Below are 144,179 nucleotides of genomic sequence, written 5' to 3' on the forward strand. Positions count from 1 at the left end.
TAATAACAATAACTATTGAATTAAGTAGTAATGAAGTTAGGATCTCATGTGTGTTTAATATTGTTAATTCAAGTGTTTAATTCTCGTAGTTAATATTAGTTAACCAATCTTGATTGTTATTGTCTTGACATTGAAGAATAATCATACATTGGTGAGTAGGTATTAATTAAATATAATTAATCAGAGTCTCTGTGGGAACGAACTAGAAATCTTTCTATATTACTTGCGAACGCGTATACTTGTATGAATTATTTAGCGCATGCTTTGTGCCTAACAAGTTTTTGGTGCCGCTGCTGGGCACTCGGTGTTAATTTGTTTAGTTTATATACTTGCCATCAGTGGTCATGAGGATTCATTGATTAAGACTTGTTACTTACTGCTTCCGGTTGTGTTTCAGGTACTCTAGCGAGTGTTTATGCAAATACATTCTCGCACTTACAAGAGAAATCTGGATAAAGCTGAGGAAACAGATAAGGCTCTTGACTTCCCGGAGAAGATAGCTTTTGAAGATTCGGATAAAGAGAGTGAAAAGAAAGAACCTGAAACAATGAGTGATCATCTAGCTCAAGCTAATCAAGCTCTTATGGACTTTTCTCGGCCTAAAATGGATGACATTCAGTCAAGCATCATTCATCCGGCTATTGAGGCCAATACTTTTGAAATCAAGCCTTGCACTATTCAGATGGTGCAGAATTCTGTTTCTTTCAGAGGGGCTGCGACTGAAGATCCCAACATGCATATCAGGAATTTTGTCGAGATCTGTAGTACTTTCAAATATAATGGTGTCACTGATGAGACTATCAAGCTGAGGCTTTTCCCATTCTCTCTGAGGGACAAAGCTAAGGACTGGTTACATTCTTTACCAGCTGGTTCCATCACTACTTGGGAAGATCTTGCGCAAAAGTTTCTGGTGAAGTTATATCCAATGGCCAAAACTGCAGCTATGAGGAGTGCTCTTACTCAGTTTGCGCAGTAACAAGGAGAATCTATGTGTGAAACTTAGGAGCGCTACAAGGAGATGTTGAGAAAGTGTCCACATCATGGTATGCCTGATTGGATGGTGATCACTAGTTTTTATAATGGTTTGGGGGTCCAATCTCGACCCATGCTCGATGCAGCTTCTGGAGGTGCCTTGTGGGCCAAAAGCTATACTGAGGCCTATAATCTCATTGAAATTATGGCTGCAAACGAGTATCAAAACCCAATTCAAAGGATGATACCTGGGAAAGTAGCAGGTATTCTGGAAGTCGATGCAGCTACAACTATTGCAGCGCAACTCAAGGCGCTGTCTATGAAGGTCGATTCTTTAACCAACTATGACGTAAATCAAATAGCTAGTGTCTATGAGATTTATGCAGGCTCTCATGCTACGGATCAGTGTTCTCTTGTTAATGAATCTGTTCAGTATGTTAACAATTTTCAGAGACCGCAGCAGCCTGTGCCCGCTACTTATCATCCTAATAACAGAAATCATCCCAATTTCAGCTAGAGCAATAATCAGAATGCTGTTCAGCAACCATATCAGCAAGCTGCAAATAAACAGTTTAATCCACCTGGATTCCAACAACCTCGGCAATTTGCTCAAAGGCAACCATATCCTCAACAAGGAGGTGCTGCTCCACCTTCTATTGCTGATTTCGAGGAGTTAAAGCTGTTGTGCAAAAGTCAGGTTATTTCTATCAAGACTTTGGAAAATCAAATTGGACAAATAGCCAATGCCTTGCTCAATCGTCAACCTGGCACACTTCTCAGGGATACTGAAGTACCAGGCAGGAAGGAAGCTAAAGAGCAAGTCAAAGTTGTCACCTTAAGGTCTGGAAAAGTTGTTGATGCTAAAAAAGCAAAAGATGTAGAAGTTGAAGTTGTAGATGAAGAAGGAATACAGAAGGAGAAAGAGGCGGAACCAAGGAAGACTACTGTTGAACACACTCTGCCTGAGGGTAATACAGGGGAGAAACAGTTCTATCCTCCAGGTAGCTTCACCATTCCTTGCACCATTGGCAAGTTGTCATTTGACAAGTGCCTTTGCGATTTGGGAGCAAGCATCAATCTGATGCCATTGTCTATCTTCAAAAAGCTGAATTTTCCTGATCCTAAGCCCACCTACATGTCTCTACAATTGGTTGATCGTTCGATTACATACCCACGAGGTATTGTGGATGATGTGCTAGTAAAGGTGGACAAGCTCATCTTTTCTACAGATTTTGTCATTCTGGATTTCGAGGAAGATAAGAAGATTCCCATTATCTTGGGAAGACCTTTCTTGGCTACAGGCCGTACCTTGATAGATGTGGAAAAAGGTGAACTCACTATGAGGGTGCAAGATCAAGATGTGACATTCAATGTGTTCAATGCGATGAAATTCCCTACGGAAGATGAGGAGTGCTTAAAGGTGGATTGGTCAATTTTGCAGTTACTTCAGGACTTGATCATGTGCTAAGGTCTGATGCCTTAGAAAAAGCCTTATTGGGGGGATTTTGACAATGAAGATGATGAAGGCAATGAGCAGTTACAATATCTAAATGCTTCTCCTTGGAAATGAAAGCTAGACATGCCATTTGAATCTCTTGGAAATACTGATCTCAGGAATGCTGAGGGAAAGCTCAAACCATCTATTGAGAAAGCACCTACTTTGGAGCTTAAACCATTGCCTGAACACTTGAGGTATGCTTTTTTAGGTGATTGTTAGGTCCCAATGTGTTTGTAGAAGGGGGGTTGAATACAAACTATACCGTTTAAACAAATTTAGTGCGGAATAAAAATTGAAACAAAATTCAAGTTAAATAAATATATTATTAAACTTGAAAGGTGTTACAACAACGGTATCGATTACAAGGGATTAATCTCAAATTAATTATCACAAATCTAGAATAAATTCAACATGAACTTTTTCTATTTTTGAAATAAAAAGAATCAAATGCTAGAAGCAATTTTAGATTAAGTTCTAGTATTTGGATCCGCTAGACAGTTACACAAGAACAAGAGAATGATTTCTAGTGGTTTGGATTTAACTTTAATTACTAGAAATTGTTGATCTTGAATTTGCAACAGTGAGAGATGAAATGTTTAGTCGGCTGATATTGTTTTGTTCTTGAGTTGTTGACTTGTAATATATGTTTTTTGCTTCTTCTGTCTTTTAAATAAATCAATCAAAAGAATCCACTTGAACTAGCAAGACAATCGGTGAGACAATCTGTTGAACTAGCAAGACAATCGGTATGACAATCTGTTGTACTAGCATGACAATCGGTATGACTATCTGTTGAACTAGCAAGACTATCAAACTAAACTGGCAAGACTATCTCCTCCCTGCTAGAATTTTCGGTGAGACAATTGAAAAAGGCCTGCCATGATAATCGGATGACAATCCAGATTGTCATGCCAGTTCAATCTTAGTTGTCTTATTGAATTAAAACTGATTTTAATTCAATTATAATTCAAAAAATTCTTAATATTAATTCAGAATTAATTAATCAATTAATTCAATTAATCAATAAATTAATCTTTGCAGATATAATATATTTTCTTAATTAAACTATATGACTTAATTAATTAATACAAAATTAATACTACTCTTCAACAACAACCATTCTTCTGAAAATCTTCTGAAAATCACTGTCAATTATGAATCAATTCCACCACTTCAATGCTGACACTCGATGTACTGTCTGGTTCATGAGTGACTAACTTTCGTGACGTTTCTTCATGTCTTGACTTTGATAACTTGATTTTATTCAGATTAAATCCCTGTAATTATCCGATACCCTGACAAGATCTCTGTCACTTGATTAAATCCACAATCTTGATTTATATCACTGAGGCTTGATCAATTTCTTGAACTTCTTCCAGTGATGTTACTTTGAGAGATCTCTTTGACGGTAGATCCACTATTTACTTGTTACATTCTTATTTGAGTTGATTTAAATCCTCGAATAAACAAATAAGCTTGGTTGAGTCCGGCATACTTGTAGAATTGACCTTTGTCAGGAAAAACAATATTCTTAACTTTAATGTTCTCAACTTTCTCAATGACTGGACATTTGACCTTGTAAACAGCCTTAACAAACTTCTGTTTAGGCTTAGGAACAAATGTCTCCTTTCTAGCCTTAGAAGGACTAGCAGTCCTAGACCTATCATGCTTCCTATTATTCACATGTTGACGAGGAGTAGTCTTATCACTAGAAACATGCTTACCATTAAAATAAGCATACATCAAATTAAAATCATAAGACATACAATTAAGAACACCACATACTTTATGAAAGGGAATAACAACAGGCAAATTATGCATGGTAGACATGGCATTTTTGTTATCCAACTCATGTGTGTCTGAGTTAGTCTCAGTTGCTTTCACAACTTTGACTGGAACTTTCAATACACTTGACTTGGAAATAACCTTCTCATTAGCAAGATCTTCAGCACGTATTTCTTCTTGAATAATAAAGGAGGTCTCATCAAATGGTTCAACAATTGATCCTTTATAGAGGGGTTTATCAACACCCTTAAGCACATGTGGTATTTTCCTACCTTTAGCACAGACATGAGAAAGGGAGTTTATGCCTAATTCTCCAATAGCAGCATTGTAATCAAAACCTATTCCAGATGTTTGATTAACATATTGCTTACTGTAGAACTCTTTAGCCTTCGAACAAGAATTAAAGTAAGCTTTAACCTTAGTCTGAAGACTAGTGATCTTGTCTTTGAGAATAGTTTCGAGTTGTCTATAACAATTAACTCTATTCTCTAGAAAAGATAATTGTTCTTTTAATTTTTCTTGATTAATGTGCACAAGTCTTAATTCATTGACCTCTTTCTCAAGATCTTTGATCTGCTGACTTAACAGTTCATTATCACGACGAGCACAATCTAAGGAACCTCCTAGATGATAAACTAATTTAGCATCAGTAAATTTTACCTCTTTTCTCGATGATGAAGTATTTCCATCAATAGCCATAAGAGCAAGATTCCCTTCTTCTTCATCTTCACTATCAGTATCATCCCAGCTTATTCCCTTTGCCAGATAAGCCCTTTCAGAGTTACTCTTCTGATTTGAATTATAAGAGTTCTTCCTTACTTGCTTTGGATTCCTCCATTCTGTGGCAAAGTGTCCCAACTCATTGCAGTTATAGCATCTAATGATGCTCCGATAAACCATCCCTATTTTGTATCCACCACTACTGGTGTTAGAGGATGAAGATCTACCTTTCTGGAATTTGTTAGTTGGACTTGTACTTGAACTTGGGATTTATCTTGAATCTGACATTGGAGAATCTATTGACAATCTGGGCCATTGACTCATCTTCCAATTGCTCCAGCTCTTCCAAGGAGTAAAAATCATTACTGGATTGATTTGTAGTAGGAGGATCATATTCTACTACTAATACATTTTCCTCAGCCTTAGAATATTGTACCATTCTCTCTGACTGTTGAGATTGTTGTTGTTGACCTTCAGCTACTAGAGTAGTAGATGTGTTGATCACTCTATCTTTTCCGTAGACTTCTTTCTGTTAAATCTGCTCCTACTCATAGGTTTTTAACACACCATAGAGTTTATCCAAAGAAATCTCACTCAGATCTCTAGCTTCTCTTATGGCAGTGATTCCATGTTCAAGATGAGTTGGCAGTGTTAAAAGGAACTTTTTGTTAACCTCCCTGATTGAATAATATTTTCCATTTATGTTCAGGTTGTTGATCAATGCATTGTACCTCTCGAACACTTCAGTAATTCCTTCTCCTGGCAGAGGTAGGATCTCTAACTTGTTCTCCCTAACTTCCTCTGTATCTTTATTAATCACCTCAATAGTTTCCCAGATGTGTTTGGAATTTTTACAGTTCATCACATGTCTGTTCATCAAGGAATCAAGGGAATCAACTAAAATTAATTGAAGGATGGCATCCAAGGAGGCTTCTTCCTTTTCAGCAAGAGTAAAATCCTCAGGCTCTTTTGCATAGGTTCTAGCCTTGGTAATTACAACATCATCTTCTATCACCTCTGGTTCAATAACCATCGGAATTTTTGGACCCTTATTTAACAAGTTCAGATATTTGGGATTTGCAACTTGTAAAAACAAGAGCATCTTCTTCTTCCACATAATATAATTTTCTTTATCAAATAGTGGAATTTTAACGGTTCCAACTTTTTGTGAAGTCATTATGAATTTTTGAATAAATAAAAATTCAAGGAGTGGAAGAATCACAAAAGTCTAGGATCTTGATTGGTTCGTTAATCAGAAGACTCTGATACCAATTGTTAGATCCCAATGTGTTTGTAGAATGGGGGGTTGAATACAAACTATACCGTTTAATCGAATTTAGTGCGGAATAAAAATTGAAACAAAATTTAAGTTAAATAAAAATATTATTAAACTTGAAAGGTGTTACAACAACGGTATCGATTACAAGGGATTAATCTCAAATTAATTATCACAAATATAGAATAAATTTGACATGAACTTTTTCTATTTTTGCAATAAAAAGAATCAAATGCTAGAAGTAATTTGAGATTAAGTTCTAGGGATTTTGATCCGCTAGATAGTTACACAAGAACAAGAGAATGATTTCTAGTGGTTTGAATTTAACTTTAATTACTAGAAATTGTTGATCTTGAAGTTGCAGCAGTGAGAGATGAAATGTTTAGTCGGCTGCTGTTGTTTTGTTCTTGAGTTGTTGACTTGTAATATATGTTTTTTGTTGCTTCCGTCTTTTAAATAAATCAATCAACAGAATCCACTTGGACTAGCAAGACAATCGGTGAGACAATCTGTTGAACTAGCAAGACAATCGGTAAGACAATCTGTTGTACTAGCAGGACAATCGGTATGACTATCTGTTGAACTAGCAAGACTATCAAACTAAACTGGCAAGACTATCTCCTCCCTGCTAGAACTTTCGGTGAGATAATTGAAAAAGGCCCGGCATGACAATCGGTATGACAATCCAGATTGTCAAGCCAGTTCAATCTTAATTGTCTTATTAAATTAAAACTGATTTTAATTCAATTATAATTCAGAAAATTCTTAATATTAATTCAGAATTAATTAATCAATTAATTCAATTAATCAATAAATTAATCTTTACAGATATAATTTATTTTCTTAATTAAACTATATGACTTAATTAATTAATAGAGAATTATTACTACTCTTCAACAACAACCATTCTTGTGAAAATCTTCTGAAAATCACTATCAATTATGAATCAATTCCACCACTTCAATGTTGACACTCGATGTACTGTCTGGTTCATGAGTGACTAACTTTCGTGACGTTTCTTCATGTCTTGACTTTGATAACTTGATTTTCTCAAGATTAAATCCCTGTAATTATCTAATACCCTGACAAGATCTATGTCACTTGATTAAATCCACAATCTTGATTTATATTACTGAGGCTTAATCAATTTCTTGAACTTCTTCCACTGAAGTAATTCCTCAAGTCTGTAGATGAACCTTGTTTCTGAATCCTTTGACAGATGTTACTTTGAGAGATCTCTTTGACGGTAGATCTACTATGTACTTGTTACATTCTTATTTGAGTTGAGTTAAATCCTCGAATAAACAAATAGGATATGACATATGCCTTTTAGTGATGCATCTACCTTGCTTGTTATTATTACATCCAACCTTTCAGGTAGTGAAGAGGACAAGCTCTTGAGGATTGTGAGAGAATTCAAATCAGCTATCGGATGGACTATAACAGATATAAAAGGGATCAGCCCTTCGTACTGCATGCATAAAATTCTGCTAGAGGAAGGTAGCAAGGAGACTGTTGAGCAACAATGAAGGCTTAATCCTATCATGAAAGAAGTGGTGAAGAAAGAAATTCTAAAATGGCTGGATGTAGGGATCATATATCATATTTCTGACAGTTCTTGGGTGAGCCCCGTGCAATGTGTACCTAAGAAAGGAGGTATTACTGTGGTCGAAAATGAGAAGAATGAGCGCATCCCTACTCGAACAGTCACAGGTTAGAGGGTGTGCATGGACTAAAGGATGTTGAATAAAGTCACGAGGAAGGATCACTTCCCTCTTCCATTCATTGATCAGATGCTTGACAGGTTGGCTGGTCATGAGTATTATTGTCTTCTGGATGGCTATTCGGGCTATAATCATATTTGCATTGCACCAGAAGATCAAGAGAAGACTACTTTCACTTGTCCATTTGGCACTTTGCTTTTTGCAGAGTTTCTTTTGGCTTATGTGGTGCACCTGCCATTTTTCAGAGATGCATGATGGCTATATTCTCTGATATGATTGGAAATGATATCGAAGTGTTCATGGACGACTTCTCCGTCTTTGGAATTTTGTATGATGAATGCCTGAATAATCTCTGTTTGGTGCTCAAAATATGTGTTGAGACCAATCTGGTGCTCAATTGGGAAAAATGTCACTTCATGGTGCAACAAGGCATCATTCTTGGGCATAAGGTCTCTAGTAAAGGTCTTGAGGTAGATAAAGCCAAGGTGGGCATCATCGAAAATCTCCCGCCACCTATTTTTGTGAAAGGAATTCGTAGTTTTCTTGGTCATGCGGGTTTTTATCAGCGTTTCATCAAGGACTTCTCTAAGATATCTAAGCCATTGTGCAATTTGCTTGAGAAAGATGTGCCTTTCAAATTTGATGATGAATGTTTGGCAGCATTCGAGACTCTCAAGTTTTTGGTTTCAAAAATTTTTGATCTTATCTACTTGGGAGCTCTTGGCTATAGTTTTTGGTTTCAGAAAATTTCGATCTTATCTACTTGGGATAAAGGTGACAGTGTTCACTGATCACGCTGCCATCCGCTATCTGGTCTCAAAGAAGGATTCAAAGCCTAGACTTATTCGTTGGGTTCTCTTACTACAGGAATTTGAGTTAGAAATCAAGGATCAAAAAGGTACTGAAAATCAAGTAGCTGACCATCTCTCTAGATTGGAGAATCCCGTTTCTACTTCACATGATAAGACATTAAACAACGAAGCTTTTCCGGATGAGCAGTTGTTCGCAATTCAAGAGAAAGAGCCATGGTTTGCAGACATTGTGAACTATCTTGTTAGCAATATAATGCCTCTTAATATGAATGCGGCTCAAAAGAAGAAGTTTCTGCATGAGGTGATGTGGTGCATGTGGGATGAACCATATTTGTTTAGACAGGGAGCTAACCAGATCATCAGGAGATATATCCCATTCTATGAGACGGAGGGGATATTACGAGACTTTCATTCCACAGCTTATGGTGGACATTGTGGTGGTGAAAAGACAGCAGCTCGTATTCTTCAAGCAGGTTTTTTCTGGCCGACGTTATTTAAGGATGCACATCAGTTCGTTTTAAGGTGTGATCGCTGCCAAAGAGTTGGGAATCTTTCCAGAAAGGATGAGATGCCTTTAAATGTGCTACTTGAAGTTGACGTCTTCGATGTTTGGGAATCAATTTCATGGGACCATTTATCTCGTCCTGCAATAATTAGTACATCTTGATGGCAGTCGATTATGTCTCGAAATGGGTAGAAGTCAAAGTTCTACCGACTAATGATGCAAAGGTAGTGTTGAGTTTTCTTCATAAGCAGATATTCACAAGGTTTGGAACGCCACGAGTTATTATAAGTGGCGAAAGGTCGCATTTCTGCAATCGTAAGTTCACTTCTATGATGCAACGCTACAATGTGAATCATCGCATTGCTACTGCCTATCATCCGCAAACTAATGGTCAAGCTGAAGTGTCTAATAGAGAGATCAAGCGCATTCTAGAGAAATTCGTTTGTCCGTCAAGGAAAGATTGGTCTTTGAAGCTCGATGAAGTTGTTTGGGCTTATAGAACAGCATACAAGACTCCACTTGGGATGTCCCCATTTCAACTTGTCTATGGTAAGGGATGTCATTTACCTGCGGAGCTTGAGCATAAGGCTTATTGAGCATTGAAGAAATTAAACCTTGATCTAGATGCAGCTGGGAAGAAGTGAATGCTTCAGTTAAATGAACTTGATGAATTTCGTCTTCAAGCGTATGAAAATAACAAAATGTACAAGAAAAAGGTAAAAAGGTGGCATGACAGGAAGCTATCACCTAAGTCATTCGTGTTGGGGTAACAAGATTTGTGTTGGGGAAACAAGTTCTTCTATTCAACTCTCGTCTCCGACTTTTTCCTGGAAAGTTGAAATTAAGGTGGTATGGACCATTTATCGTCAAAACTGTGTTTCCACATGGAGCGGTAGAGATTTTTGAGAATGATCCGGGCCAAGCATTCAAAGTAAATGGTCAGAGGTTGAAGCACTATAATGGGGATACGGTAAACCGTGAAGTATTTAGTGTCGATTTATTGTCAACTTGATCGCATAACTCCCATCAAGCTAATGACGTAAAAGAAGCGCTTCTTGGGAGGCAACCCAAGATATGAGACCATAGGATACCTTAGAATATAGTACTTAATCCAAAAACCCAAAAAAAAATCAGAAAAAAAGTTGCAGAATTTTTTTTTTCTGCAACCCTAACAAGTATCGCTCCAAAAAGTTGCAATTTTTTTTCTGTTTGTTCTATAAGCCCAAATAGCTTCATCCAGATTCAAAGACCAATCTTTTTTCGATGCCGGGGATTTTTTTTCACACATATAATTTTTTTCAATTTCTGAGCAAGTACGTTTCGCTCCATCTTGCTCAACCCTAGACTACTCGTATACAATACGAGCTGGCTACTAGCCAATTGACGCCTAGCCATAACTAGCAATGAATTCCAATTTTTATCTTTTCATGTCTTTTATCATTAAGAGCCTAGCATGCATTCAAAGTATAAGCAATAGATTAACCTTAAAAACCATCAATCCATGACAACGATCTAGTCTTTAAGCATACTCTAAGACTTAGTGAAATTACAAGTGCTTCTAGCATGCATATCAACCTAACAAGATTCAACATCACTCTGACGCTATCACTACACCCACATCAATATCACATATTAATCGGTAAAGCAACACAAAGGGATCATGGTATATGCATGAGCTATATGATATTATAAATAAAGCTATAAATCAAAAAAAAACTATATGGAAAAAATATGTAACTATATAAACTAAACTATCATGAATATGCAACTACATGACACACACACAAATACGTCCCTTAACTACCACCCCTAAACTTAAAATCTTCACTGTCCCCATTGAAGGTAATAGAAAGGAACCCAGGGTACACCTATTCAGACGAATCATCATCATCACCCTCAGAGGGTGGAGTGTTAGGAGGTGGATAAGAAGAATCCTCACCAAAAACGGGCCACTGAATGTTAGCTCCAAGGCCTCTAAATGCAGTCCCAAGTGCCTGGGTGAGCTCCTCCGCAAACTGACTCTGCGACACATACATCGCATCCATCCTCCTCGAAATCCTCCTGTACTGGACATCAGCCAATCCCGAACCATCTCCTCCCTAGGCTCTCGAAGAGCCTGCCTCTCTCTGAACCTGACTGGGCCTAGCCATGGTAGCACCAGCTGCTGGAACTCCACCTGGAAGGTGATACCCCAGACCATATGATTCGGGCTCTCCACCCGTCCACTCCTGCATCGTATTCAAAGTCGATGAATCAATGGGAGCGGCCGGCATCTGCAGCTGCTCATAAGAAGGCCACTGGACTCCAACTGCCTTGCAAAGCTTCGTGACAATAGAGCCATACGAGATAGAGTATTACGATTTCCCACTCAAAAACTTCAAAATCCCTTGGTATATGTACTCACCAAGGTCCACATATTCATCATTTAGAATCCCCCATAACAACCTCCATCTCTCCACTGTAACCTCATGTGCATGCAAAGAAGGAAGAATATTAGCACATATAAACGCATTCCAAGCACGAGTATACATGTTCATTGCAACAGCAGGAAAAGTATGATAATCGTTGGATCCCCTTTTGAACTTTCACACTGTGCCCGGCAGACAGAGAGTAGCAATAATCAAGTCCAAATCAAAGTCCTCAGGGGCCTTTGAATTCCAGTTCTCCTTATATGGTTCCCTTTGTCGCTGTCCAATCACACGGCGAATCGCCTCGGGCTGATAATCAACAGTAAACCCACGAATAACAGAAAATCCATTCTTGTCGGCATTGGCGTTCACATAGAACTCGCGAATAATACTCATAGGAACCGCCTCAGGTGACTCGTAGAATGTAATTCATCTCTTCCCAGCAATCATCGGTAGCAACTCACCATCCCTCCCTGATGGCAAGAATCCCCTCTCCCTCATAATAGGCTTAATCAGAAGCTTGGCGTACTCTTCTTCAGCAGCCCTATCAAACAATCGAGGCCTCGCAGCAGTATTTCTCGAAGAATCAGTAGTAGTCAGATTGGTGCTGCTGCTACCCACAGTTCGTGATCTCTTTGGGGCCATGAGAACTGAGAATAAGAGTTGGAGAGTTTGTGCTTGGTGTGTAGGAGAGATTTTGTAGATTTGAAAGTGTGTGGGATGTATATGGAGATGTTGTATGTATTTATAGGGCAAGATTAGGGTTTGAATTTGATTAGGAGTGGGGATTGTGGCTAAGTAGGGGAAGAAATCGTGGGTTAATGGGTTATATTTTTTTTGAATTTTTTTGTTTTGTTTTCTTTTTAGGCTGAAAAATGATTTTTCAATAGTCAGGGTCGCACGCGGTCGCGTGGCACCAGCACGCAGTCGCGCACTCCTAGCACGCGGGCGCAACGGCTATAAAAAAGAACAGGAAAATAATACTTACACAAGAGTATGAGCACTTTAACTCAAAAGCTGATGAGTCACTGACTGAGATCTATGACAGGTTTCAGAAACTGCTAAATGATTTATCACTTGTTGACAAAGAATATGATCTAAAAGATTCAAACCTGAAATTTCTTCTTGAACTTCCTGAAAAGTGGGATTTGAAGGCACATCCATAAGAGATAATTATGACCTTGATGATACATCTTTGGATGAGATCTATGGAATGCTTAAAACTCATGAACTAAAGATGGAGTAAAAGAGCAAGAGGAAAGGGATAAGGACTAGACGGGTTGCACTCAGGGTTGAAGAGAACCCAAGAGAAAGAGCTGTAAGAAAGGGTCATTCAAAAGAATAGGCCATGATTGTAAAGTCTTGTACTGAGTCATCAAATACTAATGATGACTCAAACTCTGATATCTCTACAGACTCTAAAAGTGATCATGGTGATGATGAGAATATCTTGCAGATGGCTACCTTGATAGTGAAAAGCTTCAAGAAGATGGCCTACAAGGACTTCAAGAAAGGAAAGAAGAACTGGGATGATACATCAGAATCTAATGAGGATGTCAACTATGCTTTCATGGAAAATGTTGATAGTCAATCTGAGGCTCCTGAGTCTAAGGTACCTCAAATAAATCTAGCTTTTGATACAGATGATATCTGTGAGTTAATGTTATTTCTTAAGACATTGCATGTTAGCTATATGAATCAAACTTTTGAAAATGATAGGATCAGAATTGAAAATTCTAACTTAAAGAAAAAAAATGATCACCAAGAAGCTGAGTTAATTTTTATGCAAAAAATTCAAAAATATGGAGATGATGTTGTGTATGTTAAAGATAAATTGTTAGAAAAGAATGCTAATCTTGAAAAGGAATTATCTAAAGAAAGAGAGATAATCAAACTTTGGACTAGCTCAGGAAAATTAACTCAGGAAATAATTAAAAGTGGTTGTTGGTGATTGTTAGGAATATGTTGCAGGCTTGATAATAACTTATCAAAACACTCTAAGTAGATAAGTTAAATGAGTTTGTAACTATCAACGGATAACCATAGTTATCTATCTGTTGATGGAGTAGTTTATACTCAAATAAGTTTGTAGTACATTTCTGTATACCATAAACAACTTAGGGGTTTGGAAGTTGTAGTGAATTATAAATCATGTTGACTACTAGCAAGATATACAAAATAGGTTGGCCAATTGTAAATAGAAGATGCTTGTAGTTTTGTATAAGTGAAAGAGTATCAACTGCTAAGAAATTCATCATCAACGGATAAACTTAACGGTTCAACAAATGACTCAAAACAGCTTCAATGGATAAATAATTCAAATAGCAGTTACCAGTGACTTGACAGTCATATGGGTTGATTGTATGCAAAAGGAATGTGACAGCCTGGATTCAGGTTTTAGAAGAAAATGAAGTATTTCCATTTCTATGCAAAACAAGGACGTTCAAAGATGCAGTATCTAACTGGATTGCATTAGATAGAGAAATGAAGAAATATGTGATTGGACCTAGCTGTTAGGTTTTATGTTGTCTTATTTCACATCTAACCTGTTAATATATATAAACCAAGTGTAGCAAGTAGTTCAATAATCGAATCAATTCAACAAGCAAGAATAAGAGAGTATAGCAAGTTGTATCCTCTGTAGAATACTCTCAAGTTCAAGTTTTTAAACATCTTGTAAGCAGTTGTGTGCTATTAGCATCACAGAGTTATTGTCTCTCTATATATATATCTCTGGTGGAAATATCAATCCACCGGAAAGTTTTTAAATACAAGTTTATTTACTTTGTGTTCTTAAATAATATTATTGTTTATCTGCACTCAAGCATATTCAAACACAATTATATATTTTTATAAGAAGTTTTCAAAGTTTCAAAAAAGAACCAGAATTCCATTCAACCCCCCTTCTGTAATTCTGTTATTATATTGTTAGGGAATAACATGGATTATGACTAGGTTATGCAGATAAATCTAGAACTAAAAAGTTTATGGAAAATGATTGAGCATAGCAAACCAGTAAATACTGATAAAATAGCTAAAAAGAATAAGTCTAAGTTAATACCTGTTAAGCTTAACTTAAATACTGATGAATCCAAATCAATAGATAAGAAAGGTTTTACATCAACATCTAAGTCAAACTTAAACACTGATATTTGTGAACAGATTAAGTCGAAGTCAGTAAACATTAGTTTAATGACTCAGAAGCAGCTTAAGTACAAGCTGAAAGAGATTAAAATGAAATACAAGAAAAAATAGCCTAAAAAAAATAGAAATGGTAAAATAGGTGTTAATAAGGAGAGCAAGTATAAACTTATTCCTGATGCACCTAAAAAGGCTTGTTTAAACTGTGGTAGTACTAATCATCTTAATGTTGCTTGCAGGAAAAATAAAGGAATATATATTATTCCTCCTAAATCACAGTTTATGAATGAAACAATTAGATATAGACCACAACATTCTTTTTTTTATTGTAGCAGTACCTGGCATTCTATTTACACATGTAAAGAATACCACAGTTTGTATTATGATTATTATGAACTGAAACCCTCTTTGAATAAAACTAGAATTATTTTTGTATGTGTATCTTCTGATATTAAGAATATTAACATAACTCCGATATGAAGACTTCTACCACAAATATAAATAAACTTAATGAGGCCAAGAGATCCAAGCAAGTTTACGTCCTTAAAAGTTCTAAGTAATGGCTTATCTGATTGCAGGTTAACAGGAAAAATACTCTAGTCTTGGACAATGGATGCTCAGAATATATAACCAGAAATAAAACCATGCTATCAGATTTAAGGAGAAGACTGGACCAAGTGTTTCTTATAGAAATAGAAATTTAGCAAAAACTTTGAGATATGGCTATCAAACTTGGGAATGTCATCATTGAAAATATAGCTCTAGTTGCAAGACTCAAACATAATCTAATGAGTGTGAGTCAAATCTGTGACAGAGGTTATCATGTGGACTTTTATGATGAGCATTGTGAAATTGTCAGTAATTCAAGTGGAAAGGTTGCAAATGAATGGTTACAAACATGGTTATTTATATGAATTCATGGTTTCCATGAACATTGATGGCTCTGCAGTCTGTCTGCTAAGTAGAGCAACTGTGGAAGATGGAACTGGCATAAAAGGCTTTCTCACTTAAACTTCAACAACATTAATGAACTTTAAAAAAGATTTTGTAAGAGGATGGCTCAATGCAGTTTTTACTCCTGATGGTCTTTGTGATTCATGCCAAAAGGCCAAGCTAAGGAAATCATCTTTCAAGAGTAAGACTGAATTCTCAATTCTTGAACCATTTCACATATTACAAATTGATCTTTTTGGTCCATTAAATGTAATGTCAATAGCCAAGAAGAGATATGCACTTGTCATTGTTGATGAGTACACCAGATACACTTGGGTATACTTTCTGCATACAAAGGACGAGACACCATCCATTCTTCTTGATCATGTGAGGCAACTGGAAAAAAGGATCAACATACAAAGTAAAGATAATCAGAAGTGATAATGAAACTGAATTCAAGAACAACACTATGGAAGAATTCTGCAAACTCAAAGGAATAAAAAAGGAGTTTTGAGCTCCTTGAACTCCATAGCAAAATGGAGTTGTTAAAAGAAAGAAAGAACATAACTCTTATAGAAGCTGCAAGGACCACACTTGAAGAATCAAAATTTCCAACCTATTTCTGGGCAGAGGCTGTGCAAACTGCATGCTTCACGCAAAATGCAACTCTGATAAACAAGCATGGAAAGACACCATTTGAGATGGTAAAAAGAAAGAAATCAAATTTGAAATACTTTCACATTTTTTGCTGCAAATGTTTTGTTCTAAAAACTCATCCTAAATAGCTTATAAAGTTTGACTTAAAATATGATGAAGGCATTTTTGTTGGATATAAACTGTCAACAAAAGCCTTCAGAGTTTATAATCGGAGAAGAATAGTGATCATGGAATATATTCATGTATCTTTTGATGACAAAAAGATTACAGGTTTAGAAGATGTAGATGATCATAAACAACTGAGATTTGAAAATGAAGTACCATATACTGAACATTTAAATCCTGATATAGTCTCAAATACTGATACTGCAAATCCTGATTGTATGTAAATATTTGATTGTAAATTATTAAAGACTTGCATGAATATGTGTGAATTAAATGTTTATGTGACTACTATAGCAGAATATTATGAAACGATAAGCAAGGTGCTCTATTTGAATTTCTGTGTGTGATTTTAAAGATACTAGTTAATGATGAGAATTACGTTTCAAAAATATATTTCTTTTAAAAATTATAAAAGTGATCACATAAAATTTCTAAAATCCTAAACTATTTTATGGTATAATTTTTTTGCTTTATGAAATCATACTTTAATTTATAAAAATCATTCTTTTAAATGATATTTGATAATGTGAATAATAATTAGTGGATTACTAATATGTCCTTGCATGCATTTGATCATCCAAAATGAGAGAGGGACACAATGGTCAATTCCAACCCCACTAACACATATCCAACTAGACAAATTCCTAGAATACCCTTACATGCAAACCTTAGTAGTGTTACTACAAGGACAAGCTAGTAAATTCTCAATTCCACTACAAAAAAAACTATAAAACTCAAAAAGTTGGAAAAGAAGTAATCATTCTCTCATTTCACTGCCTCCACTCTCTTCTCTCTCCCTCTCTTTTCTTCTCTCTCGTCCAAACCACACACAAACATACTCCCTCAAATTTTATTCAATTTATCAAGATCTTAGTGCCTCCAACCCTTGTTCAATTCATCCTTATATGTTTTATGTTGAAACTTAAGTGATTAGGTGTTGCATGTTTAAGAATTCTCAAAGCTCAAGTAAAAGACTTTGATTCTTATGAACTTAAGGTTCAAACCATGAGTTACATCATTTTTGGAGATGGTTATGGTCGGTGAAGTGTTATAGTCCCTCTATTTCCCCTCCCCACCATTCGGTAATGGCTTTTTAGGAGCCGAATGAGACAAAATTCTTGGTTGTTTTGTTGCATTCAAGTTTAATCACAAAATCTTGTTTTCTTAATTAAAATTTTTTGCATGTCATTGATTTCTATGGTCCTCGTCATATCAAGTCATGCATGCTAGTATAGACTCTTGCATGTTGATCAAAACCATGTTTTCTTAGTTAAAAACCTTTGCATGTCATTGATTGCTATAGTCCTTGTCATATTAAATCATGCATGTTGGTTTAAACTTTTGCATTGTAATAACCCCAATTTTCGGAAATGTTTGAAACCCTGATGAATAGTAACTTTTGATGATTTTGCTAATTCAGTAAAATTATCATACCACACTATATAGAAGTACTTTTATGGAAATTTTGACATCGTATTAGTATTTCATAGAGTAAATGAGTGTATGTAAAGGTCGTCAGAATTCAAATTTGAACACTTTGAGTTTTCCTAAAAATCCACCCGATACCGAAACAATTAAGTATACGGTAACATGATCAATAGGAATTCGATCCAAGGATTATAACATAGGATCATTAAAGGAATATAAGATAATAAGAAGGGCTTGGGGAACCCTAATGATAAGATCCCGGATATGATCCCTCAAACGATCAATGAGAACGAGAGTTTAAGCGAACCATAAAATAAATAAGCGACCAAGGATCAAGCTTGTACAAGAAGTAAGAGAGATTAAGCAGGTAGATTAGAATCAAGGTGACATCATCAATCCATAGGAATTGGAAAAGTGGCTAGATGGTGAGGTAAGCTAGATGATGCAAGCAATGACCCAAACATTTTATTAAAGCAAATCTATATATTTAGCTAAGGGTGAATATTAACCAAGTAAATCACTTGGTCAATAATCCACCAACCAACCAAGCAAAGAAGCAACCAAAAGCTCATTCTTCATTTTTTTAAGAAAAACCCGAGAGGAAAAGTAGATAAAAATGGTGGAGAAAAAATGCTTGTATCTTGAGTTTTCTTTGGCTGAATCGCGCGTTCTACCAGTAAAATCGAAGCCCTCGAGAAGCTCTACGTATATAGGGTAACCACTCTCCTCACCTCCTTGATTACCATACTATCACAGAGAGGCTTGGTGAATATATCTACTAATTGCTGATTTGTTGAAACAAAGACCAATTCCACTGTACCTGCTTTCACATGTTCCATTATAAAATGGTACCTTATGCTGATGTGTTTAGTCATCGAATGTTGTACTTTATTTCCAATCATTGCAATAGCACTTTGATTATCACAATATATAGGAATAACATAATTTTCTAACCCATAATCCAGTAACTGATTCTTCATCCATAGAATTTGAGCACAACAGCTTCCTGCAGTAATATACTCAGCTTCTACAGTCGATGTGGAAATGGATTCTTGTTTCTTGCTAAACCAAGAAACCAATCTGCCCCCAAAAAATTGGCAGCTTTCAGAAGTGCTTTTCCTATCTATTTTGGATCCTGCAAAATCATCATCTGAGTATCCAATTAGCTTAAAATCTGAATCTCTTGGATACCATAATCCAAGATTCATGGTGCCTTTGAGATATTTAAAAATTCTTTTCACATCTAATAGATGAGGTTCCCTTGGATAGCTTGGAACCTTGCACAAAGCACGTAGCATACATGATATCAGGTCTACTAGTAGTCAAATATAAGAGTGAGCCAATCATACCTCTGTAGTTAGTTATATCTACTGATGAACCAGTATTTAAATCTAACTTGGTTGCTATGGCTATGGGAGTCGTTGCAGTTGAACTATCTTGCATTCCAAATCTTTAGAGCAAATTCCCGGTATATTTGGATTGGCTTATGACGATTCCTTCTTCAGTCTGTTTTACTTATAAACTGTTAGGTCCTAATGTGTTTGTAGAAGGGGGGGTTGAATACAAACTATACCGTTTAATCGAATTTAGTGCGGAATAAAAATTGAAATAAAATTCAAGTTAAATAAAAATATTATTAAACTTGAAAGGTGTTACAATAACGGTATCGATTACAAGGGATTAATCTCAAATTAATTATCACAAATCTAGAATAAATTCGACATGAACTTTTTCTATTTTTGTAATAAAAGAATCAAATGCTAAACGCAATTTGAGATTAAGTTCTAGGGATTTTGATCCGCTAGATAGTTACACAAGAACAAGAGAATGATTTCTAGTATTTTGGATTTAACTTAAATAACTAGAAATTGATGGTCTTGAAATTTGCAGTTGAAGGATGAAATATTTTTCTGCTCTGCTTTTCTTTTGTTCTTGAGTTGTTGACTTGAATGTGTGAGTCTGTTGAAATGTCTGCTGCTTCGATTCTTTTATATTTCAATCAACAGAATCCACTTGAACTGGCAAGACAATCGGCAAGACAATTGAATGAACTGGCAAGACTATCGGCCAGACAATTGATTGAACTAGCATGACAATCTAGTGAACTAGTAGAACTTTCGGTATGACAATCTATTTGAGCTGGTATGACTTTCGGTATGACAATCTGATTGTCATACCAGTTCAATTGATTGTCATGTTGAATTAATATTGAATATAAATTCAAAATCAATTCTGAAAATTCCTAATATTAATTCATAATTAAATAATCAATTAATTAAATTAATTAATAAATTAATCTTTGCAAATATAATTTATTTTCTTAATTAAACTATATGACTTAATTAATTAATAGAGAATTAATACTACTCTTCAACAACAACCATTCTTCTGAAAATCTTCTGAAAATCACTGTCAATTATGAATCAATTCCACCACTTCAATGTTGACACTCGATGTACTGTCTGGTTCATGAGTGACTAACTTTCGTGACGTTTCTTCATGTCTTGACTTTGATAACTTGATTTTCTTCAGATTAAATCCCTGTAATTATCTGATACCCTGACAAGATCTCTGTCACTTGATTAAATCCACAATCTTGATTTATATCACAGAGGCCTGATCAATTTCTTGAACTTCTTCCAGTGAATTAATTCCTCAAGTCTGTAGATGAACATTGTTTCTGAATCCTTTGACAGATGTTACTTTGAGAGATCTTTTTGACGGTAGATCCACTATTTACTTGTTACATTTTTATTTGAGTTGAGTTAAATCCTCGAATAAACAAATAGGCTATGACATATGCCTTTCAATCTCCCCCTATTTGTTTGTTAGACTATAACAACAAATACCTAGAGGATAACTCAACTAACAAATAAGAAAAAGATATAAACAGAAATATAAAGTAAATAGCAGAAAAGTTATGGATTATATTTAACATTTTCCGGATTCCAAATAGATGTTCCTCTAGACTGAACATATCTTCTAGTAGTTTCATCTTCATTTGTACAACCACATTTCCTGTTGAGAAGCGCATATCTCTCTTGCTTCTCCCTCTATAAGAATCAACTGCTTAAAGAAGATCACCTTCGGTTACCACATCTCCCGTACAATAGGATCCGCAGATAAAAACCAATGGTACTCCCCTTTTGGAAAACAACTTCTCCCCTTACTAGAAAATCACCTTGTGTTTACCACATCTCCCGTACAATAGGATCCGTAGTTACAAACAACAATGGTATGGTGTAGTATACATATGTAGGATCTTTTTCTTCCTCCCTGCTATTTCTCCCCCTTAGTTGAGGAATCCTCCAAACTATTACTTAAGCTTTTATCTCCCCCTTAGAGAAGGAATGTATGTCGTTGTCTGAAGGAGTTCTCATATTTCCCTTGGATGGAAAAGAAATAACAAGTAGTTTTTCTTTCTTCCTCACTGTGAGTGTGTGATCCTGTTTTAGTGTACCTCACATGTGTTTCACTCTTCTCTCCACTCATGTTTACACTCATTCTCACAAGTGTATCACTCCTCTCATAGCTCCAAACTTCAGCTGTACCTGCAAGGAAAATCACCTTAGCCATCCTTAAGGAGGTCTCAGGTGGTGCAATGGGAGTTCGCAAATCCCCGTCCTTGTTAAACTCGTCAGATGAATCTGAGTCATAATCTACAAGTTGCTACTTTCCCTTTTAGGGTTCCAGATTTGAACTCTGGGAAGGTAAACAATGATCCAAAGAATTTAGCACAAAGATCAAAGTTCCCTTCTAATGTCTGTGAAGACATTTCCTTGTGACTCATCAGGTAATATCTGAATCATTGTCAATAAGTTGCCGATCTGCACCTATGTCAGATCCACTATCCGCAGATGCAACCAGAGGATTTAAGCCTGGGGAGGTAGACACTGACCACTGACATATGGCTTTTGGATCAGTATCCTCTCCTAACACCTGTAAAGGCAATTGGTCCATTAAAGAACCTTGAACAATCGAATCTGACCTTAAAATGGTCGAAACTCTTATTTCCGTCAACTCATCCTTTGTGTGTGTAACCTTTCCTTGTGAATCAAGAATTGTTTATGTTTGAGGTGGTGACACTACAACGGATACCCTGGCCGACAGGCAAATTTCAATAGACGCACCCTGTTGAGAGAATGAATCTAGTAACTATTTTTGTGCCTTTTCAGCCATTACATCTTTTTGAGAAGATGTATGGGAGCTAGCAGTTGTCTCGGTTTAAATTCTACTCATCTTTCTAGGAGATAGAGCTACTAGGTTGATTATAGAACCTTCCTTATGTGGTGCCCTAAGGCACTATCTCCCTCACGCTCACTCATACTTCATTTTAGTGGTAAGAGAGTGTTAGTTGGTTCTATTTCTGTGTTTGTCTTTACAATCTGGGATAGAAGTTGTGGGTTTTCAACCTCATGACTGTCAATGAAAGAAAGCCATTGGAGACTGAACATGTATCACAGAATATATGGCACTATAGAGATAAAATGTACTTAAAATCTATAATGAATGAAAATTATACATTTAATCTTTTGAGAGAGATGATGTACAATAGTGACTTCAAAAGATTTTAAATGAAATAAGAAATCACTAATGTTGAAAGAAGTTTGAGTTCAATGATAACATTACGAGCTTGCAAACAGCCATATCCCTCAGTTAAACCTTTGATGTTATCTCCAAAGGTAACCACTGGGCCAGCTTTCTCAACATATTTGATAGCAGGGCTCTATCTCCAGTCATATGTCTTGACCATCCACTGTCAAGAATCTACACTGCTGGTTCCACCTGTTTACTGCTCTGCACTACAAATGGATTAGACCTTCTTCGGAACCCAAACTTGGTTGGGCCCGACATACTTGTAGAATTGACCTTTGTCAGGCAAAACAACATTCTTAATTTTAATGTTCTCAACTTTCTCAATGACTGGACAGTTGACCTTGTAAACAGCCTTAACAAATTTCTGTTTAGGCTTAGGCACAAATGTCTCCTTTCTAGCATTAGGAGGACTAGCAGTCTTAGACCTATCATGTTTCCTATTATTCACATGCTCACGAGGAGTAGTCTTATCACTAGAAACATGCTTACCATTAAAATAAGCATACATCAAATAAGCCTTTTCTATCTCTTTTAGCCAAGCTCTCGCCTTTGTAGGATCTGTGGAACCCGTAAATTCCGGAGGCTTTACCGACTGAAATTGCTTGAAAGTAACCGTAGGTGCTGCTGGTGGTACTTGATGTCCTGGATGAGCTGCTTGTTGTAACATCTGTTGTTGGAACTGCTGTTGTTGCTGCTACATTTGTTGTTTCATCATCAACATCTGCTGTTGCATGAGATTAAACATCTGATCCATCTGGTTATTATTATTTTGGCCCTCGGTATTTCCATTTGATGAGTCGGGTCGTGCTTTTCTTTTAGGTGTCATCTTTCTGGTAATAAAATAATGGGTTCTCTTAATAACAATATATTAAACAGGTGTTATGGAATGGAAATAGTCTTTATAATATTAAAACAATGTTAAAACAGTTGATATGGGGAAAGAAAACAATTTAGTAAATATTCAAATAAATAAAACAGTATGATGTGTAAATAAATCCCTTTTTTTTAAATTCTTTAAAATCTTTTTGAAAACATAAAGGGTACAACATGATCGTAAATAAAATAACATTTGTAAATATGCAACGGTAAAATAATGAAAATAAATGTAAATGCTTAAATGACTGGAAATAAAATAAAGAAAACGTGCAAAAGGCCATCTCATATATATATATAGGTAGGACACCAGCTGCAGATGTCAGTGCTTGATACAAAAGCCTATGATATATCAGTCGTACTGCTACTACAATCAGTCAAAGTTAGTAGCTACACTCATACAAACTAGTCATACAATACTATGCTGCCTCTATCTATAAAAATATACATGATACAACACTCCTCTATCTGCTAGTCTCAGAATCCTGGTGGCACGTGACTCAACTCCTCCTGCAATGCCTCTAGTACTGCCTCGGTAAGTCCCAACGCTCTACGATATGCAGTCTCTGCACTAATATCCTGTTGTCTCAGATCTGTAAGCTACTGAGAACTAACTCGGTGAATCTAACGTAACCTGTCCCTCAATATGTAATCTGATCGTAATGCTCGGACGGAACCATCCGCCTGCGTCTCAAACAATCCAAGGATCTCTCTGCACTGGTTCTACCATCGAATCCTCTCCTCTCTCTCTGCCTGAAAACGTTGATAAGTCACTGTATCATGCTCACGAACACAATTGAGGGAGAACCAGTGCGTCAGATATTGTTGTTCGAACACAATTTCTGCTGGTTCAAGATCGTGCGTCGGATATTTTTGTTCATGCGGCTTTAGCTGTCTGGAAGCATATGCGATCACATTTCCATGTTGCATCAAAACGCATCCAAGTCCTCGATACGAAGCATCATTGTATATGACAAAGTCTCCTTGATCATCAGGTAACATAAGCATAGGTGCAGTTACGAGTCAATTCTTCAATTCTTGGAAACTTGCTTCACATTTCTCGTTCCATTCGAAATTTTCATTCTTTCGCGTCAACTTCGTCAATGGTGTGGCTATCTTTGCAAAATCTTTAACGAATCTTCTGTAATAACCGGCTAATCCCAAGAAACTTCTGACTTCAGTTGGCGTCTTTGGTATTTCCCAATTTAAAATAGCTTCAATCTTCGCTGGGTCCACTTGAATTCCTTCAATACTGATGATGTGTCCTAGAAACTGCACTTTCTTCAACCAAAATTCACATTTTGAAAATTTCACATAAAGTTGCTCATTTCGTAATATCTCCAGTGTCGTTCTTAAGTGCGCTGCATGTTCTTCTTCCGTCTTTGAATAAATCAAGATGTCATCAATAAATACAATGATAAACTTATCCAGATACTTCTTGAATACTCGATTCATCAAGTCCATAAACGCTGCAGGTGCATTCGTCAATCCAAAAGCCATCACAAGAAATTCATAGTGTCCGTATCTCGTTCTGAACGCCGTCTTTGGAATATCTTCTGCCTTGATGTTTAACTGATGATAGCCTGATCGTAAGTCGATTTTCGAAAACCATGCTGCTCCTTTTAGTTGATCAAGTAAATCATCGATGCGAGGTAAAGGATATTTATTCTTGATAGTTTACTTGTTCAGCTCACGGTAATCAATACACAGTCGCATACTACCGTCCTTCTTTTTCACGAACAATACTGGTGTGCCCCATGGGGATACACTTGGCCTTATGATTCCTTTGTCGAGAAGTTCTTGCAACTGCTTTGCTAATTCCTTCATTTCAACAGGTGCCATTCGATATGGAGCTTTTGAAATTGGTTTAGTCCCTGGCGTCAAATCAATAGTGAACTCGATTTCTCGATCCGGTGGAAGTCCTGAAAGTTCATCCGGAAAAACATCAAGAAACTCACAAACTACAGGAATATCTTCAATCTTCGGATTACCCTTATCGGTATCCAATATATAGGCTAAGTAATCTTGACATCCTTGGCGTAGCAATCTTCTCGTCTGCATCATTGTTAGGAATTTCTGCTTTTGCTTCTCACCTTTAAATGTTACCGTTTTATTTTCTTCAGGTTGCAATTTCACTTTTTATTTACACAATCGATCTAAGCATTATTACTAGCTAGCCAATGCATTCCTAAAATAACATCAAACTCTCCTAGCCTGAAAGGTATCAAATCAACTGAGAAATGACATCTCCCTATCTCAATATCACAACTTGGGCATACTCGATCTACCGTAACCTGATCATTATTTGCTAATTTTATGACTAACACTTCATCTAACCACTGAGTCTCACAATCTATCTTAGAGATAAAATCTTCAGAATTAAAAGATCTAGTAGCTCCTAAATCAATCAATACTAGAGCATTTACGGAATTTATAGGAAGTGTACCTGCAACCACATTCGGACTCTGTACTGCTTCCTTCATTGACATGTTGAAAGTCCTTGCCCTGGGCTGATTTTGTGGTGGTAATGGAGGTGGAGGTAATGCTAAAACTCTTGGAATACTAGCGGCCATTGCAACTCCTCTGCAGTCTTTGGCAATATATCCTTTTCTTCCACACTGGAAATAAGTGACTTCTGCTCTTCCCATCGGACATTCTCCAGATTAATGTCCCCTTTGCTTGCACTTAAAACACGTGACATTTGGCTTGTTGCAAATTCCCGTATGCTTTTTACCACACGTTCTGCAATCAGCTATAGGCGCTCGAATAAGTCTTTACTGAGTTGGGGCAGGAAGTCGATTACCCATCCTCTGGTTATTTTGTTCTGGTCTCCTGAAGTTTGCTTTTCCCCGGGCTTGAAATCCCGGCCTTTTGTTGAAACGGTTATGGAAATTTCCTGGTCCTTCTCTTTCTGAGCTGCTTCACTTTCACCTTCAATAATCATGGCCTTCTGAACAACAGCCGTATAAGTCGTCAGTTTAAACACAGCTACTCTGCTCCGAATCCATGGTTTCAGTCCCTGCTGGAATCTCTTGGCCCGCTTCTCATCCGTATCCACTTGCTCAGGAACAAATCTGGCCAATTCAGTGAACTTGGTCTCGTAATCCGCAAGTGATAAGTTATCTTGCTTCAGCTCCAGGAACTTGATCTCCCTCTGGTTCTTCATAAAGCGAGGAAAATATTTCTCCAAGAAAAGATCAGTGAATCTATCCCAGGTCACCACCCTTCTTCTTCCAAAGCTTTCTTCGATTCCCACCAGTAGTTAGCTTCGCCTTTTAGAAAGTAGCTTGCAAAATCCGTCTTCTGTTCTTCCTCAACTTTCACCAACGAAAAAGCCTTTTCTATCTCTTTTAGCCAAGCTCTCACCTTTGTAGGATCTGTGGAACCCGTAAATTCCAGAGGCTTTACCGACTGAAATTGCTTGAAAGTAACCGTAGGTGCTGCTGGTGGTACTTGATGTCCAGAATGAGCGGCTTGCTGTAACATCTGTTGTTGGAACTGCTGTTGTTGCTGCTGTATTTGTTGTTTCATCATCAACATCTGCCGTTGCATGAGATTAAACATCTGATCCATCTGGTTATTATTATTTTGGCCCTCGGTATTTCCATTTGATGAGTCGGGTCGTGCTTTTCTTTTAGGTGCCATCTTTCTGGTAATAAAATAATGGGTTCTCTTAATAATAATATATTAAACAGGTGTTATGGAATGGAAATAGTCTTTATAATATTAAAACAGTGTTAAAACAGTTGATATGGGGAAAACAATTTAGTAAATATTTAAATAAATAAAACAGTATAATGTGTAAATAAATCCCTTTTTTTTAAATACTTTAAAATCTTTTTGAAAACATAAAGGGTACAACATGATCGTAAATAAAAAATCAGAAAATCATACAAGGCTAAATAATTGATGAAATATTGATTTCTAAATTTTATAAAATCCCAAAAATAATTATTGTAATTATAAAGTCATAAAAATAATTTTAAAGATAATTTAAATATTTATGAAATTAAATTTTCAATAAAATCACTTTTAAAGACAAAAACAAAACGATACGACTCAGTAATTAATAATACAAATAATCCTCAATTACAATTGAGTCCCACACAATTAATATTACATACAACACATAGCAGACAGAATATCCATCCAATCCCTAATATTACTAAATGAACTCAATTTACCGATATCAATAAAATGATCGGTTTTCAAATAAACTTTTGAAAATATTACATTTAAGTAAATATTTTTAGAAATTAACAAGGATCGATATAACACTTAACAATTAGCAAATTACCATTTAATAACACAAACTCGTCAAACAAGAATAAAATATCCACCATTTTATTCCCTCCTAATCAGAAAACCACCTAAACATATTCAAATAATAATAATAATAATAATAATAATAATAATTCTGAAAAAATATGGAATATCACATGTTGTCTTTTCTTGATCCTCCGGAGCAATGAGAATCTGAAAATATCCCTAGAATCCATCTAGAAAATTATAATATTCACTACCCGCAAGTCTTTCAAGCATTTGATCCAAAAATGGTAGAGGAAAGTGATTTTTGCGAGTAGCGTTATTTAACTTCCTATAATCAATACAAAATCTCCAACCTATTACTGCCTTTGTGGGGATTAATTCATTTTTTCATTATGCACGACAGTTATCCCACCCTTCTTAGGTACAACATGTATTAGATTAATCCATTTACTATGAGGAACAAAATATATAATGCCAACATTTAATAACTCATTTCTCTTTTTCTTAACCGCATCTTGCAAATTAGGATTAACCTTCTTTGTCCCTCAATCACAGGTTTATGATTATGTTTTAATGAAATCATATGCATGCAAATAGAAGGGCTAATTTCCTTAAGATATTTAATTTTCCAACCAATTGATGATTTAAATGTTTGAAGCACATGTAACAATTTTTCAAGTTCATCATCATTGAACAAGGAAGGCACTACCACAAGTATGTATCATTATCACCAAGAAAAATATACATTAGATTAGAAGGGAGAGGCCGCCTATGCAGTGCAAGCCCTCAGAACTGTGATTCATTATCTCCTAATATTGCAAGTTATGTTGACAGGCATGCATCGAAAGAGTGTTCATCATCAGGGGTTGAGGTTCAAAGAATGGAAGAAATGGCTGAAGTAAATGGAACTCAACATGCCCAAAAGATTGGTTGTGATCGAGACAGAAGAAATGTACAAAACTCGCAAACAAAAGATTGCTGACCATCAGGCTATACGACCACTACTGGTTGTAATCCATTTCCCTACCCCTGTAAGTGGTTCTTCCCAGTAATCCATGTAGCCTTATAAAGTAAGCACCATGCTGCCTGATTATTAAGGCTTTTCTCAATCAAATTAGCAAAAAAAGTTCTTGTATTGCTTGGATACTGTCTTTTATGCCAAAAACTTTTTCATCACTTCTTGTTTGATACACATTGTTGTAGTGATTTTGAAATCCCCGCCTTTTATCCCATTTTTGCATTTTCTTAGACAAGTGGGTGTAATTGTTGGAATAGTTAATAAATTTAATATCTTTAATGCTGACTTCTTTGTTTATAATTTTAGGTTGGGCGGATGGAGGAAAAAGTAGCATATATGTTAATATTTTATCATTTCATTCACTAGAAAATGTGACAAATATTCAGACTTATATGGTTTTGTTCCTAACAAACTGAATACGTGATGCAACAAACAAGTATATTCATCATTAGACCTCCCTTCTAATTGTCTTTAAAGACAGTTTCCTTGCATGGCATGGACTCCCTATCAACTAGGTAAGTTTGACCACTAAACCTCCTATAATTGTTCAGAGTACCATGAAAATTTGTTGAATTATGCTCATTTAATTAATGCCCTAAGAGGGGAGAGGAAAATTCATGTTATTCCAAGCCAATAACACTACACTTATAATTATAATTAAAGGTGTTAAGTAACAAACTCCCAAAAACTTATGATAATAGTATAGGGGCTTGATTGATTTTTATATTGTTAATACTTAATGCTTCCCCTCCGTTCCCACATTTCAAAGCCCAATTTACTGATATTAAGGAGTGTTCACTACTAGTTTAACTTTTGGAAGTAATATAAACATTAGTTTTAGAGTTTAAAATTAAGCATATTGGGGTAGAAGGATTTAAACTTAAGATATCATTTAAACTTATTTATGATACAATCTTAATTTACAGGCTCTTCCAAAATTTTAAGGTTTTATAACAAAGGATTTTATATCAAAGTATCTTCGGAAGAGCTGATGGATGTTTTTCAAATTCTAGTGTTTTCACCAGCCTTACAAGAGGAGTAGGCTCTGTATTAGACAGAGGACCTGCATTAGGAACTGGAAGCAGTGAAGGCAATTCCAAGTGGGTGGTTTGTAGCAGCAGTCAGGTATATTCGCATGGTGATCGATGTGAGTCAAATTTTGGCTTTCTTGTGAATGATATCACATTTCATAATAAAGACTTGAAAGGTTTATAGTTTAATCAAGAGATATCGTTATCCGTATGCTTGATTCTGCTGTCTTCTTTTATATTGCATAGAGAATCATTGAAAGATATTGAATTTATATGGAATTTTTTTTGTCCCTAATGATGAGGTCCACTTTTTTGACATTAATACAACTGAGATTTTGACATAAATATTTCCATTTTTTCTCTTCCAGTTGTAGCTTCTTACTCTCGTCGCCTGACTTTCGTCTTCATGCATGTGATTTTTTCAAGCTTGTCTCCTAAGGTACACCGTACACTATAACTATATAAGTTATTAGAATGATCAAACATTTGTATGTAAAATATATACATGTAAAGAAAATTTATGTTATATGAAACTTTTTCCAGAAGGTAACTTATTCTTTTAAGTGCATTTTTGATATCATATGCTAAAACTATAATTCATTGTCGGTTAGAGACAGATTCTAATACAACTTGATATTAATTACAAAGTGTAGGCATTACAGACTAGGGTGTAAACATGTAATTTATTTTGTATGACTTTCATATTACTAATCATGTTCTTTTTTAAAAGTCCCTATCAGGTCATTACCTTTGTTGTATTATGTTAATATATTTTTTTAGAATATGAAGACATGTTGATGGTCCGAGCATTATGAGGTATATAGAGATCGCATTAATGTTGCGAGATAAATCTGTATGTGATGTTGCTTTGAGGTGTAGGTGGATGACGGTGAACTCTTTACTGGATTACTGAGCATTTGGTCCCATATTATGTTTGGCTTCCAGTACTGATTGCTTTACTAGGACAAGTGAAGGGTATATATCTCATTGTCAAACCCCCAGTTGTTATAGTATTAATGTTGTATTTAAAATACAGTAATAAATATAATCATGTGATTTTGTCAAAGCAACCAAGAACATTCATGTTTCTATTATCATTAAAATTTAATCAATTTTTTTTGTCAGCATATATAAGTAATTAATTTGTGTAGTTTTTTAGTGTGCTTTTACGGCATTTTGATCTATGGTAATATTTATTATCACAGGCTCAGGCTAATGGAACATGCAATAGATTGATTAGTAAATTTCAATACATGCTCGATATCCTAGCTTGGATAGGAAATAGCAGAGGAGGAGAGATCAGATCCGCACGGTAACTTTACATAATGATTTATTGGATCACTGTTAAATTTTATATGAATTTATTACTAAATATATTCATATTAACTTTATAAAATTTGATCTAATATTTTTTTACAGGCCAAGGTAGGAATCAGATGCAGCACTTTCGTTAAGATTCTTACGCAAAAAAATAGCAGATTGCAAGTACAAGATTGATGCATCACTTCGTAGTCAGATATTTATGATTTTTAAATGTAGTAGTTCTCACATTTGTACTAGTAATAAGGTGTTTAACGAGCATTTTAGCTTATATGAATGTTTGTTCTATGTCTTATTGATGTAGTGGTTATTTGATATTGTTGAAGTTGAAAAAATATGTTTGTTATTTTTGGGAAATATGGAAATAAATCAAATAGGTTCCTATCAATTTTTCATATAAAAGTTATACCGGTGGGACCCACCAGTGGGTCGCTGCCAGTGAGACTCCCTAGTGGGGCGCATAATATTCTATTAATTATCATACACCTATTGCAACACTGGTCTAACACCTATTGTAACCCCGATGACGTTACAGTAGCATGTTTCTATAACAGGTAATCAGGCATTACAATAAGATGTGCCACAGTTGTAATAAAGTGCTTTCCCAACTACTAAAATTGCAACCCCTAAAAGCATTGCAATAGCTTTTTTGGTACCTATGGCAACAGTTTTTTGGCCTTTAGCAACGTTTATTGGAAGTTGCAGTATGCAATCTATGGCGTAGTGAGGTTTAAGTTCTATCTGAGCGGCCTCTAAAACTGAAAGTGCCATCTCAATTTTTGGCGTACCTGTATCTTGCACATAAGTTGCAAGCGAGTCTTCATCTTCTTTGTCATCTAAGGCTTGTTCTTCTTCCAACAAGTCTGCGTCTTTATGCTTTAAGATCTCATCCACTATGTCGATGGTGAAACATTTAACATTGAATGAAGGCATCTTCAAAGCTTTATTGAGATCAAACTTAACCTTTTCATCACTAACATTCAAGGTCAATTTCCCAGCCTTGACATCAATTATGGTTCCCGTAGTAGCCAAGAACAGCCTTTCCAAGATAATCGGCATTTCAACATCTTCATCCATCTCCAATACCGCAAAATCACAAGGGATAAAAATTTATCCACTTTAACAAGGACATCCTCAATGACTCCCATAAGATACTTGATAGTATGATCGGCCAGCTGATATGAGATTCTTGTCTTCGTGAGCTCTCCAAGACCAAGTCTTCTGTAAATGGAGTGAGGCATCAAACTCACACTAGCCCCTAAATCACACAAGGCTTTAATGTTCTCCATTTTTCCAATAGTGCACGACAAAGAGAAACTTCCAAGATCCTATAACTTTCACGGAATTGATTTTTATATGATCACACTACACTCTGCATTTAGAGTAATAGTTTCCATGTCCACAAGTTTTTGCTTTCCTAGACAACATCTCCTTCAGAAATTTGACATAGAGTGGCATTTGGGCCAAAGCATCAGCAAAAGGTATTCTTTATATGCAACTGTTGAAAGATTTGCAAGTATTTCTCATATGGTTTCTCCAACTTCCAGTTATACAATCTTTATGAAAAAGGAATCAGAGGCACATATGGTTTGACTGGTGCTTTTCGTGCAACTTCTTCTTCTTTTTGTTCATCATCTACCTTTTCATAAATTTCTACTTCAGCCTCAACAATTTCATCTTCTTTTGAAATGCTTTCTCTTTAGGCTTGATATCTTCAATTTCTGGCAATTTCCTTCCATTCCTCATAGTGATAGCCTTGAAGTGCTCCTTATCATTTGGATTTGGTTGAGAATGGAGTGATCCTTGCTCACGAACACCAAGCTTATTAGCAATTTGGCCCATTTAAGTTTTCAACATCTTTTGAGACGATGCCACCTGATCAAGCCTTGACTCAACCTTTTCAAATTTGGTCTATATATTGTCAAAGGCTCCAGTAGTTCCTTGTATCATTTTATACAGTACAATTTTCTTTGATGGAGGTTGATATTGTTGTTATCCCTGATACTGCTAACATGGTTGAAAAGCAGGAGGTTGATTTTGCCTAGGAACTGCATATGACGGATTAATAGCATATTAGTATTATAAGAAAGATTGTTGTTGGGCTTCTTATTTGGATTAAAGTCTGAATTATTCAGAAAAGGCCAAGATTGTCTTCCTTGAATGAAAGCATCTTCTTCTGGAAACTGTGGCGTATAGGAATTCTCATCAGCACTATAATCAGTGCATCATTCCATTGGAGAAGAGATGGCATTAACATTTGCCCTTTGTCCATGTACCTCTTGAGTCAGAGCATATAATTTAAGAGTCAACAAGTTCAACATCTCAGTGTCTTGTGCCGATTTTACAGAGTTTGCACCACTAGGTTCCCATTCATAGTTATTTGATGCCAATGGCTCGAGAAGTGCTTTTTCCTTGATTACTAGTAATTTCCTAAAGTCGTCTCCAGCTGCCACATCCAAACTCAAACGAACTTTTGTATTCAAGAACACATAAAAAGTACTCAAAATCATCTATTATGAATATCCATCATATAGACATTTTCTTAACAAATACTTGTATATCTCTCATACCTGATATAAGCCTTTACCCTGGTTTCATCTTGAAACTTATGATGATTGCCCTCATTTGTTGAGTTTTGTCCGAAGGATAGTATTTTGACAAAAACTCAGTCGACAAACTTTCCCCAGTAGCAACTATAGTATCTGGAAGTTGTTGAAATCATTCCAAAACTCTTCCCTTTATAGACTAAGGGAACATGTGAAGACGAATTTGATTTACAGTCACTCCTGTGATTTTGAATGAACCATACATTTGCACAAAGCGCTCTAGATGACGTTGGGCATCCTCTCGCTCAATATCTCCTTCAAAAGCAGAGTTGCTAACCATTTTTATTAAGCTTGGATTAATAGAAAACTGATTTGCATTAATCGTTGGAGTCTTGTAAATGCGGTTTATAAAATTGGGAATCTCATAATTCCTAATAATAGTTTCATCAGGATTGACATTAGTATTAGCAACTTGAAAGTCACCCATCTTGTCTCTTTCTTTTCTTTGTTTAGCCTCTTGTCTTAAAGCTCGAAAAGTGCGTTCGATTTTTAGGTCAAACTCCAAATTTCCCACACTAGTGGAAAGTTACATACATGAGTTATAGCACTTGAAAGAAAATACAATAAGATGGATCTTGGAAACAAATTTAATAAAATCTAAATGAAAAGGAATAATTAACCTTAACTTAATATTGCTACCTTCCCCGGCAGCGGCGCCAATTTGTTGAAGTATTTTTTTGTATAGTTCGTTCACATGGAAGGACTGAAATTAATATTAGTTCAAGTTGTAATTATTTTACCGTCTAGAGGTGAGAAGAATAATTTGGATTTATGTTTATTAAATAACTTGAATTAACGAGTAAATAAAATTAATGATTTAATGATGATAGAAAGCAATCCAGAAATCAGGGTTCTTCATTGGTATTAACGAATGTGGATCAACTGTGATATTCAAGTCTCATGCTTTTGCTAAAAACATTCCTCCAATGATTATATTGTTCTCTCACAAGATAAAATTTAATGCCTATAACTATATATAGAAGTCATTCCCATGATTAATCAACATATACTTATAAACTGTTTAAGCCCAAGGAATTTCTGTTTCATAACTCCATATAATTACAAACTATTTAAGCCCAAGAAAATTTCTGTTTCATAACTCGCATATTAATCTCTCAATTAAATAATAGAATTACGTGTGCCATACCATAAACTAAAATTGTAATTCATCTCCTGATTCATTACAATTCCTAAAGTTACAAATAAGGGTTCGCGACTTTCTCAATTGTGTTAAGAACTCGACAACATATTAGCAAGGCAGAGAAATCGCAGTATAATCACACAATCATATTTAACCGATGAATACTACTTAATTCCTAAATATGGAATTAGTTACTCATAATATATGATAAAAAAAACATATATTGATAAATGAAACCATGACTACAACAGTATAAAGTTAAGTAGATACAACTTGCTGAAATCTCTCAAACTTGAATCGAATCCCTTCAATCCTTGCTCGAGTTCTCCAGGCTTCTCTCCCGCTCTCTCTCAATAATACAATCTCTCTAATAATAATGAATAATAATATAAACCTAATATATATGTGTTTTAATTATCCCGTAGGAAAATTACAATCTGCCTCCTAGAACAAGTTGGATTTTGGTTGTAAAATTTGTAGCCCACCTTCCAGGCCTGTTTCTGAGCTGATCCAGTCTAAAATAGAATATGAGAACACCTCCAAATTGAAGATAATTCATTTAGTTACGCATGGAGTATTTACTCGCCCAAATCTGATGTCTAGAACTCGTGTTAGCCCAAATATGCCAAATTCCTTCCAACTTTGAGAATAATTATTCCTGCCATTAAACACTAAAATAATATTAATAAATACCCAACTAATTACAAAATCATATGAATATGCGGATAAAATCCCGTAGAATATATATAAATATATTATGTCACAGTAAATTCGTCAAAATTTAATTTATAGAATTAAAGATAGCGTCGAAATAAAATCAAATCAAACTTGGTAATTTTTTATCTATTTGAACTTTAATTTGATTCTTTTCTAACTATTTCAAATTAATAAATATTTTTAAAATAAAAAATAAAACATTCATGCATTGCACGCTAAAATATTCAAAATTTGGTAGTTCGTCAGTCAGTACATAATACACGAGATTTTTTTTATATCTATGTTATTCATGAAAATTTTATAGAGATATATAATTTATTGGTCGGTGTAATGGCCTTTAAATAAGATAAAATAATATACACCATTCATCCTTGCTAAAATATAATTATACTATAGGTCGAGGTTAAAATATTTTTAAAATAAAACTAAATATAATTAGTTGACTTTGGTCGGTATAATGGATTTCAGGTTAATGTAAACTAATAAATACAATTGATTCGGGGGAAAAGATTATATTATTGAACTGGTAGTTCATCGGTCGACATAATATATAGCGCCGGGCTAAAACAAAATAATATATAATATTCATCCATGCTAAAAAATTTGGTCAGATTAAAATTAAAATAAAATTTGGCCAGATTAAACAAAATAATATATATTATTCATCTAAGTTAAAAAGAAAGTATACTATTGATTTGACTTCGAACAAAACTATAATTAAACGAATATAATTAGTTAGATTTGGTCGGTATAATGGGTCTCAGTATAAAATAAAATTAAAATCAAAGTAAATGTGATTCGTATACTATTAACACAGGCTAAAACTTATCGTTTAAATCAAGAAATAATTATATTTAGTAAACATGCATAAAAATAATAATAATACTATATATTTCAATTAGTAATATTTTTTTCAAATACAAATACTTCTAAATAAAAATATCAAATATAGATGTGTATATATATAATTATTATCAGATCATATCATAACAAAGTCTTAAATAAACAAATTTCGTATTTTAAAAATTATAATTCAATTTTTATTTAAAAATTATTTAATACTCCCGCCATCCCTTTTTAGGTGTCACATTTGACTTGTGTGCAGTCAAATTTACCAAAATTTGACTGAAATTTATTAAAAAATATATTTATTAAAAAGTATATTTAATTTACTTTAAAATATGATTTTTAGTTTTTTATATAATAGAAGAGTAATGTTTAATCTTTGGTCAAAAAATTGGTCAATTAGACCAATATAAAAGAAAATGTGCCAACAAAAAAGGGACGGAGAAAGTATTAGAAAAAAAAATATGTGTATCGCACGGGTTCTAAACTAATACTTTTAATAGTTAATTGTTGGTATGTGAATACATTAATTTTCAAATTTGTAATTGTTGGATATATTTGAGATGTCATGTCTAATATGTTTCATATCTAGTTTTCAGATGTTAACTAACAGGAAATATCAGTTCTTACTGGAATCAGGACTTACTGGAAGTCAGGACTTAAGGATATCAGGACTTAGATTATCAAAAGATAATATCAGAAGATGGATATCAGAACTTAAGTACTGGAGGACTAACAGTTAAGAAAAGGAAGCTGATTTACATGAAAGAAAATCGAGACTAATACAAGAAGAAGATATGCATGGAAAGAGTTAGAGGACTAGAAGAATTATATAAGATATCCGGTTGATATATTTTAGGAGACAGAATTATATTCCATATCAACTAGAAGTTATCTTTTAACTGTGTGTCTATATAAACACAGACATAGGTTTACTCTATATAAATTACGATCATCGAGAAGATCATATAATTGTAACCTAACAGCTCTCGTGATATTTGTTCATCACTGAGAGAGAATAGTTCCATTGTAACAGAGTTTATTATATCGAATACATCTGTTTTCTGTTACTGGTGTTTTAAATCGATTTGATTGTATTCTACACTATATTCAACCCCCTTCTACAATGTTGTGTGACCTAACAAGTGGTATCAGAGCCTCTCTATTAACACACATACAATAAAGATCCAAAACAATCATGTCTGAAGAAGCAGAAAATCCAACCAAGCCCGCTAAAACTGAAGAAACTCCAAAGACTCAAACCCATAGTCGATATGAGACTTTCAGGGTTCCCATGTTGAGACCTTCTGAGTATCCTGTTATTCCCAGTGAACTAACAATGAGATTTATAGAAGGGGGGTTGAATGTAAATCTCAAAACTTTTTCAAGTTTTGAGCAGTTTCTAGGCTATGTGTTTTGATGAACAAGTGTGTGTGAATTGCTTAGAGCTAATGCAGACAGATATATATTCAAACACAAATGTAAAGAACACAACAGACTTAAAAACTTTTCTGGTGGATTTGTTGTTCCACCAGAGATGTGTTATTTCAGAAAATCTGTGATTTTAAAGAATTAAATAACAGCTGCGTCCTAGTACAAACTAGATGATTTTCTCTCTGGATTTTTCTAAACAGCTCTGGAAAATTCACCATCTAATTACTAGCTGCTACTTGGTTTATATATCACCAAGTTTACAAGTGAAGACAAAACTGTATAATACAATTAAAAGGTTCTTCATATGTTTCTTCTTCATTTCTCTATCCAATGCAATTTAGGTTTAGCTGTGAATCTTTGAATACTTCCTTGTTTGCACCAGAATGGAAATGCTATATTTTCTTGATTCCTCCTAGAGGCTGCCACATTCCAGTTTGTCTCTGTCAACCCATGTGCATCTGTCAGCTTATGAATTGTCACTATCAACTGCTATTGAGCTAAGCATCCGTTGAAGCTTTCATCCGTTGATGACTTTATCTGTTGAAGCTTTATCCGTTGATGCATTAGCAGTTGAAGCTTTATCCGTTGAAGCACTCATCCGTTAATGGATGTTATCCGTTGAAGCTTTAGAGACATCCGTTGAAGCTTTGTTTCTCATCCGTTGAAGGCCTTTAATATCAGTTGATACTACTTCACTTATACAAAATTACAAGGCATGAAATATTTACAATTAGCCCTCCTATTTGCATATCCACTAGTAGTCAGCATGACTGATAATTTCCCACAACATCTAAGAATTACAACTTAAATACAGAGAATGAAATGTGCTACAATACTAAACTTATTTCTAAGTAAAGCTACTCCTTCAACGGATAGCCAAAATGGTCTTATCCGTTCAGGCTACAAATACTAGTTTTCTACTTAAGTGTTTTGTTTAACTTATCATCAAACTAATACACATATTCCTAATAATCTCCCCCTATTTATGTTTACTAGAACTGTAGGCATAAATTTGGGTTTAACTTGATGATAACAAAACACTTAACAATCATATGAACTGAAATAAAGTAGAAATTCAAAAGTGTTGCAAAAGTGTGTATACTGAGATAGAATTAAAGAATTACTTTGTTTCCAAGGGTGCTCCTTTAGCCTGAGTAGAATAATTTATTTTCCTTTTATCCCTTGTTTTCTTCCCTAGCCTCCTGTCATTCTCCTCTATTTGGAGTTGGAGTTGTCTGTCGAATTCAGCTTCATCTTCTTCATTGATGTCCAACTTAGATTGCATATATTTGAGAGTTTCATTACTGGTAATCTTGAGCTGATCTTCAAGTCTTAAAAATCTTCTGACTCCTTTATTGTCTCTGAACTCCATCAACCAATGAGGTGATTTATGAACTGTAATTCATCTCTCTTGGATGAGTAATGTTCTAGGCAAGGTATTGGGCTCCCACCAAGTTTTCCTTATGCTGGCAATCTTATTGAGAGTCTCACTTTTGCCAGTCCTGGTAAAGCCAGAATCCCTTTTTATGGCTGAGTAGACTCTAACCAAGGTAGAATAGCCTTCATTTAGAATTCTGTAAAGAGGCCAAGTCCTTTCCCCACTTCCTTTATATTTGAACACTAGTCTTTCTGGAAGCTGTCTATAGGCATCTATTCCCCTTACTTCCTCCAGCTCATCCATATAGAGTTCAATGTCTGAAAATTCCTTTATGTCACAAATGTGAACATAATCATCCTTTGAGGCTTGTGGTTTAGGCTTAGGCTTATGAGTGAATTTGATTGAGGTTAGAGGAGGTGTTGATTTGATTTTTCTTTTCTGTTTCTTTGATGGTGGAGAAGTGGTTAAGAAGGTGGGCAATTTGATGGTCTCCTAATCAATTGGTTCTCCCTTAGGAGTGATTGTTTCACCATGGATGTTTATGAAGGGGTCAGGCACAATGGGTTCAGGAATAGAAGGTAGTGGTTTGGATTTTGATTGGGTTTCTTCAGTTTCATCTACCATCTTCCTTTTTGCATTGGCCTTCTTTCTGTTCCCTTTCTGCCATTCCTTTCTTTCCTTACTTCTTTCTTCCACATCATCACTAAGCATGTCCCCCATACCTACATCTTCACCCTTATCTTCAATTTCTTTCTTTTCTTCAGCTTGACTTGACTTTAGCTATTTTTCAAGCTTTCCTTGTGCTCTTTTGTCAGCCTTTAGCTTTTTAGCTTCTTCCTTCAACCTTCTGGCTTCTTCTTTCTTGGCTATTGAGAATTTGGGATGTCCTTGTATCACACAGATACTCTTTCCCTCTCTAAAGATAATAGCCATGTTCATCCTTTCAACCACATCCTTGGTCTCCTTGTGCTTCATGATATTACCACCCAAAACCTTGTCTTCATCAGGCTTTGGAAGAGGAAAATCCACTTCTTTCAACTGAGCAAGGCTTAGAGGGTTCTTTGTAGAGTCCTTATTGGATCTGTTGTTGGGCTTGAGAACCATAGGTTTCAGATTTTTCGAAGAAGTCTCTCCAACCTTGTTCCTCCTTACTGGCTTGAGCTACATAATGATTGGCTCCACCTTTGTGCTATGCTTTATAGATTGTGATTTTGAAGTTGTAGAACCAAAATTTGTTGCATCCTTTCATCAATTTTCCTCCTTTGCTCTTTGACTTTCATCTCAGCTGCTGCTATCTGGATTAGATCAATTCCATCAAGCTTTCCTTTGATTTGAAGTGTTGGAGAAGTGGTGATGGTAGGAACTAGTACTTTAGATATTTGAACTTTTGTTGATGGCTCTCCTTCCCCTTCCCTTTTATTCTCCCCTTTTTGTTATCATCAAGGATAGGGGTCAAGCCTTGTGCTTTTGCCAGCTGCAATAGTAGATTTGTCTGAGATTGTTGATTTTGAAGAATGGTGACCACAGAGTCTTCAATGATTTGAACTCTGTTTTCCATCTTGGCCAGCCTCTTGTCAGCATCAGATTATCTCTTCAATCTCAGCAACAAATCTTGCATTGTACCATAAGGTATAACTGAATCCAACTTCTCAGAATTGTAGGATTTCAGATCAGCAATATCCTTTTTGAGTTCATATCCACACTCAAATTCTGTCTGATGTGCTGCAACTACAAGAAATGCAGAGAGTCTAGATGAGCTTGAAGAATAGCCTTGGTTCCAGCATATGTAGTCTCCTGAAGGGTTTTTTGATTAGCCATAACTTGCTTGACCAAAGCTACACCAAACTGTCCTGGTGTAGATTTCTTTGTCCATGCCCATTCAGGTAGATTTGGAACAGAACTTGGGCCTGCATATCCCCCTAAGTTCATGCTCCCATCCAAAGAATTAGATTCATCATCATTAGAATTTACTTCAAATTCTTCAGATGGCTCACCAGCTTGAGAAGGCATCCTACTAACAGCAGCTTTATCTCTTTGAAGGGATCCTAAAGTGTGCACTATGTTCAAAGTCTGCTCTGCCTCCACATTGCCCTGAGCAACCAACAGTTGATAGGCTGAAACAGGATGAGTAAAAGTGTCAGCATCCAAGGAAATGTTATCAATTTCAGCTTTGTAATGTTGCTGAAATTGTCTTCCCTTTTCAGCATCATCCACAATCATTGACTCACTAGCAATGGCTGGATCCATCCTTATAGCTTCTGTACCTGCTTTTTTCTCATTTTCTCTATATTCTTGCATCAGGGGCTCCCCCTGGCTCACACACACCCTCACCCTCACCTACTAAGGTGGCACTCCCCTCACTCACTTTTGCCATGCTGGAAGAAATAGCATGCAAATTTTGACTCTCAACCTCTCCTTTTGCCTGGGAGCAACCCAGCCTCTCACTCAAATTATCACTCCCTTCCCTCAATCCTAGAAGTGATTGTACAGTAACCATGTCTTCTACACTTGGAATTGATTCAGTTATATGTGTAGAGACCATCAACGGATAGGGAGTATCCACTGAAGTGGAAACTGATGATATCAACGGATAACTGATGTTAAGCTTATCCGTCGAAGAACAACCACTTGTCAATGGATGAGAGATATCCGTTGAAGAAGGAAAAGATGTAGATATTGAAAGTGACATAATTATTGAATCTGTGTGAATTGATTTTAAGTGGGGTGACACAGATTCTTCAACTAAGTCTGAAAGAATTTGCTGATGATCCAACAAATCATGTAAAAGATGATGATCACCAGGATTTGAGTGGGGCTCCTCCCTGAGTTTTAAAGAGGGAGAATCAGGTGTTGATGTGAATATCATATCCACATCCAGAGATGGTGATGGAAAATTTGGTGATTGATGTGTGTCTATTATGAGAGAATGGGACTGTGACTCCACATTTGCTGGAGCCACATCAAGCTGAATTTGAGAAGGCAAAGATACAGGTGGATGTATCTGTGCAGTGTGTGCCCCCTGTGTGGAAACTAGGGTTTTAGCCTTTTTTCTTCTTGAAAAGGCTTTGATAGGTGAATGTGTGGCTTCAGTTTCCCTCCCTCTTTTGTTCTGTGTCCCTGGTTGGGGACTATTTTCAATAGTTGCATCCTTTTGGGAGGATGCAACTAAGGATGTGTTTGACTCCTTTTGAACCACCACAGTCTTTTGAGAAACTGTGGCTTGGATGGCTAGGGTACCACTCACCTCTCCCACCTTATCCTTGGGGGTTTCTTGATGTTCACCCCTCCCCTCATCACTCACACCCTGTTCACTCCCTTCAGGGTTTATGGTAGTTGTTACAACTGTTGTCTTTTGAGAAACAACAGAGGTGGTTTTCTTTGACTTGTGTTTTGGAATTTTAGCTTTGGTGGCTTTGGTAGGAATCTGTTGGGACAAAGACACAGATTCCATTGCCACACTAGAAGGCAAAGAAACAATGGGGTTGGAAGAAGTATGAGTTGCAGAAGTATTTACCTCACTTACCTGAGGTGCATTCATTATTGGCAAATATACCAATGGCACCTGGCTGTTGAGGTTAATTCTCACAAGGTCTGCAAGGACCCTTTTCTCTTGTGCCCAGCATTTTAGTTTATTACTCTCATTAGTTATGACCAAACCTTCAGCAACATGGTTAGCCAATAACATAAAGAATCTAGCATAGTAGATGTTATGAGATCTATTAGCTTTGTTACCTAACCCGGAACCTAATTCTAGCATGATATAGTTGCTAAAATTAAAGTACCTATCAGAAACTAGCATATAGAGCATATTAACAAGAGATGAAGTTATGGCATCAAAATTGCTAATCTTCCCAGAGAAAACCTTGATAAATGCATCTCCAAGAAAACTCCATTCTTTCCTAAGGCCCTTTCTTCTAATGCTCCCTAAACTAGCAGAATCAAAAGAATAGCCTATGGAATCTAACATAGCAGATACATCATTATCAGTGTGTGGTGTCATGGCATTATTCTCAGGTAGCTTAAAGCAAGACTGTATATCATCACAGTTAATACAGTTAACCTTACCTTTGAGAGAGAAAGCAATGGTCATATCTGTGGAGTTGAACTCTGCAGTTGTCCAAATCTCCTCAATTACCTCACAATAAATGGTTGGGGCTTCCAACATTGCATAGCTTAGTTTGCAGTTCTTGATGAAGTCCATCATCTTGTGATAATCTGAGTGGGCTTCATTCTTTTCCACCAAGGCTACGAAATTGTTCTTTTCATAAACAAAGCAAGATTGAGACATAATCTTGACTACTGGTGCCATTGTCGTGAGTAGGGGTTGTAGAGAAAAGATTGAGAGTTTTGGGAGAGAAGGAGAGTAAAAATTGCAAGAAAGCGTAAAGTGAAAATAAGAATTCAATGGGCTTTTATACTTTCTCGAATTAAAACGTAAATAAAATGATTAAATAAAACTTTTAAGTAAATTACAGCCGTTTGAGAATAAAGAAAACTGTAGAAATTCTGAAAACTGCCTTTAATACAAATACATACGACTGTATATATATGTATCAACAGTTAAGTAAACAAATCAACGGCTGTGACTCACTTAAAGTAACTGATGTGACACTTCAACGGATGAGGTAAATAGTTATCTGTTGAAAATTAACACTGTTTTTATCCGTTGAAGGATAAAATTACCAGAAATGTATTTGTCTTTCAACGGATAATGAACATCCATTGATAGAACAATTTTGGCTTTCAACGGATAAGGAATATCCATTGATAGAATAAACTTTACTTAAATCCAACTTTGTTCTTGCCAATAATTCATTTCAGGCTTCAAAGCAGATTATAATGAGGATATGAATTTATGAATAATTAAGCATACATAGCTCACTTACTAATCTTGTGAATGTTGATTCATCAAGTGGCTTGGTAAATATGTCTGCAATCTGCTTTTCACTTGGAACAAAATGAAGTTCCACTGTACCTTTCATCACATGTTCCCTTATAAAGTGGTATTTGATGTCAATGTGCTTTGTAATAACCCCAATTTTTGGAAATTTTTGAAACCCTTATGAATAGTGTTTTTGCTGAATGAGAAAACTTTTCATGCCCCACTATGTAGGGATTCTGTTATGGATATTCTGAGATTTTATTAGTATTCTATATGACATATAAGTGTGTGTAAAGATCGTCAGAATCCAATTCCGAACACTTTGATTTTTCCCGGAAATCCACTAGATACGGAAAGAATTGAGTATAACGTAACAGGATAAAAAGGATTTAAATTAAAGGATTATAAGAGAGGATCATAAAAGGAATATAATGTATTGAGAAAGGTTAAGGAAACCCAAGTAATAAGATCCCGGGTATGATCCCTCAAACGATAAACGAAAACGAAAGTTAAGCGAACCGTATAACAGATCAGCGGTCATTAGGCAAACAATTAGAAAGTTAATCAAAGGGATTAGAGAGGATGATGTCACCCAACCAATGAGAAGAGGACAAGGAGGGGAAGATGACATCATAGCATGACATAAGCATGACATGGGAAGGAAGGAGATGTGGTTGAAGTAGAACCACACAAAGTTAAGGCTAAAAAGGTAATTAACCAAAACAAAAACAAAATTTCATCCACCAATCCAATCATTTCATTTTCATCAAACAAAACACAAAATATTTCTCTTCACCAAGGTTGCTCTCGGCTTTTTTTCAATTTCAAAGGGAGAATTTTCAAAATCCAAGATCCAAGCCTCCTAAATTGGTAAGATAATTCCCTAGTGTTCCTGATGCATATATATGGCTATATTATGAGTTTAAGCCTTCAATTCTTTCTCAATCTTCTTCAAGAAATCAATGAAGAATACAATGAATAGTGATTTCAAAGTTTTTAACTTGTTTTTTTCTTGTTTTCCTTTAAGATCCAAGCATCCCTAAGACTTCTCAAGGCTTCTTAGGGCTTCCTAGCTACTCCCACCACTTCAAGGAAGGTATATCATCTCCAAACCCTAGATTCCTTTGTATAATAATATGATTTTGATTGTTATGGTGATATAGTAGCTTAATGCTTGTGGTTTAGAGTTTGGGTTGGAGTGGTAGTGAAATGGAATGGTGAATCTTGTTGTTTCGGTTAAAAGAACTTAAGTATAGTAAAATTCAAGCTTAAGCATAAGTATAAATGTTAATATTGGATTTATTGGGGATGTTATGATGTGATAAGGATGGACTTTGATTGTATGAATGGATTGGGGTTGAATTGTGATGGTTTTGGAATGGTTTAAATTTGGGAAATCGCGTAAACATAGCCGTCGTAATGTCCGATTTACTTTAGACTGTTTTTGTTCATAACATTACGACCCGAGAACCCCCTGCTAGATGTTTACCATTGCTATTTTTAGATAGCTCATGTTACGAGCTTCGTTTTGATATGTAGTTCGTTTGATTCCGATGCACGGTTTAGGAGAAACGACCGTTTCAAGTAACGGCGTTTCGCGAATGAAACTTTTCCCCTCGCCTTACTTTGAAACATAGGTTAAAGACCAAAAAGGGTTAATTAATGTATGAAACAATTATGGTAAGTGTGTTAGGCAGTTGGTAAGACACTCGCGAAAGAATCGCCTTAAAACTCGTAATGGTTAATTTATTAAAAATGGTGGAGCCGAGGGTACTCGAGTGACTTAAGAGAATCAGTGAGCGCAAAATGAGCGTTAGAGTCTAAGTTGATTAAAGTATAGATTTACAAGTGACTTTGGTTTAATTCCAACTCACATGTTGTTTATAGGTTACCAGACTCGTCCCAAGCCATTAATCACCCCCAGTTGCTCAGGCAAGTTTTCTACCCGTTATACTGTTGTTGTGATGTATATGTGTATATGCATGATCTTGCGATAAATGCATATTTGTTATTAGCAAATTCTTGCGATATATTGTAGCATGTGATATGGTATATATGCATGCATGTTTCATATTCTTGGATTATATATCTGTTGGTTAAAATGCTTACAGTTGCATAATACATATGCTAGAAATAAGCGGTATTGAGTTTACCCTTAGTATAGGGGATCAAAAGGTGAACATATTTCTAAACCGGGAGTCGATGTTCCCGAGTATAATATATATATTTTTATATATATGTGGTTATAGTTTTCAAAACTATTAATCGAATAAGGTTTATTCGATAACTTTAACTTTATTTTATTATTGAATATTATTTCGAATATTCATCCGATGACTTATGACTCCTTTATTTTATTATTGAATATTATTTCGAATATTCATTCGAGGGATTATGACTCAGTTATATTATTAATGATTATTAATTGAATATTCATTTGAGGATGTATGACTCCGTTATTTTATTTATTGAATATTATTTATAATATTCATTCGAAGTATTATGACTCCGCTTATTATTTAATAATATTCTTTATTTTATTAAAGAATAATGTTTCGATAATCAAACTTATTTTCGATTATTCAAATAAAGATAGTACTTTCGTATAAGTATATCTTTGGTTATTTAATACTCATTCAAGTATAAGTTTTACAACTTCTACCTCAATTATTTGTATAAAGATTATTCTTTATGGGAATATTATTTAAATAATAATATTCAGATATTTTCTAATATATTGGGACTGATTTACTTCATTAAATCAGCATTACTCCAAACACTCTTTAAAGTGTTTTCGAGTCTTCAAAATGATTTTTAAAAGTTAGAGTGGATCCCAAAACTCATTTTTATATTTAAGATCTTCCTTTTAAAGGGGATTTAAATACTCGCTCAAAATCTGAGGGATCCGGCTCTGTGGTGTATTCGCAACGAGGTTGCTGTTTTGGTAAATGAATTGATTACTTACCCAACGTTCGGGAAGTAAGTCCATCTATCGAGTCGGCATAAGCAACATGGGCTCAGTGGGCGTCCATGATAGTGTAAGTGGCTCAGTGGGAGTCCATCAAATGCATAAGTGGCTGAGTGGCAGTCCAGCATAAGGTCCTATTGCGACCAGGGTGATGACCAGTGGGGAATTCGTCCATCTACTAGTAGAAAAGGTTACTTATTGGTATCTTTGCCTGATCAGCAAGATATCAGGTTTATACCAAAATTCTTTTCTTTCCAAATTTATTGGATATTGCAATTCTGTTCATACTTTACATGATAGAGGTTTTCAGGAAACGTATGTATATATATAGGTGTATATATATATCGGGACTTAATGAAGTATCTCGTAACTTCATTATTTATAATGATATTCAAAGGTTGAATCTATTCAAATCTTGTCTTGTAGTCTCATCTATGTGATGAACTGTTGAAAGCTCGTTATACTTTGAACAGTGGTAGTTCAAGTAACTTTATAATTGATATAAGTATATTGGAGTATCTTGTAACTTCATCTTTTAAACTTATATCTAGTTAATGGTTGTCTTATGAATGACAAAGACTTTCAGAAAACGTTGAGACAAGGTTAGATATATGAGATCACCTTGCAATGATATTTTTATACAATTATAAACTGGAACTTTGTGTATATTATGCATGGAAGAGGACTTCCCATATTTTGAAAAGTATATATGTATATATATATACTGAATATTTTGCGACTTCATCACATTAAGATATCAACTTGGTTCATTTCTTTTGACCAAGACTTTCATGAGTACTATGAGAAGGCTCATATATTGTTAATCTTATTATATATTATTTTGGTGGGCTTGTTGCTCACCCTTGCCTTCTTCTTTCATCACACAACATCAGATAGACAAGATGAACAGGACCAAGCTCCCGATTCGCAAGCGGTTAGAAAACGTTCTGCAGTCTTCGGGAAGCGTTGATGCCGCTGTAGCTGAGGTAGAAACTACCAATAGGCTAGGCTTTCAACTTTTGATGTACCAGACTCATGTATAATATGAATTGTAATAATGGCAAAGAAATTGTAAATTTATCAACCTTTTAAGGTGTATTGACATATAATTGTGGAATAAAATGACTTGTGATTATTTTTGGATATTCATCTTTGAGACTATAACTTGTGGTGTGTGTGTTTATTGTGGGGTCACAGTACAGAGTAGTTGATTGTGTATTAAGATTGGGTGTTATTAAGGGAAATGGAACTCGTGACAACCCGGATCCCCGACCCCGGATTTGGGGGTGTTACATGCTTGGTTCTTGAGTGCTGTACTGGATTTTCAGTAATGGCAATGGCACTTGTGTTGTCACAGAATATAGGAATTTTGTCAACAGTTAGTCCATAGTCAAATAGTTGATTCCTCATCCACAGTATCTGTGCACAACAACTACCAGCAGCAATGTACTCAGCTTTAGCTGTTGATGTTGAAACATAATTTTGCTTCTTGCTGAACCATGACACAAGCTTATTCCCTAGAAATTGACAGGTGCCAATTGTGCTTTTCCTGTCTTTTTTGCAACCTGCATAATCTGCATCTGAGTAGCCAATTAGATCAAAACCAGACTCTCTAGGGTACCAAATTCCTAGATTTGGAGTCCCTTTGAGATATCTATTTTAATAGCCACTAAGTGAGACTCTTTAGGGTCAGCTTGAAATCTAGCACAGAGACATGTAGAAAATATTATATCAGGTCTACTAGCAGTTAAATATAAAAGTGAGCCAACCATGCCTCTATAACTTGAAATGTCTACAGACTTTTCAGCCTTGTTTAATTCAAGCTTGGTGGCAGTGGCCATGGGAGTTTTTGCAGATGAACAATCCATTAAGTCAAACTTCTTTAAAAGATCATAAATATATTTAGTTTGACTAATGAAAATTCCACCACTAACTTGTTTAACTTGTAAACCAAGAAAATAAGTTAGCTCTCCAATCATGCTCATTTCATATTTACTTTGCATTAACTTAGAGAACTTTTTACAAAGCTTATCATCTGTAGAACCAAATATAATATCATCTACATAAATTTGAACAAGTATTGTAGAGCCATTAACATTTCTAAAGAAAAGAGTTTTGTCAACAGTACCTCTTGTGAAGTGATTATCTAGAAAAAATTTTGACAAAGTCTCATACCAGGCTCTAGGTGCTTGCTTTAGTCCATAGAGTGCTTTCAACAGATAATACACATAATCTGGAAAATTTGGATCTTCAAATCCTGGAGATTGGCTTACATAAACTTCTTCCTCCAATTCCCCATTCAGAAATGCACTCTTGACATCCATTTGATAGACCTTGAAATTGGCATGGGCTGCATAGGCTAGAAAGATTCTGATGGCTTCAAGTCTAGCAACTAGAGCAAATGTCTCATCAAAATCTATTCCCTCTTGTTGAGAATAGCCTTTAGCAACCAATCTGGCTTTATTCCTTATGACAATGCCATTTTCATCCATCTTGTTTCTGAATACCCATTTTGTGTTAATAGAACTCTTGTTCTTTGGCTTGGGTACTAGCCTCCATACTTTGTTCCTTTCAAATTGGTTTAGCTCCTCTTGCATTGCTAAAATCCAATCTGGATCCAATAGAGCTTCTTCCACTCTCTTAGGTTCCTCCTGTGATAGAAAGCTACTATACAGACATTCATCTTGAGTAGCCCTTCTAGTTTGCACTTTAGATGTAGCATCACCAATGATCAGTTCAAAAGGGTGATTCTTGGTCCATTTCCTTTGAGGTGGTAGATTAGCTCTAGATGAGGTTGCCTCAGTATTGTCATGATGTGAGATAGAATGTTGATTGGTTGAAACTCCCCCTGAGTTGTTGATCCTTTGAAAGGAATTGGGAGTTCTATCAACTGATGAAGTGGAATGATTATCCATTGACAGAATGTGATCAACAGATGCTTCATTATGAACTTCAACGGATGATGCACTTTGTATTTCAACGAATGTTGCATTGCTTCTATCAACGGAAGCTGAATTATGACTTTCAACATATGCAGGATTCTGTGCATTATCCAAAGGCAGATTTTGAATTCTTTTCGAGGTGCCTTCTCCATCATTCTCATCTTCACTATCATCACAATATATCTCAATGTTGTCAAATTTGAGTCCTTCATGATGTCCCTCATTTGTTAGTCCATCAATCTTTTTATCATCAAACACAACATGCACAGATTCCATTACAATGTTGGTTCTTAGATTGTAGACCCTATATGATTTTCCAGCAGAATAACCAACAAATATTCCTTCATCATCCTTTGCATCAAATTTCCCTTTGTGATCAGGTTGATTCCTTAGAATGTAGCATTTGCAACCAAAGACATGCAGAAAGTTTAAAGTTGGTTTTCTTCTCTTGAACAGTTGATAGGGAGTCATGCCTTTTGCCTGATTAATTAGAGAAATATTCTGAGTGTAACATGCACAGTTAACAGCCTCAGCCCAAAAGTATGTTGGGAGTTTTGACTCTTCAAGCATTGTTCTTGCAGCTTTAATTAGTGATCTGTTCTTCATTTCCACCACACCATTTTGTTGTGGAGTCCTTGGAGCTGAGAACTCATGCATGATCCCATTTTCTTCACAGAACAACTTCATGGTTGAATTCTTGAACTCAATTCCATTATCACTCCTGATATTCCTTACTTTGAAATCTGGATGATTGTTGACTTGCTTGATATGATTGATAATGATTTCACTAGCTTCATCCTTTGATCCAAGAAAGTAAGTCCATGAAAACTTTGAGAAATCATCTACAATCACTAGGCAATATCTTTTCCTTGAAATTGACAATACATTGACTGGTTCAAAAAGATCCATGTGTAGCAGTTGTAATGGTTCATCAATTGCTGATTCAAGCTTCTTACCGAATGATGCTTTCTTTTGCTTTCCTTTCTGACAAGCATCACACAGTCCATCCCTTGTGAATTCTACTAGAGGGATTCCTCTAACTAAGTCCTTTTTGACTAGATCATTCATTGTCTTGAAATTCAAATGGGACAGCTTCTTGTGTCATAGCCAACTTTCATCTGGACTTGCTTTGCTGAGAAGACAAGTAATTGATTCTGAATCTGTAGAGTAGAAGTCAGCTAAGTACACATTCCCTTTTCTAACTCCAGTTAGAACCACTTTGTTGTCCTTCTTACTTGTGACAACACAGGCTTCAGAATTGAAGGAAATAGTATTCCCTCTGTCACATAGTTGACTGATGCTCAATAGATTGTGTTTGAGACCATCAACTAATGCAACTTCATCAATGATGACATTTTCTTTTGAAATCAAGCCATATCCCATAGTGAACCCTTTGTTGTCATCTCCAAAGGTTATGCTAGGGCCAGCTCTCTCCTTAAACTCTGTGAGCGGGGTGAAATCTCCTGTCATGTGTCTTGAACAGCCACTATCCAATTACCATAGATTCCTTCTTTTTCCCTGCACACAACAAAATCAATCAAGTTGATTTTGGTACCCAAGTTTCCTTGGGTCCAGCCTTGTTAGTCTTTTTCCTAGACTTCATTCCCCCTGCATCTTTTGACTTAGGTAACTTTGGGTCAACCTTGGTCTCAGATGTAGTTGGTTGAAGTGTAGGGTTAGTCACAGAATCATTTAGCACATTTGATTGAATTTGATAAGGCATAGATTGTGCAAACATATTATTCCACATAGGCATGTTGTATGGTATCTGAGGCATACTGAATGCAGTAAAATAAGGATTATTAACATATGGCATGTTTGCAAAATGTGCATGAGGACTCTGATGAGACATAACAGGCATAGCATGCAGAGGTGACATAGACATGTTAGGCATGGAGGGAGTTAAAGGCATGGGAGCATTCTTAACAGATTTGTAGTTATCAGATAGATGATTAACACTTTTACAATGCACACAGCTTTTTCTAGGAGCATACTTATCAGGTGTGTAATTGTTGTGTTTATTAATTCCTGCCTTCCCATTTCTATTAGATTTTCTTTTACTTTCCTTTTTATCCTCAACCAATTTAAGCCTATTTTTCAACTGATCTAAAGTCATGTGTCCTATATTCACCTTACTGGCATCTTTGGATGTGCTAGCTCCTTCTTTGACAAAGTTCTTGAAAGCTGAACCAACTTTCTTATTGAGATTTTTCTTTTTAGAATCACTTGCCTATTTTAATTGATGAGCCTTCAACGGATGCTCTTTTTCTTCCTTCAACGGATAACTTTCATCATCCGTTGATTCCACATCCGTTGACAATCCATCAATTAATTCCAACTCCTTTTTGTTTTTCTTCCAGGCATTCTCATAGAATGATTCAATTCCCTGAACCTTGACAATCTGAGCATTAACATCCCTAGATATTTTCCAGGCCTTGATTACCTCTTGCTCACTTTCTAACTGTTTAGAAAGAATTTCTACTTTCTTAACAGCTTCTTCTAGTTCACTCTCAACAGTCAAGCATTTAATTTTAATCTTTTCAAGCTCAATTACCTGATTCTCTAACACAGCATTCCTATCACTTAAAAATAAATTATTCTCTTTGATTCTTGTGTTTTCTTTAGCTAGTGATTCAAGGGAAACACGCAAATGATATAATTCATTGGACATATCATTTATGGCTTCATTGCATTCAATCTTAGAAAGCTGAGAGAGATCAGTAGTAATTACCTGGTTGCTTGATGAACTAGTTTCATTTTCATCAGAATTAGCCATCAGGGCTAGGTTGACATATTCCATATCATCATCTTCATTGGCTCCATCTGCTGCCCAATCATCTTGAGTGAGAAAAGCTCTTTCCTTTTGTTTGAGCAAATCAAAATACTTCTTTTTGTAATCAACTTGCTCAAATTTCTTCTTATCAGAAGTTGGCTTCCTACACTCATTTGCAAAGTGTCCACTAATGCCACAGTTATAACATTTGAACTTGGATTTGTCCACCATGTTTTTGTTTGACTTAGTGAATTTTGTATTTTTCTTGAATTTCATCTTTGCAAACCTCCTAGACAGAAAAGCCAGATGTTCATCAACATTATCAGAGTCATCTTGACTGGAATTGTCTTCATCCTCAGCTACTTGCTCATTTCCCTTGCTTGATTCTGATTTGCTTGTGCCAATTTTGAGACTTGGCATTGTCTTTTCCTCATTCCTGGCTTCAATCTTCTCATTGCAGCTACAAGTGCAACTGATCCTCCTTTTCTCTTTCCCTTTTCCAACAGCTCATCTTGTTCCATCTCAAGTTCATAGGTCTTCAAAATCCCATATAATCTTTCAAGTGTGAAGTCCTTATAAACTTGAGAATTTTTAAGAGAAACAGTCATAGGCTTCAATTCCTTTGGTAGAGACCTCAGAAATTTTAAATTGGAGTCCTTGACTTGGTATACTCTGCCATACAGCTTCAATCCATTCAACAGTTTCTGAAATCTATTGAAGGTATCATTCAATGATTCTCCTTCTTCAAAATGAAAAATATTCATACTGTTGAATGAGAAGCTGCATTTTGTTTTCTCTAACTTGCTCAGTACCTTCACAGATAAGTTGCACAGTATCCCAAATTTCCTTAGCAGTTTGGCTGTTAATGACATTGTCAAACATATCTTGATCTAGGCCATTAAACTGAATGTTCATGGCTTTCTTGTCCTTGTGCACCTCTTCAATATCTTCAACAGTCCATTCTGCTTTTGGCTTGGGAATAGACTGTCCAACAGCAACTGTTGCAGTAGCAGCTGTGGCCACCTTGTGAGGGATGTGAGGACCATTTTCAATGCAGTTGATGTAGCTTTCATCTTGAGAGAGAAGATGTAAATGCATCTTCACTTTCCAGTGATGATAGTTACCTCTTTCCAGGATTGGAATCTTTACACCAATATCCTTCTTACTCATGATGTTAGCAGAATAGATCTTTAAACTCTTTGTATGTTAAGAGCTCGCTCTGATACCAATTGTTATTCCCAGTGAACTAACAATGAGATTTACAGAAGGGGGGTTGAATGTAAATCTCAAAACTTTTTCAAGTTTTGAGCAGTTTCTAGGCTATGTGTTTTGATGAACAAGTGTGTGTGAATTGCTTAGAGCTAATGCAGACAGATATATATTCAAACACAAATGTAAAGAACACAACAGACTTAAAAACTTTTCTGGTGGATTTGTTGTTCCACCAGAGATGTGTTATTTCAGAAAATCTGTGATTTTAAAGAATTAAATCACAGCTGCGTCCTAGTACAAACTAGATGATTTTCTCTCTGGATTTTTCTAAACAGCTTTGGAAAATTCACCATCTAATTACTAGCTGCTACTTGGTTTATATATCACCAAGTTTACAAGTGAAGACAAAACTGTATAATACAATTAAAAGGTTCTTCACATGTTTCTTCTTCATTTCTCTATCCAATGCAATTTAAGTTTAGTTGTGAATCTTTGAATACTTCCTTGTTTGCACCAGAATGGAAATGCTGCATTTTCTTGATTCCTCCTAGAGGCTGCCACATTCCAGTTTGTCTCTGTCAACCCATGTGCCTCTGTCAGCTTATGAATTGTCACTATCAACTGCTATTGAGCTAAGCATCCGTTGAAGCTTTCATCCATTGATGACTTTATCCGTTGAAGCTTTATCCGTTGATGCATTAGCAGTTGAAGCTTTATCCTTTGAAGAACTCATCCGTTGATAGATGTTATCCATTGAAGCTTTAGAGACATCTGTTGAAGCTTTGTTTCTCATCCGTTGAAGGCCTTTAATATCAGTTGATACTACTTTACTTATACAAAATTATAAGGCATGAAATATTTACAATTAGCCCTCATATATGCATATCCACTAGTAGTCAACATGACTGATAATTTCCCATAACATCTAAGAATTACAACTTAAATACAGAGAATGAAATGTGCTACAATACTAAACTTATTTCTAAGTAAAGCTACTCCTTCAACGGATAGCCAAAATGGTCTTATCCGTTGAGGCTACAAACACTAGATTTCTACTTAAGTGTTTTGTTTAACTTATCATCAAACTAATACACATATTCCTAACATATCCCATATGAAAAGTGAAGATGGCTATGTTTCTGGAAGCTACAGATCCAGAATACCTTGACAAAATTAATGAAGGACCGCATAAGCCAACCAAGCTCTCTGTTGTAGTTGCAGATCAGCCAGCAAAGACCATACCAAAGGAGAAAAGAGAATACACAGCTGAAGATATCTCATCTATTGCCAAGGATGAAAAGGTAAGGCATTTGTTGCATAGTGCCATTGATAATGTCATGTCAAATAGGGTAATTCAATGCAAGACTACAAAGGAGATATGGGATGCTTTGGAGACAAGGTGTCAGGGAACTGATGCAATCAAGAAAAATAGGAGGACTATACTCACTCAAGAGTATGAGCACTTTGACTCAAAAAGTGATGAGTCATTAACTGACTTATATGACAGGTTTGTCAAACTCTTGAATGATCTGTCACTGGTGGACAAGAAATATGATATTGAAGATTCAAATCTAAAATTCCTTTTAGCTCTTCTTAAAATTTGGAATTTGAAAGCTACTATTATAAGAGATAACTATGCTCTTGATGAAACTACTCTTGATGAAATTTATGGAATGCTTAAGACTTATGAACTTGAGATGGATCAAAGAAGCAAGAGACATGGGAGAAAGTCAAGAACAGTTGCTCTTAATGCTGAGGAGGAATCCTCCAAAGTGGCTATCTCAAAGAAAGGAAAAGGAAAAGCTCTCATCGTAAAGTCTGATTCAGAATCATCAAGTTCTGATGATGATGATTCAGAAACTGAAAGTCTACCTGAAGTAGATGATGATGAAGAGATGATAAAGCTGTGTGCTCTTATGGTGAAGGGTATCACAAAGATAGCCTACAGGAAATTCAGAAGGGGAAAGAAGTTTTCCAAGAAAGGTAGAAGTTCTGATAAGAAGGGCTTCAGAAAATCTGATGGAAAAGGAGGAAAGTCTGACAGAGGAGATTACTCAAATGTCAAATGCTACAACTGTGGTGAGAAAAGCCACATATCTCCTGACTGCAAGAAAGGAAAGAGTGATAAAGGCAAGGCTATTGTCACAAAAAAGAAAAGCTGGACAGACACCTCAGATTCTGAAGATGAGGAGAACTATGTCTTGATGGCAAATGCTGATAGCAGTTCTGATGCTGCTGAGTTAAAGGTACCTCAAACAACTTATGCCTTTCATACTGATGATATTACTGAGTTGAGATTATATCTTAAAACCATGTTTATTAGCTATAGAGATCAAACTTTAACATGTGAAAGATTAACTTCTGAAAATCTTGCTTCTAAAAAGAGGAATGATTATTTAGAAAAAGAGTTAGTTATGTTCCATCAAACTCGGAAGGATAGAGATGATGCTTTCTATGTTAGAGATGAAGTGCTAAAAATGAATAAATCTCTAAAAACTGAGTTAGAAAAAGAGAGAGAGAGATTATCAGGACTTGGACTAACTCTGGCAGAGCAACTCAGGATATACTAAGTAGTGGAAACTGGAAAGAGGGCTTAGGTTATGGAGATGAGAAAAGTGAAAAAGTAACTGAACAAGTTAAGCCAATTATTGTTAAACAGGCTACTAAGCCAAAGGTAAATCCTGTTAAATTTATAACTAAAACTGTAAAGTCTGATTCTGAAAAGATGAAAGATATTGAGACAGAGGTGATAGCAGAGTCAACTTCTGACAAATTAGAACAGGATAAACCAACTGAAGTTAACATAGGGTTAATGACAAAGAAGCAGCTTAAACATAAGCTGAAAGAGGTTACCAGTGTAAACAAGGTAAAGGTAGCTAGGAAAAATAGGAATGGAAAGGAAGGTGTGAATAAAAGTAACAATTATATGCCTGCTCCTAATGCTCCTAGAAAGAAATGCTATAAATATGGAAACTCTAACCATCTGGCTTCTTTTTGCAGGAAGAATAAGAATGTAAACTCCTTACCTTCTAAGTCATGAGTTAAGAGTCAGTCTGTTAGATTTAAGCCGCAAAATCCTTGTTTTCATTGTGGTAGTATATGGCAGTCCATTTATACTTGTAAGGAATATCATAGTTTGTACTATGATTATTATCAGAAAAAACCTTCTTTGAAGAAAGTTGCTTTAATTTCTTCTAGTGTAAAGTATGATGCAAAGTCTGATACTATTAATACTGATAAGAAAATTGTTAGCATAAACTCTGATGTTAAATCCGCTGCAAATATAACAAACTTAAAAAGGCCAAAGGATCCAAGCAAGTCTGGGTCCTTAAACTAACTATTAGTGGTCTTTATGATTACAGGGCAACAGGAAGAACATCCTAGTTCTGGACAGTGGATGTTCAGGACATATGACTGGAAATAAAGCCCTGCTATCAGATTTTGTGGAGAAAGCTGGCCCAGAAGTTTCTTATGGAGATGGCAACATTGGAAAAACTCTGGGATATGGCATGATCAATCTTGGGAATGTCACCATTGAAAAAGTAACTCTTCTCTCAGGACTTAAACACAATCTATTGAGTATAAGTCAAATCTGTGACAGAGGTTATCAGGTGGATTTCTTTGAAGAATACTGTGAAGTTATAAGTAATTCAATAGACAAAGTGGTTCTGAAAGGATACAGGATGGTAACATTATGAAGCCAGACTTTCAACAAGTACTAATGGTTCTGCAATCTGTCTGTTGAGTAGAGCATCAATTGAAGAAAGCTGGAATTGGCACAAAAAACTCTCTCATTTAAATTTTAACAATATAAATGAGCTTGTAAAGAAAGATCTTTTGAGAGGACTACCAAAAACAGTATTTGCTCCTAATGGCCTTTGTGATTCATGTCAGAAGGCAAAACAAAGAAAATCTTCTTTCAAGAGCAAATCTGAGTCATCAATTCTTGAGCCTTATCACCTACTGCATGGTGATCTATTTGGTCTGGTCAATGTCATGTCTATTGCAAAGAAGAAATATGATATGGTTATAGTGGATGAGTTCACAAGGTACACTTGGGTGTACTTCTTACACAAGAAGACTGAAACTGCATCTACCCTAACTAATCATGTCAGACAGCTGGATAAATAGATCAAAGATTTTGTTAAAATCATAAGGAGTGATAATGGCACTGAGTTCAAGAATTTAATCATGGAAGAGTTCTGCAAAGATCATGGAATCAAACAGGAATTTTTTGCACCTGGAACTTCACAGCAAAATAGAGTTGTAGAAAGAATGAACTGGACTCTCATTGAAGCTGCATGAACAATGCTTGATGAAGCAAAGCTACCAACCTATGTTTGGGCTGAGGCTGTGCAGACTGCTTATTTTACACAAAATGCTACACTCATAAACAAGCATGGAAAAACACCATATGAGATGGTGAAGAAAAAGAAGCCAAATATGAAATACTTTCATGTATTTGGTTGCAAATGTTTTGTTCTTAAAACTCATCCTGAACAACTGTCAAAATTTGATCTAAAAGCTGATGAAGGAATTTTTGTTGGATATCCACTTTCCACAAAAGCCTTCAGAGTCTACAATTTGAGAACAAGAGTTGTCATGGAATCTATCAATGTCTCTTATAATGATAAGATGATTACTGGACTTGAAGATTTCGATGATCATGATCCGCTGAGATTTGAGAATGAAAATTTAAATTCTGATTTTGGAAATTCTGATAACTTAAATCCTAATCTTGTAAGTTCTGATGGATTAAGTTCTGATGTCGTTGAAACTGTGGTAATAACTCCAAAGGAAAATACACCTGTCCAGGGAGAGAAAGCTGAAGATTCTACCACATCTCAAGACTCCCGAGAAGCATCAGAACCTGTCACTCGCTCTTCAAGTTCTGATTCATCTAGTTCCGATGAGCCAAATTTTGATGATTCTGGAAGCTCTGATTCTTCAACTCCTGAAAAATCAAATTCAATTTTTGAAGTCTCAGAGAGCATATTTACAGGGGGAGCATCAGAAAATACTGATGGAGAAAGCATGGATCATGAGGGAGGATCCAGTTCTAGAGATCAACTTCCATCTGCAAGGAAGTGGACTAAAGCACATACACCTGATTTAATCATTGGAGATCCTGAAGCAGGTGTCAAAACTAGAACTGCAACTTCAAATGAATGTCTCTATCATTCTTTTATATCTCAGACTGAATCAAAGAAAGTGGAAGAAGCTCTTCAAGATGCTGATTGGGTGCAAGCAATGCAGGAAGAGTTAAATGAATAAAAGAAATAAAGTCTGGACCCTAGTGCCAACACCAAAGAACAGATCAGTTGTTGGTACAAAATGGGTGTTCGGAAACAAAACTGATAGTGATGGCATAATTGCAAGGAATAAAGCAAGACTGGTTGCTAAAGGCTACTCTCAACATGAGGGTATTGATTATGATGAAACATTTGTACCAGTTGCTAGATTAGAAGCCATAAGGATCTTTTTGGCTTATGATGCTCACAAGAAGTTTAAAGTCTTTCAAATGGATGTAAAAAGTGCTTTTCTCAATGGAGAATTGGAAGAAGAGGTATATGTTGAACAACCTCCAGGCTTTGTAGATCCTAAATTTCCCAATCATATCTACAGGCTTGACAAAGCACTTTATGGCCTTAAGCAAGCTCCAAGAGCATGGTATGAGACTTTAGCTCAATTCCTTCTGAAAAATGGATTTCACAGAGGAACAATTGACAAGACTTTATTCTACCTCAACCGTGGAAAAGGCTTACTTTTGGTACAGATATATGTTGATGATATCATATTTGGTTCTACTAATTCCAAACTGTGTGAGAAGTTTGCAAAGCTAATACAGTCAAAATATTAAATAAGTATGATGGGAGAACTCAGCTATTTTCTGGGCCTTCAAGTCAAGCAAACTGCGGAAGGCACTTTTATCTGTCAATCCAAGTATACCAGAAATTTACTGAAGAAATTTGGAATGCAAGATTGTTCATCTGCATCCACTCCCATGGCCACTGCAACCAAGTTAGATAAGAATACTGGTAAATAAGTATATATTACTAACTATAGAGGTATGATTGGCTCCTTACTCTATCTAACTACAAGTAGACCTGATATCATGTATGTTACCTGTCTTTGTGCAAGATTTGAGGCTGATCCAAGAGAACCTCACTTATTAGCTGTGAAAAGAATTTTCAAGTATCTTAAGGGTACAGCTGATCTAGGCTTGTGGTATCCTAGGAAATCAGATTTCAAGCTAATTGGTTACTCATATGCAGATTTTGCAGGATGCAAAATAGACAGGAAAAGCACTAGTGGAAGCTGCCAATTTCTTGGAGGCAGATTGGTTTCTTGGTTTAGCAAGAAACAAAAGTCAATTTCCACATCAACTGCAGAAGCAGAAAATATTGTTGCAGGAAGCTGTTGTGCACAGATTCTTTGGATGAAAAATGAGTTACTGGATTATGGGTTAGAATTTTCTAAAATCCCTATTTACTGTGATAATCAAAGTGTTATTTCTATGACAGGTAATCCAGTTCAACACTCAATGACAAAGCACATCAGCATTAGGTACCATTTCATAAGGGAACATGTGGATGAAGGTACAGTGGAATTGCATTTTGTTCCAACAGATCAACAGCTAGCAGATATCTTCACAAAACCACTATGTGAAGCTACTTTTATAAGATTGGTATATAAACTTGGAATGGTTTTGATAGGGATAAATAAATCCTGACTGTATAATTAAATATTGCATTAATTGTATAAGGTATGGGCTGCTAGGCCCAATAAGAAGATGTATGACATTCAGACCAGAAAGTTAACATGTTGATCAGGCCTGATGGACCAGATCAGGCCTGATGGAACAAAGAAGGCCCAAAAACCCTGATTATTTATTAATTTCGTAATTAATAAATAAGGGATAAAAACAGCTATTAAGATAAGTCCTAGTGGGGATATAAATCCTTGTAGATTGGCCTCCAAGGAACCTCATGGGATAAGGAATCAGCTTCCTACTTCCTAGGACTCCTAAGTCTATCCTAATTCAGAGACTTGATCATCAAGTCTCCTATACTAAGTCCAATTCATGGACTCCCAACATCTATATAAGGGGCCTCACCCCACAGATCAGAACTACATTTTTTGACTTGATCCTTGGCAATCAGCAAGGTACGTAGGCATCTTGTTAAGGCAGATTGAGTCACGAAACACAAGAGCAGTCAAATCGAGCCTTGAAGCTCACGTTCCTTAGTACTAAATACAGCGATTATATATATTAGTTTTTAATCCATAACATTTGGCACCGTCTGTGGGGAGGCACAACAACAACCATGGCGAGAACACGGAGAACAATTAGAGCTCTGGAGGAAGGAACACCATCAGGGACAACCCAGGTGATTTCGTCAACCGTGGAGATTCCTCCCCACTTAACTTATGCATCTACTCAAGGGGAAGCCCAGGTAGGGGCAACTCAACCTCAGCCACAAGGGACGACTCCCCCAACTATTCAAGGTACGAATCCTCAAGTTCAACAAGTACATGTACCTGTGACTTCTCGACCCGTTGGGTATGAATATTCAACTGTTGTTACTACTAACCCCCTTATGGGATGCCCCTTTACCCCGAGGTTGGAGGAAGTGGACATGCGGGGCGAAGTAGAGCACGAGGGCAATCGCCTCCCTATATACGAGGTTTGGCTCCTATCCCCGAGGATCGAGAATTTCTGGGTCCTTATACAAGAGAGAGATTCCGAATCTTCGGATGATGAAGTGGCCCCAAGAAGGAGGCATCCTGGCAAAGAGGCGATGGCCGATGGAAGACAACGCCCTCAAAGCGCCCAAGGGGCGAATCCCCAAGAAGTGCAGGAAAGGATCAGGGCTCATGAGGCTGAGATCCAAAGGCTGAGGCGCGACTTGGAGGCGCACCAGGCCACCAGGCCCCAGATACCTCCTAGGGGGAGAAATCCTCCTCCTGTCATAGACCTGGATGGTCCGGTACGAAGAAGGGTTGTTGTCCCAAGAACTGATCCAAGCAATCTTCTTCCTCTTGGAGATCCTGATGATCCTACTCCGCCCTTCACTGAAGAGATAATGAATGCCCATATCTCAAGGAAGTTTAAGATGCCAACCATCAAAGCCTATGATGGCACGGGAGAACCCGCTAACCATGTTAGGACATTCTCTAATGCACTACTATTGCAACCCGTGAATGATGCTATAAAGTGTCGGACCTTCCCTCAAACCCTGTCGGGTATGGCTCAAAGATGGTACAGTCGCTTGCCCCCAAACTCTATTGGGTCGTTTAGAGAATTAAGCCAGGCTTTTATTAAGCAATTCATCAGTGGAAGAGTTCATAAGAAAAGTTCTGCATCTCTTATGAGCATTGTCCAGGGGGCAAAGGAATCCTTGAGAGATTACCTGAATCGTTTCACAAAGGAGGCTTTAAAAGTCCCAGGCCTTGATGATAAGGTAGCCATGATAGCGCTGTAACAAGGAACAAGGGATGAGTTTTTTAAGATGTCCTTGGCCAAACGCCCCCCTGAAAGCATGTTGCAGCTTCAGGATAGGGCAGGGAAGTATATCAAAGTTGAAGAAAGCATGAGAAAGACCGTAGTAAGTAATGAGCCCACTGGAGGCAAGAAGCAAAAAACTGATCTGGAGTATATCACTAAGGACAAGTATCCTAGAACTGAGCAAAACCCTGATTCAACCCCCAAGAAAGGAGGACCTGGGAAAAAATTCACCGAACACGCTAAGCTGAATGCTCCTAGAAGCTAGATCTTGATGGAAATCGAGAAAGATCGAGATATTCGTTGGCCTAAGCCCCTGAAGGCTGATCCTACCAAGCTAGACAAAAGCAAATATTGCAGATTTCATAAAGATGTTGGTCACGACACCGATGAGTGTAGGCAGCTGAAAGATGAAATTGAGTTCCTCATTCGAAAAGGAAGATTGAACAAATACACTGGAGAAGGAGGGGATAGGAATAATAATGGAAGGAAGAACTTTGAGGATCGTAGGAGGGACCAAGACGATCAGGGGCGAAACCCCCAGCCTAGAGGCCCGGTTATAAATGCAATTTTTGGAGGGCCGCGACCTCGAGGGCCTGTGATAAACACGATCTTTGGAGGTCCAACTGCTGCTGGATTGTCCAAAAATTCCAGAAAGGCATATACTAGAGAGGTTATGCATATTGTTGGAGAAGCCCCGAAGAGGGCCAGGACAGAAGTAACATTGGCTTTTGATGATTCTGACCTAGAGGGTGTGAAGTTTCCTCATGACGACCCCCTGGTCATAACACCGATAATAGGAAATATCCCGGTTAAGAGGGTCCTTGTGGATAATGGTGGTTCTGTGGATATCTTGCTTCACGACACCTTTCTAAGGATGGAGTATAACGACTCCCAGTTGACACCAACCGACATGCCGATATATGGATTTGCTGGAGTAGAATGTCCTATAGAAGGGATAATCAAGTTGCCAACCACCATAGGTACGGAACCAAGGCAAACAACACAGATGTTGGACTTTGTGGTAGTAAAGGCTAGTTCGACCTACAACGCTATCATGGGAAGAACAGGGATACATGCCTTTAAGGCAGTCCCTTCTTCTTATCATTCAGTTATGAAATTTCCGACTCGAGATGGGATTGGAAAAGAAAGAGGAGATCAAAAAATGGCAAGAAGCTGTTATGTGGCCTCTTTGAGGGCAGATGGAATCGGGGGACAGGTTCTTCCTATTGAAGATATGGATGTCCGAGAAAATGATGAGAAGAGAGGAAAGCCAGCAGAAGACTTGGTTTCGATTCCTTTAGACCCCGAGAATCCTGAGAAGATGACTTTCATTGGAGCCACATTAAAGGAGCCCCTTAGAGGGAAGTTGGTGAAATTTTGCAAGAAAATAGTGATGTGTTTGCTTGGTCAGTAGCTGATATGCCAGGCATAGACCCGGGGCTGATTACTCATAAGTTAAACGTGGATCCAAGCAGGAAGACAGTGAAACAAAAGAAAAGAAATTTTGCCCCCGAAAGACAAGAGGCTATAAAACAGGAAGTAGAAAAGCTCTTAGAGACTGGTTTCATTGAGGAGATTCAATTTCCAGAATGGTTAGCAAACCCTGTAATGGTGAAGAAGGCTAATGGGAAGTGGAGGATGTGTATAGACTTCACTGATCTGAATGATGCATGCCCTAAAGACTGTTTTCTGTTGCCAAGGATTGATATTTTGATTGATGCCACTGCTGGGCATGAGATGCTGAGTTTCATGGATGGATTTGGCGGATACAATCAGATCAAGATGTATAAAGATGACATTCCAAAGGTATCATTCGTCACTGACTTTGGTGTTTATTGTTATCTTGTTATGGCATTTGGTCTTAAGAATGCAGGAGCCACCTATCAAAGGCTGGTAAATAAAATTTTTAAGGATCTTATTGGTAAGACTATGGAAGTCTATGTTGATGACATGTTAGTCAAGAGTCTAGGAAAGACTGATCATATAACCCATTTGAGGGAAGTTTTTGAGGTCCTGAGGTACCACAAGATGATGTTAAATCCTACAAAATGTGCTTTCGGAGTAGGATCTGGAAAATTTTTAGGATTGATGGTCTCCAAGAGAGGGATAGAGGCTAACCCCGACAAAATAAAGGCAATCCTAGACATGGAACCACCAAAAACCGTCAAGGATGTTCAGAAGCTCACAGGAAGGGTTGTTGCGCTAGGACGATTCATCTCCAAGTCAGGAGACAAGTGTTTATCATTCTTCAAGTCACTAAAGAACATCAAGGACTTTGTATGGAATGAGGAAAACCAGAAGGCATTCGAAGAGTTAAAGAAGTATATGGCCCAGGCCCCGTTGTTGGCCAAGCCAGTTCTGAGTGAAGTTTTATTCTTGTACTTGCCTGTTTCAGAAAGTGCCTTGAGCGCGGTGTTGGTTAAGGAGGAACTGAAAGTCCAGAAACCCGTATACTATGTCAGCAAAATTCTGCATGGTGCTGAGTTGAATTATTCAACTATTGAGAAATTCGCTTTAGCCTTGGTAATGGCTTCGAGAAAGCTGTGTCCTTATTTTCAGGCTCATCAGATTGAGGTGCTAACAAATCAGCCCCTGAGAAATATCATTCACAATCCCAAGGCAAGTGGGAGATTGATTAAGTGGGCAATAGAGCTGGGAGAGTTCGATCTCAAGTATAAGCCACGTACGGTAATTAAAGCCCAGGCACTAGCTGACTTCGTGGTGGAATGTACCATACCCAACCAAGAAGTCGGGGGGCAGGAAGATACCATACCTCAAGATAAGGGAATCGATAATGGGGACAAAAAGAAGGATGATAAGGAGAAAGAATATTGGGTTCTCTATTTTGATGGAGCATCAAAAACAAACTCCAGTGGAGCAGGATTGGTTTTACAAAGCCCTGACGGGTTCTTGATTGAGTATGCCATAAAGCTAGACTTCCCAACTACAAACAATGAGGCAGAATATGAAGCTCTGATAGCTGGTCTCGGCCTAGCTGGAACACTTAGAGTCAAAAACTTAAGGGTTCGTGGAGACTCGAAGCTGATCATATCCCAGGTAAAGGGAGAATTTGAGGCAAGGGATGATACAATGGCTAAGTATGTCCGCCTAGTAAGAGCTGTGATGACCCAATTTAATGAATGCCATATTGAGCACATTCCAAGGGAGAAAAATGCTAAGGTAGATGCATTATCAAAGTTTGCTTCATCCGAGATAGAAGAAAGTTCAGGAAGTGTGTACTTTCGTGTTTTGAAGACACGAAGCATAGATGTTAAGCTTGTGGCTCCTATAGGCCTGAGGACGTCATGGATTGATCCCATTAAGGCTCACATTCAAACCGGTTGGTTTCCAAGCGATGCAACTGAAGCACGGAAGTTAACTGTTCGGGCACTAAGGTACTCTTTGATATATGGGATTCTGTACAAAAGATCTTTCGTGGTTCCTTATTTAAGGTGTCTCAGGCCCGATGAGGCCCGCTTGGCTCTTGAAGAAGTGCATGAAGGTATTTATGGGCAACACTTGGGAGGCAGGGCCTTGGCTCATAAGATAACCCGTTTAGGCTTCTATTGGCCAGAAATGATGGCTGATGCCAAAGAATATGTGAAGAAGTGTGATCGCTGTCAGAAGCATGCACCTGTTGTTAGACAACCCCCCGAGATGCTGACCTCTATCAACTCGCCCATTCCCTTTGCTATGTGGGGAATAGATATTTTGGGGACTTTCCCCATGGCCACGGCACAAAGAAAGTTTCTGATAGTAGCCATTGATTATTTCACCAAGTGGATTGAAGCCAAACCCTTGGCCAAGATCACAATTAAGCAGGTTGCACAATTCCTGTGGGAAAATATTATGTGCCGATATGGAATTCCCCATATCCTAGTCACCGACAATGGAACACAATTCAACAACGAGGAATTCAAGAAGTACTGTGAAGAAAATGAGATTGAGTTACGGTTCACCTCTGTGGCTCACCCACAAGCCAATGGGCAAGCTGAGGTAGCAAATTGAATAATCTTGGATGGGCTAAAGAAGAATATCGAGAAGTCAATAAATAATTGGGTGGATGAGATACTTCCCATATTATGGGCCTATAGAACTACCTGTAGAGTCACGACCGGAGTAACTCCCTTCATGTTGGCATATGGGGCAGAAGCAGTAGTTCCCGTGGAGATATCACATTCCTCTCCAAGGATTCAGGATTTCAATGCTGAGGAAAATGAGGAAGGACAAAGGTTAGCTCTGGACTTAATCGACGAAGTGCGAGATGGGGCACATGCAAAGATAGTAGAGTACCAGAAGAAGGCTTCATTCTACTACAACCTAAGGATTGAAGAAAGGTTTTTCAAACAAGGTGATCTAGTGTTGAGGAAGATAGAAGCATCTGGTGTAGGACAAAAAGGGAAGCTTGCCCCGAATTGGGAAGGGCCGTACAGAGACAAGAGTGTTCAAGGTAGAGGAACCTACAAGCTAGAGACTATGGATGGTTTTGAAGTCCCGAGAACTTGGCATGCACAAAACCTGAAGGTTTACTATGTGTAGGGCAGTTGGATACGATTCTCACTTGCCAAGATGGTGAGTAGGTTGAAAAGCACCTTGAAGCTTTGCTTGCTTAGGATTTATATGTTCTAGTTTTATTTTGAAATTTATTAAGACTTGTGTAAGGGACGAATCCCAGACAATTTATGGAAATTCATGAGTTCTTCAAAGTATGTTTATGGCCTAACAAGTAAAAACCAAATGCATGGATGCAAGCATAAAAGGTGATTAATAAAATAGATCGGATAAATATTTCAAGAAGTTCGATAAAAAAAGTCTCGAAAATAAGATAAAGAAAACAAGCCACGCAGGGCTGCAAAAGCTCTAAGGAGCTAAGGTACCCTCGGCATCCATATCATCGTCCTCTCCACTCTCGCTGGATGTCTCTGTCGTCTCGGAGGAGGAGGAAGAGCTATCGTCCTCAGCAGGTCTGGAAGAAGACTCGGGAGGAGGAAGGAGTGGATCCTGAGGAACATGATCCGAGACAACTACTCGGGTACGAAACCTCTGTAGCAAAGCCTCGTCATCAGGGCAGACATAATCCACCGGGTTAATATCAGGACAAGCCTCGTTCACGGTCCCAAGGGCCGTGTCCCAACCAGTCCTAAAAAACCCGGGAAAGACTGAATCATCCCTAATCCTCATGGACTGGGCAAACTCCTCTGAGTCCAGATAGTTGTCTATAGCTTTATCCTTCTTCGCCCGAAGTACCACCAGCTCAGCGTTAGACTCCCCGAGTTCTTCCTCTTTGCGCTTGAGATTCTTCTCCAGGGTAGCATACTTCTTCTATTGCCTCCTAAGGGCATTATCGGCCTTATCAGAAGCCCGCTTCCATGACTCGGCTTGCCTCACAGCGCCTTGAAAATAGGCGTTAGACTGAAACAAAGCAATCAGCAAAGTATAAGGCAAGAAAATGCTACAAGAATGAAAGATAAGTTCAAAAAAGAGGAGGCATACCGAAGCCAGAGACTGAGCTCCCATGAGCTTAATCCTCTCAAGGTCAGGGGTGGCCACCATGTCAGTAAAGTCCTTGGGACTCACGCTATAGTAGGACCAATCCCAAGCATGCTTCGTGGAACCAACCACGGTATCCCCTCGGCGGAATCCCCAGAGAGGCTGAAAGGCGCCTGTAGCAGCAGCAGCAGGGGCAGCAGCAGTGATAGGAGCATTATGGCCCTCAGCTCCTTCAGTTGAAGCCTCCCCCATAGGCTCCTTGTGCTTTCTCAAGAAGATAGGCTATGTCGCCTTTCCCCGGGTGTCTAGGCCTGCGAGCCGAGCTTTTTTCATCCTAGCAGTCTCTTCAACAGGAGGAACATTGTCCTCGTTAATCTCCTTAGCAGCTGCAAAACAAGGCAAAAAACAAAATAAGTGATGTTAATAATGCATGAAATGAAATAAAGATGATAAGGGAAGAAAAATACCCTGTTGAGAAATAGAGGATAGTCCCACGTGAATGAGGGAGAACTCCTCTAAGAGAGTCCAGCTGGTAGTAGTGCCGTTGTCCTGAGTAAGCCCGTTATAAATAATAGTTTCCTCAGGAGTTAAGTGAATGGATTTGAGGCTACCATCACTGACCTTCCCGAAGGAAGATCGGAAGAGTGTGCCGCAGTCACCATTCTCCCAACGTAACCCAACGAAACTATTCCTCCAATTTTGGTTGTTTTCGGGAATGGAGGTGCTGTTAAAGATATGTTTACTTTTGGGCCTTTGCTTAACATAGACCCAACCACAAATACTGGAAGAGCTATTATAGCACTGAAAGACTTTCCTAAAAACAGCTACGGAAAGGGGAAAACCCTCCCTAAGGCAGCAGACCATAAAACATAAAATGTTCCTCCAAGCGTTTGGAGGAAGCTGACACGGGTTGATTTGTAAATCAGCTAAAAGATGAGGAATAAAAGGGTGGAAAGGAAACCTAAGCCCAGCATTAAGGGCATTCGTGTAAATAAAGAAAGTGTCGGGTCTCCAATGGCATGTACGGTCACCACCAGAGACTGGAACTAATCTAAGAGGAGGAAGGACATTATAACGTGCATTTAGTTTATCGAAATCAATGTTGTGCCAAGTGTTACAATGATTAAAAGAATCAAGATGTGCAGTAGAGGGATATTCATCCCTCCTAGTATTAATCATATCTATTAAAGACATATACGAAGAACGGATCTCGATATCCTTACCTCGTTTTGAAGCCGAAGCTATCTTTGCCGCCCTCTCGGAACTCTTGTCAGCCATTAGTAAGCTGGAAAAAGCCTGAAGTTGGAAAACTAAGGGAGGGGATTTGAGAGAGGAAAGGTTAGAAGGAAGGGGGAAGGATGAGGAGAAGTTATGAAATGAGTAGAGAGGTGAAATGAGAGGTGTGGAGAAATCAAACTCTCACCCCACCTTTATATAGCCAATGAAGGGGGATAATGGGCCTTAAAAAGCCCATTTGGGCCCAAAAAACTAGAAGGTTCTGGAATTATCCAGAGAATTCCAGTAAAAAACAAAAGAAAAACTTAAGTTTTTAGGAGATTCTGGAAGAATCTGGAAGAATCCTAGAAGAGTTTGGAATTTGGGCTCAGAAATGAGGCCCAATTCTAGAAAAACCTTGAAAAAGTCAAGCCCAGTTAAGGGCCCAAGCATTTAAAAAGCCCAGGTAAAAAGGCCTCTGTATTAGGCCCAAGTGATTTTAGGGGTAAAAAAGAAAAACCCATTAGAAGGGTTGGCCCAAGAAAATTTAGCCCAAATTTAAGGGCCCAAATCTAAAGTATATGCAAAAAATCATTATGTAAATATTCCTGACCCATTCGACCAGAAAACATAAAGAAATCCTGGTCGAATGGCTTGAGGTCTAAACCCTGTCGATCAAGGCTAAAAAACAGCCTTAATTCGACCAGAAAGAAGATCCATTCGACCAAGAAATCAAGAGAAAATCCTGATCGAAGCTCCTGAGGTCAAAGTTTTGTCGATCAAGGCTAAAAAATAAGCTTAATTCGACCAGAATTTAGACTCATTCGACTAGAAATCAAGAGAAAATCCTGATCGAAGCTCTTGAGGTCAAAGTTTTATCGATCATGGCTGAAAAATAAGCTTAATTCGACCAGAATTTAGACTCATTCGACTAGAAATCAAGAGAAAATCCTGGTCGAATCAATCCTGTTCGAAATAGCTTCGACCAAGGCAAGAAAGAGGGTTAATTCGGTCAGAAACACGAGAATCCTGACCGAAAGGGACGAAAATCCTAGTCGAAAAATTCCTAGTCGATAAAAAAAAAGGGAAAAATCCTGGCCGAAATTCGACCAGGATTTCTGATCGAATGCATCATCCTCGAAAAGCCTTCGACCAAGGCAAAGCAGAGGTTAATTCGACCAGGATCCTGGTCGAACAGGATTCCTGGTCGAAATCTGTATAAAAAAAAGGAGAGAAAAAGAAAAAAGGAAAAAGGGGGAAGAAAAAGAAGGAAAAATTAGGATAAATCCCAGAAATTAAGGGAAAAATCCAGTAAAATAAGGATAAATCCCAGAAATTAAGGGATAAATCCAGTAAAATAAGGATAAATCCCAGAAATTAAGGGAAAAGTCCAGTAAAATAAGGATAAATCCCAGAAATTAAGGGAAAAATCCAGAAAAATAAGGATAAATCCCAGGAATTAAGGGGAAAAATCAGAAAATTAAGGATAAATCCTAGAAATTAAGGGAAAAATCCAGAAAATCAGGGAAAAATCCGAAATTAAGGGAAAAATTCCTGGAAATTAAGATAATTCCTGAATAAAAGGAACAATCGTTGTAAACGTGTAGGTCGCTCCACACTTTACGCAAAAATGAAACCCTGTAAGGGAATGAATAGACTTAACTTATGCGAAACCTAATCAATGTTTCCCAAAAGTTGGGAGGCAAATGATAGGGATAAATAAATCCTGACTGTATAATTAAATATTGCATTAATTGTACAAGGTATGGGCTGCTAGGCCCAATAAGAAGATGTATGACATTCAGACCAGAAAGTTAACATGTTGATCAGGCCTGATGGACCAGATCAGGCCTGATGGAACAAAGAAGGCCCAAAAACCCTGATTATTTATTAATTTCGTAATTAATAAATAAGGGATAAAAACAGCTATTAAGATAAGTCATAGTGGGGATATAAATCCTTGTAGATTGGCCTCCAAGGAACCTCATGGGATAAGGAATCAGCTTCCTACTTCCTAGGACTCCTAAGTCTATCCTAATTCAGAGACTTGATCATCAAGTCTCCTATACCAAGTCCAATTCACGGACTCCCAACATCTATATAAGGGGCCTCACCCCACAGATCAGAACTACGTTTTTTGACTTGATCCTTGGCAATCAGCAAGGTACGTAGGCATCTTGTTAAGGCAGATTGAGTCACGAAACACAAGAGCAGTCAAATCGAGCCTTGAAACTCACGTTCCTTAGTACTAAATACAGCGATTATATATATTAGTTTTTAATCCATAACAGGTTTTATGTTCTTTCTCTAAATCTGCTTAATTTTTGTTCTCATGCATCAGACTTTATTATCAGTGTTTACAGATTGTATTATCTATATGTAATATGTGCTTAATTTGAAAATTCATTAAATGCTGATTGTTATCTGATGTGGATTTATATACTCTGATAAGTGTTTTGAATGTTCTGTGGCTATTCAATCCAATGAGGATAACTGTGCTAGATGCTGACCTAGTAGTCTTTAACATACTAGAAATCCCATGTTTGAATTAGTTGTTTATGTGGAAACTCATTAACACAAGCAGATTCTGATATTGAGCTTAGTCAAGTTTACTTTGTATATCTTATTACTAAGCCACAAACTAGATTCTTGTTTATTATTTGTCAAATTCTGATGTCAGTAAATCTTAAATATGAACTAAGTGATGATAAGCCTCACTTATCAAAATAAAAGAAAAGAAAAGAATAAAAGTCAGGTACTCCTTTGAGATCTAGAGTAAAATTGTGGAAGGGAAGACCCAAGTGCATTGCTGGTATTAAGTAATATGCATTAGAAAAGCAAAAAAAATTTTGGTGACTTTTCACACTCTATGATTACTGGAGAAATACTCTGATAACAACATAAATTCTGATAAGCAGTCGTGACTCACTTACACTAAGAAGCCACTGTAAAAAGGAATTTCAAAAGATGCATAAAATGAGCACAAACAGTTGAGGTGGACTCATGCATAAATTTGTTCTATAGTTAACATCATGACTGATGACAAATTTTAAGCATTTTTCTGAGTTATGCCTTATTTCTAAGATGTACTGAAGTTGATCAGACTTTAATCTTTATCTGATATTTTGCTGAATGCATACACTTTCACTCCATATGAATGATGAAAATTACTGTGGTGATTAAGTTGTTTTTGACAAACAGTTAAGTGTCATTTGCATAAATTCTGAGGACAAGTTATGATGGAAGTTCTGATGATTAAACTCTGAAGAAAATAAGTCAGTATTTGTATGAAGAATCACAGAAAAAGACATTCACTTTTTGAGTACAGAAGTTACGTTCTGATGACTGTTAAAATCTGATATAAGTTAAGTTCTGATATTAAATCCTGATGGAATCTTTGATGCTTTCGTGGCATTTTTATTTACTTGACTTATTTGTGGCAAAATCTGAAACAGTCATATTTAAATCAAAATTTTGGGTGAAATAAAAACAGTCATAATCATTATGGGTTAGTGGTTAACTTATATGTCCTGAAAAACTGCATGTGCACAGTAATTGTTAATTATTTCCCATGCCCATTAACTCTTGCTTTAGATCTTTTACTGACTGTTATTATTCCACATCAGTCTAGGGAGTCGAGGGATCATTATTTTTACTTGTAATTGTTAACCAGTCCTCGCGTCCCTTGGTATTTTATTGGCTATTTAAACTGACTATTCATTCCAGCCAAAACATCTTTCATTTTCTCACAAACTCACTCTTTTTATTCTCGTCAACAAAAATGGTTTGTTTCAACTTGTTCCTGAACTATGAAACCTTCCACATCAAGTTGAGTTGTGATGATTGGCAACATGAGTGGCATGCACCGCCATTCCTGAAGAGCTCTGGAACTCAGTTCCACAAGAGGTTCACACAGACCTCTTATTCTTTTCAATGGAATACCACCTCCATCTTGATCAGTTGGAAGAGGAAAGGAGAGAAGCTCTCCGTCAGCAAGAACGGATCATCCGTCTTGCAGTGCTCTTCGTCAGCAGTACAAGGAGCTAGTCGATAGGTCTTCTTAGACTAGGACTAAGGTTGTTGATGTTAAGAATCTTAGAATAGGACTATCTTGTAATTTTTGCATGTAATTGATAAATTTCATGAAATGTACTCATCTGATATATTAATGAAATTTCCTTTAAATTGTAAGATTTGGTCTTTGTTTCTCAAATTATGTGACTGTGCATGTTTTAATTGCAATTTGTTAATCTGTACTTCATCGATTTTTAACTTTATCGTGTGATGAATGTTTTGATTCAATAATGGTCAATAATAAATTTTGATGATTTGAGGAAATATTTGAAGCACGAGTTCATGCATCTGAACCTGTGATAATTGAAGCTGAGAATGTTACTTCTCAGAAAGAGAAAGCAGCTTAAAGTTCTGATACTTTGAAAAGGAAATCTGTAAATTCTGATGCTGCTGAAGCAAATCCTTCATTGGCAAGGAGATTGAAGAAAATGAAGGCAAGGAGGTATTTGGCTAAGACTATATCAGAAGATACTGAAGAAGCTGAGGAAGGGGATCAGGAATCTCTGATCTCACAAGAACCAATTATCATTGAAGCCCTTCCAGCTCAAGCCAAAGACACTGCTAATGACACAGTAGTTACCCCTCATGTCTCTCCTATTAAAGCTACAGATGATGCTAAAGAACAAACTGATAATTCTGGAATAGATATTCATAATTTGAATATACCTGAAGTTCTTTATCTGGAAGCTCCATCTACATCAAAGACACCAGCTCTGGAGATAAATTCTGCTGATCAAAATTTAGATGATGTTATTCCTGAATCTCCAGTTGCTTCACACACTGTTGAGCTATCAGAACAGAACGAGTCTTCTTCAAGTTCTGATGACAGTGTTTCTGTTGAGACTCCAGAACCTACTTTGGGCAAGGAAGAATTGGTGAAGAAATTTGTTGAAAAGGAAGCACCTATTCCTTGGAAGGATACTCACAGAGGTGTTGAGTGGACTAAGAAGTGGAATGAATCAGATTTTATTCCATGTTCTAAAGTTCTGACAGAGCATATATCAGAGAAGCAACAGGCCCAAATTGCTGAGGTTCTGGCTAATCAAGCTTCTCAGAAAGCTCAATTAGATGAAATCCAATCTTCAGTTGAACTTCTTCTTTCTCTCTTACTTCCTGATGATGCCAAAAAGGGGGAGAAGGTAGTTAAGTCCAAATGCTCACCTACTCAAGAACTGAAGAAAAAGGATGATAAAGGTGATGACCAGGGAAACTCTGAAAAGAGCAGAGGTCAAAGAAAAGTTCAAGGAAAATCTTTTATTCAGAACAAGTCAAGTTCTGATGTTGTGAATGCTCAAAGATTGAAGTCAAGTGGTGATAAGCAAAGTCTGATGACAAGTTCTGATATCCTGATTCAATCAGGATCTGAAGACTCTCAGAAGTTCTTACAAACTCTGAAGTTAAAGAGGAAGCTGACTACTGTTTATTACAAAGATCCTAAAATCCAGACACTTGATGAGGAGATAGCAAGAAGATTATTTCTGAAACACAATCCAGGAATGGATTTAGAAACTCTCAAGGAGGAAGAAGCTAGATTTGCTGCTGAGAAGATAAATCCTAAGTCTAAAGCTTCTGATGCAAAGAAACCTCCAAGGCCTAAGGAGAAAGGCATTGTGATCAAGGAAAAGTCAAATTCTGAAACTTCAAAATTCAAGACTAGATCACAGAGTGAGAGTGATCCCAAAGACAAAGGGAAAGGAAAAATTTATGAACCAACCAAGTCACTGGACTTGAAATCTTGTCAAGATCTGATGAAACCAGTGTGTAAAATGGTTCAAGTAACTGATGATAATCTTGTTGAAGATGAAACTGTTCAAATTCTGAAAAGAAGAAAGATAATTGAAGATTCTAAAACAACCTCTGACACTGCTCAAGTTGTTATTCAGAATAAAGGACAGGAAAGTACAGAAGAAACAACAAATTCTGATCAAGATATCAAAACATCAACTACTAACAATGCTCAAGTTGATTTGGATAAAATGACAATTGCTGATAAGAAGAAGCTGTTATGGCAATCTCATGATTAATCAACTTGCTACATTTGGGTTTAAAGCCAAGCAACCTAGAGATAGAGCTAAATTAGGTTCTGACGAAGAGAAGATTCAAACAGGAGTAGAGGTTACTCTAAGAGATCCTTTCATATTGACAGACAAACCATATGAACAAATCAAACAAAGGCACCTTGACAAGGTGTTGTCTGCTCAAGTTGTGATAGATGCTCATTATAAGGAGAATCTAAAAGAGAAATTGATCTTATTTCTCAATGATGGAAGGACTTATAGATTAGCTGATACTGATGTATTAAAGAAGTTTATCAGAGAACTTCAACATATTCATTATCTTCTGGAAGTAAAATATGATGTTACAAGAAGATGGTCAGAATACATTTTGAAGGCTATAAGAGATCTATTCAGAAACTCTGGTACAAAGACTTCTCATTACAGTCCAATGATTACTGAAGGTGATGGAAGAGAAATTCCTATGCTGAAGAATTCTGCTAAGGTGGAAGTTATTCCGAAAAGAAGATGCTTATGTTATAATGAAAACTCTTCACATTCTAAGGTTATCAGACTTGGTGATAGACTTGAAAGAACATCCATTCAAGCTCTCAGAACAGCCATTTATCAAATTGGTGATAGTAAAGAAGAACTTATGCAGGTCAAAGCACAGTTAGCTGAAGTTCTGAAGAAAGCTGAAGATAATCTGATAAATGATTTTGTTAAGAATCATTATCGATTCAGATTATTTCAGTGATGTTGGTAAAGCTGGATGGTTTGTAAGTTGTAATTAATAGTCTTATTAAACTCTTATTGCATTTGAACTTAAATGTTTTTGACATCATCAAATCTATTAACTTGTACATTCTTGCATAATTTACAAGTTGGGGAGATTGTTGGATATATTTGAGATGTCATGTCTAATATGTTTCATGTTTAGTTTTCAGATCTTAACTAACAGGAAATATCAGTTCTTACTGGAATCAGGACTTACTGGAAGTCAGGACTTAAGGATTTCATGACTTAGATTATCAGAAGATAATATCAGAAGATGGATATCAGAACTTAAGTATTGGAGGACTAACAGTTAAGAAAGGAAGCTGATTTACAGGAAAGAAGATCGAGACTAATACAAGAAGAAGATATGCATGGAAAGAGTTAGAGGACTAGAAGAATTATATAAGATATCTGGTTGATATATTTTAAGAGACAGAATTATATTCCATATCAACTAGAAGTTATCTTGTAACTGTGTGTCTATATAAACACAGACATAGGTTTACTCTATAAGAGTTACGATCATTGAGAAGATCATATAATTGTAACCTAGCAGTTCTCGTGATATTTGTTCATCACTGAGAGAGAACAGTTCCATTGTAACAGATATTATTGTATCGAATACATCTGTTTTCTGCTACTGGTGTTTTAAATCGATTTGATTGTATTCTACACTATATTCAACCCCTTTGTACAGTGTTGTGTGACCTAACAGTAATTTATAGTTAATAATAAATAAAGGTTAACTGTATATCATCTACTTACCTACCATGGCAAAATTTGATATTTACGTCAATTTTTGAAATTTTATTGTATTTAGAGGAGATGTTGGATTTTCCGGTAATGACACAAATATTACTTGAAATGTAAATAAGTCAAGTGGTAAAGTTAGTTATGCCGGTAAACTTAATTATTTAGATTCATCTGATAGTTATAAAATAATGCAATCTATGTACTCTTATCTTTAAGAGTGATGATAAAATTTACATTCTTCGCAATTCTCTTGCAACCATGAGAGATTCATTTAAAAGCTTTTTAACATTTTAACCAAATTAACGGGCTAAAATCCCATTTTAAGTGCAGTTAAATTTGAAACATGCCATCAATTATATTTATGAATTATCACATAGTTTAATCGCATGAAGAGTAATCATCATAATAACAAAGGAAAATAGAAGCGTAAGTTAATTAGATAGAAAGAGATCATCATAAGCATAAAATTCACTCTGGCATATGCCTTTTATTATTACATATCATCATATGATGATGAAGATTATGATAATTTTAGATTGGTGGAGCTATTGAGCTAAATTTTTGAGTAATTTAGCACAGGCTGCACAATAATGCAAGGTTCCTTCAGTTCAATATTGCACTTTCTAGGAAGATCTTGAGCATCTTGTTCCATTCGTTGAATTTCCTCGCTCTCCCATAAAGATTTTCCAGTCATAGACTTTTGATTTTTTAAATTCCATAAGACTTCTTTTATTCCCATGCACCGACATTTGGTCTCTAGTTCGGCTAACTGGTCGCAACACTCTGTCAAATGCGCAGTTTGAGCGTTCTTCAGGCCGCTTGGATCCGGTGTTAAGTACATCTTGCAGTGATTGATTTTCTGCACATCAACATATTTACATTTACTATTTATTATTGGAGACTCTTTATTTGTAATTGTGGTGGTGGTTGTGGTAATGGTAGTGGTGGCTATAGCCACAGTGAGAAGGGAAATAAAGAGAGCTATTGAGACGATGCTATGGGGTTTTGTCATCATTAATGAGGGGAGCTCCATGAAGATTACAATATCTATTCCAAGGGATATATATGAAATAAAAAAATGTACACTAGACTATAATACGTGTCGAATGGAAATTAAAAGTTGAATGTGCTTACACGTGGAACTACATGCAAATGCTTCCAAACAGCTTTTTGTCTTCTTATATCTAAAGTGTACGTTTTAAATTTGAAAACATTTTGATATGTTTAGGATCTTTCCTTGCACTATAGCATTTGACATTTGAATGATGTGTGTTTGTGTGTAATCCGCCCACAATCAACGTAACCAATAGCAGTTTTTTTTCCTTTTTGTGTCAAGTGAAATGATAGTAGATATGTTTGTATATTATTTTTTATATATATGTACGTATGTTAAGAATTTAATTATATAAGTGTTGATCAAAAGAGGTCTAAAACTTTTAAAATATAAAGGGAAATATTTTCTTGATGCTATTAGTTAAGTGACGATCTGGTTTCTATAATTAATTCGTAAAAAATATAATAAAAAAATCGGGCATAGACATTAATAAAGCTGTAGAAGTAGGGAAATATTATGATAATATGTTAGATATTGGTGAGGTCCTTCTTGAAGTAGCTAAATTCGAGGAACTGGCGTGGAATTAACTTAGTTGGGTGTAGTATTGTTACTTTTTTGAGATGTAGTGGCAAGTAGTAAGAAGATGATTTCAATGTATTAATGTAAGCAACTTCAAGTCTTTATTAATATAAACATTAAATATTTACAAAAATAAAAGCAACCACTTTGTGACATTAGTTAAGAGGCGAACATTATTATATATTAAAAAGAAGAATGTAGCTACAATATTTTCATTAACTAGCATTTTGGAGTATCATAATAACAATTTTTTAGGCTTATAGACGCTCTTTGACTTCATATCATTCTTTTAATAACATCATCAATTTAATCCATTGTCTTTTGAAAAAACTCGTTTAAGTTTCATTTATCATATTTTTATTATAATTAAAGGCATATATACTAACTTTATTTTTATCAAAATTTAAATATTCTATATTAGTGGAGGGAGCTACGCACATCCCCGAGAAATGACATTAGTCCAATTAAAATTCCAGTTCGTTAGTTAATTCTTGAATAAGTAATGATAAACTTTAGTAAGTTGATTATCATAATCGAATATTATTAAGCGCGCTTCATATATATTCAAAGTGATGACATGATTAGATCAATTTGTGCATTGATATTATTAGCTGGCTACATAGATCACTTCAAATATATTCAATTGTAAGTAGGTGGATCGGAAGCAATCACGCAGGGACCTGAAAAATCCAGAAAGCATCTTCTGGGAAGATCTTGTGCGAATTGTAGTATCTGTTTCATGTCTTCAGACGTCATTTCATACTTTCGCTTTTGGTGTTGTATTTGCCAAACTACTTCTTTCAATGCTTTACATTGACAATTCGACTTCACGTCTTTTAACTGTGAACAACACTCATCCAAAAAACTATCCCCCTCCGAAGATAAATACATCAAGCAATCGTTGATCTCTTCCTTCTCTAATTTGCATTTGCTGTTGATTGGTGTTTTGTTGTTTCCAGTAATGGTAGTGGTTGTGATGGTGGTTGTATAGGTGGTTGCGGTTATGGTAATGACTAAAAAAGTTACAATGAAGAAAACTAGTAGGATTGAACTTGTGAGTTTTGCCATGTTTTGTGATGGAATGAAGATATTATACAAGAACCAAGTAACTAGTGTTCTTATATATTATATGAATTTTTCTTGTTTAATACGTGTAAGATAATTCTAAGAAAAATTGTTGTTCACCCACGTGGAATCTCATGCAAATGCTTCCAAGATGGCATTTATTACCTCCAAATTCTATCCATATTTAAGAAGAAAAGGCCGAAATGAAAGCCCATAATCCTTATAATCTATCCGCAACAAAATAAAAGCCCCACACATACTAAATTTTTTGATATTTAATAAAAGTATCCTTTTCCATGATTTTAGATATTTAAATAGAATAAATTAAAATATTTATTAAAAGAAGAATATGACATAAAAATCAGATATTTAAAATTTATATATTTTTTAATAGTAGAAGCTAGTCTTTAAACATAGTTGATATGAATAGAAAATACATCCTAAAGACACATTAAATGTCACATTAATTACATTTGGGCTTCTTGTCTGAAGTCCAATAAAGACATGTCTGATCCGAGCTCGTAACAGACTCAAGACGGCCCATGACGGCCCATGTAGACAAGGCCCGCCACCTGAGGTCGTCAAGGTCCACGAACACAAGTTGTTCACGGGCTAGGTCCAATACAGCTGGAAGAGCATAGACATGTGTCCTAAATGGACTCAAAGTCCTACACAGAAGGTTCTGGAGTTCATTCCCTTATAGGACTCCTAATCACCATCTAAGTTGGAGACTTGTCCACCAAGTCTCCCAACACAAGTCTAACCCTAGACTCACCTCTATATAAAGGGCTCTACCCCTCAACCTAGAACTATGTTTTTGGCTTGATTCTTTACCACACAGAGATACATAGGCATCTTGCAAGGACCGATAGTCTAGAAGGCAAGGGCAGCCATTAAACCTCGAAACTCACAAACCCTAGCATTAAATACTAACGTACTCTAGTTTTTATTCCATAATATTTGGTGCCGTCTATGGGAATACTACAACAACCATGGTGAATATACGGAGCAGAAACAATAATGGAACAGACACTTATGTCCCATCACGAACAATCACATCAGTTGTGGAAGTACCACCGCACTCAACATATGCCTCCACCCAAGGAGGAACCCTGGTAGGGGCAACTGAGGCACAGCCACAAGGGACGAATCCCCCGGCTCTTCAAGGGATGAATCCCTAATTTCAGCAGCTCCATGCACCTGTGAACTCTCAACCCATTGGGTATGAGTAGTCGACGATTGTGACCACTAACCTCCCTTACGAAATGCCTCTATACCCCGAAGCTGGAGAAAGTGGACACTCTAATAGGGGTAAAGCACAAAGGCGGACGCCCCAATACATACGTGGCTTGGCTCTTATTCCGTAGGATCAAGAATTCTCTGGACCTTATACTAATAAAACTCTGAATCATCGGATGACGATGTTGCTCCGAGAAGGAGGCCTGCTAGTAAAGAGCCGATGCCTAACACTGACCAGCACCCCAAGATGTCCAGGAGAGGATCAGGGCTCATGAAGCTGAAATCTGAATGATGAAGCGCGACATGGAGACGCATCTGACTCCAAGACCCCCACTTGCTCCAAGGCGGAGAGATCATCCCCCAATCATAGACCTGGATGTTCCAATACCAAGAAGGGCTATTGCCCGAATGGTTGATCCAAGTGATCTTATGCCCCTAGAAGATCCTGATGATCCAAACGCACCATTCACTAACGACATAATGAATGCCCGCATCTCAAGGAAGTTCAAGATGCCCATCATCAAAGCATACGATGGTACTGGCGAACCTGCTAATCATGTCAGGACGTTCTCTAACGCCCTGTTGCTACAGCCCGTGAATGACGCTATTAAGTGTCGGGCCTTTCCTCAAACCCTATTGGGTATAGATCAAAGGTGGTACAGCCGTTTCCCCCCAAACTCTATTGGATCCTTTAATTAATAGAGCCAGGCTTTTATCAAGCAGTTCATAAGTGGCAGAGTACCCGAGAAGAGTTCAGCCTCTCTCATGGGCATAGTCCAAGGAGCAAAGGAATCCCTGAGAGAATATCTGAATCGATTTACGAAAGAGGCTCTGAAGGTCCCTGATCTTGATAATAAAGTAGCTATGATAGCTCTACAACAAGGGACTAGAGACGAGTTCTTTAAGATGTCCTTGGCTAAGCGCCCTCCCAAAAGCATGTTGCAGCTCCAGGATAGGGCCGTAAAGTATATCAAGGTGGAAGAAAGTATGAAGAAGACAGCTGTGAGTAATGAACCCCCTGGAAACAAGAATCGGAAGACGGATCAGAAGTACGATGCTAAGGATAAGTACCCTCGAATTAACAAAAGCTCTGACTCCTCCTCTTCTAAGAAGAATCAGCAACCAAGGTTCACTGAATATGCAACGTTGAACGCTCCAAGGAGCTAGATGCTTATGGAAATTGAGAAGGACAAAGAGTTCAAATGGTCGAAGCCACTAAGGGGACACCCCGAGAAAAGAGACAAGAGTCGATACTGCAGGTTACACAAAGATGGTGGCCATGATACTGACGATTGTAAGCAATTTAAGGATGAGATTGAGTATTTGATCCGAAGGGGAAAATTTGGACGTTTGACTAAGGGTGAAGAGGCTTAAGGCCAAAAAAGAGATAATGACCGAAGAGATGACGATTGAAGGGGTAACGACAGAGATCGCAACCCACAACCCTGAGGCCAGTAATCAATATGATCTCAGAAGGCCCTACAGCAGCTTGTACTATAATGAATTCTCGAAAATCTTATGCAAGAGAGGTGATGAGCATAGTTGGAGAGCCATCTAACATTTCTAATTCAGAGATGAGTCTTGAATTTGGTGACCCAATCCTTGAGGGTTTGAAATTTCCTTAGGATGATCCTCTGGTTATCACTTCGATAATTAGAAATTGTCTTGTTATGAGGGTCCTAGTGGACAATGGAGTTTCCGTGGATATTCTATTCCATGACACATTCATAAGGATGGACTACAATGATTCTCAACTAACTCCGTCCGATGCACCCATCTACGGGTTTAACCACGTGGAATGCAAAGTTGAAGGAGCAATATAACTTCCCGTAACTATCAGGGAAGAGCCCAGGGAGGCCACACAGATGGTGAACTTTTAGGTTGTTAAGGAAGCCTCTACTTATAATGCTATCATGGGTAGAACAGGGAACCATGCGTTTAAATCCGTGCCCTCAACCTACCACATGGTTCTGAAGTGTCCAACTAGGAATGGTGTTGGGGAAGCGAAAGGAGATCAGAAAATGGCTCGCAGTTGCTATGTTGTAGCACTTAGGCTCGATGAAACCGGGGGGCAGGTCCTCCCCATAGAAGACATGGATGTCTGAGAGAATGATGAACTACGAGGGAAGCCAGCCGAGGACTAGGTCCCAATTCCCCTAGACCCCTTAGACCCGGAGAAGGTCACATATATTGGGGCATCTCTGGACAAGCCCTTGAAGGGCCAAATGACAACTATCCTATAAGAGAACAGTGATGTGTTTGCCTGGACAGCAGCTAATATGCCTGGGACTGAACCGAACCTTATAACTCATAGGTTGAATGTTGACCCAACTTAAAAGGCTGTGAAGCAAAAGAAGAGAACTTATGCCCCTGATAGGCTGGAAGCCATTAAACAGGAGTTAAGAAGCTTTTAAAAGCTGGATTAATTGAGGAAGTGCAATTCCCTGAGTGGTTGGTCAACCCCGTAATGGTTAAGAAAGCCAAAGGGAAGTGGAGGATGTGCATCGACTTCACTGACTTGAATGATGCTTGTCCCAAGGACTGCTACCCCCTATCAAGGATTGATACCCTGATTGATGTCACTGCGGGACATGAGATGCTAAGTTTTATGGATGGCTTTAGCGGTGACAATTAGATTAAAATGCACAAAGATGACACCTCCAAGGTATCTTTCATAACTGACTTTGGTGTATTTTGTTATCTTGTTATGGTATTTGGACTTAAGAATGCAGGAGCTGCTTACCAAAGGATGGTAAATAAGATATTGTCCCATCTAATTGGGAAGACCATGGAGGTCTATGTTGATGACAAGTTAGTCAAAAGCCTAAGTAAGGCCGATCATATTAGTCATCTCAGAGAGGCATTTGAAGTGCTGAGGCACCACAAGATGATGTTAAACCCAGCGAAGTGCGCTTTTGGTGTTAGGCCCGGAAATTTTTTGGGTCACATGGTCTCTAAGATGGGAATAGAGGTCAACCCCGAAAAAATCAAAGCAATCCTGGACATGGAGCCACCACGCTCCATTAAGGATGTTCAGAAGTTGACAGGGAGAATCGTAGCTCTAGGGAGGTTCATCGGTTCATCTCCAAGTCTAGAGTCAAATGCCTGCCCTTTTCAAAACCCTTAAAAAGGTGAAAAGTTTTGAATGGACAGATGAGAGCCAAGAGGCCTTTGAACAGCTAAAGAAGTACATGACAGAAGCCCCGTTGTTGGCCAAACTAAGTCCGGAGGACAACCTTTATCTGTACTTAGCGGTATCTGAACAAGCCGTGAGTGCATTCCTCGTGAAAGAAGAACATAAACTCCAGAAGCTCGTATATTATGTAAGCAAGGTGCTCCATGGAGCAGAGTTGAATTACTCCACCATGGAGAAGTTCGCGCTCACCCTCATTACAGCCTCGAGGAAATTGAGACCATGTTTCCAGGCTCACAAGATCGAAGTGCAGACGGACCATCCCTTGAGGAACATTCTACATAGCCCGAAGGCCAGTGGAAGGCCCATTAAGTGGGCAACTGAGTTAGGAGAATTTGACATCAAGTATAAGCCTCGAACATCCATCAAGGCTCAGGCCTTAGCAGACTTCGTGGTCGAATGTACCATTAATGACCAAGAAGTCGGGGGGCAAGAGATAGTAACTCCAGAAGGAGGAGAGAAATAGAAGAATAAAGAAACGACCCTGAAAGAGTATTGGGTTCTCCATTTTGACGAAGCGTCCAAAACAAAATCTAGTGGTGCAGGCCTAGTCTTGCAAAGCCCTGATGGTTTTATGATTGAGTATGTTTTGAAATTGGACTTCCCAACTACGAACAACGAAGCATAATACGAAGCGTTGATAGCCGGATTAGGCTTGGCTAGAGCCGTGAGGGCCAAAATCCTGAAGGTCTGTGGAGACTCAAGACTTGTAGTTGCTCAAGTTAATGGAGAGTTTGAGGCCAAAGATGATACTATGGCCAAGTACCTAAGAGTCGTAAAGGGAATACTGACTTAATTTGATGAATGGTACGCAGAACATGTTCCGAGAGAGGAGAACACTACGGCGGATGCCTTGTCCCAGTTTGCCTCGTCTGAAATCGAGAACTATATGAGAAGTATCTACTTCCAGGTCTTAAAGACCCCTACTATTCATGTCATAAATATGATAGCACTGGTTGGTGTGACTAGCTTTTGGATAGACCCGATCAAGACCCACTTAGAGACTAGGTGGCTCCCCAACGATGCCCAACAGGCACGCAAGCTTTCGGTTAGAGCATTGTGATATTCCTTGATCGAAGGCCTTCTCTATAAAAGGTCCTTTGTTATTCCATACCTGAAGTGCTTGAGACCTCTTGAAGCAGAATAGGCAATTAAAAAAGCCCATGAAGGGATTTATGGACAACACTTGGAGGGCAAGGCCCTCACTCACAAGATAACTCGGTTAGGATTCTACTGGCCAACTATGTTAGTCAATACAAAGGCTTATGGGAAGAAATGTGACAGGTGCCAGAGGCATGCTCCAATAGTATGACATCCCCCTAGAGAGGCTTACATCTATCAATACACCCATCGCTTTTGCAATGTGGGGAATGGACATACTTGGACCATTTCCTGTAGCATCGGGATAGAGGAAGTTTATTGTGGTAGCCATAGACTACTTTAAGAAGTGGATTGAGGCTAAAGCACTAGACAAGATAACCACCAAGAAAATTGCCCAATTCTTCTGGGAGAATGTGATATGCCGATTTGGAATCCCACGCATCCTTGTCATGGATATTGGGCGACAATTTGATAATGCAGAGTTCAGAGAGTACTGCGATGATAACACCATAGAGCTTCACTTCACCTCGGTTGCTCACCCACAAGAAAACGAGTAGGCGGAAGTTGCTAACAGAATCATCCTTGATGGACTTAAGAAAAGGCTTGAACTCCCAAGAAACACTTGGGCAGATGATTTGTTGCCTATACTATGGGCGTATCGCACCACCTGCAATGTGACTACTGAAGCTACCCCGTTTATGCTGGCTTACGGAGTCGAGGCCGTGGTGCCCCTCAAGATCACTCATGGATCCCCTAGGATCAAAGCTTATGAGCCATAGACCAACGAAGAAGGCATGAGGCTCGCTCTCGATCTTATTAACGAGGACAGAGATGAGGCCAATGCCCGTAATGCAGAGCATCAACGAAGAGCCTCCCTCTATTACAATAGAAGGGTTAAAGAAAGGTTATTTCAGCAGAGAGATTTGGTTCTAAGGAAGATTGAGGCATCGGGAGTAGGGGAGAGAGGAAAGTTATCCCTTAACTGGGAAGGACCTTATAGGTCAGAAAGACATTAGGACGAGGATCCTACAAGTTGGAAACCCTGAACGGTGATGAAGTGCCCCATACTTGGCACGCTTCAAACCTGAAGGTTTATTATGTTTAGGAAATTTGTGATTTGTTCCTAGTACCTAGTATTAAGTTTATAAATAAGGTTGACAAAACCATCTATTGTAAGGGTTGAACCCATTTCTAAGAGATATTATCTATTTATGCAAGTTTATTTTTATCATCTTGTCTACCAATTTATTTAAGTACGAGCATCTAAAGAATACAAGTCCCAAAGGACCAAATGCCTAAAATAAAAGACAAGTATGAAATGAAATCAAGCAAAGTGCATTAATAAATATCCTAAAGGATCATGAGTTAAGTCCCGAAGTACCAATAGGTTACAGACCAACATAGTTCGAATAAGCAAGTTTTAAAATAAAGGCCACATACGGCGATCAAAGCCATGCAAGGCCACAACAGTCACTCATCAGAAGAATCCTCCCCTTCGTCATCCTCCTCCTCGTCTAAGCCTCCCTCAGAAGAAGAACTGCTACTCCCTGGAATCGGCTCCCTAATTTTGCCCTGAAGGGCTGCTATGGAGTTAGGGCTACCCGAGGGGGCCTTACCCTTGGAAGCGGAACCCATGTGGCCAGAACTCGATGGCGACCTCATGCAGGGAGTCTCGGGCACAAATCCGGAAGCTTTCCCGGATGGGTCTATGACGGGTAGCTTCCACGGGCAAGATAAAAGACTTGGGTCGACAACATCCGGCCATAATCCTTGAGCATCATTGACTCCCCTCTTCAAACCTAATGCAAGGTTGATAGGGCGCATCTCATCATCATGCTCGACCACTATCTTAGTGAATGACGAGGATATGTGGCATGAATCCACGAGTTCTTCCCATTCCTTCTTCCTCTTTTCCTCCGTATTGGCACACTTCCTCTCCAAGGTAGCAATCTTACCCTGTGTTTCATGGGCTTTGGACTCCCACTCATCTAAAGAAATATTCATTTTATTCATAGAGACCTGCAGCACAACATAGTAGCCTCTCATCTTAATAGCCTGAGTGGAGGACACCAGGAAGTAGGCATTGGCCTGACAAAGAAAACATAAATAGAGTTATAAAAAGCTTAAGTAAGAAGGGCCGAGTCCCCAAGACACAAGGCCTCAAGCTAGGACGACCAGCTTTCACTGACCAGGCTACAAATGGAGCCTTGAGACCGACTAGGACCCCCTGTAGGAGTGATTTCCATAAAAATTTTCATGTGTTAAGAAAAAGTGCACTTAAACGAAAATTTGTACAAGTTGAAATGTACCTGGTACAGGGCTTGAGCCCCCAGCATCTCATCTTTGAGAAGCTTCTCACCAGAAGAGACAAATAGAAGCTCAGGAGGAGTAATGCAATTCTTTGACCACTCAAGGGCAAGGCCCGGACTGCTGAGTACAGAGTCATTGGTAGAGATACCCCATCCTAGTTCAAAAGGGTCCTTACATTCCCATCAAAATCTTTAGTCCTCTTCTGACCGGGTCCTGATGCCTCAAGGAGGGCAAGGAGCTTAGGAACGCGGTCGGCCTTCTTTGCTGCATCTCTGGACATCCTACCCGTAACCGCATCGCTCATGTTGACATTGGCGTCAATAGCCTCAGCAGATGAAATAAGAAGAAAAGAAGACAGATATAAGGATAAACTTGCACAAAGTTGAAGTGAAATAAAAATAAATACCCTCTATAGAGAGGATGCTAAAGCCAGTTTCGACGAGCTTGGTTTCTGTTATGAACTCCCAATAAGGGGTTCTACCATCATCATCTATAAGGAGGTCTCTAACTAGAAGCTCAGCATCTGAAATATTAAGAATATAATAAGAACTATCAACTGGGCTGCTAAAGTCACGTCTGAAGTACACCCCCCAGTATCCACCCTTCCATTCTACGACCACAAAAATCTTGTTCCATTTGTGGTTTGAGTCATGAAGAGAGCTGGTGTTCACCATGTGAGGAACATGAGCTCTGTGTTGTATCACGACCCAACCAGGTCTGTTCAAAAGAGAAGCTTTCATCATGAAAATGCTTTGAAACATCGTTACACTCAAGGGGATGCCCCAGTCGTGATGTTTCACTATGAACAGAATGATGAAATCCCACCCATTGGAGTAAAGCTAGCATGGATGAATCTTGAGCTCAGCCAGAAGCCTTGAAATGAAAGAGTATAGGAGAAACCGTAGCCCGGACTTCAGGGCCGCCTTATATATGAATAGCCTTCGGTGGCAGAGATTTCAAGCCCTCTCACTAGGCTTAGCCTTGCTAATCTTTAAGCAGTCAGGCCAAGAGTAAGTCGATTGAATCTCTTCGACATCCTTCTCACAGAGCATACTCCTATGATGAAATGCATCAAAATGGATGGTAGTTGGGTACTCGTCCGCCCTCTCATCCATCATACTCTTTAGACTGTTGGAACAATGGTTAATAGAGAAAGGAGAAATAAGAGTTATACCTTGCAGAGAGCGAAGAGTAGCCCTCCTATGCATAGCTTCCTTCTAGGAGAAAGAGGACTTGCTAGGACCTTATCCACTAGACATCTTTGAAGAGCTTGAGAGAAAAATGGGAGCTTGAGAGAGTTTGAGAGTTTGAGAATTTGAGAAGTTGAAAAATGAAAGTGTGAATGAAAATGAACACTTCTCATCTTCTTTTATAAGAAAAGAGCTACCTGCTGCAACAGATCGTAACTTTGCCTGGTTCGCGTTAGCAGGTACTTCTCGAAAGAACACCGGAAATGGTGGATAAAAACAGTCGGATAGAGGGAAAGGCAATATAATAAATGAATAGAGCAATTGCAGGACACCGCTTACCGTATCAATCTTCCGTAAATAGTCTGGCTGAGACTAAGCATAAGTTATTAGTCTTAGCTAAGAGCTGATTATGTTAATCACTGTGATTAGAAAAACTTATAGAAGTTAAAACAAGGTTAGCTTTTCAGCTAAATAAGTTCCGTGAAGGACAAAGTGCTCACTAGCACTGGAACAAAACTTCCTCCTCCTGACGGATCAGACTACCTTGTAGGAGGCTCCCGAGGTCTATTAAGACCACTCCTGGCCGACCAGGAAACAAATGAAGGCCATATGGCCGACCAGGAGTCTCTGTAGGACAGCCCAGAGGGCCTCAAAATTTATCAAGACCACTCCTGGCTGACCAGGCAACAAATGAAGGCCATATGACCGACCAGGAGCCTTTGTAGGAGACCCCGGAGGGCCTCAAAGTCCATTTAGACTAGCCATGGCCGACCAGGAAACAATTGGAGGCTATATGGCCGACAAGGAGCTTCTATAGGAGATCCGTGAGGCCTTCCAAAGTTGTTCTGGTAGCTCCCTTGAGAAATTTTGTGCGAATTCGTAAGAAGGGGTTGACCTTCGACGGAAAAAAAATTTGTGAAGACCAGGACGTCCACGAGAACGAATTTCATAAAGATCAGAACACCTGCGAGAACAAGCTCCATGAAGACCAGAGGATTCACGGAAATAAGTTTTGTAAAGAGTAAAGCGTTCACCGTGACGGATTCATAGAACTTTTCCTCCCGCCTGACCAGACCTCACTGAGAGTGGCTACAAGGCCTATTAAAACCACTTCTGGCCGACTAGGCTACAATTGGGGCTTTCTGGACGACCAGGAGCTCCTGTAAGAGAGCCCTAAGGCCTTGTGAAGTTGTTCCGGAGACCCCCCTAAGAAGTCTCTTGAAGATTTCTTGAAAAGGATAACTCCCAGCGGAACTAAGTTTCGTAAAGACTAGAATGTCTACGAGTACGATTCTATTGGAGTACAGAACATCTTGTAGAGAAATTTTGGACAAGCTTAGTGAAATATGGAACTTCCTATAAGAACAAGTTCAATAGAACACAGGTAAGAACGAGTACAGAACGTTCGCTAGAATGAGTATGGAACGTTCACTGAAACAAGCGTAGCGGAACCCTGAGGAACTCTAGGACAACCATGAGATTAATTCCATGGCTAACTAAGAGTAAGAGTAGACTAGAAAAAAGCACAAAGGACTTGATTCTGAGTAGGAGGTTCTAAAATAAAATTGGAGCAAACACCCCTGGTCAACCAGGGACAGGAGGACATGCCCCTGGCCGGCCAGGAGGTAGCCGACCTCCCTAGGCCGAGCAACCCACATTTGAGGGCATGTGGCCGAGAAGAGCCTCCTACAATAGGAGGTCATGCTCGGCCCTGATGACCCCCCTACGAAAATTTTTGAAAAAAATGGAAAAAAGTAGAAAAATTCAAAAAAATTTAAATTTTCAGGATTTTAGGATTAAGCCCCCATTAGGCCGATTAGTGAAATTTAGCCCAGATTAGGGCCGATTAGTGTATATTAAGCGTAATTAACCAGAACCAGGGGGAATTAGTGATTCGTATTATGAAATTAGCCCAGATTAGGGCCATTTAACCTATTCACTCTTGTGATTAGTGTGAATTAGGGATAATTAGTGTCTTATACATGCTGATTAGTCCTGATTAGCCCCGTTTAGGGCAGATTAGCCTCCATTAAGGCCAATCCATGCATTCTAGATGGAAATTAGGCTCTTTTCACTACTAGAAATAGTGCCTAAGACATCACCCCTTAGACATCGGTTAGAAATGTCACTGATGTTAAAAGCTATTTTAACATCGGTTGCTTCAAAACCGATGTTAAAGGTGTTGTAAGACATCAGTATCTTAACCAACCGATGTTTATAATCATTTAAAAAAAAAAATGCCCGCTCCTTTCTTTCCCCCGTTAATAGACCAAAAAAATTCCCCCTTTAACCAAAAATTTTGTTTCCCCTTCCTTAGGCAAACAAATTCCCCTTTTCCCTTTACCTTTTTCATCGACTGCTCTCTCTCACTCTACTCTCTCATTTTTCATCTCTCTCTCTCTCTCTCTCTTCTCATCTCTCTCTCTCTCTCTCTCTCTCTCTCTCGTCTCATCTCTCACTCACCTCGCATCCCTGAAACTATTACAAACCCTAATTTCTTGAACCCATCCCAAACTTTGATCCCTATTTTTTTTAAATCAAGCTTGTAATTGTTCCGATTTTTGTTAGGCCCAGATATTCTCAATAATTATGTCTTAATATATGTGTTAAACCTAGTATGTGTATTATTTTTCATTTGTTTCATCTTTGTTGACAGATTTTGAAATCCAATATTTTCAATTATGCTTTGATTCTGACTCTTCGATTTGTTGAACTCCGCTTCGTTCTTTTTATATTAATCCTGGTAAGTGAGCTTTTCCCTCAAATTATGCGTGTTTACAACTTTTTTATATGTAATTATGTGATTTCTAATCCGATGTTTTTGTACAGCAACCAAGTTCAAGGATGCCAAGTCACATATCCCTGTTTCTTCTACTTCTCAGAGGTTTTCTCTCTTCCATTACTACTTTTTTTATTTTGTGTTTGTGTCCGGGCTAATTTTTACCAGCATTGACATTGACCTGTGTATGTACTTTTAATGAATTATGTGGTTATGTTATACAAGTGATGCTTGTTTAAATTGTACTATGTGGAGATAAAGATTACGCATATGTGCCTGTATTTCTTCTTGATAATGTATATGTATTACGTGCAGTGCTAATTCAAGATTTAGTTGTGTGTGTGTTTGTTACATTGGGTATGTGACAGCCTAATTAAGTTTAAGTTCTTGGAGTGGGAATGCAGGTTTCGGTTTTTGAAAAGACACAAATATGTCTAATCACTTGAATAAAGAAATTGTGTTTCTAATGCTTCAATACTGTAATGAGAAGAATTATAACAATGTTTTTTACAAGTAAGACTCTCTATCTAAGGTGATTGGAGCTACATAGACTTGATTCTCTGAATCTCTGAATAATATAAGATACGACAACTTGAATGAGAAATGAGAAATGAATAAAAGGTGAAGGAGTATTAAAATAGAGGAAAGTGTGGTCTTTATTTGAGTACTTGCTTGTCTTAAGGAGTATTTGGCATTTATTCTGATTCTCTGTGCACATAACAAGTAACTTTGTCATATGTATAAAAAATTGCATTAAATGGTATGACCATTTTAAGGGCAATCTTTGGTTAATGCATTACTAGAACAGATTTAGATTCGTTTAGTTGAGTTAAGTTGAACTATTCTCTGTAAACACTCAGTTCTCGTTTCATAGTCGAGCATGTTGTGCCAAAATAGATTAGTTTGTGCTTGTATATATGTAATAGCCAATATATAACCAAATTAATGCAGTTGAAACTTTTTTCTTACTTGCAGGTGAATAAGAGTTTGCTTCTAATTTACTTGCTTGGGATATTCGTGATTATGGAAGAAGCTCCTTTACCCAAATAAAGAGTTAGGATTTTTTAATTTCCATGATTTTACTGAGTAGCACTTGAAATTTATCATATCTAATTTACAACAGATGTAGTTGTTACAGTTATATGGGCTCATGGTAAATTTATATGGTAACATGATGTAGGAATAAAAGGACGTGAATGAGGCACCGACTATTTAGGCACAGAGGGAGTTCTTAGAATGTCCTTGGGATGATTTGTATCCCCTTCATTGCCATGAAAACAATTGTTGTTTCTAACTAGATGGTGCAAATGAAGTTGATAATGATAGTATTGGAGTGAACCAGAGGAAAAACTTACTTGAGAGGCTTGTAAGGATTGTGGATAAAGATAATGAGAAGTTCGTGTTGAAGCTCATGGATCGTATCGATACGTATTGTTAATAGTATGATTATGATTTTATTTTTTTGGACATTTGTCACTGGTTTTTATTTCTTACAAATGAACTCCGGGGTTTTGCTTTTCTGTGATTGGATTGATTCTATTAGAGTTGGAGTTGAGATGCCCACTATTGAAGTTAGATTTGAGAATTTGAATGTTGAAGCAGAAGCTTTTTCAGGGAGTAGAGCTTTGGCTTTTTTTATCAACTTCAATCGTAGTTTAGTGGAGGTAACAACACAATTATAAATATAGTTGTATTTGTCTTTCCATAATCTTGTAACATAGTTATACTTATAGTTATGTATGGGTTCTCTCCTTTGGCTTCACATAGGGATTGTTAAACATTTTCCATTTAATTCTGAACAATAAGAAAAACCTTACCATATTTGAAGAAGTTAGCGGAATCCTCAAGCCTTGCAGGTGGGCTTTGATTTAGAAAATTCAAATAATTTATTATTTTCTCATGAGCTTGAACTGTATATTCAGAAAAGTTTTACTCCCAACACTAATTGTTCATGGCACGTGTTTTAGGATGACACTGCTTTTAGGTCCTCTCAGTTCAGGGAAGACCACACTGATGCTTGCTTTGGCTGGAAAGCTAGATCCGACCCTTAAGGTAAATTTCACAAAGATGCGTCAGTCTTAGCCGAAGCATTTAACTATTCCTTTTAAATTTAGAAAATAATTAAGAAAATTTAAAAATTTCATGCAATGCTAGACTTCCGGAAGTGTGACTTACAACGGCCATACTTCCAGCTTCTATTGACAATGCAATTCCAGCCAGGATTTTGATGGGAGTTGTCCCTACCGGAGGAACCTCCAATTGAATTAGAGAGGATTTAGATAGCTCCCCCTCAGGAGTACTACCCTCAAACCTTTCAATCTGTGAAGATTATTTAGCACATGAAGGTTCTTGAGAAACATCCACAGGGTTTTCAGTTAAAACTAATGAAACCCCTGTGGTTTTGATGGTTTCATCAAGGTCTACCCCAACTAGTAGCCTCTTACCATCTAAATATGGTTCCTGGGTAGTGATCACAGTCTCATGAACTGTGTCACTTGATTTTGAAAACACTTGAGAACTGGATTCAAGTGTTTCATTATATGTAGATTAAATTTGAGATATGAGATTAGTGATGTTAGCATTGAGTGTTGGCAGCTCCCCTGAATAGATGAGGGAGCTTCAATCGATGTGCTCTCACTGTGTGTGCCAATTTATCTATATTGTTTGAGACACACAATATATAAGCCATAGAGAATTTTATCAATTAATGTTTATAAAGTCATTTATTTAATATTATGTTTAATTCAATAATTACCAAAATTATTACACCAACTATTTTTAAAATACGTGTAGACTCGGTTTAGTACTTAAAATGTTTCTATTGTCAACTAACTATTGTTGTGGAATAAAAACTAGAGTGCATTAGTATTTAATGCTAGGGTTTGTGAGCTTCGAGCTTTAATGGCTGCCCTTGCGTTCGGGATAATTGGTCCTTGCAAGATGCTTACGTATCTCTGTATGGTAGAGAATCAAGCCAAAAACGTAGTTCTAGGTTGGGGGTAGAGACCTATATATAGAGGTGACTCTAGGGTTAGACTTGTGTTGGGAGACTTGTGTTGGGAGACTTATTAGTCCTTTGCACAGGCTATTTGGATAGTGTTCAACACTTAATGGTCCTAATGGGGACTAAAAAGCGAGCTTTTATCACCCCTTAACTTATCACCCCTTAACCTTCGTCAAGGTTAACTATAGGGTGAAAGCTGCTAACTGGCCCTAATCGGGGCTAATCGGCCCTAATCGGGGCCAATTTCCATGTACAAGCTGTTAACTAGGGTTAAAACACAACTAGAAAAATGCCCTTAGACATCGGTTATAAACTGATGTCTTTTTTTTCAAACCGATGTCTTCGCATGTGTAGAGAAAGGTAGGTCTTTAATATCGGTTTTTAGCCGATGTTAAAGATTAACATAAACATCGGTTTTTTGAGCAAACTGATGTATAATTAGCCTTTTTTAAATAACATGTTAAAACTAGATTATGAAAAATGGTATTTAGGAGGTTAAAAAGCACTATAAACATATAACAGGGAAGAACTTTTAACTGATAGACATCAGATTCTTAAAACAAATGGTGTCTTAAATTCTATAGTACATCGGCTGGTCTATGGAAGCGATGTTAAAGAGGACCTTAGACATCAGTTCTCTTCCAAGATACGATGTTATATGTTATATATCACATCGGTTTTCCTTGATTTAGCGATTTCAAAGTTCTTATTTAACATCATTTTTCAATGGAACCGTTGTGCATTATAGTTAAAGACATCGGTTTATTTAAATTATTTTAATATAAACTTTTACTTTTGACATCGATTTCACTTGCACAAGTCGATGTGTTTTAATATTTTAGACATCGTTTACATTCCATAGATTCATGAGTGGAAAGTGATATAAACCATAGACAAAAGAAGCATTTAAAATAAAAATAATCAAAAAAAAATGATACTGTCATTAATAATGCTAGTAATATAATTACTGTTAACAAAAAAACATATACATACATACAAAAATTCATTCTAATATCATATAAATCGCATCTGCTTCAACTACTGTAAGACTATGGTTTGGGATGCCAAAAAAGAGTTCATCATTGAGTGTAATATTGATAAATCGGAGGAGATATGTTTTTCCTAGCTTCACCTTTAACTTGAATGTGTCTGCAGATGAAGCTAAATAGAATTAGAACACATGATTTTTTTTGAGAATTTTGTTTAGGTTTCTATATCATATGCATATACTGCTGACCATCAGAGGAACACCAGATATAGACCCGTGAGTCCAGGAGTCAAAAAACTAGCAGTAACCTATTGTCTCCAGCAAAACCATAACGAATGTTAAAAAAAATACATAAGAACTAAGTGATCTTGAAAAAACAAACTAAAAAAATACACCATAAGACGATTATAGCTAACTTTTGGGTGGAGAAATACATGAGTTGGAGGAGTACTAGTGTCCAGGTTATGAACAAAATGTTAAGTACACAAGATGGTTGTGGTGCATACCATAGATTCATAATATGACCCCAACTATGAAAACAACATAAGCATTAGTAGCGAGTAACATCCCATAAATGTGGCTGCATTTCAACATTTCCAATAGGTTAGGGCTGCTGCCCAGAAGGGTAATTAACTCAAAAAATAGTTTTACAACAAAAGTCTCACCATTCGTCTTTATTTTGGTCTTAGTGCACACAATCATTTAGCCAATTGATGAAACAGGCAATGCTTACAAGCTGAATCAGTAGAAACACACTGAAAAAAACAATTAAAAATCATCATAAAAAATCTAAGAACTCTAAGAACTGTTTCAGTAGACTATTTTTGAACTGTATAAAGCACCAGACCCTTGCTTGTATCGATTAAGAAAATATAGGAAATTAGACTTTATCATCTTCCAGAATATTATACTTGATGATATTTAGCATCTTTCAGTATAATGTTTTTAATGATCAAACTGTTTAGAAGGTATAGATGAGTACTAAATTATAAGATGTAAAGCATAAATAGATATCAAAGTTCAAAAATGCAATTAGCCATCTTTATCACTTTCCGATAAAACTGTCCAGGTTGATGATTTTCTTCAAAATGATATCTAAATAATGCATAGTTGCACATTTTGAATAAGGTTCACATGCATTTACCTTCATGTAGATGTCAACATCAGGATTAGGTTTGATGTTTGTATCTTTCTCTTTTCTTGCCAGCTCTGCCAACAACTCTAGGAAAGAAAGAAAAGTGCATTATGACAAGCACTTCACGTAGGATCAAACATATCACCACGGAGCGACATAAAAAGAAAGAAGTGCAAAATACTAACCAAGTTATGATCCGACCCCCTGGACCCTTGCAAAAAAAGCCAATGTTTATCTGACTGTCATTTCTCCTATATGAAGATCGTGTTGGCTAATGTAAGTAGCTGTTCTTTGGGGAACATACAAGTTGCCAGCAGCAATATATTCAGGCTCAGTTGTAGAAGTAGAGACTGAATTTTGCTTTTTACTAGAACCAGGATACTATCTTATTTCCTAGAAATTGACAGGTTCCTTTAGTACTTTTTCTATCAATTTTACAACCTGCATAATCAGTATCTGAATAACCGGTTAGATCAAAACAAGAATCTCTAGGATACCAAATACCAAGTTTTGGTGTTCCTTTGAAATATTTGAAAATTCTCTTAGTAGCTAATAAATGAGATTCTCTAGGATCAGCCTGAAATCTAGCACAAAGACAGGTAGCAAATATTATATCTGGCCTACTAGCTGTTAAATATAAAAGTGAGTCAACCATACCTCTATAGCTTGAAATATCCACAGACTTTTCAGTAGTATTTACTTCAAGTTTAGTTACAATGGCCATGGGAGTTTTTGCAGATGTGCAATCCATTAAGTTAAACTTCTTTAAAAGATCATAAACATATTTGGTTTAACTAATGAATATTCCATCACTAACTTGCTTAACTTGTAAACCAAGAAAGTAAGTTAGTTCTCCCATCATGCTCATTTCATATTTACTTTGCATCAATTTGGCAAACTTTTTGCAAAGTTTCTCATCTGTAGAGCCAAATATAATATCATCTACATAAATTTGAACAAGTACACTAGAGCCATTAACATTTCTAAAGAATAAAGTTTTATCAACAGTACCTCTTGTGAAATGATTTTCTAAGAGAAACTTTGACAAAGTGTCATACCAGGCTCTAGGTGCTTGCTTCAATCCATAAAGTGCTTTCAAAAGATAGTAGACATATTCTGGAAAGTTGGGGTCTTCAAAACCAGGAGGCTGACTGAAATAGACATCCTCTACTAAATCTCCATTTAGAAATGCACTTTTTACACCATTTGATAGACCTTGAAATTGGCATGGGTTGCATAAGCTAGAAAGATTATGTTGGCTTCAAATCTTTCAAAAGGAGCAAAAGTCTCATCAAAATCTATACCTTCTTGTTGATAATAGCCCTTAGCAACCAATCTAGCTTTGTTCCTGACTACTATGCCATTTTTATCCATCTTGTTTCTGAATACCCACTTGGTGACAATAGGACTCTTTCCTTTAGGCTTGGATACAAGCTTCCATACTTTATTCCTTTCAAATTGGTTTAGCTCCTCCTGCATAGCTAAAACCCAATCAGGATCCAACAGAGCTTCTTCTACCTTTTTAGGTTCTTCCTGGGATAGAAAGTTGTTATATAGACATTCTTCATGAGTTGCTTTCCTAGTTTGCACTCTTGAAGATGCATCACCATTGATTAATTCAAAGGGGTGCTCTCTAGCCCATTTTCTCTGTTTGGTAGATTAGCTCTAGATGAAGAGGCCTTATAGTTGTCTTGATGTGTGACTGAGTTTTGATTAGAAGAAAATCTCCCTGAGTTTATGGATCTTTGACTGAAAGTTGGGGTTCTTTCTGATTGTGATCTGTATTGGCTTTCAACTTCTATTGATAGTTCAACGGATGTTGATCTTTGCCTCTCGATGGATGATGGAGATTGTCTCTCAACGGATGATGCACTTGATCTTTCAACGGATGTTAAATTATGTACTTCATTTGTTGTAGATTTTTTTACATTATCCTAAGATATTATTTCTTGATCACTACCATCTCAACATTGTCAAATTTGAGGCTTTCATGGAAATCTCCATCTTGCAGTCCTTCAATCTTCTTATCATCAAACATAACATGTACAGATTCCATAACAATATTGATTCTGAGATTGTAGACTCTATATGCTTTTCCAACTGCATACCCAAGAAAAATGCCTTCATCTGCTTTGGCATCAAACTTTCTATGCTGCTCAGTTTGATTCCTTAATATATAGCATTTACAGCCAAAGGCATGAAGAAAGTTTAATGTTGGCTTCCTATTCTTGAACAATTGGTAGGGTGTCAAGCATTTTGCTTGATTGACCAAAGAAATATTCTGAGTATAACATGTAATATTTACAGCTTCTGCCCAAAAGTATGTTGGTAACTTTGATTCTTCTAGCATTATTCTTGCAGCTTCAATAAGAGATATCTTCTTCCTTTCCACCACTCTATTTTATTTTGGGGTTCTTGCTGCTGAAAACTCATGCATGATCCCATTTTCTTCACAAAATAATCTCATCACAGAATTCTTGAACTCAGTTCCATTGTCACTTCTAATTCTTCTAACTTTGAGTTTAGGATGATTGTTGACTTGCCTTACGTGATTGATGATGATTTTACTAGCTTCATCTTTAGATTTGAGAAAATATGTCCAAGAGAACTTTAAGAAATCATCCACAATTACTAGGCAGTGTCTTTTCTTTGAGATGGACAACACATTGAGTGGTCTAAATAAATTCATGTATAGTAATTATAAAGGTTCTTCAATTGTTGAATCAAGCTTCTTTTTGAATGATGCTTTGATCTGCTTTCCTTTTTGACAGGCATCACACAATCCATCCTTTGAGAATTCAACTTGAGGAATGCCTTTTACCAAATCTTTCCTGACTAGTTCATTCATAGTCTTGAAGTTAAGATGGGACAGTTTCTTGTGTCATAGCCAACTTTCATCTTGACTTGCCTTGCTGAAGAGACAAGTGACAGATTCTGCATTTGATGAATTAAAGTCAACTAGATACACATTTCCTTTTATCACTCCAGTGAGAACCACTTTGTTGTTTTTCTTGTTGGTCACAACACAGGCTTCAGAATTAAATGTTATTGAGTTGCCCTTGTCACAAAGTTGGATGATACTCAACAGATTATGCTTGAGTCCATCCACTAAGGCAACTTCCCCCATGATGACATTGTCTTTAGAAATCAAGCCATATCCCACAGTATAACTCTTGTTGTCATCTCCAAAAGTGATACTTGGGCCAACTCTCTCCTTGAACTCAGTGAGCTGGGTAGAATCTCCGGTCATATGCCTTGAGCACCCACTATCCAAATACCAAAGATTCTCTTTATTTCCCTGCACACAACAAAATCAAATCAAGTTGATTTTGGTACCCAAGTTTCCTTGGGTCCTACTTTGTTAGCCTTTTTCTTAGGTTTCTTAGTTTATCCTCATTTGACTTAGGTATTTGAGATTCATCCTTAGTCATTTAAGTAGAACCTTTAAAACCATTCATCATTACAGAATTATCAAGCACAGGCTGACTAACATGGAAGGGCATATTATGTGCAAACATGTTATTTCAGTAAGGCATGTTAAATGGAATTTGAGGCATACTAAATGCAGCATGGTAAGGATTTTGTGCAAATAGCATATTAGCAAATTGTGCATTCAAATTATGTGCAGGCATAACATTCACAAGCATTGTAGGCATGTTAGGAAATGAAGAAGATGCAGACATGGGTGCACGCATAACAAGTTTGCAATTAACAGACAAATGATTAACACTACCACATTTCATATAGGTTTTTTTAGGTGCATATTTATCAGGTGTGTAGTTGTTATGTTGGTTAATTCCTACTTTCCCATTTCTATTGTTTTTCCTTTTAGATTTTACTTTAACCTCTATTTTCTCTAATCTATCATTCAATTGCTTGATTGATAGATGCCCTACATTGACTCTCTTGTTATTTTTACTTGACTTGTTTCTCCTGGAACAAAGTTCTTGGAAACTGATCCATATTTCTCATTTAACTTAGCTAGTTGGGATTTGCTAACTGGCTTTCTTTCACTCGACAGATGTGGTTCCTTGTCTTTCGACGGATAAATTATTTGATCATTCAATGGATAACCTTCATTATCCGTCGAATCTACATCTGTTGAGAGTCCTTCTTCCAAGTTAGGATTTAGTTTCTCCTTGCTCTTTTTCCAGGCTTCATCACAAAAAGATTCTATACCTTGAACTTTAGTGATTTGAGCATGGACATCTCTAGATATTTTTCATGCCTTAATTACTTTATGTTCTCGTTCAATTTGCTTTCTTAAAATCTCCTATTTCTTTAAAGATTCAGTCAGTTCATCTTTTACAATCTTGCACTCCATCTTCGGTTTCTCAAACTCAATAAATTGAGTTTCTAACACATTGTTTCTTTCACTCAAAAACAAATTGTTCTCTTTAATTTAAGTGTTTTCTTTAGTGAGAGATTTGAGTGTAACACGCAGATGATATAATTCAGTAGACATGTCATTTATAGCATCATTACACTCAGCTTTAGTTAAATATGCTAGGTTAGTGGTGATTACCTAATTACTGGATGAAGTGACCTCTATTTCATCTGATTTGGCCATAAGTGCTAGATTGACATAGCTTGTATCCTCATCCTCCTCTAATCCATCAACAGCACAGTCATTTTCCTGAGTTAGAAAGGCCATTTCCTTCTGTTTGAGCAACTCAAAATATTTCTTTTTGTAATTCACAGGCTCAAACTTCTTTCTCTCAGAATCAGGCTTTCTGCATTCACTAGCAAAATGACCACTCAAGCCACACTTGAAACATTTGAATTTTGACTTGTCAACCATGTTTCTGTTTGACTTGGATGCTCTAAAATTCTTCTTAAATTTGAGTTTGGCAAACCTTCTGGATAGAAAAGCCAGATGCTCATCTATGTCATCTATATCATCTTCACTAAGATGGTATTCATGTTCAGCTAGTAGCCCCTTTCCTTTGCCTTCACAAACTCTAGGGTTTGGTGCAGATTCCATAGCTTCTACCTATATCTCTTTTTCTCTCTCTTGCTCAGCAACCAATGCAATGGATCCTCCCTTCTTGAGAGTTTCCTAATGAGCCTTTCATAGGCTTCCATTCCTTTGGTAGAGATCTAAGGAATTTGAGATTTGAATCCTTTGCCTGATAGATTCTTCCATGTAGAGCATTTAGCAGTTTTTGAAACCTACTAAAAATGTCAGTGAGTGACTCACTTTTTTCACTATGAAAATGCTCATTTTGCTGAATCAAGAGTTACATCTTATTTTCCCTTACTTGCTTAGTTCTATCACATATAACTTGAATTGTATCCCAGACATCCTTAGCAGTTTTGTAATTGATGATGTTGTCAAACATGTCACCGTCAATACCATTAAACAAAATATGCATGGCCTTCTTATCCTTATGAACTTGCTCAATATTTGGATCAGACCATTCTGCTCTAGGCTTTGGGATAGATGGCTAATTTCCTGTAGCAGTTCTCATAGGGACATGTGGACCTTTCTCAATACAGTTCACGTATTCTTCATCTTGAGAGAGAAGATGCAGGTGCATTTTCACCTTCCAGTGGTGATAGTTGTCTTTGTCCGGAAATGGAATTTTTACTCCAACATCTTTTCAGCTCATCTTGTTAGTTGTTGTGATCTTTAAACTCTTTGTTCTTCAAGAGCTTGCTCTGATACCAATTGCTATACCCAAAAAATCTAACAATGAATTACAGAAGGGGGTTGAATGTAATTCAAGTTTCTTTTTGATTTTGAGAACTGTTTTTTCCTAAATATATAACTATGTTTGATTTATCTAAAGTGAGGAATAAAAATCTTGAAGAAATCAAACACAAAGTAATTAAACACAAGTATTTAAAAACTTTCCGGTGGATTGAACTTTTCCACCAGAGATATATATAAAATCGAGAACTTTGTGATGCAAAGATTGTACACAGCTGCTTACAAGTAGAACTACAAACTACAGAGAAATTCTTTACAGATTTTGCTTTATCTATTTCTCTAGTTGAATGTTTTCTAGCTTGATTGAGTCTCACTTTTATTCAACTTTCTACACTTGGTTTATATATAACCAAGTTATGTGGCGCCCTCCAAACCCGGTTCAGAAGTTTGGGGTCCACAACACACACACCATATATATAAACCTGCTTATAACAATAATAAAGATAATAATATGCAGTGACCCTACTTACTGACATCCACGGATTACAACAGGTTAAAGTATGCACACAAGCCATACACACACTTATATTACAAACGTCTAAATCCCAACTATTCAAACTTACAACTGATTATGAAAATATTCTTACAAACTTCTCAAACTTAAACTATCACAAAAATCTTCAGCTAGCTTATTCCGCTCAACCTAGAATCCTAGCTCGCACACTTGATTGGGGATCCTCGTTACCAACAGGTTCCTTCTTAACTGGAAAAGAACATAAACAGAATCGCACAAATGAGGTAACTAGCTCAGCAAGTCACATTGACAATACTGAGATTAAACAATGATCAAGTGAAATGATTTAAGGTATCAAGTTTATGGATAAGTAGTGATTTATAACTGGATATTTAACTTTTATTTTAAAAACCAAGGTTAGGCTGCTAATCAGTCACGCACTAACCCCGGGAAAGGGTTAGGCTCTGCTCTAACTACTGGATCCAAGGCAGACATTGGCCTAACATGACCACCATTCTGGTCTAACCACGAATCTGGTCCACATTTTATAAAAATAATCCAATTCTATAATAATAACAGAATAAACAATGTAAAGCAATAAATAAAATCATACACAATATTGGTTTTCAAGCATAAGGTGTTTTACAATCACTACATGAGGATAACATGTTAAACACAAGGATTGGCTGTCAGCCTGTAAAAGAATTGGATAACAGAAGAATCAAAGTCTCGTGGTTATAAGGGTTAGTCTTTCAGTGTACAAGGTATGAAGGTTTAAGTGTTTAAATAATTTCGGTTCAGTGATCGGTATTTAATTTGTATGTATTTGTGGAGTAGTATCATATATCGGTGGTTTGTATCTGGGTATTCCACAATCAATGGTTCAGAAAGAATAAGGCTTGCGGCTCAAAGATTAATAACTAGAATCAAGATTTAAGGTTTAGTGCTTCAAAACACTTGCAATATAAGACAGAACTATCAATTATTCACAATACATCTTGAGAAGATTCAGAACACTTGTCTTGTCTTAACTCGCTAACACTTCACTTGCTTTCGATCACTATTTCTTATTCACCAACTATCTGTTTCCCTTTCCTATGCCTCGCTTCTTCTGCTCAGATATCACAAATATCTATCAATACTTATCTCACTTGATTCTATTCGATATAAGCATCTATCTACCCTTCGTTTCACCCAAATCCGATTTACGGATTAAAAGTTACAATTAAAATAGTCAAACAATGTACATATACACAGATAACACATCAATCAGGTCACATATAACACATAGCACGTAAGATATTCGATGAAAATACTTTTTCAAAGAAGATTCGGTGTTAAAATGATTTTTCAAATATTTAATTCGAATTTTTAAACATTTTTCAGATTTAAATCCGGCCATTGAATCATTTGAAAACAATAAACAGGGTTTGATTGCCCGAATCTGGATTTTAAATCATTTTATAATAATTATCGAGCCTTGAAAATAATTTAAAATAATATTTTAAAGCTCGGAACTATTTTTCATAATTTTTAAATCAAAATAAATAATTAAATCAAATTAAATATTCAATTAAAATTCATTAATAATTAATTAAATCAATTAATCAATTAATTTTTGAATTAATTAACCAATTAACTAATTAATTATTAATTAAAATTAATTAACTAATTAATTCAGATTTATTTTCGAATTAAAAATAATTTTTGGAATTAAAATAATAATTTCTGGAATTTTTAATAATTAAAAATTGAATTTCTATAATTAAAATAAATAAAAAATTTGATTTTTAAATATTTTTAAAACAACAATCCTATTTTTGCAATTTCTGGAAACTACAGGGACTAAAGTTTATCGTTTTCAAAAGTACAGGGGCTAAACTGCAACTTTTACACCCCTCGGGTTTCGCCGGAAAATTCGATACCGCAATCGTCTCACCTCCACAAGCTCCAGAATTAAACTACAAATCACCAGGAATCTATACATGCAATCAAAATTAACAGATAACCCCTGAGTTGGCCGGAAAAGCTCGAAGAAAACTCGTCGGACGGCGAGTTCTTTCTTGCTCCGGACAGCTCGATTCCGGTATTGTCTGTTGACGAGACCACCACAAATAGATTCCTCTTTTCAAGCTCTACAAATCCATACCAACCAAACAATCTAATAACCCCTAGAACAGAAACCCCCAATTTCAATTGAAAACATTCATACGGGTTATAAACCCTAATTTTAAAATTCGAAAATCAAACTCAATTTCGAACATGTTATTGAACTCTAAATCAGTCTTATAATATACCAAAATGATCAGGAAGAAAAGATCTATAACATGCAATCATCAAATCATACAAACAACATTTCGAACAAAAATTTATATTTTAATTTAAAATAATTCAAAATTAATTAAAAATATCAGTTGTTTCTGTAGTTACACAAGCCCTGGAATCTAAAAGTACTCTTCAAATCCTTCGTTTTGGTTACTCGAGCGTTCCAATCGGACTTCGGTAACGCCTTGAAATTAAGGTTTGATTCTCAGAAACTATAATCAAATTAGGGTTTTTCTCTGGAAAATTATATATTTAATTATTTCCAAATGATTATCTGTACAAAATAAAATACGGTAAAGGCTATTTATATTTACGAAATATTGGTACCCCGTTGGATCATATCGGATATAAAATTTTACGTTTATTTGATAAAACATATCCAAAACGGTATCGGTTTTAGGATAATTATCCAAATCTATACATATTGTAATTGCGGTCTTGGTCTCAACGCTTTGGTTACACGTATTACGAGAAGATAATATAATAGTTTAATAAAAAGATCTTGTTTCTCAAAAGTACGGGTTTTATCGATTTACTGAAATGAATTTTGTATCGAAAATTTTACGCCGAGACCCGCACGGGGAAAACCATACTTCCAGATCGAAAAAGTAAAAATATGGAAAATGCTCAGAATATTGCAATTAGTTAGGAAGGAGTTTTCGGAAGAGTTTCGGGTTGTAAAAAAATAAAAACGGTTGAAGTCGGTTGGTTCCCGATTATACAAAATAGTTTATAAATACTCGAAAAAATAATTTATTAAATCCAAAAATCTTTTATAAAATCATATAACACTATAAAAATTAATAGAAAAATATGACAATTATCTATACTTTATTTTGGACATATAAAAATTAAAATACTCAGATTTTATCATATTTAAATATCCAATCACATATACCACTTAACAAATAATTCACAGAATAATCACAGGATAAATACAGAATATTTATTTATTCACAAAAATAATTACAAAATACATCCCAGATATTACATCCTTCCCCCCTTTAAAGGATTCTGTCCTCAGAATCTCCTAAGAAAACAAATGAGGGTACTTTTCTCGCATATCGCCTTCTAACTCCCAGGTTGATTCTTCAACCTTAGGGTTTCTCCACAATACTCTTACTAACTTTATAACTTTATTCCTCAACAATTTCTCTCTTGCTTCTAGAATCTCTATCGGACTCTCTACATACGATAAATCTGCCTGAAGTTCTATCGGCTCGTACTCAATTACATGCCTGGAGTCTGGATTGTAATTATTAAGCATCGATACATGAAAAACATTATGAATATGCTCCATGTGCGGGGGTAATGCTAGTTCATAGGCTACCTTGCCAACATGCTTCAAAATCTCAAAAGGTCCGACGTATCTAGGACTCAGCTTTCCTCTCTTTCCAAATCTTGTTAATCCTTTCCACGGTGACACTTTCAGCAATGCTAAATCTCCCTCTTCAAATTCCATATCCTTCCTTGATTAATCTGCATACTTTTTATGATGGTTTGGGCTGCAATTAACCTTTTCTGAATAACTTTAATAACTTCTTTTGTCTGTTGCACCAATTCGGGTCCAAGTATCTTACGTTCTCCTACTTCATCCTAATATATTGGCAATCGACATTTATGTCCGTAAAGAGCTTCATAGGGTGGCATTTCAATACTGGCATGGTAACTGTTTTTGTAAGCAAATTCTACCAAAGGTAAATGCTCGTCCCAACTTCCTTTGAAATCAATAGCACAAACGCGTAACATGTCCTCAATCATCTTAATTGTTCTTTCGCTTGACCGTCTGTATGTGGATGATAAGTTGTACTCCTATTTAGTCTAGTTCCCAAACATTCTTGAAAACTTATCCAAAATCTCGAATTAAATCTTGGATCTCGATTAGATACGATAGATACGGGAACTCCATGACAAACTACTATCTCTTTCAGGTACATGTGAACTAACTTATCCCGTGAAAATCTTTCATTAATAAGCAGAAAATGAGCTGACTTAGTAAGTTTGTCCACTATAACCCAAATGGCATCGTGATTTGCTTTTGTTCTTGGTAATCCAACTATAAAATCCATGGAAATATGCTCCCACTTCCATTCTGGAGTCTCTAATGGCTGCAATAATCCACTTGGTCTCTGGTGCTCTGCCTTGACCCTCTAACATGTATAACATTTGCTGACCCATTCTGCAATTTCTCTCTTCATATCTGGCCACCAATAATTTTCCTTTAAATCTCTGTACATCTTGGTACTTCCTAGATGGATTGAATATCTTGAATTATGAGCTTCCCGTAGAATTTCATTCTTCAACTCTGTCACTGGTGGAATCCAAATTCTGGAAGAAAATCTAAGAATACCTTGATCATCCTTCTGTGTGCACAACCCTTCACCTACTAAGCGATTGATGTCCTGATCTATTACTTGCTCTTGACACTTCTTGATATTTTCTAATAAATCCGGCTGGAAAGTCATACTATATATCTTCGCTTCGTCAGGCTTGCAAACTCTGATTTCTAATTCCAATTTCTGAAATTCCTTGTATAATTCCTCGGGTACTATCAACACATTCAACTTCTCTTTTCGACTTAACGTGTCTGCCACAACATTTTCTTTACCTGGGTGATAGTTAATCGTACAGTCGTAGTCCCTGATCAACTCCAACCACCTTCTATGTCTCATATTAAGTTCCTTTTGTATGAATATATACTTCAAACTTTTGTGATCCGTATAAATCTCACAAACTTTCACCATATAGATAATGTCTTCAAATCTTCAAAGAGAATACTATGGTCGCTAGCTCCAAGTCATGTGTATGATACTTCTGCTCATGAGGTTTCAGTTGTCTCGATGCAAATGTAATAACCTTGTCTTGCTGCATCAAAACACAACCTAGTCCCTTATGAGAAGCATCACTTTAGATTATAAAAAATCCTTGATCATCTGTAAGTGACAAAACAGGTGACGTGATCAGTCTCCTCTTCAATTCTTGAAAACTTTCTTCACACTTGTCATTCCATATAAACTTTTCATGCTTCCGGGTAAGCTTCATCAAAGGCGTCACAATCTTCGAGAAATCTTGAACAAATTGTCGATAATATCCCGCTAATCCAAAGAAACTTCTCACTTTTGTTGGTGTTTTTGGCCTTTCCCAATTTGTAATATCTTCAATCTTTGTCGGGTCCACTTTGATCCCTTCATTACTGACTATGTGCCCTAAGAACTGAACTTCCTGTAGCCAAAATTCACACTTTGAGAATTTAGCATATAATTTTTCCTTCCTCAAAATTTCCAAATATATCTTCAAATGCTCCGCATGGTCTTCTTCTGTCTTCGAGTAAATCAAAATATCATTTATAAACACAATAATAAACTTGTCCAAATACTCCTTAAAAATTCTGTTCATCAAGTCCATAAACACTGCTGGGGCATTGGTTAATCCAAAAGACATCACTAAGAATTTATAATGACCATACATTGTTCTAAAAGCTGTCTTTGGTATATCTTCCGGTTTAATCTTCAATTGGTGATATCTCGATCTTAGATCAATCTTGGAGAAATACTTGGCTCCCTTCAGTTGGTCAAACAAATCATCAATTCGAGGTAATGGGTATTTATTCTTGATGGTAAGCTTATTGAGTTCTCAATAGTCGATGCATAATCTCATGCTTCCGCCTTTCTACTTTACAAATAGTACTGGTGCACCCTATAGGGATACGATGGGTCTAATTACTCCTTTCTCTAATAATTCATGCAACTGCTTTGCTAACTCCTTCATTTCAACGGGTGTCATTCTATACGGGGCCTTGGATACTGGTTCCGTCCCGGGTGCTAAGTCGATTGCAAACTCAATTTCTCAATCTGGAGAAAGTCCTGGTAATTCATTGGTAAATACGTCTGGAAACTCATTAACTACTGGAATATCTTCAAGTTTTGCTGGCTCCTGACATCTATCAATCACATACGCAATGAAATGCTCATATCCTTGTCACAGTAACTTCTTAGCTTGAATCATTGTTAAGAACCTCTTCGCTTGCTTCTGACCTTAAAATATTACTACTTCTCATCTGGCGTCTTTGAAATTACCTTCTTATTACGACAGCCTATTTGAGCATTGTACTTAGATAACCAGTCCATTCCTAAAATAACGTCAAACTCTCCTAACTTAAATGGTATTAAATCCACGCAAAACTTATTACCATAAATCTCAATCTCACAGTTCACACAATCTTGATTAACAGATATACGTTCTTGATTTTATAATTCCACAGTCATTATTTCATTTAAACACTCAACCGGACAATTTAACTTATTAACAAAATCCTGAGAAATAAACGATCGAGTTGCTCCCGAATCTACTAACACTTTGGCACATAAAGAATTCACAATAAGCGTATCTGCCACAACATCAGTATCCCGGATGGCGTCCTTCATAGACATGTCAAAAACTCTGGCCCATGAAGTCTCGTTCATTACTGGAGTGGATCACATGATTCTCAATGTGTTACTAACTGGGGTCGGTGTCTTGCAATCCCTAGTTATATGTCCTGGATTTCCATATTTAAAGCGTGTAAATCCAATTACTGGAACCTTGACTACTAGATTCTGGATAGGTTGGTCCTTGTTCACTGGCTCTCTAGCTGGCTGGTTACGGCACTCCCTTGAATAGTGCCCTTTCTGATTATACTTGTAGAAAACCACATTCAACTTATTACAAACTCCTTCATGTTTCTTCCCATATACCTGACAATCTGGAAAAGTTAGCCTTAGCTGATTTGGCTGGTTCTCAGTGGCTGGACGGTTGTCTTGACCTCCGTCGCCTGCATTTTGCTTCTTGAAATTAAAATTTTTCCCTGGCTGAAACTTGCCTTTCTTTTGGTTAGAATTTGGAAACTTCCCTGCTTGTGACTGACCTTCATTCCCTTCAAACTTTCTTTTCTTACTCTTCTTCTCCTTCTGTGACATCTCACTCTCCGTCTCTGCAATAATGGCCTTCTATACAACTCATGCATAGGTATCCAATTCAAATATGGCTACATTCCCTCTGATCCATGGCTTTAAACCTTGTTGAAATCTCTTAGCTTTCTTCCTATCAGTATCCACATACGATGGTACAAACCTTGACAATTCTTTAAACTTACTTTTATAGTCAGCTACCGACATATTCTCTTGCTTTAGCTCTAAGAACTTCAATTCCATTTGATCTTGAACAAACTGGGGAAAATACTTCTCTAGAAACAACTTTTTGAATCTCTCCCAAGTAATAGCACCGGTACCTTTCAATGTCTTCACGGTTTCCCACCAGTAGGTGGCTTCATTATTCAAATAATAACTTGCAAACTCAACCTTATGTTCCTCTCTCACTTTAACCAAAGCAAATGGCTTCTCTATTTCCTATAACCAAACACTCGCTTCAATTAGATCTAAAGAACCCTTAAATTCTGGTGCATTCACCACCTGAAAAGTCTTAAAAGTTACCTGAGGGTTGGTCTAACTTTGTTGTTATTGAGTCAGATGAACTGTTTATTGAGCCATGATCTGAAGAATCTGGGCTACTGTTGGGTCTGGACTTGCATTCTGGTTATTGTTGTCTTGGTTATTGTTGTTGGTTTCTTCATTTTGTTTGGTAGATCAGGTATTTCTTCTGGGAGGCATTTTCTGTAAAGAGTCAAACAACTTATTTAGCCTTTAAATCAAATCCTTTTTATGAAAAGTTTTTATAAAACAACAATATCTCTTTTTGAAAACAGTTGTAACAATTGAACAAAGTAAATTACATGCTTCTTTATAGAATGTAAACAATTAAGGGGATAGGGTGCATGGTATCACAAGAGTTTATAACTGGTGCAATAAATAAAGCAATATAAAGCAGGTGCAGTAATGTAAATGACAATGCTGGAAAGGAAAAGGTACTGATATATATAGATCAAAGTTTTGGCAATACAAGCGTGAAAACACTTCAAAAGCAAAAGGTACAACAAGCCTACACACTACTCAGCAAGTCTAGTCTATAAATATAAACCAAAAGTCTGTTGATAAACACTACACACTAATGTACATATAGAACTATCACCACAACTCTGGCTCAACATCTCTGTCTCTGTATCTCTGTCTCTAGCTCTAGGGAAACTCTGGTCCTCCCAGCCTCTCAAGATCCTCCATCACCTCTCTGGCCCATCCCATAAGAGCATCAGAGCCTGCATACTCACATGTAGCTCCATGCAATCTAGCCTTAAGAATCCTTTGTGTCACATGAATCTCCTCTCGAAGCTCCCTCACACTCCTGTCAACATCTATAGTCCTCACTATATGTTACAGCTCCCGAACTTGTGCCAACGGGGCCTCACGCACCAAAAGAAGAGCCTCATACCGAAAAAAAGGAACATGATGTGGAGTAGACTTAAATGGTAAACCCATAACTGAATGCCCAGTATAATCAGAATCAGCAGGTGGGGGTCCTCGGATAGGTGGCCTCATACCAGGAGGTGGAATAGCTCGCAGTGGTACAGCCTCTGTCACAACAGGACGTAGTATAGCCAACATCGGTGGAAGAGCAGGACGTGGATTAGATGACGGTCCTCCGAATGAAGGCTCAGAATGATCAGATGGTACTGGAATAAAGGAATCTGCCATCGCTACTATCTGAAATCATATCACAAGATAAGAATCTCGAACCATAATCGAAATCATACTAACACCTATTATTCAGTCACACTCCCGACAATCTAGGCTTGTGTCAGTGACTTACAACTTGTAGCTCTGATAACAAACCTGTGGCGCCCTCCAAACCCGGGTCAGAAGTTTGGGGTCCACAACACACACACACCATATATATAAAACTGCTTTTAACAATAATAAAGATAATAATATGCAGTGACCCTACTTACCGACATCCACAGATCGCAACAGGTTAAAGTATGCACACAAGCCACACATACACTTATATTAGAAACGTCCAAATCCCAACTATTCAAACTTACAACTGATTATGAAAATATTCTTCTAAACTTCTCAAACTTAAACTATCATAAAATTCTTCAGCTAGCTTATTCCGCTCAACCTGGAATCCTAGCTTGCACACTTGATTGGGGATCCTCGCTACCAACAGGTTCCTTCTTAACTGGAAAAGAACATAAACAGAATCGCACAAATGAGCTAACTAGCTCAGCAAGTCACATTGACAATACTGAGATTAAACAATGATCAAGTGAAATTATTTAAGGTATCAAGTTTATAGATAAGCAGTGATTTAGAATTGGATAATAACTTTTATTTTAAAAACTAAGGTTAGGTTGATAATCAGTCACTCACTAACCCCGAGCAAGGTACACGGCTCTGCTCTAACTACTGGATCCAAGGCACACATTGCCTAACATGACCACCAATCTGGTCTAAGCATGAATCTAGTCCACATTTTATAAAAATAATCCAATTCTATAACAATAACAGAATAAACAATGTAAAACAATAAAAAAAATCATAAACAACGTTGGGTTTCAAGCATAAGGTGTTTTACAATCACTACATTAGGATAACATGGTAAATATAAGGATTGGTTGTCAGCCTGTAAAAGAATTAGATAACAGAAGAATCAAAGTCTCGTGGTTATAAGGGTTAGTCTTTCAGTGTACAAGGTATGAAGGTTTAAGTGTTTAAACAATTTCAGTTCAGTGATCGGTATTTATTTTGTATGTATTTGTGGAGTAGTATCATATATCGGTGGTTTGTATATGGGAATTTGATAATCAATGGTTTAGAAAGAATAAGGCTTACGGCTCAAAGATCAATAATTGGAATTAAGATTTAAGGTTCAGTGCTTCAAAACACTTGTAATATAAAACAAAACTATCAATTATTCGCAATACATCTTGAGAAGGTTCAGAACACTTGCCTTGTCTTAACTCGCTAACATTTCACTTGCTTTTGATCACTATTTCTTATTCACCAACTATCTGCTTCCCTTTCCTACGCCTCGCTTCTTCTGCTCAGATATCACAAATTTCTATCAATACTTATCTCACTTGATTCTATTCGGTATAAGCTTTTATCTACCCTTCATTTCACCCAAATCTGGTTTATGGATTAAAAGTTACGATTAAAATAGTCAAACAATGTACACATACGCATATAGCACATCAATCAGATCATATATAACACATAGCACGTAAGATATTCGATGAAAATACTTTTTCAAAGAAGATTCGGTGTTAAAATGATTTTTCGGATATTTAATACGAATTTTTAAACATTTTTTCAGAATTAAAATGAGCCGTTAAATTATTTTAAAATAATAAAAAGGGTTCGATTTCTTGAATATGGCTTTAAAATCATTTTATAATAATTATCGAGTCTTAAAAACAATTTAAAATAATTTTTAAAGTTCAAAACTGTTTTTCATGATTTTTAAATCAAAATAAATAATTAAATCTAATGAAATAATCAATTAATATTAATTAATAATTAAGTAAATCAATTAATCAATTAATTTTTGAATTAATTGACCAATTAACTAATTAATTATTAACTAAAATTAATAAACTAATTAATTCAGATTTATTTTCGAATTAAAAATAATTTTTGGAATTAAAATAATAATTTCTAGAATTTTTAATAATTAAAAATTGAATTTCTATAATTAAAATAAATAGAAAATATGTTTTAAAATATTTTTAAAACAGCAATCCTATTTTTGCAATTTCTGGAAACTATAGGGACTAAAGTTCATCGTTTTCAAAAGTACATGGGCTAAACTGCAATTTTACACCCCTCACCGGAAAACAGTCGTGTTTCGCCGGAGAATTCGATCCCAGAATTACCACACATCCACAAGCTCCAAAATTAAACTACAAATCACCAGGATTCTATACATGCAATCAAAATTAATAGATAACCCCTGAGTTGGCCGGAAAAGCTCGAAGAAAACTCGCCGGACGGCGAGTTCTTTCTTGCTCCGACCAGCTCGATTCCGGTATCGTCTGTTGACGAGTCCACCTCCAATCGATTCCTCTTTTCAAGCTCTACGAATCCATACCAACCAAACAATCTATTAACTCCTAGAACAGAAATCCCCAATTTCAATTGAAAACATTCATACGGGTTATAAATCCTAATTTTAAAATTCGAACATCAAACTCAATTTTGAACATGTTATTGAACTCCAAATCAGTCATATAATATACCAAAATGATCAAGATCTACAACATGCAATCATCAAATCATACAAACAACATCTCGAACAAAAATTCATATTGTAATTCAAAATAATTCAAAATTAATTAAAAATATAGAAAAATACCAGTTGTTTCTGAAGTTACACAAGCCCTGGAATCTGAAAGTACTCTTCGAATCCTTCATTTTGGTTACTCGAGCGTTCCAATCGGACTTCGGTAACGCCTTGAAATTAAGGTTTGATTCTCGAAAACTATTATGAAATTAGGATTTTTCTCTGGAAAATTATATATTTAACTGTTTGCAAATGATTATATGTACAAAATAAGATACGGTAAAGGCTATTTATATTTACGGAATATTGGTACCCCGTTGGATCATATCGGATATAAAATATTATGTTTATTTGATAAAACAGATCCAAAACGGTACCGATTTTAGGATAATTATCTAAATCTACATTTTGTAAATGCGGTCTTGATCTCAGCGCTTTAGTTACACGTATTACGAGAAGATAATATATTATTTTAATAAAAAGATCCCGTTTCTCAAAAGTACGGGTTTTATCGATTTACCGAAACAAATTTTGTATCGAAAATTTTGCGCCAGGACCCGCAATGGGGAAACCGTACTTCGGATTGAAAAAGTCAAAAATGGAAAATGCTCGAAATATTGCAATTAGGTTGTGAAGGAGTTTTCGGAAGAGTTTCGGGTTGTAAAAACGTAAAAACGGTTGAAGTCGGTTGGTTCCCGATCATACAAAATAATTTATAAATATTCGGAAAAATAATTTATTCAATCCATAAATCTTTTATAAAATCATATAATACCATAAAAATTAATAGAAAAATATGACAATTATCTATACTTTATTTTGGATATATAAAAATTAAAATACTTAGGTTTTATCATATTTAAATATCAAAACACATATAACACTTAACAAATAATTCACAGAATAATAACACGATAAATACATAATATTTATTTATTGATAAAAATAATTACACAATATATACCAGATATTACAAGTTACATGATGAAAAGACAAACTAATAAGATAAAATGTTTCTTAGTCTAATCACATGCTTCTTCATTTCTCTATCCAGCATCTTTGAATGTCTTCAAGTTAGCATGGAAATGAAGTTCTTTTTTGTTCTCTAAAACCTGTAAATAGGCTGCCACATTTCATTTGCATCTAATTAACCCATATGACTATCAAGTCACTATCAACTGTAATTTGAATTAGAACATCCGTTGAAACTTCATTGGATCATCCGTTGAAAATTTGTTGAATCATCCTTCGAAGCTTCATTAGATCATCCGTTGAATATGACTTGAGTCATCCGTCGAAACCTTGTAGAATCATCCGTTGAAAGTCTTTCATAGCAGTTAACTCTATTTCACTTATGCAAAATTACAAGGCATATAATATTTACAATTAGCCAACCTATTTTGCATATCAAACTAGTAGTCAACATGACTTTGAATATCCTACAACTTCTAGATCTTTAAGGTATTGTAGAATGCAGAAATGTGTTACAAGACTTATTGATACATAAGCTACTCTCTCAACGAATGTTAAAGTGATCATCCGTTGAAAGCTACAAATTCACTAAATTAAATATAATAAGGTATTTTATTTAACTTATCATCAAGTACATAACATATTCCTAACAACAAATCTTCTAGCTCAAATCCAAGTCAATCTTCTAAAGCAACAGGCAGCAAGGTGTATGAGAAGAGAAAGGGGAAAGAATAGAGGAAATAAGATGGAAAGAAAAGTAGGAGAGGTAGTGAAGGGGAGTCAAAGAAACAAAATGTCCAGGAAGAAAAAGTATTACAAATCAAACCTACTCAAACCACCAAGCCAAGCCAAACACAATCTCAACCAATCCTACTTCAAAAGCCAATATTCCTAGTCAAACAAACTACAAACACCTTACTTAAAATACCAATCAGATCCAGTCAAGTCACACTAAAGAAAATCACAAACCTACCTTCATTCAAGCCTCCAATCAAAATTCATTTCAAGACTATTGGGAGAAAACCTAAGAAAATGCAAGTTGATGCTGGTGTCATCTGGAACTGCTTCAATCAAGATGATTTTCTACCTCTAAACATGAGCATAACAGATGATGACTACTTTCAACAACTATCTGAAGAAATAGTCAAAGTTTGGGTTATTTCTTTATCTGAAGTAAGAATCTACTATTTGGATGGTCCTTCATTTTGCTTAGCAGAGGAGTAATGGAAACAATCTCAATCACAGAATTGAAGAGGGTGATTAGCTTGATGAAGGACATGGATACAACTACAAGGATGTGGAAGGTTGTGATGTCTGAAAGGCTGAGAGAAAGAAATGAAAGATATGCTAGGATAAAGGTTGAGAAGGAGGAAATGGAAAGGCAGTATGCCGAGAGATAGAGATGTTTCAGCAAAGATCAAATGAACTCAAGGCAAGGGGGCTGAGTAGAATATCTAAAGATGGACATTTTCTAAACATTCAAGTTGGCAGATTTTAAAGATTCAGAGTTGGTTATCTCAACAATTACTCATTGGATGAATAACTCAAGTTGGTAGAAGCCTTAAGAGGGACAGAAATAATAGAGGAACTCCATGTTCTAGTAAATCTCAAGGACCTCATTAGGAAAGAACCAGGCTATGAAAAATTCACTTGATGGTTGTAATTGTTTGAACTGGTGTAACTACTAAATGTATAAAATTTTTATTTTTCAATTTGTCAATTTTTATGTAATTGATTTTAGCTTGGGGTTAGTCTTGTTATCAGGCACGAATTTGTGATAAGCAATCTTCTCACAAATTGGGGGAGATTGTTGTGCAAGACATGCTTGTATAATAACAAGACTAAGTCATATTTAGTTGTTTGATAATCAATTTTGTATTCTGTATTGTATTTCTTGAGTCTGTAAAAAGGTTAGAAGATTAGACTGGAGGATTTTTCAGTGAACAGATTCAAGCTAAGGAATAAACACTGGAAGAAGATCAAGCCATGATCATGCCTCAGAGAAAAGTATAGAAGCTTGGAGTTAAATAAGACTGTTCTATGAAAAATGTTCTAAATCAAGATATCGTCAAGTCACAAATCAAGTTATATAGAGAAGTCATTCGAGAAGTCTAGAATGACTTATCGAGAAGTCCAAAATGGCTTATAGAGAAGTATCAGAGATATCGACAAGTCAAATGAAGATATAGAGAACTGGAGATATCGACAAGTAATTTCCACATGTAGAGAACTAAGAGATATCGACAAGTCAAATGAAGATGTGAAGAATTAGAGATATCGACAAGTAAATTTCTCATATAGAGATCTCAGAGATATCGACAAGTCAAAATTTGTATATAGAGATCTCAGAGATATTGACAAGTCACTTCTACATGTAGAGATCTCAAACATATCGACAAGTCATTTCCCATGCAAGGATCTAGATACCTCGATATGTTAAGTATATTTATATAAAACTCAGAGATCTCGATAAGTCATTATAGTTATCGAGATGTCACTTCTCTATTGAACAAACTGGAGATCTCGACATACTTCTCAAATACATAATGTAGACAAGTTCAAGATTCAAGATTATCAGTCAAGAAATAATCTATTCACTAGATTTAAAAGTCCAGAAAATAGTTGGGAGAGTACAAGATCAAGGGTCAAGATTAACTAGACAAAGGGTGGTCACACACCTGGAAGATTCTGCACAGATTTGCTAAGCTAGAAATGGAAATAGAAAAAGGTTTCTTTCGAAAGTAGTTTAATACATTTTAGTGCAAGTCTTGTAAACCGGTGTGAAAGGCATATGTCATAGTCTACTCGTTTATTCGAGTATTTAACTCAACTCAAATAAGAATGTAATAAGTAAATAGTGGATCAATCGTCAGAGAGATCTCACAATATAACATCTGTCAAAGAATAAAGAAACATTGTTCATCTGCAGACTTGAAGATTCACTGGAAGAAGTTCAAGAATTTGATCATGCCTCAGTGATATAAATCAAGATCGTGGATTTAATCAAGTGACAGAGATCTCGTCAGGGTATCATTTATTACAAGGATTCAATCATAATATCAAAGTCAAGACATGAAGAAACGTCACGGAAGTTAGTCACTCATGAACCAGACAGTACATCGAGTGTCAGCATTGAAGTGGCGGAATTGATTCATAAGTCTCAGTGACTTTCAGAAGATTGTCAGAAGAATGGATGCTGCTCAGGGTTAGTATTAATTCTCTATTAATTAATTAAGTCATATAATTTAATTAAGAAAATAAATTATATCTGCAAAGATTAATTTATTGATTAATTGAATTAAATTGATTAATTAATTTAGAATTAATATTAAGGATTTACAAGATTTTAATTGGTTTAAAATCTGCTTAAATTCAGCAAGACAATTCATTTGAACTAGTATGACAATCGGTATGACAATTGATAGTCATACCGAAAGTCATGCCAATACATTTAATTGTCTTATTAGAATTTCTGTTTAGATTAAAATCTGTTATTAATTCAGCAAGACAATTTATTTGAACTAATATGACAATCGGTATGACAATCAATAGTCATACCGAAAGTCTTGCTAGCTCATTTTAATTGTCTTGCTAGTTTTAAATTTTGTCATACCGAAAGTCTTGCTGGCCAAAGAGATTGTCATGCCAGTACATGTTTACATTCGGCTGTTTGATAAAAAGGAGCAGAAGTCTATTATTTCACAATCAATCAAACAGAACAAAAACTCAAGAACAAAAGAAAAAGGAGCAGAAAAATATTTCATCTCATCTGCAACTTCAAGATCAATTTCTAGATTGTAAAGTTAAATCCAATCAACTAGAAATACTTATCTTGTTCTTGTGTATCAATCTAGCGGATTAAAATCCCTAGAACTTAATCTCAAATCGCATTTAGCATTTGATCTTTTAATTACAAAAATAGAAAAAGTTCATATCGAATTTATTCTAGATTTGTAATAATTGATTTGAGATTAATCCCTTGTAACCGATACCGTAGTTGTAACACCTTTCAAGTTTAATAAAAGTTTTATTTAACTTGAATTTTGTTTCACAATTTTATTCCGCATTTTATTCGATTAAACGGTATTGTTTGCATTCAACCCCCCCCTTCTACAAACAAATTGGGACCTAACAATTGGTATCAGAGCCTTCTGATTAACGTACAAATCTAGATCCTAGACTTTTGTGTTTCTTTCACTTCTTGAATTTTTTTATTCACTCAAAAAAAAAATCATAATGACTACACAAAAAGTTGGAACCGTTAAAATTCCACTTTTCGATAAAGAAAATTATGTTATGTGGAAGAAGAAGATGCTACTGTTTTTACAAGTTGCTAATCCCAAATATTTGCAAGTGTTGAAGAAGGGTCCAAAAATTCCTATGGTTATGGAACCAGAGGTAATAGAAAATGATGTGGTGATCACCAAAGCGAGAACTTATGTGAAGGATCCTGAGGACTTCTCTCCTGCTGAAATAGAAGAAGCTTCCCTGGATGCTAGCCTTCAATTAATCTTAGTAGATTCCCTTAATCCCCTGATGAATAGACATGTGATGAATTGTAAAGATTCCAAACATATCTGGGAAACTATTGAGATTATTAATGAAGGCACAGAGGAAGTTAGGGAGAACAAACTAGAAATCCTAACCTCTGAGTATGAATACTTTAAATCCAATCCAGGAGAAGGAATCACTGAAGTGTTTGAGAGGTACAATGCATTGATCAACAACCTGAACATTAATGGTAAATACTATTCCATCAGGGAGGTCAACAAAAAGTTCCTTTTAACACTGCCAACTCATCTCGAACATAGAATCACTGCCATAAGAGAAGCAAGAGATCTGAGTGAGATTTCTTTGGAAAGGCTCTATGGTGTGTTAAAGACTTATGAGTTGGAGCAGATTCAGCAGAAGGAAGTTTACGGGAAAGGAAGAGTGGTCAGCACGTCTACTGCTCTAGTAGCTGATGAACAACAACAACAACCACAATATCAACAACAATCTCAACAGTCAGAAAGAATGGTACAGTCTTCCAAGGTTGAAGATAATGTGATAGTAGCAGAATTTGATTCTCCTACTACAAATCAATCAGGAGATGATTATTATTCCTTGGAAGAACTGGAGCAATTGGAGGATGAGTCAATGGCCCTGATTGTCAAGAGATTCTCAAATGTCAGATTCAAAAGGAATCCCAAGTTCAAGTACAAGTCCAACTACAACAGATTCCTGAAAGGTGGATCTTCATCCTCTACCACCAGCAGTGGTGGGTATAAAACAGGGATGGTTGATCGAAGCACCATTCGATGCTTCAACTGTAATGAGTTGGGACACTTTGCCACAGAATGCAGGAAGCCAAAACAAGCTAGGAAGAACTCTTACGATTCTAATCAGAAGAGTAAATCTGAAAGGGCGTACCTGGCAAAGGGAAGAAGCTGGGATGATACTGACAGTGAAGATGAAGAAGTTGGGAATCTTGCTCTCATGGCTAGTAATGCAAGCACCTCATCGTCAAGAAAAGAGGGCATTAAATAGGTACAACCGGTAGTGTGGATTCTTGACAGTGGATCGTCAAGACATATGACCGGAGATAGAGCCCTGCTATCAAATGTGGTTGAGAAAGCTGGCCCAGTGGTTACCTTTGGAGATAACAGCAAAGGTTTAACGGAGGGATATGGCTGTTTGCTAGCTGGAAATGTTATCATTGAAAATGTATATGTTGTGCAAGGACTTGAACACAATCTGCTTAGCATTAGTCAGTTCTGTGACAACGGCTACAATGTTTTATTCGACAAGCTGAAGTGTCAGATTCTGCACAAGAAAGGTGAAAAACCCTCCTTAATGGGAATCCGGAAAGGAAATCTGTTCGTAGCTGACATGAACTCTGGAAGCAATCTTGAAGTCAATTGTTTCTATGCAAAGGCATCGTCAGATGAGAGTTGGCTATGGCACAAGAGACTTTCTCATCTCAATTTCAAAACAATGAATTCTCTTGTCAAAAGAGAATTGGTAAGAGGTCTGCCTCAGCTGGAATTCTCTCCAGAAGGACTATGTGAGGCTTGCCAGAAAGGAAAGTCAAAGAAAGCAAGTCACAAAGGCACTGACACATCTTCCATAACTGGTGTTCTGCAATTATTGCACATGGATTTATTTGGTCCAGTTAATATCCTTTCTATGCCAAAGAAGTGTTACTGTCTTGTGATAGTTGATGACTATTCCAAGTATACGTGGGTTTTATTTCTTCACTCTAAGGATGAAACACCACAAGTTGTGATTGATCATATCAAGATGATTGAGTTAGATTCTAACGTCCCTGTTAGAGCAATAAGGTCAGATAATGGGACAGAATTCAAGAATGCACTTCTCAATGGATTCTGTATAGACAAAGGGATTACCAGACAATTTTCAGCTCCTAGAACCCCTCAGCAAAATGGAGTGGTAGAAAGGAAGAATCGTACATTGATTGAAGCTGCAAGAACGATGTTAAGTGAATCAGGTCTTCCAATGTACTTTTGGGCTGAAGCTGTCAATACTGCATGTTATACTCAGAATCGAACTCTAATCAACAAAGACTTCATTAAAACTCCTTATGAGATTTTGAATGAACAGAAACCTTCTATCAAATACTTTCATGTATTTGGTGCCAGATGTTTCGTGCTCAAGGATGGAGATGATCGTCGTGGTAAGTTCGAGGCAAAGGCATATGAGGGTATTTTTGTTGGATATGGAAGAAGATCATATAGAGTGTATATCATTGATCAACACAAAGTAACTGAAAGTGTCAATGTTACATTTGATGACACTAAACTCCCTAGTATCCAAACTGAAGATCCTTCTGAGAAACTGAAGTTTGATGATACATCAGATTCAGAATCAGAACATGGTCAAGTACCTGAGGTTGTTGCTGGTGAAGAACCTGTTAATCCTGATGATACTCAAGGTAATAGTGATGGAAACTTTGGCAACAATGGAGATACCACTGCTACTGACGGAGAATCTTCAAGTCAACATGGCACCAACTCAGGGGGAGATGTTGAAGGATCATCTAGTAGGACACAACATCACAATGAATTTCAAGGCGAATCATCAAGATCAAATCTTCCAAGACAGACTGTCTGGAATAAAGCTCACCCTTTTGAGTTGATTATTGGTGATCCAGATGTTGGAGTCAGAACTAGACGTGCTACTCAAAATGAGTGTCTGTTCTCAGGATTTCTTTCTGAGATGGAACCTAAGAAAATTGAAGAAGCACTGACTGATCCAGATTGGGTGATTGCTATGCAAGATGAACTCAATCAGTTTGAAAGTCAACAAGTCTGGAAACTGGTACCTAGGCCTGTACACAAGAAAGCTGTTGGTACTAGGTGGGTATTCAGGAATAAACTAGATGAAGATGGTGTGGTTACAAGAAACAAGGCAAGACTGGTAGCTAAAGGGTATTCTCAAGCTGAAGGCATTGATTATGATGAAACCTATGCTCCAGTGGCTAGACTTGAGGCCATCAGGATATTTCTGGCATTCGCAACATTTTCAAACTTTAAAGTTTATCAAATGGATGTCAAGAGCGCCTTTCTGAATGGAAAGCTGGATGAAGAGGTATATGTAGAGCAACCTCCTGGTTTTGAAGATCCAGATCATTTGGATTTTGTCTTCTTTCTTTTCAAGGCTATCTATGGGCTAAAACAGTCTCCAAGAAAATGGTATGACACTCTCTCTGAATTTCTTATTGAAAATAGCTTTATTAGAGGTGTCATAGACAAAACTCTCTAATCTAAAACACATAAGAAGGATACTATATTAGTCCAAGTCTATGTGGATGATATAATATTTGGGTCTACTAATGATAATCTCTGTAAGAGATTTGCTAAGTTAATGCACAGCAAGTTTGAAATGAGCATGATGGGAGAGCTGAAGTTCTTTCTTGGATTACAAGTAAATCAAAGGTTAGATGGAACATTTATTTGTCAATCCAAGTATCTCAAGGAACTCCTCAAAAAGTACAATCTAGAGGATTCTGCATCAGCAAGGACTCCATCAACTACAGCTGTCAAGCTTGGACCATGTGAAAACTCCATTAAGGTAGATGTCACAAGCTACAGAGGTATGATTGGCTCGTTACTCTATCTTACTGCAAGTAGACCAGATATTATGTATGCTACATGTTTATGTGCAAGGTTCCAAGCGGATCCTAGAGATATTCATCTCGTTGCTGTTAAACGAATCTTAAGATATCTTAAGGGAACACCAAATCTAGGTATTTGGTACCCTAAAGAATCTGGTTTTAACCTTGTTGGATATACAGATTCAGATTACGCAGGAAGTGTTGTTGATAGGAAAAGCACCTCAGGAAGTTGTCAATTCCTAGGAAGCAGGCTAGTCTCATGGTACAGCAAGAAACAGCAAACAGTTTCCAACTCAACGGCCGAGGCTGAATATATTGCTGCTGGAAGCTGCTGTGCTCAGATCTTGTGGATTAGGAACCAACTTCGAGACTATGGCTCTGTATTGAACAAGATTCCTATTTTATGTGACAATACAAGTGCAATAGCCATCACCAACAACCCTGTGCAGCACTCGAGGACAAAGCACATTGACATCAGGTATCATTTTATTAGAGAGCACGTCATGAATGGTACCGTTGAACTATTTTTTGTTCCAACAGAAGAACAAATAGCAGATATTTTCACTAAACCACTTGATGAATCCACATTTACCAGATTAGTTGGTAAATTGGGCATGTTGAATAGTTTTAGTGATTAATTTAGTTAATATCTGTGATCTGTTCTTGAATAAATTTATAAATTTTATCATTTTATCATATTTCTTGCTTATTTCTATGTAATATATTGTCTTTGTTTCTGTAAATATTATAAGTCTGTATTTCAGTTTTACTATTTTGTAAATATTTTCTGATATTTTTACTAAGTTATATAAGTCTTTATAAATTTATATATGTGTGTGTTTCTGTGTTTAAAGCTGATATGACAATCGGCAAGACAATTGAAATTGTCTTGCTGAAAGTCATTTCAGTTTAAATTTTGTTTATTATATTATTCAGAATAATTTTATACTGGCAAGACAATCGGTATGACTATCAATTGTCTTGCCAGTTATAAACCATATATATAATTATTTTCCTTTTATTATTACTGGTATGACAATCGGTATGACTATCAGATTGTCATACCAGTTATAATTTTAGTATTTATTCTATTTTTTCTTTTCCTTCTTTTGCCTGGTATGACAATCGGTATGACAATCCCGGATTGTCATACCAGCTGTTATATAAAGGCGTGTGTTTGTTTTTTTTTAAAACCATTTCAACAGTTCATTTTTTTTTGGTCGAACAGTTTTCTCTCTTCTCTCTCTTCAAACTAAAACCAACGAATTGCTTCTTTCCTTGCTCGAGTTTTTACTCAGCAAACTGAATCTTCACTCCTGTAATATATACTTACATATATATACCTACAGGAGTGCTGTCAAAATTTTCAAATTTTTTTTCAGTTTGCCCCTTCAAATTCAATTTGTGTTTGTTGATTTTGAACTTTTTATTTTTATTTCAATTTCTGATTTGTGTCTTTTGGTTTGTCAAAACTGCGTTTGTGAGTTAAGAATTTTAACGAGATACATTTCTGTCTAAATTTTTCGATTATAATTAATTTAATTCGAATTATTAAATTAATTTAATTAATTCGAATTTTCTTAATATTATTCTTAAAATTCTGAAAAACGTGTGTCTTATTATTATTTTAAATGGCTCTCAATTTCCAAATTGTCGCGCATAATCAGGTTGGTTATTTTAATCCGGAAAAATGTGATGTTGAAAAATTTAAGCCATGGATTAGATTTTTAAATGACCATTCGATTGTTAGCTCTGCTATTAAATCAAATGTGATTTTAAATGTCGATCTACTTAGACTGATTTGCACAACCTCTACTGTGGCCGATGATTCAAAATCTTTTTCATTCACCGTCGCAAACACACAGTATGTAGTTGATGAAACAGTCGTCAATCGTGCGTTAAATTTTCCACTAGACAATTTCTGTAATTTACCCTCTGAAAATGATATCACAAATTTTTTCAATGCTATTCACTATCAGGGGGTGATCAATTTAACCAAACTTTCTAAATCAAATTTGGTGTCTGAATGGGATATTTTCTTCGATACACTTTCCAAAGTGTTTGCCAACTGCACAAAATCCAATTTTCATAACATCACTTCCACTCTGCAGTATATTGGTCTGGCGGTTGTTTTCAATCAAAGGATCAATTTTGGCAAACTACTTTTTCCCATTCTCTTGAGACGTCTAACTTCTGCTTTACGTGATCATTCTACAAATCGTAGGGTATCATGTTACTATGCTCGTTTTCTCATGCTTATAGCAGATCATCTTCTCACACCTGAACACAAAGCCCTTTTTGCTAACTCTGCAGTAACCGAACCCCCTCCAGTTAGCAAAAAGATTTACACTCGCCAAGACACAACCTTCAAATTCATGCAAGTTCCAGTACTTGTATCTGCTTTCATGGCCACTTATATTCCTTTACCTATTTTCAATCTTCCCGGCCATGAACAGCAACCTCAACCTCCAGTGGTTCAAGCCACCCAGGCTCCTCCAACATCAGATGCTCTTCCATTACAGGTAGTAATTCCTCACTCTCACTCTCTTCCTACTTCTGTTGAAAGACCCCCAGTGGTTGATAGGGCTGACCATGAAGTTGTAGAACCACAGCTTCAATCCCAGGTCATAGAGCCAAACACAGAGTCACATTCTATCTCAACCTTTCCCCCACTGTCTAAAATGTTACCCAGAAGATTTCTAGGAAGTAGTACATTGTTAAATATGAGTGAACCCTCAGCTCTGCCTCCTCCTAAGAAAAGAAGAACATATTCTGAGGCATCTGAAAGCCCATCCTTGTCCTCCCAACAGGACATGGACTTTGAAATGGCCAATGAACAGTTACTAGAGGCATTCTCTCAACAGCATGCATCTATTGAAATTCGCCATAGGGCCATGGCATCTTGTACTGAGTCAAGCACAATTCCATTACTCACAATGGAACCATACACTTTCCCAGATCATACTCAGGACACACAGCGAGGAGTGCACGTAGAGTCGGTTACAGTGTCTGCCATAGTTACGGCAGAAGAGCAGTCACATGCTTCAGAGGGAAAATCTGACTCTCCGCCATCTTTAATAGAGTCATTTTCTCCCCTCCCAGATCCAACACCTCTGGCTCCCTTATGGGATTCTCCACTCGCAGATTTATCTGGAGAAAGTGGAGGGCAACTCGGTCAATCTATCCCTGAAGCAATTCAGACATCTATTCCAAAAGATTTGATAGTATTGACTGAGGATCGGGACTCGCGAATTCCCATTGCACCACCACTGACCTCTCTTGAAGAGGCTAGGGTGATTTTTAATGCAGGTACAGAAGAACAGCAACAGGAAGACTCCTCACGAGCAATTATATTGAGAGAAACACATGCACGTGAGGTGAGTGAGCCAAACACGAGTGAAATTCAGGTGAGAGCACACACAGACACAGATACTTAAAACCTGTTAGCTCAAATTACTGCTCTAAAAGAAGAACTTGCTAAAAGCCAAGCTGAAGCTCAAGCATTCAAAGCACAAGTGGTTGAACGGTCCTCTTCTTCCACCTCTGTCAACAATCAGCTTGCAATCATAAGGAATGACATCTCAGATCTAAAGACCACTGTAATACCAAAGCTCAATTCTATTCAGGACACTCCAACTTTATCAGCTGATGATATATCTAACTTCTGCTCTCTACACACAAGAATGACTTCTCTTAAAGACCTCATTGAGATGAATCATTCACTGGACTCCTCAAGATTTCTAAAGATAGAGACGGGCATGGAACATCTCAATGAAGGGATGAAGCACCTATATTTCATGATCAAGAATTCTCATTGCCCTAATGAAGAACAAAGAGCTTATTTTGAAGGACCGTCTGGTGGAGGATCAGGCTCTGGAGGTGATGGAGGTTCCAAAGGAAAGTCAGTAGAGGATCCCTCAACTAAGGGGGAGAAGAAAGGAAGTAGTGCCAAAGGGAAAGAAAAAGATACCTCTGCTGGAAACAAAGGAAAGGCTGATGATGTCTACTACAGTGGAGAACAGGATGACTTTGATATTTTTGACATTCCCACTGAACCAGTTCAGGAAGATAAAGATGGGTTATTTGAAGCTGAAGAGGAAAGTGATTTTGGAGAATGGGAAGAAGAAGCTCAAGTGGATCCTATGTTTGAGAAAGAATTTCAGAAGGAGCAGTCAGAGATGAAAAGAAAAGAAGCTGAACTCAAGAAGGTCTCTCAGATCATTGACATGAGAAAAGACATTCAAAGAACAGAAACTCTTCAAAAGCAACGTCTTCATGACATTAAGGCTCAAGAAAGGAGAAGAAATGTCAGACTAAAGATTGGTGAAAAATGGGATGAAGCTAGGAGAGTACTTGATATGCCTCAGCTGAGCACTAACAATGATAGGCAGTTCTTACATCTTCTTGACAAGCTGGAAATCTCAAATCCTAACAATGACATGTACATGAATGCTATCAAGACTGAAGTCTCAAGGATCACAGCTGCTTTTGATAGATCCCTAAATAAGATGAGCATTTTTGTATATTGTCAGAGTGAAGGATCATTCAAGGTGTCACTTCATCTATTTGAGAATCGTTCTTTGTCAGAGATTTGGGTTCTTTTAAACAAAGTCAAAAGAAGCTCAGAATTGAATGAAGTTCTTCGAGAAAGGCTTAAAGAGTTTGCCAACAGGGCTAGTCCTCAAGTGGTCAACAATCCTCATCAGGTGAGATTCTTTAAGTCTGATTGTCTTCAAATCTGTCAGCTAGATGTACAATCTCTTAAAGACTACTCAGCTAAGCATCTGGTCTGGATGGAACATCATTTGAGAACTGCTGGATATTCATCCATGTTGAAGACTCAAGCTGCTGACTTGATTCAAGCTTATTGTGAAAAGAATGTTAAAAGATACAATCAACTCAAGAATAAGCTGAAGTCAGTTGGAGTTCAACCAGTCAGACCAGCAAGCTTCACTTCAGAAAAGGATCGTGTCTTTGACAAGGAATTGCTTCAAGATTTAGAAGAAGGTGAAGTCAGAAGAGAAGACAACTGAAGTCAATTAGTTCAAAACTCAATGTAATATGATTAGAGCTTTATGAATCAAGATAGTCTAATGTAGTTATATGTTCAGGCTAGAGGAACATCTATCTTGTATTCACTTGTAAATTTCATTTGGAATCTGGAAAATGTTAAATATAATCCAGAACTTTTCTGCTATTTACTTTACATTACTGTTTATATCTTTTTCTTATTTGTTAGTTGAGTTATCCTCTAGGTATTTGTTGTTATTGTCTAACAAGCAAATAGGGGGAGATTGAAAGGCATATGTCATAGCCTACTCGTTTATTCGAGTATTTAACTCAACTCAAATAAGAATGTAATAAGTAAATAGTGGATCAATCGTCAGAGAGATCTCACAATGTAACATCTGTCAAAGAATAAAGAAACATTGTTCATCTGCAGACTTGAAGATTCACTGGAAGAAGTTCAAGAATTTGATCATGCCTCAGTGATATAAATCAAGATCGTGGATTTAATCAAGTGACAGAGATCTCGTCAGGGTATCATTTATTACAAGGATTCAATCAGAATATCAAAGTCAAGACATGAAGAAACGTCACGGAAGTTAGTCACTCATGAACCAGACAGTACATCGAGTGTCAGCATTGAAGTGGCGGAATTGATTCATAAGTCTCAGTGACTTTCAGAAGATTGTCAGAAGAATGGATGCTGCTCAGGGTTAGTATTAATTCTCTATTAATTAATTAAGTCATATAATTTAATTAAGAAAATAAATTATATCTGCAAAGATTAATTTATTGATTAATTGAATTAAATTGATTAATTAATTTAGAATTAATATTAAGGATTTACAAGATTTTAATTGGTTTAAAATCTGCTTAAATTCAGCAAGACAATTCATTTGAACTAGTATGACAATCGGTATGACAATTGATAGTCATACCGAAAGTCATGCCAATACATTTAATTGTCTTATTAGAATTTCTGTTTAGATTAAAATCTGTTATTAATTCAGCAAGACAATTTATTTGAACTAATATGACAATCGGTATGACAATCAATAGTCATACCGAAAGTCTTGCTAGCTCATTTTAATTGTCTTGCTAGTTGTAAATTTTGTCATACCGAAAGTCTTGCTGGCCAAAGAGATTGTCATGCCAGTACATGTTTACATTCGGCTGTTTGATAAAAAGGAGCAGAAGTCTATTATTTCACAATCAATCAAACAGAACAAAAACTCAAGAACAAAAGAAAAAGGAGCAGAAAAATATTTCATCTCATCTGCAACTTCAAGATCAATTTCTAGATTGTAAAGTTAAATCCAATCAACTAGAAATACTTATCTTGTTCTTGTGTATCAATCTAGCGGATTAAAATCCCTAGAACTTAATCTCAAATCGCATTTAGCATTTGATCTTTTAATTACAAAAATAGAAAAAGTTCATGTCGAATTTATTCTAGATTTGTAATAATTGATTTGAGATTAATCCCTTGTAACCGATACCGTAGTTGTAACACCTTTCAAGTTTAATAAAAGTTTTATTTAACTTGAATTTTGTTTCATAATTTTATTCCGCATTTTATTCGATTAAACGGTATTGTTTGCATTCAACCCCCCCTTCTACAAACAAATTGGGACCTAACACGGTGCAACTAGTCTATAAAACATGCGCTGGTCCTTAGTTCATAAGTAACAAAAATAGATTCAAATTTTCTTGTATTCTCTCAAGATAGAAGTCGAGTTCTTATATTCTTAAGAACATAAAATTTATAGCAAGACAAGATCAGTTAATACAAATTAAGTGAGTTTTGAAAATATTGTCTTCTTGATTTGTTTCTTTAAACACAATATCTATGCAAAATATAAACTGCTTTGTTCACCTAAAATCCAAACAAGTTTAAAAAGGCTAAAAATCCAAGAAACACATTCACCCCCCCATGTATTGCATTCAATACCTAACAACGCCTATACATGTATTGATCATTTTTATATTTATTGTTCATTTTTACTAATATTTTTTGAAGAATTATAGATTTTTGACTAAATAATTTTTTCTTTTCTTAACATTATTAAAAATGCAAAGGAAAGTAATGGATGAACTGAAAGAGACTGTATTTTATTCATTTGAGAGGTGTTTTATACTTGTAGTATTTGGAGAGTTTGTTAAATTTTATATGTGATCCAGAGAGCAGAGTTGTTTCATTATCAAACATATAATTTTATACTTGTAATTTGGTTTTGTGTTTGTCTCAGTTTAACCGCAATATACATTCAACATTCTTGTTTATATTGAATCCAAATCTCTCGTTATATGTCGTAGTTGTATCTTGCGTCATAAGGATCACCAATTTAATCTCAAGACAATATAATCGTTGATAATATTGGGTGTAATATTAGTATTATTATCACTTTTGTACATATTTTTTTCGATGTCTTTTTAAATTAGGATCAATTTTGGTTAATGCAACATCGTGATCGAATGAATGCCTAAAGGACCATCTAATACACCAACATACACCTTCATGAAACATTTTATTTACTCTAAAATGACATCTATACCCTTTTAAAACACTTCTCTTCCTTGAAAAGACATGTGCATGTCTAGCTTACTCTCTGTCACTCCAAACTCATCTCTTCCCCGCCTTCTTCAACTTTTACTCGACTATGGATTTTCTATCCACTCAACTTTTCATATTATACCCTTATTAAATGTGCATAAACTCATCAGAATCAGTCAAATATCTATTTATAAAGACGACTAGATAACTTCTACGTGCTTGGAGATGTTTGTTCATGTTCTGGTAAATCTAAGTATTTTTTCATAAAAAGATTGATGATTAGTGGTGCCTATTTATGTATTGATCATCTTTATTTATTGATCATTTTTACTGCTATTTTTTTGAATATTAATAGATTTTTTACTAAATATTTTTGCTTTTTAACATTATTAAAAGGCAAAGGGAAGTAAGGGATGAACTGAAGGAAACTGTATTTTACTCATTTGCGAGGTGTTTTATACTTGTAGTATTTGAATAGTTTGTTAAATTTTGTATCTGGTCCATAGAGCAGAGTTGTTTCCTTATCAAACATATGATTTTATACTTGTAATTTAGTTTTGTGTTTGACTCAGTTTAACCGCAATATAAATTCAACATTCTCTGTTTATATTGAATCTAAATCTCTCGTTATATGTCGTAGTTGTAGCTTGCGTCATAATTGGATCACCAATTTAATCTCAGGCCAATATAATCGTGGGTAATTTTTGGGGTAATATTAGTATTATTATCACTTTTGTACATATTTTTTCGATGTCTTTTAAATTAGGCTCAATTTTGGTTAATGCAACATCGTGATCGAATGAATGCCTAAAGGATCATCTAATATACCAACATACACCTTCATGAAACATTTTATTCACTCTAAAATGATATATATACCCTTTTAAAACACTTCTCTTCCTTGAAAAAACATGTGCATGTCTAGCTTACTCTCTGTCACTCCAGACTTATCTCTTCCCCGCCTTCTTCAACTTTTACTCGACTATGGATTTATTATCCACTCAACTTTTCAGATTATACCCTTCTTAAATGTGGATAAACTCATCAGAATCAGTCAAATATCTATTTATAAAGATGACTAGATAACTTCTACGTGCTTGGGGATGTTCGTTCATGTTCTGGTAGATCTAAGTATTTTTTTCATAAAAAGATTGATGATTAGTGGTGCCTATTTATGTATTGATCATCTTTATTTATTGATCATTTTTACTGCTATATTTTTGAATATTAATAGATTTTTTACTAAATATTTTTGTTTTTTAACATTATTAAAAGGCAAAGGGAATTAAGGGATGAACTGAAGAAAACTATATTTTACTCATTTGCGAGGTGTTTTATACTTGTAGTATTTGGATAGTTAGTTAAATTTTGTATCTGATCCATAGAGCAGAGTTGTTTCCTTATCAAACATATAATTTTATACTTGTAATTTAGTTTTGTGTTTGACTTAGATTAACCGCAATATAAATTCAACATTCTCTGTTTATATTGAATCTAAATCTCTCGTTATATGTCGTAGTTATATCTTGCGTCATAATTGGATCACCAATTTAATCTCAGGCCAATATAATTATGGGTAATTTTTGGGGTAATATTAGTATTATTATCACTTTTGTACATATTTTTTTCGATGTCTTTTTAAATTAGGCTCAATTTTGGTTAATGCAACATCGTGATCGAATGAATGCCTAAAGGATCATCTAATACACCAACATACACCTTCATGAAACATTTTATTCACTCTAAAATGATATATATATCCTTTTAAAACACTTCTCTTCCTTGAAAAAACATGTGCATGTCTAGCTTACTCTCTGTCACTCCAGACTTATCTCTTCCCCGCCTTCTTCAACTTATACTCGACTATAGATTTATTATCCACTCAACTTTTCAGATTATACCCTTCTTAAATGTGCATAAACTCATCAGAATCAGTCAAATATCTATTTATAAAGATGACTAGATAACTTCTACGTGCTTGGGGATGTTCGTTCATGTTCTGGTAAATTTAAGTATTTTTTTATCAAAAGATTGATGATTAGTGGCGCCTATTTATGTATTGATCATTTTTATATATATTGATCATTTTACTGCTATTTTTTTGAAGATTTATAGATTTTTGACTAAATCTTTTTTATTTTTACTTAACATTATTAAAAGGCAAAGGGAAATAAGGGATGAACCGAAGGAAACTATATTTTACTCATTTGTGAGGTGTTTTAGAGCAAGTCCAACAGTGTTCTAGTGGGTTCCTTATAAATATTATAAAATATTAACTCTTAGTGATTTAAGATATAATTTTGAATTTCAACTCCAACAATGATCCTTATCTTCCTTCCTTATCATTATTATATTAAATAAATTTGAAAAGATATGGACAAAAAGTGGAACAAAGAGTGAGAGAAATGAATTTTTTATTGTTAAAAATGTTATAAGGGAGCACTAGAAGTCTCTTAAAGATAAAGAATGAAGCTCATATCTTAGTGATATAAGGAAGTACTAAGACACTGTTGGAGTGCATTTTTTTTGACAAAATCCTTATAATTGAACTTAAGAGCTCATATAAGGGAGCTGTTGGACTTGCTCTTATACTTGTAGTATTTGGATAGTTCGTTAAATTTTGTATCTGGTCCATAGAGCATAGTTGTTTTCTTATCAAACATGTAATTTTATATTTGTAATTTTAGTGTTGTGTTTGGCTCAGTTTAACCGCAATATAAATTCAACATTCTCTATTTATAGTGAATCCAAATTTCTCGTTATATGTCGTAGTTGTATCTTACGTCATAATTGGATCCCCAATTTAATCTCAGGAAACTATAATCGTGTATAATTTTTGGGGTAATATTGGTATTATTATCACTTTTGTACATATTTTTTCGATGTCTTTTTAAATTCGGCTCGATTTTGGTTAATGCAACGTCGTGATCGAATGAATGCTTAAGGGACCATCTAATACACCAACATACACCTTCATGAAACATTTTATTCACTCTAAAATGACATTTATACCATTTTAAAACACTTCTCTTCCCTGAAAAAACTTGTGCATGTCTAGCTTACTCTTTATCATTCCAGACTCATCTCTTCCCCGGCTTCTTCAACTTTTACTCGACTATGGATTTGTTGTCCACTCAACTTTTCATATTATGCCCTTCTTAAATGTGTATAAATTCATCGATATCAGTCAAATATCTATTTATAAAGATGACTAGATAACTTCTACGTGCTTGGGGATGTTCGTTCATGTTCTGGTAAATCTAAGTATTTTTTTATAAAAAAATTGATGACTAGTGGCGCCTATTTATGTATTGATCATTTTTATATGTATTGATCATTTTTACTGATATTTTTTTGAAGATTTATAAATTTGTGACTAATTCTTTTTGTTTTTTCTTAACATTATTAAAAAGGGTAAATGGAAGTAACGGATAAATAGAAAGAAACTGTATTTTATTCATTTGCAAGGTGTTTTATACTTGTAGTACTTGGATATTTCGTTAAATTTTGTATGTGGTCCAGAGAGCAGAGATGTTTGCTTATCAAACATATAATTTTATACTTGTAATTTAGTTTTGTGTTTGGCTCAGTTTAACCGCAATATACATTCAGCATTCTCTATTTATATTGAATTCAAATCTCCCGTTATAGATCACATTTGTATCTTGCGTTCTAATTGGATCACCAATTTAATCTCACGTCAATATAATCGTGAATAATTTTGGGGTAATATAGTATTATTATCACTTTTGTACATATTTTTTCGATGTCTTTTGAAATTAGGCTCAATTTTGGTTGATGCAACATGGTGTTCGAATAAATGCCTAAAGGACCAAACTAAATCTCAACAGTTTGTTGTCAAAGCAAAGTTATATGTTTCGGTTTTAAGGTTAATCGATTCTGTTATTAATTCAGGTATATATCTTGCACATATATTTTTAATGGATTTCATATTAAGACTAAAAATATATGGTTATTATTTTCTTGTGGCACTCTAATATTAGACCTTATGCCTTGGGCAACAAGTATTAGTACCTATTGTAATTGCAGGGTACTTGCTCGAATAATTCATTAGAAAATCATGATATGAGCCAATGTCTCTCTCATGCTGTTGAGTTCCAGGTGAACTATTGTTGGATATTAAACTTTTTATGTTTTCTAATATTAAATATTAAACTTTGTGTTTCTTCATAATATAGATGCTTCTATATGTTGACCAAGCATGTGGGAATTACTTTCCAACTTATAACCTAATATCAACAATAAAATAGAGCACACGATGTGTTTATGCTGGCTTTTGTAAGCCAAGTAAGTTTTAACCATCATTTACATCTCAGATGGTTTTTAAAAATGACGTGTAGCACCAATATTTTTACAATCAGTGCTTATGTATACTCGTGGAATGTTTTCATAGTTAAATTTGATTTCCGGGCGTATACATACATGTTCGTAAATTCTATAGTTCACTGTAAATATTTCATTTAACAAATTATAACTTAGTAAAGTAAGATTAAGATAAGCATTTGCACCTTCAGGCATGTTTGAATAAAAACCACGCTTTACATTTAAATTAGTGGCAAGGTGGCTAAAACCCTGTATGGTTGTATATTATCTGTGCAAGTCGCTCAACAAGTCAAATTGAAGATTAAGAATAAAGATAAAATATTTTTAAGATTCTAATACACTTAATATTATATGACTGTCCTACAATCTAATTTAAGAGAAAACGGTGCCACTTATCGATGTTTAATGTAACATCCCTATATTTTTATGATTTTTTTAATTCGATTATTTGATATTTATTGTTCAATAATATTAGTAAGTTTTAATTAAAATAGTTTGTGTAAGTTTATTCTTTTCATATAATCAGAATATTATTTTAAGAGTATTAGTTAGTTAAAAAAATAGTAAAACTTTTATTAAAACAAGAGGTAGAGTTTGAAAAAAAAAGGGACTTGCGTTATTTTTATGAAAGAGGGAGGTGAAGAGAGAAAGTGATGGAGAGAAGAGGAGAGAGAGTGAAAGAGATAAAAAAAAGAGATGAGAAGTTATGCCAAGGAGAAAGAGATGATTATCAAAGCTTAATCAAATATTTTGGATTTAGAGTTATAAGAAATTAGGGTTCTTGTGATTGGGGTTCTAAATTTATTAATTTTAATTCTCGGTTACTAAGATCTCGAGGTATGGATATCTTTCTTGTACTCTTTATTTTCATATTCGAATTCGATTGCACGGATATTTTCGTTATACTATCAATCTTGTTGTACTTAATCGAATTCTTGTGCATCAGTTCTAGTTATCTGAATTCTTGTAAACTTCGTAATTAATTTTTTGTTTATTGGATTATTATGATTCTAAACTCTTTCAAAATATAATTTGATTATCTTTATTTTTTGTTCTTTGAGTTTTCTGAAATTTTACTTGTAAGTATCTTGAAATCTATCTTTTCTATAATCTGGTGGGTTAAATTCTACTTGTACGTCTTAACTTTCTAAATTCATTATTAATTGATTATTTCTTCAAAAATTATGAGCGATACCATTCTGGAAAGCTCTTTTCGATATCTGCATTTTTATTTTACATTCCGCTGCCATATTCCACAATTCAGATGCCTTAAATTGTAAAATACTGAACTGATTAGGGGCTGATTCTGTTCTGCAGTCCACATTTATTTGTTTTCTGAATTCGTTACTTGTTCATTTTTGACGTACCTTACCATTCTGGAAAGGTATCTGAATTTCCTACGACTTTCGTGTTTCGTACTTTTCCATTTTAATTCATTTTTATGCATTTATTTGGCATTCTTTGAAACTGATCAGATTTGTCCATATCAGTAATTAGTGATTTTGTGTGATATTTACATTCGTGACATTTGATTTGAGTGTTTTGAGGTTATTTTGATATATTTATATATGATCTTGAAGATGTAAGATATTTGAGTGTGTGATATTTGAGTATTTGTTTTGTGTTATCTATGTTATTTGTATGACTTGATATTTATATGACATGGGAGTTTGTAAGATATCCGTCGCGAGTGGATAATCTCGTGATTGGCGCCTCCTATGCGGTGTAATTAAATTGTATGGGCATGTTGCCAAAGTTGTGGGACATGTATAGCCATGGCTAGTATGTTAATGATTTGGCCTTTTGGGTAGCATGTGCTTATTGTCGTGCAAGCCCCTGTAAGATATTGGGTAGAATTTGATTTGTGCTGTGCAAGCCTCTGTATATTTTGATGACTACATATTTCTGGATTACAGAAAATGTAGGATATCCTGTAAGTGTAAGATTGTCTCCCATATTCTTATATAAGGTATTTTATGTATTATTTTATAAGTGTGAGAATATGTGTAAGAGTACGTGTACGAATATGATTACAGTTTATAATTTATGCTTTCGATTATATTATTTATGATCATTGTTTGTAAGTGATAAGAATTTATTTGAAAGTGTAAGTTATCTTGATTAGAGATTATTTGTATATTCATATTGTGAATTTATGTATCACGATATTTTACATCCCCTGATTTTTGGCATCACTCGTTGTTTCGTTATTCAGTTTATATTCATATTAGCATCATTCCGTTCTTTATTCATCTTATACGTTGGTTCATATCCGTATATGAGCCTTTAGTTCACTGCCGGTCCTTTTTTTCCCTTTATTTTCCCCGGCATGTATATTTTCTTAGGTGGGCTACTTATGGGAAAAATGCGAATTACAGACTTTGAGGAGTTTGGTCTTTTCTTAGGTTTTTGTTATAGTTTCTTTGTGTTGTTGGATAATTTAGTTGTATTTTATTTCAAGAATTGTAAGTTATCGGATTTTTGAGAAGTTGTAAAGTTTATCGGATTTTAATGGATTTTGGTTTTAAATAGGTATTATTTTGAGAAATTTTATTAGTTGGGTTGTTAAAGTTGGCATCAGAGCTAGAGTTTTAAGATTCTGTAGACTTGCCTTTAGACTCTATTTGTGAATTGTGGGTAGTTGTAAAATAAACTTTTTGCTTTGGGGTTGCCTTTAGGCTTGACCTGTGAGTATGGGTGTATTTTAGAATGATTAGTTAGTTAAGAGTATTATATATTTCGTGTTTCTTTGATTATTGTACGTTTTTTTGTTATATCCGTCTTTTAAGAGATGCGCTAGTTAAATTTCGTGGACGAAATTTTTGTAAGGAGGGAAGAATGTAACATCCCTATATTATTATGATTTTTTTAATTAGATTAATTGATATTTATTGTCAATAATATTAGTGAGTTTTAATTTAAATAGTTTATGTAAGTTTATTCTTTTCATATAATCAGAATATTGTTTTAAAAGTATTAGTTAGTTAAAAAATAGTAAGGCTTTTATTAAAAAAAGAGGTAGGGTTTGTAAAAAAAGGGACTTGCATTATTTTTATGAAAGAGGTAGGTAAAGAGATAAAGTGATGGAGAGAAGAGGAGAGAGTGAAAGAGATAAAAAAAAAGGAGACGAGAAGTTATGCCAAGGAGAAAGAGATGATTATCAAAGCTTAATCAAATATTTTGGATTTGGAGTTATAAGAAATTAGAGTTCTTGTGATTGGGGTTCTAAATTTATTAATTTTCATTCTCGGTTACTAAGATCTCGAGGTATGGATATCTTTCTTGTACTCTTTATTTTCGTATTCGAATTCGTTTGTACAAATATTTTCGTTATACTATCAATCTTGTTGTACTTAATCGAATTCTTGTGCATCAATTCTAGTTATCTGAATTCTTGTGAACTTCATAATTAATTCTGTGTTTATTGGATTATTGTAATTCTAAACTCTTTAGAAAGATAATTTGATTATCTTTGTTTTTCGTTCTTTGAGTTTTCTTAAATTATACTTGTAAGTATCTTGAAATCTGCCTTTTCTATAATCTGGTAGGTTAAGTTTTGCTTGTACGTCTTAACTTCCTAAATTCATTGTAAATTAATTATTTATTCAAAAATTATGAGTGATACCATTCTGGAAATCTATTTTCGACATCTGCATTTTTATTTTACATTACGCTGCCATATTCCACAATTCAGATGCCTTTAATTATAAAATACTGAACTGATTAGGGGTTGATTCTGTTCTGCAGTCCGCATTTATTTGTATTCTGAATTCGTTACTTGTTCATTTTTGACGTACCTTACCATTCTGGAAAGGTCTCTGAATTTCCTACGACTTTTGTGTTTCGTACTTTTCCATTTGAATTCGTCTTTATGTATTTATTTGGAATTCTTTAAAACTGATCAGATTTGTCCTTATCAGTAATTAGTGATTTTGTGTGACATTTACATTCGTGACATTTGATTTGAGTGTTTTGAGGTTATTTTGGTATATTTATATATAATTTTGAAGATGAAATATATTTGAGTGTGTGATATTTGAGTATTTGTTTTATGTTATCTATGTTATTTGTATGACTTGATATTTATATGATATGAGAGTTTGTAAGATATCTGTCGCGAGTGGATAATCTCGTGTTTGGCACCACCTATGCGGTATAATTAAATTGTATGGGCGTGTTACCGAAGTTGTGGGACACGTATAGCCATGGCTAGTATGTTTATGATTTGGCCTTTTGGGTAGCATGTGCTTATTGTCGTGCAAGCCCCTGTGAGATATTGGGTAGCATTTGATTTGTGTTGTGCAAGCCTCTGTATATTTTGATGACTATATATTTCTGAATTACCGAAAATGTAGGACATCCTGTAAGTGTAAGATTGTCTCCCATGTTCGTATATAAGGTATTTTATTTATTATTTTATAAGTGTGAGAATATGTGTAAGAGTACGTGTACGAATATGATTACAGTTTATAATATGTGCTTTCGATTATATTATTTATGATCATTGTTTGTAAGTGGTAAGAATTTATTTGAAAGAGTAAGTTATCTTGATTAGAGATTATTTGTATATTCATATTGTGAATTTATGTATCACGATATTTTACATCCCCTGACTTTTGGCATCACTCGGTGTTTCGTTATTCAGTTTATATTCATATTGGCATCATTCCATTATTTATTCATCTTATACGTTGTTTCATATCCGTATATGAGCCTTTAGTTCACTGCCGGTCCTTTTTTTCCCTTTATTTTCCCCGGCATGTATATTTTCTTAGGTGGGCTACTTATGGGAAAAGTGCGAATTACAGACTTTGAGGAGTTTGGTCTTTTCTTAGGTTTTTGTTATAGTTTCTTTGTGTTGTTGGATAATTTAGTTGTATTTTATTTCAAGAATTGTAAGTTATCGGATTTTTGAGAAGTTGTAAAGTTTATCGGATTTTAATGGATTTTGGTTTTAAATAGGTATTATTTTGAGAAATTTTATTAATTGGGTTGTTAAATTTTTAATGCATTTGATATCTGCTAATAGCGTGAATACGTGATAGGATTAAATTTTCAAGATTGATTGCACTATGTACAGATGGCCTAAATCTTCCACACTTTCCTTCTTATGAAAAAAGTATTCAAAACGATTAAGAAAAATGATACAATATTTTTAGGATTCTAATACACTCTAACATTATATGACTGGCCTACAAGCTCATTCAAGAGAAAATGGCGCGATTTAATGTATTTGATATATGCCAATAGAATGAATACATGATAGGATTAAATTTTCGAGAGTACTTGCACTATGTAAAGTTTTCCTAAATCTTACCGACTTTCCTTCTTATGTAAGATTATTGAAAAGAAAACCCAACCTAAACATGCTATATGCAGAAAGTCAAACTTTATATTTTCCCTTTTTGTGAGATAATGTATGGTGTCGTCTTCCTTTTATGTGAGCATTTCATTTATAACTTACATCATCACTGCCTTGCCCAACTCTAATTCCAAAGGCCTTCGACTTTTGTTGTCATTTCATTGTTGATTTTGTTAATGAATAGTAGCTACACGCAGAGCGGATTTACTAATTTTATTCCATAACATAAGCCACATGCGGAGCTACGCTACATGTTCAGTGAAATGTGTAAAGAAATCGAATAGTCTTTATCTTAGGGATAACAAAGTTGTTTCTCATTTGAATTCAGAGAACATTCTTCTACCACTTATTATCATCCTGAAAGTGGTACACATACCTATGTTGAATGACAGGTCTATCATGCGACAATGTTGAGTGTTTTGCACCTTGCACATGACATGGTCCATTTTTAATTTAAGCATGATACTTCGTTATTATTCTGCCTTCACACCCTGTAAATTCTCTTAAAAATCGTATGTCACACAATTAATTATTCAGTCCAAGTAAAGTTTTATAGTTGCCAAGTATTCTTATATGTTTGTGAATCATTAAATTTTTATATATGCTGGTCATGAAACTATAATAAAATTAGTTGATGTGCTTCACATCTCGCCCACTCAAAGATAGTTGGTTTCTTGCTGTAACGACCGGGAAATTTACGTTGTATTATATCATATTTATAATAAAATATGTGAATTAATATGTCATTTATGTGTGATTATATGTTAAACCCTGTTTGTTATGTGTTATGTGTATGCCGTGTCATTTCTGTGTTTTAAGGTATTTTTCAGAATATTTTATTTCACATTCATAGCTTTCATTTCAAACGTTTTACGACCCAAACAATGATTTTAAGCCAGTATTTCAAATAAAATAATGGGCCTTATTTTTCATCAAACGGCTTTTACAATCGCATTATTCTGAACATCTAGATATTTTATAAATTTTATCGTTTTACGAAAAAGAACTTTTCCGGGCCCCATTGGGTGTTAAAAATCCCACAAAAATCACATTTTTATTTTTATAAAATTATAGGACTTTCATTTATACCATTTCTTTGTATTTTTGCATTATTAAAAATTTTTGGGAAATTTTCGCATATATATTGTATATATAAAATATTTATAAATTAAATTTTAATACTCAAAAATTATAAAAATTAGGGCCCAATATTTTTATTAGATGTATAATTAGCCCCTTAATTTTATTTATGAGTATTAATTTTACTACTATAAATAGCCTAATTATTAATTAATTATAATTAATAAATCAGTTAAATTCAGAAAAATACAAAAATTCTCTATAATTCGGGTCGGGAAGAACAGGGTCGGTTCGAGAATTCAAGTCGTGATTTTGAGCAGATTACAGCACCAAAACAAGCGATTCAAGTACCCAAATCGAAGGTTTCGATCTGTTCTTTCCATTTCTAGCATCAATTTCAAGTTTTAATTCATAGTTTTTGATTTTTGATTTCTAGGGTTTATGTTCGAATTAGGGCTTTTTGATTTCAGGGTTATTTTGATGTTTTGATGATTGATATAGCTTGGTTATGTGATTTACAGTTGATTCATGGTGTTTAATTGATCAAACGATACCTAGATAGCAAAGTTCGATTATTAGGGTTTATACCGAATTTTCAAATTATAACTCGATGATTTCTGTGAATCTTTGGTTCTTGAAAGGTTAGGGTTTTGGTTGTATATGTTCTTAACTTTAATTTGCACTATAGAACGTTAAGTTTCGTTTATAGAATCAAAAGATGGATTTTTGGCCGGAGTTGAAGTCGGTGTTTGATCGATTTTGGCCGGAGAAGTTATTACAGGGATGATTCCGAGATGTTTTGGTGATGATTAGATTGCTGTATTGATTTGCAATGAAAAGCACCCAAAAACCGTATCAAACGGTGTTGATTTAGGGCTGTAATTGATTCACCGGAATCCGGTGAAGTCACCGGATTCTGGAAAAATCCGGTCATGTTCTTCATGACCCGGATGGTGACCCGGTTGACCCGTGTGGTTGACCCGGTTTTGATCTGTTTTGTCAGGAGGTTGGTTTCTGACAAATGTTTATGAATTTTAATTATTTAATTATATTTTATAAAAACAGGAATTAGATTTATTAATTCTGAAAATCAATTAAAAATTAGTTTTAAATTCTGTACAATGGTATTAATAATTCCTAAATTATTTTATAAATTTATAAATTCGAATTTAGTGATTTAATTAAGTATTTAATTATTTATTTAATCATTTATCTATTTATTTATTTATTATTTAATAGTTAATAATTAAGGATTATATTGATCGAATATTACAAGAAACGACTCGATAAATAAGGGAATAAAACGAATAGCTCATAGTTGTACGAGTAATTGAACGATAAGTTCGATTATTAATATTATTATTATTATTATTCGGACGATAGTTAATTATTCGTATAATATAATAAAAATGATTCGTAATAAATAATCAAATACAGATAATTGATTTAAATCATATACGTGTAATAATAACAATAATGCTTCGATAATTATATGAGAAATAACTCGTAGAAATACGAGTAATGGATCGTGGAATTTAATTCTGATTCGAATAATAGTCTATTTATTCGATAGTTATCATATTAGTTGATTGTATCGATTTGTAAATAATCGATCTAATCGAATAAATAATGATACGTTGTAAATATTTGTAATAAATTGTGATTAATCCTAATAATTAGGGATTAATTATTTTAAATTATTAAATAATTATTTCTTAGTTATTTATTTATTAAATATTTAAAAAGTGATTAATTATTTCGATAATTAATCACATGATTTTCAATAAATTATAACTTATTTATTTTAACTCCAAAAATTATAGGAAAATTATTTTTTACTTTGATTTTTCTTAAATAATTATTTAAAAATTATTTTAGGATTTAAAAATTAGCAATAATTATTTATATTGAATAATAAATTGAATTATCAGTGTTTAATTGATAATAATTCAACCGTTAGTCCGATTTGAGCGAAACGAAAGCCATTTTACTCAGAAAAATGAATTCTTTTCATTAAAAATAATATAAAGACCTAATTTATTCTTGAATTTAGTTGACTATATTAATTGCTTGATTATCAGTCGAAATACGTGCCGAGATGAATCCGAAAAATTTCGGAAAAATGAGAAATGAAGCAGAAGGTGATCAACGGAGCAATCAGCGAGTCGAGTTTGATTCTAAAAATTATTTTAACTATAGAAATGATTATGTGCTTATGTGCTTATGTGTATTATGTGGTTAATCGAGTCTTACTTGCATATATGTAATATGCGAGTCGGTCATAAGCGTATGGGTAGATAATAGGAACGAAATGAAGTCTATTCAAGGTGCAACTGAAGTACAAAATGACTTAATCAGACTATTTTGCTAACAGAAGCTAAGCCAGCAAGGCAGGTCGAGTAGGTGATAGACGAAAGTGAGTCAATTGCAGTAAGTCGCGCAGAAGGCAAGTTTCTCCTCTATTCTATTTTCCAGAATAGTGATATTCTCTTCAGATTCTTATTACAATTGCACTCTTTTAATTCTCTTGTTCATATTTCATTTCACTTCTTGATTTATT

The 144,179-nt window shown here is 35.9% G+C and overlaps 1 protein-coding gene across 1 annotated transcript; it reads right to left on the reverse strand.

Moving 5' to 3' along the window:
* Positions 1 to 77,292: 77,292 nt before the first annotated feature.
* On the reverse strand, positions 77,293 to 79,577 carry LOC141719859 (uncharacterized). The gene is made up of 2 exons (XM_074522225.1): positions 79,121 to 79,577; positions 77,293 to 77,932 (listed from the first exon to the last, which is right to left on the reverse strand). The coding sequence occupies exons 1-2, from the start codon at positions 79,541 to 79,543 to the stop codon at positions 77,396 to 77,398; spliced, it is 960 nt and encodes a 319-aa protein (XP_074378326.1). The 5' UTR covers positions 79,544 to 79,577; the 3' UTR covers positions 77,293 to 77,395.
* Between the last annotated feature and the right edge of the window lie 64,602 nt (positions 79,578 to 144,179).

The sequence above is a fragment of the Apium graveolens genome, chromosome 4, assembly GCF_009905375.1.
Source record: "Apium graveolens cultivar Ventura chromosome 4, ASM990537v1, whole genome shotgun sequence".
In the NCBI taxonomy this organism is placed as follows: domain Eukaryota; kingdom Viridiplantae; phylum Streptophyta; class Magnoliopsida; order Apiales; family Apiaceae; genus Apium; species Apium graveolens.

Coding starts and splice junctions, on each gene's coding strand:
- LOC141719859 (XM_074522225.1), bottom strand. CDS start 79,543: ATGGCAAAACTCACAAGTTCAATCCTACTAGTTTTCTTCATTGTAACT. Junction 77,933..79,120: donor CTTCCGATCCACCTACTTAC/AATTGAATATAT, acceptor CACGTATTATAG/TCTAGTGTACATTTTTTTAT.